The sequence below is a fragment of the Nelumbo lutea genome, chromosome 1, assembly GCF_056320005.1.
Source record: "Nelumbo lutea isolate HS-2025 chromosome 1, American lotus-T2T, whole genome shotgun sequence".
Classification (NCBI taxonomy): Eukaryota; Viridiplantae; Streptophyta; class Magnoliopsida; order Proteales; family Nelumbonaceae; genus Nelumbo; species Nelumbo lutea.
This window is the reverse complement of record NC_142684.1, coordinates 60,403,371-60,547,549: the sequence shown is the minus strand read 5'-3', so window position 1 is coordinate 60,547,549 and position 144,179 is coordinate 60,403,371. Positions and strand designations below refer to the sequence as shown.

At 37.9% G+C, this 144,179-nt stretch overlaps 5 protein-coding genes across 10 annotated transcripts; 3 read left to right on the top strand and 2 right to left on the bottom strand.

Moving 5' to 3' along the window:
• The first annotated feature begins 17,979 nt into the window (after positions 1–17,979).
• LOC148874795 (phosphoglycolate phosphatase) lies at positions 17,980–39,693 on the top strand. The gene is made up of 10 exons (XM_088965076.1): positions 17,980–18,574; positions 18,687–18,744; positions 19,472–19,663; positions 19,893–20,219; positions 20,383–20,605; positions 21,706–21,852; positions 21,933–22,054; positions 38,274–38,478; positions 38,749–39,002; positions 39,328–39,693. The coding sequence occupies exons 3-10, from the start codon at positions 19,560–19,562 to the stop codon at positions 39,494–39,496; spliced, it is 1,551 nt and encodes a 516-aa protein (XP_088821202.1). The 5' UTR covers positions 17,980–18,574; positions 18,687–18,744; positions 19,472–19,559; the 3' UTR covers positions 39,497–39,693.
• An 8,320-nt stretch (positions 39,694–48,013) lies between these two features.
• Positions 48,014–48,328, top strand: CLE44 (CLAVATA3/ESR-RELATED 44). The gene has a single exon (XM_088962788.1). The coding sequence runs from the start codon at positions 48,014–48,016 to the stop codon at positions 48,326–48,328; it is 315 nt and encodes a 104-aa protein (XP_088818914.1).
• Positions 48,329–72,990: 24,662 nt separating this feature from the next.
• Positions 72,991–75,954, bottom strand: LOC148874793 (formiminotransferase cyclodeaminase-like protein). Its single transcript, XM_088966352.1, has 3 exons — positions 75,481–75,954; positions 74,416–74,831; positions 72,991–73,755 (listed from the first exon to the last, which is right to left on the bottom strand). Exons 2-3 carry the CDS (start codon positions 74,804–74,806, stop codon positions 73,241–73,243), a joined length of 906 nt encoding a protein of 301 aa, XP_088822478.1. The 5' UTR covers positions 74,807–74,831; positions 75,481–75,954; the 3' UTR covers positions 72,991–73,240.
• An 8,602-nt stretch (positions 75,955–84,556) lies between these two features.
• Positions 84,557–90,633, top strand: LOC148874792 (uncharacterized). Its single transcript, XM_088946296.1, has 4 exons — positions 84,557–84,704; positions 84,843–85,028; positions 90,196–90,263; positions 90,369–90,633. The coding sequence occupies exons 1-4, from the start codon at positions 84,665–84,667 to the stop codon at positions 90,390–90,392; spliced, it is 318 nt and encodes a 105-aa protein (XP_088802422.1). The 5' UTR covers positions 84,557–84,664; the 3' UTR covers positions 90,393–90,633.
• A 14,469-nt stretch (positions 90,634–105,102) lies between these two features.
• LOC148874791 (uncharacterized) lies at positions 105,103–143,966 on the bottom strand. 6 transcript variants are annotated; one of them, XM_088964932.1, is made up of 4 exons: positions 143,513–143,896; positions 142,372–142,759; positions 105,667–106,161; positions 105,103–105,501 (listed from the first exon to the last, which is right to left on the bottom strand). In XM_088964932.1, the coding sequence occupies exons 3-4, from the start codon at positions 105,959–105,961 to the stop codon at positions 105,317–105,319; spliced, it is 480 nt and encodes a 159-aa protein (XP_088821058.1). In that variant the 5' UTR covers positions 105,962–106,161; positions 142,372–142,759; positions 143,513–143,896; the 3' UTR covers positions 105,103–105,316. The 6 variants fall into 6 exon arrangements, with proteins under 6 accessions (XP_088821058.1, XP_088821060.1, XP_088821057.1 ...); XM_088964934.1 differs by having other exon boundaries at positions 105,667–106,079; positions 142,372–142,516; positions 143,513–143,854; XM_088964931.1 differs by lacking the exon at positions 142,372–142,759 and having other exon boundaries at positions 105,667–106,079; positions 143,513–143,966.
• Positions 143,967–144,179: the final 213 nt, after the last annotated feature.

Below are 144,179 nucleotides of genomic sequence, written 5' to 3'. Positions count from 1 at the left end.
TCAACAAGGCTACAAGAAGACTACTTCTGACCATTGTGTATTTGTTCCGAAATTCTCTGATAATGATTTCATTATTTTATTGTTGTATGTTGATGATATGCTCATTGTTGGTCATAATGCTTCTAGAATTGACAAGTTAAAGAATTAATTGAGCAAGTATTTTGCAATGAAAGACTTAGGGCCTACGAATCAGATTCTTGGCATGAGATATTCACGTGACAGGAAAGCTAAAAAGTTGTGGTTGTTTTCAGGAAAAGTACATTGAAAAAGTACTTCAACGTTTTCACATGGAAAATGCTAATGCAGTAAGTACGCCTCTTTCTGCACACTTTAAGCTATGTAATGGACAGTCTCCATCTAGTGATGAAGAAAAGAGAGCCATGCAAAGTGTTCCTTATGTATTTGCAGTTGGAAGCTTAATGTATGCTATGGTTTGCATGATGCTAGATTTGGCTCATACAGTTGGTGTGGTTAGTAGATTTCTGGCTAATCCAGGTAGAGAGCATTGGAATGCTGTGAAATGGATTATGAGATATCTCCGTGGTACTAGTGGTTTGAAGCTTTGTTTTGGATCTGAAAAACCTGTGCTTGTTGGTTATATAGATTCAAACATGGCCGGAGATTTGGACTCAAGGAAATCTATATCAAGCTATTTGATTACTTTTGCAGGGGAAGCTATGGCATGGCAATCTAGATTGCAAAAGTGTGTTGCATTATCCACCACCGAGGCAGAGTTTATTGCTATTACCGAAACTTGTAAAGAGCTTCTTTGGATGAAGAAATTCATGCAAAAACTTGGCTTCACTCAAAAAAGGTACATACTATATTGTGACAATCAGAGTGTCATTCATCTTGGCAAGAATCCAGCATTTCATAATAGACCGGAGCATATTGATGTAAAATATCATTAGATTTGAGATGTTTTGAACTCCAAGTTGATTGAACTTGAAAAGATACACACTTACAAAAACGCTGCTGACATGATGACAAAAGTAGTGCCTCGAGAGAAGCTTGAACTGTGTGCCGGAGCAACTGGCCTTAAATTTGGATAGTTGTTTTTGAAGTGTCTCCCTTCTCTCATGGGCTGGAGGGGGTGATTTGTTGGGCCCAACCCATTATGGGACATTGACCCATGTTACAGCCCATATTCCTTTGGCCCATTGTTTTTTGTCTTCAAAACTAGGGTTATATTTGATCTATGTAGTGTGTTGAAAACAAAGAGCAAAAAAAAGAGAAATCAGAAAAATTGTGTTGCAGTTTGTTTTCAGTGCGCAACGTTCATCAAACGGCCAGAACTTTCCGATCCACCGTTCGGTCGAGCTTGAAACTTGGACAGCATGTGGAGGACTCATTGTTCCTCATTATGAACAGTTGGATCTTTGATCGGAGTTCTGAATCGTTGGTTATTTGAGGTCGAACAAAGGCAACTCGCAACTGGACATGGATCTCACAAATCTCATGGACCTCACGGACCTACGATTTGAACGGTGGGCTTGTTCGGATCTCACGGACCTACAATCTGAATGGTGGAGATCTGATTTGGAGCACTGGAGGTCTCCATTTTGTGGCCTGAACAATAGCCACGTTTGTGAGATTTTCTGACTGTTCTTTTCACAGATTTTGGTATTTTTGTGTATATGTTTGAGAATCTATATTTGCTCTAAGTTTGTGAGCATATTGTGGTGTTTGAGTTGCTGTAATTGTTACCTCAAGTTATTACTAGAGATTTTGGTTGGGTCTCCTTGGCCCCGTGGTTTTTACCCTTCATATTGGAGGTGTTTTCCACGTTAAATATCGTGCGTCTCTCTTTGCTTGGCTTATGATTGTTTTTTGTTGATATCTTGCTTGGGATTGTGCTAGCTAAATATTTACAAGTTTGGTTATTTGGGAGAGAAATAGTTTGTGGATAAACTTGGTTTCTACCTAACAGGTTGTACCATGAGGAGAATATCTTCTCATGAGAGCCAATCCCCTTCTTTTCTTATTTTCGAGCATGGGAGACTCTTAGAGGAGCAAAGGGGCATTTTTACACGACCACCTCTTCTTTATCCAAAGTCTTCCATGTTCTTATTCATGGAGAGGATGAAGATTGACTTCTCATGAAATCTATCCCATGGTCATCTCTTTAACATGGATTGAAGTGGGTTAAGCATTACAAAGGCTAAATAATAAGTAAATAAACGAGGACTAGCAATTCCAATAAATAAATACACTTAGCTCTATGACCAAAAACTAGAGAAGAACTTAGAGTTTAGCACACACGGATTCAATAGTAAGCTTCCTAAACAACAACCTAACCGGCTTTCCCCAACATTACATAAAGGAGAAAAAAATTCTATACCTACGTCCAATTAAGTGCCATTGTTAATTGCTAAAGCCGAACCAAAGGAAGACAGAACACACAATAAGAAAAAAAAAAGATTTAAAACTATTTGTTTTAAATGATCTTTCTTACAAAATAAACATGAAGAAAAAAGAAAACACAAAAAAAATGCCTAAAAGGGAATTAGATGATTGTGGCTAATCTTAAACCAGTAAGGGGAGATCACCTTTGTATGGATTTTTCTTACGGTTAAGAATGAAGATGTTAGGAGTTCTGATGGACAATGTGATTAGAAAAACTCTTTGTTTCTTGCGTCACACAGCCTTCCATTCCTTGTGCTTGCATTTGTCATGGATCGTCATGGTGAAGCGTTGTCTCCACACTTTTGGGCCTGACTTTGGATGAAGAAGGTGAAGGGGAAGGAGTGTAGAGTGATGGCAGGTTTCAATGGGTATGGAACAACATTAAAGTTGTTTTTTGTGTTTTCTTTGTTTTCACTAAAAAAGACTAGGGAAAAAGAAAAAGTTAGAATGGAGATTAGGGAGAGTGGTGTATTTTCGATTGAAAAAGGAGGGGAGAGTGAATGAAATGAAGAGCATTTGGTTGAAGATGAGTGAGTGTCAAATCTTGGAGAGAGAGAGAGAGAGAGAGAGAGAGAGAGCTTTATAGAGCGACAATAGTTCTTTTTAAGTGAAGTGGACTTCTAATTTTGGTCAAGAAAAAGCAATTCAGTTGGAAGCTAGCTACAATGGATTCAAAGGAGGAGGGGGAACATCTAGAGACCCTTTGGGTTATTAGGAGCCTCCTATATTGGTCTCATACGAATAGAGTATTCTTTCTTTTCTTTTTCCAAAAAATCTCTTTATTTCTTAAAGAACAAGAAAAATGCCTTTCTTGTACATGACTTTTCTTTGAAGGAAAAGCTGCATGGTTTTTTTAGGAAGCAAAAGGGGATCTTCCAAAAATGGTAAGGGTGCCTAGATGTTGCTAAAAAAAAGAAAGCAATCTATGATTAGGATTAAACGAGGCTGGAGACAAGGAGATCCAATGGTTGGGGTTTTGACACATTGCGAGGACCTCCTTGCAAATGTTTTAAACAAGGTTATGAGTAGGAACCAGCTTTAATTTTCAAAATCAAAGAAAGGACATGGACGCCCTTGATTGAATTTGGGAGGTTTTAAGTAGATCTAATGGCTAGGTGGGTGACATGTGTCAAGAGAGCTCTTGCAAAAAGAAAAACAAAAGGGATTTAGTGGGGAGGGACTAGAAAAGTAATTTTGGGAACTTAAGAGAGGTGGAAACAAATGGACGTTTCAGGTTTAACCCGATAAATGAGATTATAGAAACATCCATAATGGAAGGGTGAAACGGGCATTTTATGGCCTGCATTTTCTAGATCATCGATTAAAAGGATGGCACTGGGTTCAACGGTGATGGTCGGTGGTGCTTTCTTAGATGGAGGGAAAAATGGTTATTTCAAGGTTCAAAGTCGGACCGATCGTCGATCAGGAGGCTGATAAAGGTTGGGATGAGGTTTAATGGTGTTTTGTAGTGCTGATCTTAAATTCGGAGAGTATCGGGTGATAGGAGTGGTTAATTCAGAATCTTTCTAGATGAAGGATAAAATTGTCATTTCAAGGTCCAAAATTGGACGGATCATCGACTGGGAGGTTGATAAAGGTTTAGATGAGGTTTGATGGTGGGGATTATTGTTTCATAGTGCAAATCTTGAGTTCGGAGGATATCGTGTTGTCGATTCAGAGTCTTTCTAGATGAAGGGTAAAATCATTATTTCAAGGTTCAAAATTGGACGTATCATCAATCAGGGACAAAGGTTTGGATGAGGTTTGATGGTGTTTTGCAATGTCAATCTTGAATTCGGAGAGTATTGGGTGTTAGGGGTGGTTAGTTTAGAGTCTTTCTAGATGAAGGGTAAAATTGTCATTTCAATGTCCAAAATTGGATGGATCGTCGATTAGGGGTTGACAAAGGTTTAGATGAGGTTTGATGGTGGGGAATGGTGTTTCATAGTGTAGATCTTGAGTTCAACGGGTATCGGGCGATATGAGTGATTCATTCGAAATCTTTTTGGATGAAGGGTAAAATCATCATTTTGAGGTTCAAACTTGGATGGGTCGTTGATCGGGGGGTTAATAAGGGTTTGGATAAGGTTTGGTGGTGTTTCATAGTGCAAATCTTGAGTTCAAAGGATATCGTGTAGTTAATTTGGAGTCTTTCAAGATGAAGGGTAAAATCATCATTTCAAGGTTCAAAATTGGATGTATTGTCAATCAAGGGGTTGACAAAGGTTTAGAAGAGGTTTGATGGTGGGGAATGATGTTTCATAGTGTAGATCTTGAGTTCGGTGAGTATTGGGCGATGTGAGTGGTTCATTCAAAATCTTTTAATGAAGGGTAAAATCATCATTTTGAGTTTCAAAATTGGATGGATCGTCGACCGTGGGGTTAATAAGGGTTTGGATTAGGTTCGATCTTGAATTCAGAGAGTATCAGGTTATAGGGGTGGTTGATTTAGAATCTTTCCAGATGAATGGTAAAACTATCATTTCAAGGTCCAAAATTAGATGGATCGTCGATCAGGGGTTGACAAAGGTTTAGGTGAGATTTGATGGTGGGGAATGGTGTTTCATAGTGTAGATCTTGAGTTCGGCGGGTATCAAGCGATGTGAGTGGTTTATTTGGAATCTTTTTGGATGAAAGGTAAAATCGTCATTTTGAGGTTCAAAATTGGATGAATCATCGATCGGGGGGTTAATAAGGGTTTGGATGAGGTTTGGTGGAATTTCATAGTGCAAATCTTGAGTTTAGAGGATATCATGTGGTTGATTCGGAGTCTTTCTAGATAAATGGTAAAATCATCATTTCAATGTTCAAAATTAGATATATCATCGATCAGGGGGTTGATAAAGATTTAGAAGAGGTTTGATAGTTGGGAATGGTGTTTCATAGTGCGAATCTTGAGTTCGGTGGGTATAGGGTGATGTAAGTGGTTCATTCAAAATTTTTTTGGATGGAGGGTAAGATCATCATTTTGAAGTTCAAAATTAGATGGATCATTGATCAAGGAATTAATAAAGGTTTGGATGAGGTTTAGTGGTGTTTCATAGTGCAAATCTTGAGTTCAGAGGATACTGAGTGATGTAAATGGTTCATTTAGAATCTTTTTAGATGAAGGACAATATGGGCTTTTTGGATCTAAAATTCGATGGGTGGTTGATTAGGGTATTTGGAGTTTAATTGGTATGTTTCTTGTCTTTGGAGGCATTGGAATCGTAGGAATTTGGATAGTGGATATCTCGACCAATTAGGTAGCTTAAAATTGAATCTTATCTTGATGAATGGTTAAAGGAGAGGATGTCGTGTTGAATTTTAGTGGAACGATATTTCTTCGAAGTACAATGCTATTGGGAGGATTTGATTCCATCCAGGACACGTGGATCGTAGGTTTTTTTTTGTTCGGGAAGCATCATGGAACAGAAGTGGTGATGTGCCATGACCATAGTCGTCGAAAGGAATAGTATAGGTTAAGGGTGGATTTGAGGGTATTCGAGTTAAAATTTGATGTCATCGTATTTTAGCATGTTCCAAAGTTATTAAAGAGGTCCGATTAGGCTCTTGGGGTATGAGAGGTGGGATTAAGCAAAAATCGTGTGTTGACAGTCGATTTGTGTCATTTTCTTCAACCGACTTGACCTAGTCGATTTATTAATTGACTAAACTAAAACCGATCAACCGTGAAGCAAAACCGACCCAAACATGAAGGGTTGATTTATCAGTTTATTAAACCTTTCTTTTTTTCTTTTTCCAAAATTGAAGAGTGAAGACTCCAACAATACAACATGTATGTCCATTCCAATTTCCAAGACTCTTTCACATAAATGCTTGCTAAACCCAAAAATGTAATAAATAACTTAACTTAAATTTAAAGTTAACTATTATAGGGAGTAGGGCTGAGTAGGGACTACTTAGTAATTACTTAAAACATATAGGACCGGTTAGGTTTTGGTTTTCATATATGAAAGCCAAAACCGAACTAAGTTGTCGGTTTATTTTCTCACATAAATCGGAATCAACCGATAGCTTTGAAAAAATCGATTAACTCGGGTTGGGTCGAACCAGTTTGGTCAGTTTGACATTGAATGTGAACACCCCTATCATTAATATAGGGATATGCCCAAATGTTTTCTACATAACTTATATATTTTTTGTATATTTGTGTATATTTATATTTTTAAATTCTATTATTTAATTATAATTTCACAAGTTGACACATTTGACATGAAATGTTGAATAGATCCACCACCAAACAAGAAAATAATTTCACATTTGGGCTAGTTTTGAATTTTGTATCTTATTTATATCATTAATAAAAAAGTTAAAAGCAATTCTTGTTTATCGTGTCTAATTTCTAATATGTTTAATAAAAACTATTGGAGATGTGTTCAAATGCTTTATATAGAGTCTCTACCTTTTTCATATTTTTAATTTTTTTTAATTTTTATTATTTAATTGTGAAATTAATGGTTCACACATGTGACACAAAAGGTTGAACTGTGATTCACCACTAGGAAAACAATTTCATTTTTGGGTTGGTTCTAAATTTTATATTTTATTTCCAATATCAACAAATCTATTATTATTTATCACACTTATATTTTATTTTACAACCTCAACAAAGCAATTTTATATATTATTACATAATATCCTTTGTGTTTTTATATTTTTCCATTTTTATTAATTATGATATCAATGGTTGACACATTTAACTTAAAAGGTTGAATTGTTGACCCACCACCACAAAAATAATTTTTATTTAGGCTTGGATTGATTTTAAATTTATATTTCATTCCAACATTAATAAAACAATTATTATTTATCACACTTATTTTTCATTACTATGATTAATATAAAATATTAGATAGATGCCTAAATGTTTTTTTACAAAATCTAGTATTATTACATAATATTTTTGTGTCTTTATATTTTGGCTCTTTTTTATTTAATTATGATATCAAGGTTTGACACATTTAACTCAAAAGTTTGAATTGCTGACCTATGCCACCACAAAAAAATAAATTTTATTTTTGGATTATCTTTATTTTTATATTTCATTCCAACATTAATAAGAATTATTTATCGCACTTAATTTTATTTAATATTATTAATATATATATATATATATATATATATATATATATATATATATATAACATTAGAGATGTAACCATTTTTTCTATATTTGTTATTTATTTATATTCTAAAAGTTTAATTTTCATTTATTTATGGCATCATGGATTAACTCACTTGACCTAAATGGTTGAATTGCTTACTTGCCACCATGGTTGAAAAACAGTTCCATTTTTTGATAAATTTTAAAAAATATGTATTTTATAACATTAAAAGTATTGGATGTAGATCTAATTTATAGAAATAATTTGTTTTTATTTTGTGAAAATAATGTCTTAAATATAGGATTCAATAAAAGAATTGAAATTAATACCCTAAGATAAGACTTAATGAGAGGGAATTGAAGGAGGAAAAATGTAGTAGTTCAAATTACATGTTGTGCCCTCACAATTAAAGAGGGGCTAAATTTAAAAATAGGGGTATTCTAGTCAAGAAAAGGATTCAATGTTTGTTAATGGAAAATAATAATTTAAAAATGAAGAGAAAAGTGGTTTTTCAAATTGTATTTCCCATCCTTAAAATTAGACAATGACCAAATTAAAAAATTGGGGTAATTTAGTCAAACAAAAGATCCATACCATTATCCACACTTTTAAAAATAGTATAAATAAGCATTAAATGAAAAATGAAAATAACAATTTTGTCATAGCTTATTTTCCGATTATTGAATAAAATAAGTAACGTTGTGTCTTTTTTTTTATCAAATAAGCAATACTAAATGAAGATGTAAAATAATAATTCTATCTTTGCTTGTTTTCCAATTCAAACTTTAGAGAGGAGCATTTGTTGTCAAATGAAAAATCTAGAAGACAATGACACCCATTCTCACTTTTATAGATAATATAGATAGATATGTTAAGGAGGATGAAGAGAACCCGCTCTACGAATGTATAAAATATCCCGATGCTTTGTTAGATGAACTAAGGGAAAGGCCAAATTCTGGATCGTCAATGAAATGGACATTAATGTTAATGATTTTATGGCTTCTCAAAATCAAAGGCAACAACAAATTAAGGAAAATGAAGATAAAGATTGGTTTGATTAATTTATAACTCCAAGAAACACAAGAAGTAAAGTGTTGGGGATATTGATAATGATGATGATAGTGATAATATCCAATAACAAAATATGAGTCAAAGACATTTGTGCCCAAATATTGGAGGATCAAGGTTAGATCATGGTCAGGCTTCTTATGTTACAACTTCTACAAATGAACCAAGAAAGCAATATCAATGACAAAGGAAGAGAACATAAACTGATTATGAGCAACTAGTATTAGAAAACCCAAGTTCAATGTGAATAGGCATTTAGATCTTATAAGTGGGGCATTATTGGTTCTACATCATTATATATCAATGAGCATGTCACTTCAAGCCAAGATAGTCAAAGTCAACCACATGCATCTGGGAGTTGAACCCAAAATTATGATTCTAGGCTCTTTGGACAAACTATTATCATGATCTCTTATGGTTATGAATATGAATAATACCCTCATATAGGAGGCTCCCAAATAATTAACCAAGAAACAATGAACGCTTTGTAGAGGAGTACAGGAGGTGGTATTATCAGAATATAATGAGTTAGAAACAACATTTCAAACAACTACAACAACAATATTATCGACCATTTAATGGAGATGAAGACCACCTTAGCCACTTGGAAGTTCTTTTTAGATGTGATTTTAATTTGAATTTTTGTTTATGTAATAAATCATACAGTTTAACTATTAACGTTAACTCTTGAAACTTGTAGGATTATTTCACTTAGTTTTTTGGATTTGTATGATGGTTTGAATTTGATGCTAAATCTTATTTTTATTTATATAATAAATTATGCAATTTAAGTGTTAATTATTTACTTTTGAAATATGAAGGACAACTTTGTCATTACTAATTTGTTATTGATTTTAATTTCTTTGCTTTATGTAATGATTGGGAATGAGATAATAGTCTAAAAATATATATCAATGCTTCTTTTACCATTTTATAAAATATCATTACATATTTCCACATATTTCATAATATTTCTACAATGTCTCTAATTTTTACAATATTTTCCTTCAACATTTCTAACATTTCCGATATATGTCCTATATTTTGGTAAGCAACAATTCCATTGACATTGGCATTTTAAACCTTGATGCTAACCATTAGATTTTTGCCAACTTCTTGCCAAGGCTGCCCCGATAGCTATTCTAAAGACAATTGGGGAGAGTTACCCTAGGGTAATCATATAATGTTTTAAAATATCAATTATAAGGGTTGAAAAGGGAAACCTTAAATTAGCCTTGAAATATTGCTCATAAACGTAAACATCATCTATGCCATGATTCCAATGAGCTACAAATGGAGATGGGAGCCTAAATCTCTACCAATCAGGGACACAGTACTTAGCCCTAATGCATTGCAGATCAATCATTAATAGTTGCATGGGGACAAACAACTATTTGGGTACCAAGGTCTAGCAACCAAACTTCCTATGCTTGAAAGAGGTTGAGTCAGGGAGCTCCTCCTCTTCTATGCATACCACTCTATGCTTTTCCTGTAGCTTATTAGACTAAAAAAAAACCAACATAATTGAAAATAACAAGGAAAGAAAAAAGGGCTAAATAAAGGAACACTCGAAAAGAAGAAAGAAAAACCACCTGACGAAGCATTGAGTGTCAAGATCTCCAACCTCAACACAAGACTAAACTAAAAAGGATAAATGGTAAATGGATCCCTCCACCCTTGATATTTAGAAACAACTCCAACAACCAAGATTAATCCTAGATCAACGGTGGAGATTGACAATGATTGGTTTTCTCAAGAAATGAAATCACTTAAGTGCATTTTTTATGTCCACCTATGAATTAATGAAGTATGTGGAGTTCGCACATAAGGGAAACGTGACAAGTCAAAATGGTTTTAAATTGATATTCCAATGGGTGTATGAATTTGAAAACTTGGAGAAACCTTGCATTGGAGAATTTGATAAGAACCATTCAAGGCCGATCTACTTCCTTCACCTGAGCTAACATTGACACACCTTGGCTTTGGAAGTGGGGGAAGTGATGTGGGTCAAACTAACCACCAACGAAATCCTAACATGTGGCAATACTAAAAGCCAATATAACACCTTGGATACTGCCAACTAAGTCAACTTTGAGTTTAATGTTTATTGAAGTCCAACTAGGTAAAAACACATCTTGTTGAGTTGAACCATGTAGAGCACTGACATCAACAACTTGGTGATATGATCATCCACCTCCCCAACCCTGGTAAGAAGTGGGACCTAGGTTCTTCCTATATGTATTGAGATGTGTCACTCTTCTCGAACATGTGTCTCATAGAATTCTACCACATGTCAACCAATCAAGAAAAACATTTTCACCTATATAAAGGTAATTTCCAAAACTTAAAAGGAAATTAAGACGCATTTACTACCTTCAAGTCACCTTGAATAGCTTGTACCCTCATTTTTGTTACTAACTTAAACTCCATTTTCTTTTGTTTCTACCCACAAGAAGCTTACCCACACAACCCATACAATTGCACATTGGGAACATATCCCATACTTGTGTGTTATCATTTATAAGGATGGCAATGGAACAACTTTGTTAACCCTCCCAACCTGTAGTGGATTGGATTTTCAAATACCAAACCCTCTCCACACATGAAAATTCAAAACCCTCCCTAACCTTACCATCCCTACACATGAAAATGCAAAACCCTCTCCAACCCTGCCCTCTTCGCATTTGAGGGTGGGATGAGTCAAGTCTAGGACCTATATATCTAATTTTAAGTAATATTGAACAAACAAAATAACATGGACAAACATCAAAATTTCCAATTATTTGACCAAAATGTGTACAAAAAGCAATCTATCAATTATCCTTCACATAATGTTCAAAACAATATTAAATTCAACACATAATAGAAAAGTTGTCATGTTAGGGAAGATGGGGGTAGATGCCTACTAGATAAGGTGGAAATTTTGATCCCTAGTCATTCAGGAAGAGATATTCCTAATGTATGGTTATAGTGTCTTGTAGGTAGTAAGGGTAGCATTACAATTGTCATTCATAGAGACTTATAGAGATCTTCCCACTATGTTGTTGTAGTGTCTTGTATGAGTTGTTTAACCCACCAATATTAGTGTCATATCCATAACAAAAATCATTCTAAAAAGGATACAAAAAATACGTCAAGTTGAATGAAACTTTCAATACGCAAATTTTACACAGAAAATGGGATTTAATACCTTAAGTACAAGACTTAGTGAGAGGGGGTGGGATTAAATGAGGTAGAAAGTAATAATTGAAATTAGATTTTCAATCCTTACAATTAGAGATGAATTAAATACACAAATATGGCTATTTTAATAGCTATTAAAGCTGGTATTAAAGTTATAATAAAATGATGTTTATACCCTTTCTCAAACAAAGAAATAGTGGGTAATTTTAGTCCAGAGAAAGTTTCACACTATATCCACACTTTTATATATAGTACTAATAAGTGTACACGTGCCTTGCACGTGGCAATTCTAGATGATGACAATTATATAGTAATAATATATCCAAAAATTTCTATAAATTTTATGTATTTTTTATTTTTTTGTTTTTTTATTATTAATCATATGTAGATTACAAAAATCCAAATCTAATTACATAAACACTTCATCCAAATATGTGATAATCAGATCAAACTATGAAGTTTCAAGTATCATTGATAGGCCATTTGCTTGGCTAGACTCTCCTTTTTATAGTGTTTTATCTTTTTGGTGCATCTTTTTTCTTTTGTTCTTTTATCAAAAAAATGTAAGATTTAAATAGAGGAAATTGAATGAGGTGAAAAGTAGTAGTTTAATTTACGATTTAAAACTTACAATTAAATAGGGACTAAATTCAAAAATGAGTATTTTAGTCATTGTTTTAAAAACCAGACTAAGACCATATGGTTAAATCGTTTGGCTTGGAAATTGGTACGGTCACCAATTTCGTTTAGGCCTTGAACCATTATTTTACAGAAAAGCCATTGAAATGGTCAAAGAACCACTGACATGGGTGATTTAATTGTTAAAATGTTTGACCCAATTAATGGTCTTCAGGTTGCTTTTAAACTAATTCTAAATTTTTTATTTATTTTTAAAATATAAATTAAAAAATAAAAAATTGAAAAAAGAAACTTTCATATCTCATAATCTTGTTCGATTATTCCTAGTGGCCAAAATTAGTTAGGGTTTTTAGTTTTTCCATTTTAATTTTGAAATTTTTTTCATTTATGTGATTCTTTTTAAGTTGTAATAACAAACAAAATGTAGCTCCAATGAAGAAATAAAAAAAAAAAAAAGATGCAAGAGATGACAAATTAAACAAGGGTCTTATTTTAAAATCTGAGATACACCAATGAAGCAAACGATCTAGAATTTGGGAGAGATTTAGAGAGATGTAAGAAGATGTCAGACGGTGTTGTAGTGGTGATGATGATGAACATGGAAATAGCCACTGGTAGCAGTTCCTTCTTATTCTCAAGACAAAACAGTTCTGCAACTACACTGATGAACAAGGTGACAACCACATCCGACGACACTTCCTTCTCTTCTTCTTCTTCTTCTTCTTCTTCTTCTTCTTCTTCTATTTTTTTCTTACACTCCCCTCTCATAATTATGTATATAAATGGTGGACTTTAACCTAACCATAATCTAATGGTAAAAAAAAAAGCTACATTATATTTTACATCTTACTGGTTTGACCCGCTCAAATTAGACGATTGAACTATTGACCCATAAAGCATATGACAAAGCCGTTATGTTTCTAGACCGGGTTTTAAAACCTTGATTTTAGTTGAAAGAAAGTTTCACAATCTTATTCATATTTTTAATAATAGTGTGAATATAGAATTATAAATGTGTTCAATTTTCTCTATAACTTTTTTGGTATTTTTTTGTGTAAAAATAATTTTGATATATCACACTTACTTTTTGTTTAATGTGATAAATACATGATATTACACATGTGCCTAAATTATTATTTTTTTTTGCAAAGTTTATGTATTTTTTCATTTTTGTTTTTTTTTTATGTTTTATTAATTTTTATTATTTATTTATGACATTAAAGGTTAACACATTTAATCAAAAAAGTTGAACTATTTATTATCAATTTTTATATTTCATTTTTTGTTAGTTCTAAATTATGTATTTCATTTTCATTATCAATAAAAATAATTATTGTTTATTACACTTATTTTTTAATTTTATTTATAAAGATATCATAAATGTGTCTAATTTTTTTTACATTTTTTGAAAATTTCTATATTTATTTTTATTTTAAAAATTTTATTACCTAACCATGTCTTCCTAGGTTAATCAATTTGATTCAAATGCTTGAATTGCTTAGCCACCACTTGGAATAAGAATGTATTTCTTTTTTAGTCATTTTTAAAATACGTGGGTTTATATTGTTAAAAATATTGACATTGATCTAATCAGTGGCATTTATTAGTGAAAAATAACTTACTAGTATAGGATTTAATAAGAGAAAATGGGATTTAATACCTTAAGTATAATAATGAGAGGGGATTAAATTAAGTGGAGAGTAATAATTGAAGTTACATTTTCAACCCTTATAATTAAAGATAGATTAAATACACAAATATGACCATTATAGTGGCCATTAAAGCTAGCATTAAAACTATAATAAAATGACTTTTATACCCTTTATCAAACAAAGAAATAGATGGTAATTTTAGTAAAAAAAAATTTACATTGCATCCACACTTTTATACATATTATATATAAATAGATATGAAATAAAATAATATATCTATGTGTATGTGTAATATATAAATATATTGTAGGACAAACCATTTCTAGAATTGGGCTTAGACAAGGCTTGAATACAAAGCCTATGTGTAGGAGTTTGTAGGCTAGTTGGCTAGGTTAGGCCCAACACGAATTTATCAAGTCCAGATCTACTCACAACAAAAATAGGTTCCAATGTGTTTGAACACGATTTATGTTTGCACATTGGACTGCCAGTGGGTTGTGTCTAGGTAGAGCCAATCCCAAACCAATTATTAATTGAGATCAAATCACAAACCCATAATTGTCTCGGTTAATAATTAGGTCTATTGGATCCAAATTTGATAGACCCGATTGTACTTAAAACTATGTTTGCATATTTAAATAATAACTTAAAAATTAAGCTTAAATACTAAATTATTTATATGTTAATAAATTAAACATTTTTAAATTGCTTATCTGGGCTAGGACCACATCATTAAACACTTATTGGTGTTTGGAAAATAAGCCCAAAATAAGTGTTTATACAATAATCACTTGTTCAATATTTTTTTCTTCCAAAATTATCACTAGTTGAGTTTTAAAATATCACTTATAAAACTATCCCTAGTTGTTTATAAGAGAATTTCTTAAAATACCCCAATGGTTTAGGAAATTGACTAACTTTATCCTTACTGTTTACATATTTTCTTAAAGTACCCTAAGTTTTCTAACAATTAACATAGTTGTTAAGTACTAACAAAGAAAAATAAAGTGTCAAATTTACCCTTCACTATTCTTAATTTTTCAAAATAAAACCCAACTAATGAAAATTTTCAAGAAGATGAAGTGGAACGTGGAAATTAACTAGTGTAGCAAAACTAGGGTTTTATTTTCAATCTATCTGTGATTGTATACTTTTCGGATAAATGTCATGATTCTGTTTGGTGATTGACAAGATCACCATTGTGCCTTGGTGGAACTCTCTGTTAGTCCTAGTTTCACCTTGAACATTGCAGGGTTAAAGCATTCGTTTTCCAATTTGATCTTCCTGGAAAATAATTAATGAAGATGAATGTAGTTTCTTTTTGAGTTATTTTTTTTAGATCAAATGATCAATTAAATGGTGTAGATTATGGGTTTATGGCTAAAAGCCAATTGATATGGCCTGTGAGTAAAGTAGTCAGAAAAAGCAAAGATTCGGATTCTCTAGTAGGGGTGGCCACGAGCCAAGCTTCTTGCAATCTATTCGAGCTCGATTCATGAAAAGCTCGGCTCGACTCGATTTAAACCAAGCTTTGAGCCAAGCTCAAGCCTAATATGTAGGTTTGTTTGCTAATCGAATCGAGCTCAAGCTTAGAGAAGCTCAGCTTGTGAGGCTTGCGAGCCTAGTATAATAAATAAATAACTTTTTATTTATTTATACATATACATATATATATATATATATATATATATATATATATATATGTATATACATATACATATACATATACATATACATATACATATACATATACATATACATAAGCATATACATATACATATACATATGCATATACATATATAATAAATAATTTTTATTTTATATATAATATTTTTATTTTTTATGTATAATAGTAAATAATTTTTATAATTCTTAATTTTTTGTATGTAAAATAAAAAAATAATTTTATATGTATATTTTTTATTTTTTAGAAAAAAACTTAACTTGCAGTCGAGCTCAAGCCGAGCTAAGCTCAAACTTGCAAGCTTTGAACCGAGCCAAGCTCGAGCTCAAGCTCGAGCCTAACACAATTTCAATGAGCCGAGCTCAAATAGCTAAGTATTTAGCTTGGCTCGGCTCGAATCCACCCCTATTCTCTAGGCATAATATGCGAAGTATTATGATTGAGTTTGAATTTGTACGGTTCTATTCTTAAATCATGACTCATAATATCAACTTTATAGTTAATTTCTACCTCCCTTAGGGTATGCTCATTTGCTTTGAAGTCTGATATCTGAAAGTACAAAATTTACATTAAGAGGTATATTGGTATTGGTGAACTTTTCTTTTCTCTGAACTTTGAATGTAGAGAATGTTGTTATGAATTCTGAAAATTATCAAATATCCATTTTGATCCCATATATGAGAGTTTTTGTTTGTCTTTTTGAGGGTATCATTGAAAAAAAAAACTGTATGATTGCACTTTAAGAGATAAGAGATAAGATAAAATGAATAACAATTTTTCTCTTAAAATTAAAAGATTCCTCTTAAGAGATAAGAGTTAAGAGGAAACGAACATGCCCTTTGTCCTGAATTTAGGCAGTTTTGAGTGAGGTAATGATTTAAGGACCTCAAGGGTTCGTTACTAAGAAGAAATGTGAAATATAACCAGAAGATGAAGAAAAAAAAGATAAAGAGTATTTTGATCTTTATACAGTTGGCTACATTGTTTTGGCTTCTTGGTTTGCAGTAGCTCATCAATGATCTATGAGCATGCGTTCTCACCAAATAAGTCACGAGAACCTTATTGTTTTCATCTTTTTTTGGCTAGGAAATTGAGGCAATAAAAATTTCGTAAGGAAAAATGGAACAGAGGGCCTGCATGGAACAAAGAGCTTTGTTTTCGGGCTTCGACAAAGAAAGGTAAAAAGGGTTTGTCGGGGGATAGCTCTTCTAGGGCATAAAGCCCTTGGATTGTAGGCCCATTCTAGTAGATAAATCATTTGAACTTTAAATTAACATTGAAAAATCAAGAGGAACAGTTTGACACTAATACCATACAAGGGTATTTTAGGAGTTCTTAAAAAATATATCAATCACATGATGTCACATATGAACGGAGTGTGACAGAAAATTAAAGGCAAGGAAGGTTTTAGACAATTGTCAGAAAACTTAAAGGTACTTTAAGACAACATGTAAACAGTAACGGTAGAGTTAGTCAATTTCTTAAATCATAGGGGTACTTTAAAAAATTTGCCCATTTTATAAAAGTACTTCCGCCAAAGTGCTTTTATAAAAGTATATTTGTAAAAGTGCTTTCAAAAAAGTGTTTTTATAAAAGTACTTTCGTAAAAGTATTTTTATAAAAATACATTCTTTCATAAAAACTTTCGTAAAAGTATTTTATAAAAGTGCTACTAATTTATATAAGTGCTTTTATAAAAGTGAGTACTTTCAAAAAAGTGCTTTTTATAAAAATGTTTTCATAAAATTTAAAAGAAAATAAAGGACAAAATAGTCACAAGTGATTATTTAAGTGCTTGTTGGAGAAAAAGACTACCAAACACTCAATATGAAATAAATGCTTATTTTAAAAAAATAAACACCTGAAAAAGTTGGATGCCAAGTGTTTTAACACAAGCACTCCCAAGCATGGCCTTAATTAATATTGCCTTATTTATTATCTATCAAATTTAATATTCAAACATAAATATAATAAAAATCACAAAAGAATTAAGAAAATATTATATATATAATAAAATAATAGATTCTCGGTCTGAATCGATCCATCACAGGCAAGAACCCGAGTCGACCTAATTATTAATCGGGACAAAAAATCATGGAACCATAACCCTAATAATCGGTTTGGCCGCTACGATTCCATTGGATAGATCCGACTCATTAACAGCACTATCCGCACATTGCAGGACTCCAGATCTCCTGACTCCTGCCCATAAAAATTCTACCCACATAACACTTTTCCCGTGTATTGGGAATATCTCCTGTTATATGGGAGGAGGATGAGATGTCCATATGTATCTGCGATGTTATGTCGGTAGACGTGGGCAGAAGGTCCGGACTCCATTGCGCGGTCTCATGCTCCTGTTGTGAGCAGATCCCATCCCGAATTCCCTCCCTAGTCCCTACGCATTGTCTTGCCTGTTGCCGTACAAGTTGGGAGTTCGTTAGGGAGTTGGGACGAAGGCAAAGCCGAAGAAGGCTCCCTTAACTTCAAGTCTTTAATCCGGATTTGAAGCCTGTGGCGACAAAGAAAATCTAGCCGTCCATCACTAGTGTTCTTCCAAGTCGCTCTTGCCATGTTGGACGTCGAGCCACCAGAGGCGGGCTGACTGCTGAGGGCTGGGAGCCATCTCGGCTGCAATATCTTCTCTCAGTTCCCAGTTCCACACTGTGTCCCTATTCGCCGTGTGTGTGTGTGAAAGAGAGAGAGAGAGAGAGAGAGAGAGAGAGAGAGAGAGGTTAAAAAAGGAATAAAACCAGGGACGCACAAATCCAATCCTCATCTTCATCAGTTTGGAATCATATGCTCCTTTGCCAAAGCTCAAGCTTAACCCTAGAGTAAGCTTGCATTTTCATTTTCATTGTATCTCCTGATCTAGGGTTTCACTACTCTTCTTCATTTCTTGTTTTCTTCACATGCATTCCTGTATCTTCTTAATGGATTGAGTAGCCATTCTCGTCCCTCGGATTGGGTTGTCTGGAAAGAAGCATGGTCGTCCTGTTATCAGGTTAGTCATAGTCTCTTATTGCTATATTAGATCATTTAATTCTCATTGATGTTTCTCTGACAGTTTTTTGTTGATTACTTTGGTAGTGGTAATGGCAGAGTCGAAAAAGACAAGATATTACATTTACTCATCCCACCCATTTTTCCTTTTTTTTTGGAGGAGGTTGAATTTTATGTTCCCATTTTTTATACGTAGATGTGGTTAGCTTTATTAGGGATCATTCATTCTTTATTGGATCACTGGAGAAGCCATCTTTTTGGTGAAATGTGGATGGCAATTGTGTCCCGAGCACTTAGTTGCTTTCCGTTGAATACTTATTCAGTTGGAATCTTGAGTTCTGAAACTGTTATTCCACTGTTTCATTAATAATGCGACTGGAGTAGTGGTGGACACGTAAATGTGTGTTATGCAGCTTCACTGCCTCCTTTTAGTTGTCAGTTACAAATGTAGTTTACTGCTTAGTTTTAATGGAGTCAAGTGCTGATCAGGGTATCCTATACCAATCGCCGTGCCTTACATATGTTACATTAGTGCAAAAACACCAGATGGGTTATCTTATTTTGTTATCCAAAGATGGGAATGGGATTTTCCGTTTATTTATTTATTGCTGTTCACCTTGTTCGTTAAACTTGTATAGTCTTAGCAAATGGGCTGGTCTTCTAATTCTTAGTCTCAAAAAGAAAAAAAAGGCGAAAGAAAATTACTAACAAGCTTGTGTTTGTTGCAGAACCTATTTGGCATCTTCTTAATATTCTTGCAAGTTTCCACATTGGCAAGAGAATGCATTGATCAAGGGAAACCATACACTTTATTGAATGGCGGAATGTGCAACAGTACCATCATATGCCAAGTTACGACTGCAAAGAAGGGGCTTTGCAGCAAGCAACTTTACACCTGGGAATGCGTTTCCTAGAATAAGGTAGAGGTCCCTCTCTCTCTCTCTCTCAGTTAGATGATAAAAGGAAATCTTGATTTCTATATCCATTCAACGTACAAGTTTCTGGAATGAAAATGATGCCAATTTTCAAGGCCTATATAACACACACATAGGTTCTAGGGGCATCTTTTATTTTTGGTAAACAGGTTATTGTGGAATCTAAACTAATAAAATACATTTCTTTGACCCTTTTTTGTTGATGTTGTTCTAGAAAGAATTGCTATCGGAACTGGAAAATTGTTGTTTGGTTTACATCAAAGGAAATCTGTGAAGTTAGTGCTCCCATTGCAACAATTTCAAAAGGAAGTTTCCATCTCCGGAGGAGCTCATCCAGGTTTTGTTGCTTGGGAACTTTAATAAGTGATGAGAATCTATCACCTTCAAATTTGGTGTCTGTAGTGGATCAGATGCTTTTAATGGCCAGCATAGTCTTAACATATATGGCTGGAGCGTTGCCCTCTGGGAGGGCTTGTTTTGGTTCTAGAAAAAACATCTTGGACCACAATGCAGTCCCTGCAGATACAACCTCTTCTGGTAGGTAAGGGTAAGGGTATTAATCTTTTATAAGGTAAAAGTGTCTTCTATGTTCAGATTTGGAATTTCTTAACTCTAATAAGATACCGTTACAATTTGTTATTTTGAACTTCACTTTGATGCTTAATTAATTTAGGCATATCTTTTTCTTCTGTTGTCATTTTCAGTGCCACTAATAATGGTCAACAGGTCAACTCTGAGTATGCTTGGGATGCAGTGGAAAGGAAACTTATGGGTGCCCTGAATTCTATTGGAAATGCTAATAATTTGGATAACACAGCTATTGTATGTGAAAATTACAGCACAAAGCGTCCTTTAAGTTTGCATGGCATCTCTGAGGGTCCCAGGTTACGGTTGCTTTGGGCTACTTTGAAGCAACTCAAGAAAGAGGCAGGCACTGTATTCATCATCTATTTATCTAATTGACTATATTGCATATCCTTTGGTTATTTCTCCTGAATGAAGTAGTGGCTATGCTGGATTGTAAAATTCAACAATTTCAAAGAATAACAAAAGGAATGCTGAATAAGCATTGGGATGTACTGGTAGATATCATATCTTCAATGGAAATACATGATTATGCGATTAAGTTCAGAATAGACAGATTGTTGCAATTTAACTTCTGTGGTTATCTAAATCCTAATAATTGAATTCCTATGATGACCAAAGTAGTGCTGAATGGAAATTGAAAAGGTTCTAGAACTTGAAGATACAACTTAGTCCATTTATCAAAAAAAAAAAAAAGAGACAACTTTGTCATCCTGATTAAATGCTAGTGATTTTTCAGATCATCTGTATATTAATTATACCACAAGACACATAAATTAACTGATTTGGATTTTGGAATCCTTCACAATATGGGGAAATTAGTGTAAAGAGGAGCAAGGTTGCTTATGTGCTTATGTATGGAAACAGTTGATTTTTCTCCATTTTCAACTGTCGTTGCATTTTTTGTAAAACAAAACACAGAGTAAACCACAAAACAGGCGAATACACACAGACAGAAGACAAAATTCGATGTGGGTCAGCAATAGTTCCCTGCATCCATGGATTGTGAAATTCACCATAATCGCACTGGTATTACAAAATGTTACAATCCAAACTCCTCCTGCTAGTTTGCCAAGAATAATGCTTCTCTCATAAGATTTTATAAGAGTCCATGTTACAATTCAAACCCTTGAATACCAGGCATCTATACAACAATATCTTCTCAATTCTTAAGATTTTATAAGAGTCCATGTATTGCAAATTGTTGTTTGCTTTCAATTAAGTGCACTAAAAAGAAAAGGTCAAATGATTTGTTGGTTCTTGCTGATTCTTATGATTATTTGACAGTGTTCATGTAGAGTATTGGAATGAAACATCTAACATGCTAATAAGTCCAATCAGTGTATAACACAACATGCTATATAATTTCATCAATGTATCAAAACAAAGGCAATTCAGAAGCATGTATTTCTGGCTAAAGATTGCATAAATTGGTTCTACAGGTTAGTTATATATCAGGAAATTATGATGTCTCCAGAAGGGAGAATTGGTTGGAAGTTTCATCCAAAATTATTCAGACGTCCTGTCTGCCAGTATGTCTGGCATGGCTAGAAGAGGAGCTCCAGCTAGAAAACAAGAGAGCAGAGAAGGTATCTTGCATAATTTGGTTCATTATCTTTACACTTTTGCTGCGACTAATGTGTTAAATTGGTACTTGTTTTCTTTGCAGGCGATTATTTCTCTTTTGTCTGAGAGGTTGAAAGGTGATACAATTCCGCAGAACATCAAAAAGTCAGGCAAGGAGGATCTCTATGCAGATTTACTGTTCTTTCTTCGATTTGGTTTCCTTGGGTAATCAATTATGACTTTCACTTCTTTTAGTTGTGCTGCTACTTGATCTTTTCTGAGCTAGTCAATCATCATTCTTGTTCTAGTTGTTTACTGCCTAAACCCTGGTTAAATTCTAATCATGGTTTTATGTGTCACTAGAAGCAATCTTCAATTTCTGTGGTCAATCGTCATTCTTGTTCTAGTTGGGAACTGTATTGATTGCATTGTTGACTAGTTGGTTGGTATCCATGATGGGATCCTCTAGGATTCCTAAGCATTGACTAGGTTAACTAGATTGACTGCCTTCATTGTAAATGTTGTGTAATATATTAAATATATTCATATAATATATTTAACAATGGATATGGCATTAAAAAGAGTGGAAAGGAAAAATAAGATTCATGTAGCTGATCCCATACAGTTAGGATAAGGCTTGGATGATGATGAGACCTTTAGATGCCAAAATAAAATTCCTATGTTTGGTACCCCAAATTTATTTATTTATTTTTATCATTAGCAATTACTTTATCAATATCTCTTTTTGATAAGCAACAAAAAATGTAATTCATTAATAGAAGAAAAGCCTGTTTGCTTCCAAACAGCAGCAGTACAATAGCTAACTCCAAACTTGGAGCATAATTCAAAGCAAACAGAAAATTAATAAGTGAAATTCCAACTATTAGCTTTTTACAAATTCTCCCTGGCCCAGGACATCCCCATTATAATTAATTTTTTGCCACCCCAGCCCTTGCTAAAGTATCTGCTACACCATTGGCACTCATCAACACCAGTTGGACAAACTATTCAAAGTGGCAGCCATAGCTTGTGTTTGTCTTACCATTGGTCTGAACTCCCAAGGGAATATGTCCTGTGATCTCATCCAATATGTTGAGAGATATATTGTATTTGGTTGTATTTGTAATATTGAGAAGTTATGGGGACCTATATGTATTTATGTTAGAAAAGGGATTTATGTGTAATTCTGTTGTATTTCATTTTTTTGCTTATTTATGCAAGTGGTTGTGTGAGAATAGGGAGTGAGGAAGAGTGAGTGAGGAAGAGAGTAAGAGTGTGTGTGTGAGAGAGAGAGTTGTATCTCTTGTTATCATTAGTGGCTCCCATGGATGTAGGCTATCAAGCCGAACCTTGTTAAACCTTGGCATTATTCTATTTCTTCTTGTTTCCTCATTGAGTTGTTATTCTATTTTATGTTGGTTGACATGGTATCAGAGCTATTTTGTGTTGTTTAACACGGTGATTTAAAAGGCGTGCCTAGGCACACAGGTGAGGCGCATTATAGGGTTGGCACCTTCCACCTCTATATGTTAAACCCACGTATTATAGTTTGGCAGTCTGTTTCCACCTCTACTTCCCTCATGCCCTATGCAACAATCAGTTTTAAACCTAGTTTCCAGGGTTCCAAAGGCTGCAACCATCAAAATTGAACTTGCTCTTGCCCTTCATTGGAGCCGAGGAAGCCACCACCCACTTGTTCTTTTTATTTTTTAAAGCTTGTGATCCCTTTAGTTACAACCGCCCTATTAAGGGCTGTATGGTCTTTGTACCTTTCAGTTGAGTATAAACAATAAGAGAGGAGGCGTCTAGAGAAAATTTTTGCTCTCTTCTCATTAGTTTTTGATTAGCAACACAGAAATTCATTCATTCATTAATAAAAAAGAAAGAGTACAACCAGAAGTTGCAAAAACATTGTCCAACCCAAAACAAGATAGACCCACCCGGCTGAATTACAGAATACAGCCTATACTACAATTGAGCCCAATACATATGCTGTCTTTGAACTGCTAGGCCATCTGCTAAACTATTGACAGATCTCCTAACCTACTTGATTTGAATTGTAATTTCTCTTGAAAGGCATTTGAAATGCCTGAATTCATTCCTATGCTTCCAGATCACCCCTTCACCTTTCTTTAGCCATCCCACTATCAGCTTCAAATCACCTTCAAGAATCAGTCTTGCAACTCCCATATCTCTAGCCATCTTAACCCTAAACACTGCAGCAAAGAATTCTGCACTTACTGAATCACCTTTCTCAATTGGTCCTGAAAACAAAGCACGTATAATGCCACCCTCTCTTCTCATTATTTTCTCATTCTCTCTCATTCTTTCGCTTCTTCTTCTTCACAAGAACACTTGCTCTCTTAATTTTTTAGCCATTTTTCATTGATTCTTCAGTTTCTACTTTGTTAACGGGATGGAGAAACTAGAAAGGTGTTTCTAGGAAAAATATAAAATTATTTTCTCACAAAAAATGTATTAATTTTAAAAATAAGTCGGTAATTCCTTGTTAACAGTAATTTCTGTTGAAGGAAGGAACTATAGAAAGTAAAAGTTCAGGTGTTAATTGATATCTTTTATCCCGTGTGACTAATATAACGTAGAACTCCAGCATTTTTCCCTTTCTTTTGTCAGTAATGGAACTCTTTTTGCTTGTAATATGTCATGATTGCCTTCAACTTTCCCTATATTTCATGATCTATTTGAGGCTTTAGTGGACATGTTAGTCCACTAATCTTCTGATTTCACATGCATAGTTCAATTTGATGATTAGTGAAATGATTTTGCTTGGTTGTTCTATATTTTGGTGGGTTAAGAGAATGCTTGTAGTACCTATGCATTTACATTTACTAGATTTTCTTTGACAACTAAGGATTTCATGATTTCAAAGTTATTAATAAAAAAAACTAAGGATTTCATGATCCCCTTTTCAACTCCAGAAATTCATTTCCCTGTTACAGTAATGAGCAAAAGTCCCGGTTTTCAACTGAACTTTACCAAACTGCATATATAAACTCAGTATCTCATTGTTTTTGTTTGGCAGCAATACTGTTGCCAGCAAACTAGTGAGATACAACATAAAGGACTGACTTGTGAGTTTGGAAGATGGACTTGTAAAAGGATTATCGTCTCTTCCTACTTCCTCAAACTTGTTCATCTAGGATGATATGGGAATGATCTTAGGTTGGGAGCTTCTGTCTCTTAACTCCCCCCAAAAGCTAAAAAAATACATATAAGCCCAGAATGAATGATTTCTTCCCACCCCTTGTTTAGCCAATGCATCTGCAAAGGAATTAACACACCTCTTGATCCATTGTAACCTCACTATCATATCCTGAGTGAAGCATTTAAAGATTCTTTTTTTTTTTTCATTTAAGTAACTCCACATGCTGCTGTCCTTTTTCAGCCACTCTATTACCAATTTAGTCTCCCTCAATAATCAAACTTCTTATGGTGAGCTATGTAGCCTTTTTGACTCCTTACAAGGCAGCCATAATTTCATCTTGGAGAGAATCTCCTTCCCCAATTGGGCCTGAAAACTTAGCAATAATCTCATCCTCCTTATTCCTAAAGACTCCTCCAATGCCTAAAGGGCCGGGGTTTCCTTCATTGCTATCATCAAAATTCAGCTTTATGAATCCAGGATCTGGAATAGTCCACAATGGATGAGGAGCATTCTTGTTAGGAGCTGAAGCTGCTGAACAAATCACTTCCTTCCAATTGTTTAGTAGAGATGATGTAGAAATGACTAAAAATAACTTCAAAGATTTCACTTATTGTATTACCCTTGTAGTGATTACTTTGATTATTGTCCCTCTATTCCTTTCCTTGTCAGCAAATGTCTTCCGATTATTTTCCTCCCATATTGGTTTCCTTCATTGCTATCATCAAAATTCAGCTTTATGAATCCAGGATCTGGAATAGTTCACAATGGATGAGGAGCATTCTTGTTAGGAGCTGAAGCTGCTGAACAAACCACTTCCTTCCAATTGTTTAGTAGAGATGATGCAGAAATGACTTCAAATAACTTCAAAGGTTTCACTTATTGTATTACCCTTGTAGTGATTACTTCGATTATTGTCCCTCTACTCCTTGTCAGCAGATGTCTTCCGATTGTTTTCCTCCCATATTGTCCAACAAACTGCATCCCTTGTGCATCTCCACAAAACCTTCCCCCTCTTCTTTGTCCAGCTACCAACAAAGAATCAAAGAGACTTCGTACATTTGGTGGAGTCCATCTGCAACTAAACAAAGAAAGAAACCATTCCCAAATAGAAGAAACAAATGGACAAGAAATTAATAAGTGAAAGCAAGACTTACCATCAACTTTACAAAGAACACACCAGTTAGGAGATAAGCACCAAGGAGGCTTCTTTCTTTGAAGGAGATCATCAATGTTAATCCTTACCAAGATAGCTTCCCGACAGATAGTCCCAATCCTAGGTGGAATCGATTTGCCCCAAACTACCTTAACTGGAAAGGTTTGCTCAACACTATCAGAAGGCAATGTTAAAGCTTTGAAGAAGGAAGCACAGGTAAAAGTACCAGTTGGAGACGGGATCCACATACATGAGTCCAACTTTTAAGGGTCCAAGAAAATTCCTTGTAAAATTTGAAGTAGAGACAAAAGACTGTTTAGATTCAAATCCCTGGCTCCCCTTCTGAAATCCAAATCCCAAGCAACCTCAAGACCCTCAAACAGGAGAAGAGAGGAAAGTGGAAATTGGCTCATTTTTGAAGTCAGACAAAGCAAAGAGAGGGAAATCAATCTTTCAAGGGCAAGTCTCCCATCCACAGAGGTTATTCATAATAAAAGGAAGGTAGGATGGCATGTATAGACTTCCAAGAAGAAGCAGTAGTAGCTCGAACCAATGCTCCCAAATCCTAGTCCTCAGCTGTCAACCTATGAACATTCAAGATCACCTTAGCCTATAACCTGTTGATGCAGCAAAATATAAAAACCAGTAGAAAACCTCATTACTGCAACAAGAAGTGTTAAAATCTTGAGGTGAAACTGTATAGTTGAAGCTGGAACGAAGAACACCCCACTTTTAGGTGAATCACCTGTCCTTTATCAATAGCCTCCACAACCACTTTCCTAATAAAGCCATATTTCTTTTTTGAAGATTTCCAATTCCTAAGCCTCCAAAATTCATGCTTTTAATTACAATTTCCCAACTGACCCTGTGATCCTTTCTTTCCTCCCCTAGTTCTCACAAAAAATTCCTAATTATTTTCTCTAGGCTTTTGGAAACCCTAACTAGAATTTCTCTAGCCAAGGTCGACTTGATTAAGGTTATCCTCCCTCCCAAAGATAGGTAGTTTCTCTTTTGGGAAGCTAGTCTCTTTGTAACTCTGTCCACCACCGGGTTCCAAAAATTACCATTTTCCGGATTGTCTCCCAAGGGAAGGCCCAAGTAATTCATAGGCCAACGTGATGCTTCACAACCCAAGATAGCTGCAATTCTGACATCTCTCTTTCATCCATGCTCACTCCAATTACTCAACTCTTGTTAAAATTGATTTTCGAATTTGACGTTTGCTTAAAGAGTTGAACCACTAACTTCAGATTTCTCACCCATCTAAGATCATCATCTATCAACAAATTGCAAATGGGTGATAGTCACCCTATCCCTTCCCTCTCTCCACCCTCTTACAACTCTCTTGAATCTGCCTTTTGGATTAATCTCCCCATGACATCAGCTACCAAGGTAAAAGGAAAGGGGGAGAGAGGGCCACCCTATCTAATCCATCTAATAACTGGAAAGTGATATGCTACAGTTCCATTCACCAAAATTGAATAGTGGCAAGTTTTCATACATCCTTGAATCCATTTGCACCATTTCTCCCCAAATCCAAAATTTTCCATTACTTCCAATCAAATAGACCAGTCCTCCAAATCATAAGCCTTCTCCAGATCAAGTTTACAAACTAGTACCCTTTTTTCTATTCCTTTTGAAATCTTCAACATTCTCACTAGCAATTAAGATCTGATCAATAATCTGTCTCTCCTTTACTAAAGCTCCCTCATTTGGGGAGATGATAAAAGGAAGCACAAATCTAATTTTCCGAGACAACACCTTTGCAATGATTTTATCAAAACTATTAACCAGGCTGATGGGTCTAAACTCTAAACTCTCTTGGGTGGTTTGCCTCCATCTTTTTTGGGACCAAATCAATTAAAGTGGAATCCCAGGATTAATTATATATCTTCTAAAAAATTTATTGAAGACCCTCAATAAATCTTCTTTTAAGAAGTCCCAACAGTCTTGATAGAAAGCCATTGTAAATCCATCCGACTTTGATGCTTTAGCTCTATCCATCGAGAAAACCACCTTTATTTCTTCCAAGTCAAATCTCCTTTCCTGCCAATCCTTGTGATCTTCGGACAACCTTGGCCTCTCTAACAATTACACTCTCAATCTCCCCATTAGTGGTCTTCTAAAGATAGATTTGAAGTGATACACAAAAGCTCCAACAATTTCACTTTGTTGGGTGAATGTTACTCCATCCAGCTCTAGCTTTGATATGAAAAATTTCCTTTTACCACTTGCTAGAGCATGGGCGAATTTTGTGTTTCTATCCTTTCCATGTCTAGATTTTTGTCTCCATCTTCTCTCTTCTTTAAGCAAGATATCCTCCAATTGTTTCCTTAGAGACCATCTTTGCTCCTTGTCACCTTCCCCAAAAGTGCCCTCAACTTCTTTAGCATCCAAGGCTTCAATCTGATTGATCACCTCTTGTTTTATCTCCTCGAATCTCCCAAACTATAGAAGATTCCACTCTTTTATTTTAACTTTCAATTCCTTTAACTTTTGATGGAAGTTCATTCCCTCCCAATTAACCCTTGGATTGCTTTCTTCCCACCATTCCTTAATTTTCTCCTTAAAACTAGGGTGACAAATCCACATATTCTCAAATCAAAATGGAGTTGGACCCACCTTTATTTTGGTATCTGGTAAAAGTAAAACATTAGAGATTCCAAATAAGATTTCCATTATTTGCCAAAAGTGCAACTGCTTTTATATGAACATCTTTTAATACAGTTGCAAATTTAGCCATGTTTAGTTGGTAATATAAGGAATGTGTTGGTCAAAGGAAATTGTGATTGAAGCAAAGAAATTCAGTTTGGCAGAGTTGAGATGCGATGGGTTGGATTATCTAGAGCTCAAGGAGGAAATCTGGCCCTCAATTATCTTGTCGGAGATGCAGTAACTTGGTTCAAAGAATTCCTGGACGTGGCTGTTAATGCTATTAGGATTCCAGAATGGAGAAACAGTTTCAGTAAGGAGGGAAGAGTTTATGATGCAGTGATGAAGAGAAATGAGAAAGGCTGATTTATTGCTTTCACAGAATAAGGCAAATCTGTGTTCCAATGGGATACCAGGGAAGGGGCTGGGCCATGATTGCAGAGGCGCTTCAGGAGTATCTTTTGAGGAAGGAAAAGTTGAAGCTCGAAGGGGAAGATTTGAATAAAATGGTTTCGAAAGGGTATGAAGTTGAAGAAGAAAATGGCAAGATCTCGATGGTGGCGAGACTGACAGGGGCTCTGAGGATGGTTGTAAATGATGAAAAAGAAAGCTGGAATAAAAAAGTGGTATTAACAGCCGCAGAGGAAGTTGGTGACGGGAAGCCGGTTCTGGTGATTCTTAAGACCAAATTAAATATTCATGCCTCTCTTTATCAATCAAGCCTTTTGATAGCAGAAAGGCAATTGTTGAAGTCAAAAGAAGATATAGTTGATTTGCAGACCTTAGAAACTAGTGTTGATGCAGTTACAGTGGAGTATTGGTTCCCAAATTGTAACAGTAAGCTTATTTCAATCAATACATTTTCGCTCAAGCTGTTGGGCCTTCCTTTTAACCAATGGGTGGAGAGAGTGTTTGAAAACATCATGAAGGCCATTGGAGGAACGCTGGTCAATCTGGATTTACAGGATCTTCATGCTGTAATAATAAGAATATCGGGGGTGCGTCCTGAAGCTATCCCTAGATCAGTGGAGTTGCAGGCTGATGGCCACTAGCAGAGAGTCTGGATTGCGTCAGAAGCTGAAGTGACACTATGGAGAAATTTTGATGTGTCTGAGGAAGATGATGGCATGTCTAAAGTCTAATTGGTTCCCAGGTGGAAGAAGAGGAGAGGGAGGAGGAGCTTGAGAACAGGGAAGTGGAACCAACTCTGAGTGCTGGAAACCATTGAACAGGGACTCTTTATTTCAAAACAAATTTAAGGAAGATGAAAGGGCGGTGATGCCAATAAATGGGTGGGGCGGCTCTGGACACTCGGGTTGTTAGTTTGGGCCGAATGGGTCAGGTGACCCAAAAGAAATGACCTTTGTAAACATCCATACTTCTGCCCACATGATATCTAAAGCCTCGAGTTTTAGGGACGCTAATTCTGGTCTATCTTCTTCGTCTTTGAATCCTGCTTGCATTTCGTGTATGAATGATGCGAGACCATAAAGGAAATCTGTTTGGGGGTGGTTGTTCAAGGGAGAAAGAATGGTGAGGAATGATACATATTTGCGGCTGAGGGCAAAGAAGGTAACAGGTTTTAAAAAAATTGCTTTGAGATCTGTTGACGTCCAAGGCAAGAGGAAGAAGGAGCTTTCGGAGTGGTGATTATGAAGTACGTGAGACCGGAAGAATCAAACATTTCTGAGCATTCGGAGGGTGAAACAACTTTAGAGAAGATAGTTTCCAAAGCACTTCCATGGGTTTTTAAAGAAGGTGATGCACAAGAAAGAGTTTTCGCCAAGGACTCAGCCATTCATACAGTGAAAGAAATGACCAAAGTTCCAGATGGGGCAAAGGGTGGCGTTGGAGTGGCAGAAAGAGTTGGAATGAGTGGAGTTGAAAGTGCAATAAATCTGATCTGATTTGAAACTTGTGATAAAAAGAAGAAATGGAAAAGTTTGTGCAGAGAAGAGAAGAAGAGAAAGGTTGAAGAGAATGGGGAGAAGCCAAAAGAACTGATCTGGCCGCCCCTTTCATTATCTTATATACTCAATTAAAAATGGATACAATGACAAGTATACCCTTAGTAAGTCGACTATTACTAAAAATACAAGTAAACACTCTTAACTAAACATAAACTAATGGGCCTTGGGCCCAATAGCTCTCTAGCTAAACTTTAAAAATAAAAACAAATGTTATTAGCCCAATCTCAACACTCCCCCTCAAGTTGGGAATAGATGTCACACATTCCCAACTTGCATAGATCATGCCCAAGCTTGTTTCTTGCAACACAATTTGTAAGAACATTAGCTAGTTGTAAGTCAGATGCAACATTTGGTAAGCACACTTCTCCGGATGTCACCCTCTCCCTTATAAAGTGTCTATCCACTTTTATATGCTTCATCCTATCATGCTAAACTGGGTTGTGGGCAATGTTAATTGCTATTTGATATAACATCATAGGTTCTTTTGCCTCAATTCCAATCTATCCTAACATGGACCTGACCTAGAGGAGCTCTGAGGCACCATGTGTCATGGTTTTGTATTCAACTTCTACACTTGATCTTGCTACAACAGATTGTTTTTTACTCTAAGGGGGCATTCATTTTTTTGGATTTCGAGAGGGGGGAAAGTTGGTCAATGGGATTTTGGTTCCCATTGACCAAAAATACCATGTTCTTTTTTCAGATTTATGTGGGGAACAACGGAAGTTTATTTTTCCTGGGTATCACTTACCCGAGAAAGGGATACCCATCTCCTAGGTGGGTAAATAACTTTAGGGGGAAGGTTGCCAACACTTGAATGAGACAAAAATGCCCCTTTTATTAATGGATTTTTATGGCTAAAATGGTCATTGCTTTATTTACATGAGAAATAAAAGAACATGGGTAAATGCACTTACCCAGATAAGTGTTTCCTAGGAAAAACTTGCCCAGATAGCATTTACACTGGTGCGAAGGTCTCCAAGTAATCTATCCCATAAGTCTGAGTGTACCCTTTTGCAACCAGCCTTGCCTTGTACCTTTCTATGCTTCCATCAGCCTTGCACTGTATAATCCTATCTACATCCAACTATTTCCTTGCCATTAGGTAAATCCACAATCTCCCATGTTTGATTTTTCATCAATGCTTACATTTCCTCCTGCATAGCTATCTTTCGTTCAGGTTTGGAGTGAGCCTCACTAACACTACTGGGTATAGACATATAATCAAGGGAGGAAAGGAAGGCCCGATAAGATGGAGATAGCACACTATAAGAAAGATAGTTTGAGATGTAATGAGTAGTACACTTCTTCTTCCCTTTTTGGAGTGCAATAGGAAGATTTAAGTCATTTGCAACAATGTTAGAAACGGGGGTGGTAGTATCAACAAGAACTAAACCATCAAAGGAAACAAGAGGCATATCTGGGTCTGTGTCAGTCGAACTTGGAATCTTCGATGAGCCGATAGGGAGTGACGTGGGTTCCTTTGCTGTAGAATCAACCTCCCTATGTTGTCGTAGGCGCTGTCGTGTAAAACACTGAGAGGTAGGACGCAATGGACGTGGCAAAGTGGGTGGAGTAGGTGGGTCAGACACAGGAGTGGACAAAGGAGTTGGAATAGGAAGTGGTATAGATTGCTCACTTCCTTCCCCAAAAACACTCCCCCTGAGAGGAACTCCCAAGAAAAAAGGTGTGGACTCAAAAAAGGTGATATCCATAGTAGCATACCGACTCCTTGAGACTGACTGAATCATAACAACAATACCCCTTCTGATTTTCTGCATACCAAAGGAAGACAAACTTCTTTGCCTTAGGGTCTAGATTTGAGTGGCGAGGGCCAAGAATATGGACAAAGCATACACATCCAAACACTCTTAAAGAACATGGGACATCTCATCCTTAGGAAAAAGAAGGCTAAACGGAGTGTTGTATCCAAGAACACAAGAGGGTACCCAATTAATCAAGAAAATTGCTATAAGGGCTGCATCACCCCAAAAATGAATTGGAATTGCAGATCTCGCCATCGTACTTCGTGCTACTTCCACAATATGTCTGCTCTCTTTTTTGCTACACCATTCTGTTGTAGAGTGTACGTACAACTATTTTGGTGGACTACTCCATGCTCCAACAAGTATGATGTCAGGTTTTTCTCAAAGTATTCTCTGGCATTATCTGATCTAACCACTTTCACTCGCACCCGAAATTGCGTCAACACCATCTAATGGAATTGTTGTACCAAAGGAGGTATCTCGTCATGGGATCTCATCAAATATATCCAAGAGTATTGAGAATAGTCATTCACAAACAAAAGAATACCGGTAGCCACCCATAGAAGAGATATGATATGGTCCCCATACATCAGTATGAATAGTATCAAAAATGGAAGAACATCTTTTATTACATGCTTTAAATGAATGCCTACAATGCTTTCCAAGTCGACAACCCTCACATTCTAAGTTGGACAATCTGATAGACTCAAACAACTTTGGAAACAAAAAACGCAAAGAAACAAAAGATAAATGCTCTAACCGATTATGCCAAAGCATAATCTGACCCATTGACTCTGACTCATTATCCCTACTAACATGATGACTTTGATGATTGGGAAGCACATCAAGAAGATAGATTTCATTCACCTGACGACCACTCCCAATCGTTCTCATTGATTCTAGATCATGCAAAACGCAATGACTAGGACAACAAATCACTAAACAATTCAAATTCTTTATCAAACTACTAATAAATAAAAGATCAGTGCTCAGTCTATGGACATGAAGTATAGAAGGCAGGGTAATGGTATCGGTTATCTTGATAGACCCTTTCCCAACAATGGGAACATGTGATCCATTAATTGTTGAAACTCTATTTTTACTAGAGCATAGGTGGTATGAGGAGGATATAGTGGAAACATTGGCCATATGTTTTGAGGCTCCTGAGTCTATAATCCAGGGAGGTCCCCCCTTATCTGTAGTGGATGCATAATTTGTAGTGGCATGTGAACTACCTCCTGATCCACCTGTACCTTGTTGTCCACCTAATGATGAGCTGGAACTGGTTGTATCCCTCAAACTCAGAAACTACCCATATCTCTTCAACTCGACCTTAACTACAACTGTTGCAATATACTCTAGAGAAGCTGTAGTAGGTGGTCTCGATAAATCATCAGTCACTGCCATATTAAAATTTCCTTTGTTTCTGAGTCAACTCAATATAAGGTGTGGGGAAAGCTTCTAGCAGGTATCTCTAGTATGTTTGGGTTTTTTTATAGTAGTCATAAATCAAGTCCTTGTTCTCCTTCCTAGATTCATTGCCAACCTTATCCCCGCTTTACTATGCTAACCATAGCCAATTGCTCAAGGCTTGTGTTTCTCATCATCACATTCCTCCTACTCTCCTCTCCAGACACAAAAGCATATGCCCAAGAGAGAGTTACACTATCTCGGGAAAGAATATGTTGTCATGCAATGTCATATTCAGGGTTGAGTCCTGCTAGAAACTCGAATACCCTTTCTTCTCTACTAGCTTCTGATAAGTTGTTGCATCCTTACTACTCTCCCAAACTGTAGTCTCCAAATGATCTATCTCCTGCCATAAGGTTTTGAGGGCTGAAAAATAAATTGCAACAAACTTATTTCCCTGCCTAATAGCAATCACTTGATTTCTCAAATGGTAGGCTCTAGCAACATTCTAACTTTGTGAATAAGTTTTTGCTACTCCATCCCAAATCTGCTTAGCTGCGTTGGCCCATAGAAAGTTTTAACTTATATGGGGTAACATGGAAGTGCATAGACAGGTCATCACCATTGTAGTTCTCCTATACCCACTGGGAGTAGTTAGTCTTAGGTTTCTTCTTTTCACCAATGACATACCCCAATTTTCCACGAGCTCCAATGGCCATCTTTGAAAATTGTGACCATTGTAAATAGTTTGTACGTCCAACTTGACTGTAGTGATGGTCCTTGCCCCGAAGGGGTCATTAGCACCTCCTCCACCTGGTCCCATTTTACCTGTAGATTTGTATTCAACTCCACAACCCTCCATAACTCGCAAAACATATTAAGAAATCAATTGGAGATGAAAAGAAAAAAAATTATCCCCTTTAGAAACCTTAAACACCTTCCTAGTACCCAGAAGCCCCTCCTACCAAGATTCCCTTCTCCGTGGGAGCAGGTAGAAGGAAGAGAAGAGGCTGCTGCTCCCTCTAGAGACTTCCAAAAAACCTGGGACTTGAACCGTCCTCTTCAGAAAACACCTAGAAACCTAAAAAAATTGGTGTGCCACTTCCTAGGTCAAAATTGAAGAGTCTTACTGCAATTAGGATTCTTCCCCTTTCTCCGGTTATTCCTGATTTTGGTGACAAACCCTAGACCTGCTACAGGGGATTGTAGATCCACAAAAAAAAAAAAAAAATCCAAAAACTGGGCACTCTTGACGTCCTCGATCAGCTCTTTAACTCATCATGCAGTCAGCTGATCTAGGGCTGCATGATGGAACAACTTAATAAATCCCTAAAGTTTCTCTGATACCAAGTTGAAAGTGCAATGGATCTGATCCGATTTGAAATCTGTGAAAAAAACAAGAAAAGAAAAAAGTTTCTGCGAGAAGAGAAGAAGAGAAAGGTTGAAGATAATGGGGAGGAGACAAAAGAACTGATCTGGCTGCCCCTTTCACCATCTTATATACTCATAATTAAAAATGGATACAATGACAAGTATACCCTTAGTAAGTTGGCCATTACTAAAAACACAAGTAAGCACTCTTAACTAAACATAAACAAATGGGCCTTGGGCCCAATAACTCTCTATCTAAACTTTAAAAATAAAACAAATGTTATCAGCCCAATCTCAACAAGTGGAAATCAGGATTAGGAAGGATTTCCAAGAAAGAATGTGAGTCTCACCTCATCAAACAGTAAGGTTCCCTCTTATGATTTCAGTAGCAAAGATTTGGAAACTTGGGGAGGGATCTAGGGAGGAGAGTTGAAGCTGTGTTGAAAGTTGACTAATTATGAGAACCCCAAGGCAGGGAAGTTGAGAAAAAAGAAAGGGTCTAGCAATGGGCAGCTCGTTCATGTCACCAAGGTTTTTCATCATCTCAAGGAAAATACAGGAAGAAGGTGAGGAGAAAAATAGTGAAAAAGGGGGGAGTAGTGAAGGGGAGAAGGAAATAGGAGGGAATAAAGCTGAAGAAATTCCCAAGGCAAATATAATGGAGAGAGGGAAAGTCGGCATTGATCAACTTGTAGATAGACAGTTGGCAGTTGGGAAATCTCTTGGTCTTCTCTTTTTTGGGGGAGAAGTGGTGAGGAAGGCAATCGAACAATTTGAACAGAATAGAAGGCAGGAAAGCAATAAGAAGATTGCAGTTGAGGGGGTGGGAAATGGGAGGGTGAAGGAGAGAAGTTTGACCTCGTTGATGAAGAGTGAAGTGTACTGTTGGTAATGATGCAGTTGAAAGGGTGAGGCTTGGTTATCTGTGGTTGTTCTGCAGTGGTTCCCAGGCTTAGTTTGTGTGCTGATGGGGATGTTTCAAATTCTGGGTTTCAGTTTTTCTGTTTTCTATTGGGGTGGTTGGTTTTGTAAGAAGTTTAAGGGGCTGATGTGCTGGAATATGGGTGAAAAAGTTTTCGTTTGGGAGAATGTTGTTCCTTAGCTTTGTTTGGAGGTGTTTCCTCAACATCTCTCTAGGTTGTATTTGCTTTTTCTTTTTGCTTATCAAAAAAAAGCAATGCCACACATTACCAGTTAAAGGGTAGTACATGAGCTCCATAGAGGTTCTCTAGGCTTTACTTGGGTATGGTAGGGAGGAATGATTCAATTCGGGCTGGTCTGCTTTTGCTCGAGGGGTTTACAATTTATTTATGCTCTAGGTTATTCCAGAGCAGATGTTTTGGGGGACTCTAAGGTCATGATGGACTAGTTGAGAGGTGGAGGAAATGGTCTCTGGTCCATGGGTTTGTCATCGATGTATCAAAGAGGCTATATCACTGGCTGGAAGATCTCATACTGGGGCTGACCCTTTTGCTAGATGGGCAGGGAAAAAGTGAGTTGTGTTGAGGCTTAGCTCTTCCTTACCAGTGGTTCTTGATTTCATGGGGTGTATCATGTGTGGGGAGGGTGTAATAAGTCAGCTTGGGGTTCTTGTGGTTTTCTGCCTTCTTTCTCTGTACTGGTTTTCTGCTAATTTTTTAATAAATTCACTTTTATCATGTTACCAATAGAAAAAGTTGTATCACTATTAGTCCGGGCACATTTAAAGGGATGATAAAGGTATGGCATTCACTTTTATCATGTTACCAATAGAAAAAGTTGTATCACTATTAGTCCGGGCACATTTAAAGGGATGATAAAGGTATGGCAGATGTTCAGTTAATTGTATTCATTATCAACTGGTTTTTCACCATACTGAGGATCTAGAGTGTATGTAAATTACAATTATTATTATTATTTTTTCTGATGAATGCTTTTCCTTTGTCTGTTTAAAAAAAAAAAGTTAACTTAAGCTGGAAGTTTGAGTCTGTAGCCACTCCATCCCACCTTCCAAGGCCCCTGATAGCCAGAACCAGCATTGGGTAATGACCTTTTTAGTTGATTTAAGCCATCATCATTTTTTTATCCAACCTAAGTGGGGTTGGCTGTAAATTCATATTTCATCCATTTGACTTTTATCTTATCCCTTTAGAAAAGATTGATTTTTATCTAGATATGCTTAAAGAATTTTAGGGTTTGGTGTAATAGTAAAATCTTGGACCAACCAGTGAGAATGTGGGTTCAAGTCTGAGAGTGGCCACTTCATGGAAAAAAAAGGATAGGTCCATGTCCAGTCTACCCCTCTGAAGAGTGCAGATTGTTGGGGCTGAAATTGGATAATGGCCTTTTTATATGCTTAAAGGTTTTTGCATGTCTTCTACTATTTTTTTTGAGGAAAGTTCTAAGTGTAGCATTTTTTCATTAAACAAAAAGCCTAGTACAACTATGAGCTATACACGGGGAATATACAAAAACTGCTACACAAGACTAAAGCACTATACTTGGCTGTTTCTAAAAGGATTTTTTTTGCATGTCTTCTACCAATTTAGGTAGGGTATAGATAGCTTTATTTTCTAAGGAGCAAAGGTTTATATGCTGATAAAAAAAAGGGAAAACAAGGAGTAAAGGTTTGTATGTAATAAAAAAGTATGGGAGTATAGAATATTAACTGTCTCAGCTTGTTGTGAATAAAAAGTAAAAAGAAAAAGAACAAGGAGAAAATGTCTGACATGTAGAATTTTGGCTAGAAACTATTATGTACATTAAGTGCATTTTTTTTAGTTTTTGTAATTAGAAATTTCTGTAGATTGTCCTCTTCTTCGCTTGGGGTTTTGAATTGTATATCACTTAAACCTTACATAAGCATATCATGCATGTCTCATACTCATAGACTCAGACATCAATCATGGTCTTTATTTTGGCATTCTAAAATCAGTCATGTTCAACATGACATGACTACGCCATTTTTGCTTGACAGGGAGGGTTTCTGTTACGAAAATAAATTGCTTACTGGACATGGAGTTGACATATTGGAAGATTTGATGATTACTTTAGCAGATGGAATCATAGGCATGTATTTAGAGCTTATTTCCGTTGACAGTAACATGTCTAGTGAAATTAATAGCTTGGATTTGATTTTATGTCGTTTGTCAACCCGAGCACTTCAACGATTACGTAATGAGGTTAGGTTCTTCCTTTGTCCTGCTTCTTAAGCCAGTATAAACTATTCACTTCTCTGTTCCTGTCTATTATTTACATTTTTTTTTACAAGTAACAATGACCAAAGGGATTTTTATTAAGAGTAAGGGAGATAAACCCCTGTTGTTACTAAGTCTAACAGCAGGGAAGGAGTAAAATCATTGTCAAAATATAAAAGAGAATAATCAGAAGCTTGTTCTGAAGCAGAGCCTTTGGCATTGCATTATTGCTTACCTTGAATTTGTTGGCAACAGGTGGCACTGAACCAGTGGCTGCATCAAAACATGGAGTCAGTTGTTTCAATGTATGAAGATCGCTTTGACTTGTATATACTTTGTGTCCAACCAACGGAGGAACCAAAGAAGAGCGAGACAAATAAATTTTATTGGTGGAGGAAGCTTATGCTTTGGAAGTCTGAACCAACATTATCGCCATTTTGTTATGTTGTGATTGGCCAGTTATCCATGCCTGTGAAAAGGACCAAGGAACTAAGGGCTTTGACTGGGTGGTACACAATTCTTCTCTGTCCAATGCATACATTCCCCCCCCCGCCCCCCCCCCCCCCCCTCTTATTGCATCCATTATTTTCTTGGTCATCTAGATCCAAAATGTTTGGGAACTAGGGGCCCGAATTTCAGTTCTCAGCTTCTCTAGATCAAATGATTAATTCTTCTATATATCTTGGTAGTGTTTACATGCACAAATACATGCTTCCTTTTTTGTTTTATGTTTTTTTAGGGTGGGGGGGTGGAAGGGGACCTGAATGCTGGTTTATTGTTTTATTCCAACTGTTGGAAACTTGACTTAGTGAGGCTGGCTATTTTTACTTGCAGGAGGTACTATTTCAGCCTATTTCTTGAGTTCTCTGATGTTGCGATGCCCTTGGTTAGAGCCGTTATTGCGAAGATTAGCAATGCAATCTCCTTCTTTCTCGTATGCTTGATTGGAAGGTCCTTAGGACTCATTTACACTGGAATAAGACAATCTCTTGGGTGGAGATGAGATATAATGTCCTGGTTCATTGGATTTTCTTATATATTTTCATTCATTCTTTTTTTTTTGGGTACTTCCTTTTTTGCATTGATCAATTTAAAGAACATGGCATGTAATGTTGTCATGACAAGTTTTCATCTAAAATTTGATTTTTCATTGTATTTTCTGAGTCGTATTATTTATTTATTTTGCATTGCTATTGCATATTTGCCTTGCTTTTGCTACTTTCTTCCTGGGTCAAGTTTATGGTAGTCATTCTGTTTAGTCATATACGTGGTGTTGTATCTAGTTTAGCCATGTTGGGCAACAGAGCTATACATACTTATATATGTTCATTGCGACTAAATGGACAATGTTGATTTAAACTGCCACTTGGGCACATCAGCACCCGGAAGATTCGCATGTAGAACCTGAAAGTTATGGGTTCGAATATGATGTCAGAATGATATGATATTGGAAAAGCTTACAGCCAATCAACTGGTATCATAATAGAGGTGACCAATCAGGTGGTATTAATCAAAATTCATGGGGGGTGCTTTGATTGGTCAAAGCTTTTCTGGTACCGTGTCTTTCCGGTATTATAGATTTTCCCAAAATTAAAAGTGCACAAATCTATTTTCTCTTCATCCTTGGGTCATGTTGTTTGACATACCTGGTGATGTTGCACTTCATCATAAATAGCTTCCAATATATTTTCAGCATTCAAGAAGCCTAGTACTTTCCGTACTTTTAGAATGGAGATCTACGTTGGAAGACTATGAATTCGTGGATCCATTGGCAGCATAACTAGAAAAAAAGAGAAGAGCTTGGTGGTTGTCAGTTTAAATCCTCATCTTGGCCTCCTGTCTTACGCAGAGGTAATGGGCTCTTCTATTTGAAAATGTTTGTAATATCACCTTTTTTAGTAGTTAGTAGTGGAACTGTGAAGATTAATTAAAAAGTTAGACAAAGTTTCACTTGATAATAAAACAAGTTTACATACGGATCAGTTAACAAAGTCATGTCGCATGTGGCCTTCGGTGGACATTATAATAGGCTTATTAATATAATCTTTTTTCAATCGAGATCTTGTCCTCTGATTACTAAAACAACCGAACTCTTTATGTTATTTAATTTGATTTGTCCTCTGTTGTTTTATCTAATTAATTAATAATTTACTGCTAATTATTTGGTGCATGATGATTTTTCTCCTGCAAGCTTCAAATGCCACAAAATATTACAGCTTGAAAATTTTCGAGGGAATGGTTGACATTGTTGAGTTTATTGTAACATGGGTTCAGTTTGGAAGCAGTACAAATACAAATATGTACAGTACAAATCCATGCAAAATATAAGGTTTTGCACTCTACAATTTACATACATATTTGCAGTCTTTCCAAACTGAGCCATAGAACAGCCATATATGGATTTTGTTAACCTTATAGTGAGAATTCTAGAAGAATTATTATAATTTTCTTTTAGCTGTCTATGTAATCACATCCTTGATCTTGTATTGATCAATGATGACCCAGACACCAGTATTTGATATGGTTACTCGGCATCCCTCCAAATACGAGGCACGGGGTCAAATTCATGTAACTACAGGCTCTCCATGGTAAGGTCAGTGAATATCACTTGCAACCTGTTGCTCTGACTTCACCCCTTAATCTCCTGTAATGTGTAATATATAATACCAAAAAAATTTGTATTAGTCCAATTTTTTAATTTTTATATTTTGCATCCCTATCTTTCTGGTACAATGTGAATTTGATAAGACTAAAGTCATGCCCACTTGAGAAAAAAAGGCAGATGCTTTTGTATGGTGCAGGATGTCCATGTCCGAAACTTTCAATGTATCCATACTATGCCCTTCTTCAAAGAGTGCTACTTTATTTCGGGGCATTATTCTATCTATTAGAGCTAGAATATACTCACAATAGAGTAGATTTTCTTTTATTTATCTCCACCCCTCCCCCTTATGGTACATGTTATTTGTTTGAGAGGCACATCAGTGAGACCAGAAATGATTCAACTACACCTTTATTTATTAAATTGCCTCGTAGTTACACGTGAGATCAATATATTTCTCAAGGAAATGGGAACACAAGCATTAGAAAACAATAGGCAAAGAGCTGATAATACTTTTCAAAAGATCAGAAAAGGCAAAAAGTACATCTTTTAAGATCCCCCTGATGTGTCCTTGTGCCCTACCATCTTTTGCAATGCAAATTTCCTTTGCTAAGAAAGAAACTTCTTATTATACACTAACCATTTCATGGTTGTCCACACCTTTCTATAAAGCTTAGACTCCACTTAGAACCGTATACCCTTTTATTTTTGTACCTTGGAAGCATTAATTAAGCTAAGCAAGAGCCCCAAGATGACAAGATGGGGAAGTCAGACAACATAATGAGAGTAGAAGTAGGCCCCATAAATTAGAAGTTGATGTAGATCTATCATTCATGAAAATACCTGAAACCCATGTCAGGGCTGCATTGGTCTTTCCATGTCTGATGATCATTGCCCTTATTATACTGTATGAGAAAAGCAAGGGATGAGGAAATGACTGATCTGGTTGCATGAATGAGGACCACTACCCAGAACCAGTCAGGGTGATGGTGCAGCACAGATATGTGAGTCTGATATTGAAATTTGGTTGTTTGTGCAATCAGAGAAAAAGCAGGTAGAAAGGTTAAGTCGCTCTTTCTTTTTCTTTCTTGTGTTCATTTGTAGTTTTTACTTTTGAAGTCGGGTCGGGGATTGAATACCTATGTTGTGAGTCTCATGGAACATGTTACTTTTGGTGATCTGGATGTTCCAAATCAAGGTCTATAAGGATTGGATGGTAAATTGGTAATAAACATTCCAATAAGTGAATACTAGGCCGGATGGTCTGACCATCAGAATAGAGACCTGGCAGCCAAAACGATTCTTCTTGGAAATGTTGACTTGATCAAACCTACCTTAAATTGACTTATAGTATTTATTTGTTTTCACTTGTTTTGATATCAAATAATTTTAATATAACTATTTGTTATTTGTTTTTTATTTCTATTTGGGTGAATCAAACGGTTGACCCAGAACCCAGTGATCAGAACAGCTGTGTCCTGGTCCGAGCAGAGCAATATTGCTATGAACATTGGAGGTTTGTATGTAATGTGGTCCTCTCTGTGCATGTGCCATTTTTCCTATGTAGGCCTGTTGCCACAGAGCATGGTACGATAAAAACCATCTTTCACATATCTTTCTCTTTTGCTTTCTTCTTTGAAATTCAAACAGACCAAGCGGCAAGTAGAAAATGGTTTCCGACAAGTATTATATTTATATATTTTAATCAAGCTTCCATAGGGTTAGCTTAGGGTGCCTACAACTAGAAGTAGAAAGGAAACTAGGTATGAAGAAGGCATAAATTTATACTATTCGTTTTTATGTCATGTGTATATGTTGCCAATGAGAGGAAACATCTGGGTTATCCACTGCCAACCAACTTTTGGCTTATTTTAGGGCTTCAAGTTCAAAGGGTTCTGTAGCTTTTATATATTTGATTAACCATACCTCGTAAGTTTCTGTTTCTGCTTTATATATTTGATTATAATTGTTTGACTGTTTCCTAAGGTTGGAAGACTTTATTAAAAGGCAAATCACTGAAAAAGGTGGGATAATTGCTTAAAAATGACCCTAATTACAATGACCAAATATTCCTCTCTTTCCTGATCCCCTTGAGCATTTATTTTAGAACCCACCCAATTACAGTTTACACAAAGAATGGTACTGATCAGAACGGAGGGCTTTGGGATTCAGCAGTATTGAGCTGATTAACTGAACTAGATTTAATCAACCAAAAATGATCAGACATGGGTTTGATTTGTACCTTATAACATGTTCGTATCTGAACCAACTGGAGTTCAGTAACATGTTTTTAAAACCGATTGAGAGACCGAACCAGTCAGGGGTCTGGTTATCGGGTCAAACGGTTGGCCCGTTCTAACAAAAATTAAAAAAAAAAAAAAAGAAAAAAGATCAAAACCATTCGAATGGTTAATTGCCCGGATCAGCAGTTTGTTGACCAAAATCAATAATTTTTGGAAAAAATCCAGTTTTGGGGAAAATCAAAACCGATCACCTGACCAGTTTCCGGTTTTTCCGGTCCATCCGTCCAATCCGATCCAGTTTTGAAAACCATATAAGAAAGAACCTAGTAAAAATCAGTTGGTTCATTCATTCATGAATCAAAATCAATTACAAACAGATTCTACTGAGTAAATCAGAAAGAAATATCACTTGTGCAAGGGGAGAGCCCCATCAGCCTGTTGTTCCAACCCGACAATCAATCCATTCCTAGTGAAGTAAGAGATCTAAGTCCAACAGTTTCTGTAGTTCTAAACCCACGGTTTCAGTACCATAAGCTGTGTTAATTTACAGCATCCGTAGGCATGCATCAGATCCTGTCCGAGACTGTAATAGGGATAGTGAGTGGGCGGGGTTGGGAAAAGAGAAAAAAAGCTGATGGGTAGGTGATATTATATGTTTTCCGAAGCGATTCGTTAGACCAAAACACCGTTCCTTTAGACCTTTACAGTTCTTGGGCTGCCTGAAAATGGGAAATCGATCTTGTTGCACCAAGAAAAAAAGGCAAAAGATGCATTGAATAGCTACATCACAGAATTGGAAAGTTTACGTGGACTTGCCATGAACAATTTTATCTTTCCTCAGAAAAAAAAAGGATTCCTTCATCCATACCCCACAGGCAAAGATGCGCAATGCGCACCATGAGATTTTCTTTGGGTCATCATCCACATCTTTGTACGACCTAAAGCGTTGCACTTAAACATAACAGACCCTAACATGTCTCCCGGCTTTCCCCCAATCTCTTTCTTTTATTTCACAAGCCACAAACAGTATTCCAGTGACTGGGATAGCATCATGTAAAAGGACTAAAATATCCTTTTTGACATGGATAATGCCCTGTTCTCCATGAGGATGAGTCCCTCCTTGGGTCCTTGAAGTTGGGTCTTATTTGGAATTGGCAAGGTGTGAACTTTGAGAAGCATCTTTTGCTGTAAACCTAAAGAGAACACCATTATAACTTCTTCCAAGAATCAGGTTTGAATGCTTAGTTCAATTGTTGACATTTTGCATCCCAACAAGTATGAATTTGTTGTTGGGTAGCCTTTCATAAGACAAAAGGAAAACAACAATATACTAGCTGGTATCCTAGTTAGGGTTCTTTTAGAATATAGATGTAGAATGTCATTTAACCTTTTAATATATAGCATGTCTTAAGGAACAATTTGTGGTTTGCTTATTTAAGGCTAATGGGCTGTTTGATAACAGCTAAAAGTTTCTGAGCTGAAAAACTTGTTGCTTTGTCCTTTGATGGATACAATGATTAAATAATAAAATATTCTAAGAGTATAGTAGTCTACCCAACTTCAGCTTCGGCCACTAGGGGCCCACAAAGCTTCTTTAAAAACTAATTCACTAAAAGACAAAGCAATAAACTTTCACTTCAGCTGTTATCAAATGTTCCTTACTTATAGCTCCAAAGCCCAACTTCAGGGTAGACATTTAGGACACCTTGAAGGTAGGCCGATTTATTATTTCCATTTCTATTTTATTTTCTTGGTAAGTTAAACCACATTTGAGGGGGTAGTTCAGCATTTCTACTTGTTTCTGAAAAGCACTTCATGATACAATTATTATGAATTCCTTCTGTTTTTTGAGCCAGTGAGTGAAGATCATACTCATCTGCTCATCCATATATCTTTTTAATTCATGTTGTCATTTGAAAGGCAACAGTTCAAAATTTCTGATTGATCTTGCATTGTGTACTTGAGACAAAGCTAAAGGGTATAGATGACAATCTTTCTTTTTTCCCCCATAATAATGTATTGAATGTATTATTGCCTTTTGGAGGCTTAATAGGACACCTGAACATGCAACAGTAGTGTAGCACAATTCACACAAGTATAATCCAGATTCTATAAATTCTCAAAGGGAAAGGGTATAGATGACAATCTTTGTATTGAATGTATTATTGCATGCCTTTTGGAGGCTTAATAGGACCCTTAGACATGCAACAGTAGTGTAGCACAATTTACACAAGTATAATCAAGATTCAATAAAACAAGAAGTAAAGAAAAGAAACCTGGTGTAAGCATTCACCAGTGTGCAGGTTAAAGCAGATAAAGCAAAAATCTGCCACTAAAAGATAAAGGACCCAATAGCGTGAAATGACTGGAGGACCCTTAACGTACAATCTCTGTCTTGACCAATTCACAATAAGCTCGGTGGGGACCCATGCAACCCATCATGGAGACATGTCCATGGCCTTTCACAAGGAGAGGAGCAGTGATAGAGAATAGGATGCCTTGCTTTACGTGTATTACATTTATTTATCTATTTTCAAGCTGAGCTAGAAAACAACGAGTCCATTAATTTTTAGTTTATTCATACTTAGGGTTCTTTAAGTCAAAGAAGAGAAGAGAGATTTCTTGGGGAACCGGCCAAGCAAGAAAAAGCCACCACCCCTCCCTAGCTAGCCCCTTCTTTCTATCTCTTTCTTACTTTCTCTCTTCCTATATATAATACATTGGCTTTACCGTTGAAGATTCTTTATTGCCTAAATTACGGGACTACCCGACTCCCATATGGCCATATGGGTGCTTTTGAGTTTGGGGTATTACTTAAAGGGCCCTGTGAAAATTACCAATTTACCCCTAAACTTTTTTTATGCCTCATCATCCCAATTGAACTTTGTTCTGTTACCTAGTTAATAGTAATTATACCTATAGCTTTAACAAGAAAATGCAGTTCAACTCCATTATTAAACCATCTACTAACTCACTAAAGTCAAAATTTTTAAAAATCTGAAAGCACCAATTTTAGAGGGTGTTCCCCATTGTGATTTCAAGAAAATTGGGCAACCACAAATGGTTCTTTTATGTTTTACTTTTTCTTCGAAAGTTAAAATCAGAAATATGCATATTTCTTTATAGGAATTCTGACCAAATGGATATATATATATATATATATATATATATCTATATCAATTCGCCTTTATTATTTATGTTTCATGTATATATATTATTTTATTTATACTTCAAACCCAAGTTCAATGTGGGTTGGTATGATCAATAGGAGCTTTAAATAACAGTGTTTGTGTGTGTCTCACCAAATGGTAAGTAATCTCTTCAGTCTTCTTAAAATGAAAACATGTTTCTTTTTGGAAGTATCCTTTTGTTGGTTATGGAAAAAAAAGGCTGTTTTCTGAATTATACTGAAAATATTTCTGCTTGTTTTAGGTATGAGAGTACTGTTTTCTTTTCTTTTTCTTTTCTTAACTAAAAGGTGACATATACATGCATACATACAAGCAATCATCTTAACGAAGACCCCAAAAATCCTGAACAATTTCTCCTCAACTATCGGTTTCTCTTTATTTTTTATCAAACCCAACACGACATTAAATCCTAACAAAGGAAAATATACTGTTGTTATGCATATGATCATCATCATCATCATCATCATCAAAGACTTGTTCATGGGCTGAGCTTTACCAGAAAATGTCTAGGTCCTAGCCCAAAGCCAGCCCTAATATAAAGCTCGAAGCCTGGTGTATATTATGCAATATCTTAGTTTTATTTTCTAACGTTGTATTTTTTAACTTGTTCTTCTTTTGAAGCCAATTTATTCCTATCCAATCATGCATTTTGCACATCTAAAATATTGCTGCTCAAGATACAATTATACACCTAAGTTCAAACAAAATAAAAATCACATTATTTAAGATTAATTTGGAACTAGGTTTAAAATATCAATGTGTGAGATATGCAAAAATTGCATAGCATGCAACTCAAAGGGATATAAATAATTGTTCGATTTAGTATTAGGCTTCAAGATTTGGACTAGAGAATGCTCATAGAAAAATTATCAATGACAGGAAATGGGTTTTTTTTTCATTCTTAATATTTGATATTTTGAACTTTTATTTGGAATATAAATTCTTCATTGAAATAAAGGTAGTCATCGTTATTAATCCTATGAAATAATAGAAAACCATATCATCATAATTTGTTCAGTACACAAATATGCTTGATAACTATTTGGTATCTGATTTTCTCCACATATAGGACAACATATTATCAAAGTACTTGATAATAGGACAGCATATTTGTCCGAGAATCCACCCTAAATAAGCATAAGTTGTTGGGGGGAGGAACCTATCTGGTCACCAGGTTCAAAATTTTCCGAACCCTCTCCTTGATTTTTTCCAAAGTAGGGATAGCAGTCTTTCTTGAAAAAAGGGTAATTTAGTAACTTAACATTAGGGTTCCAAGACTTTCCTTATATACATCCATGTGGTTCACTTGGTGTGCTGGTTCCAATCATCAACATATGCGGTTCGAATTTCAAGACTTCCTTTCCACACGCTTTTGTTGAAGCTTCTTCTTCTCCTTCCTTCCTTCTTAGCTTTGGTGGTCCAATTGGTTCATGGATTTTGACCTCTTGTGGGATCTCGGGGGGTGGTTTCTTGGTCTCGATTGCATGGCAGCTTCAACAGCAATTGATGGAAGCTCTTCGAAATCACAAGCTTTTCTGCTCTTTGTCAGCCTCCTCTTCATGCTTCTTCTGTTAGCTCGCCCTGCAGAGCAGCTGAGAATGTCCATGGCCTCATCATTTCCATCCAAGAAGCTTCTTTCCGAATCATCCAGCACCACTCAATCCACCATGAAGTTGCATCCTCAACAGACTAAAACTCCTCATCTCACTTCATCATCCTCCACTTCTACCAGTACCAGACAGTTTGAAGCAAGCGCCCATGAGGTCCCCAGTGGTCCAAATCCAATCTCCAACAGGTAGGAAGGAACCCCCCCCCGTCAGTGGTCTTTTCTGTGATTTATGGAGAATCGTGAGATTAATTACCACCATTAATACTAGTTTTCAAGGAGAGGTTTGTTCTCGCCATGAATATCAGCTTTAGCATCATTTGTCACCATTTTCTGTTTTCTGTTTCTTCTTCTAGAAATGTATATCAATGTTAAGTAATTATACTTAATTTTTATCTTGATGCATGAGTGGTAGTACCCGCCTATATGTATAGATGATGATGATATGATGGTTTTGTCATTTAAGAGAGGAAAAAGAATTGAAGTGATGTAGAAGAACAAAGTTTAGTTATGTGATTGTCTGATTGATGGGAGTGTTGCTCATGTGGGTTAATTATATCTCTTAAGGTGGATTAATTGCCTTTTTTCAGTTTGTTTTAATGTATTTTTTTCCATGTATGATTGGATATTGTTATTTAAGGGAAGGCTTGAAAGTAGTCAACAAGAACAAATAAATAATTGAGGTTTGTAAAGGGGAAAGAAGCACCATGAATGATATAGCTGGGAGCTTCTTTTCTTATACAATTAGCTTGAAAACTCAGGAGAGAAAGGGAGGAAGAGAAATGGGTAAGATTGTGATCTGACCCACACCGGCAGTGGTGTCAGATCTTTGCAGAATGGCGCCGATTATCAATTGAACACTTTTGTTCTGATTGAGAAATAATTTGGGAAGTAGATGGATCATGCTCTTGTCTTCTTGGACACGTCATCCGAGAGCAAAAGTAGTCATGAACCATGATTTAGTAATAATAGTATCACTCCCTCTATTATTCAATTAAATGCACCTACTGAAAGCTATATATATATATAATTTTGTCATCATTCTTGATGGTATTATTCATTCTAATTTATATTTTCTTAATTTTTTCTGCTTTTGTTTAGGCATAATTTTTTTTTGGGGGGGGGGGGGGGAGATTAAATTAGCGTTGATATGAAATATTTCAATTTTCAGCCATGTTTTCCCTGCTTCTCAAGCAAATTAAAGCTTTGCTTTCTGACCCTTTACATAGAAACAATTGCAGCCCAAAAACAAACTAGAGAGGTCTATATAATCATTCACAGGGAAAGAATTAATCAATTTAGCTTTATATATATATATATATATATATATATATCCAGTTCCAGACCAAGAAGGGACGGTGATGGAAGTCTTGCATGGTTCAGTGAGGGCACCTCATGTGAAACTCTTGATTGAAATCATGCTCTTTTGTTCTTTTCCGTTAGGCTCCATCTGAATATTTTCAACATACGGGTGGAAAACTTTTCAGGCTGAAAACGTATAAGCTTTCCTTGCCATTTATGTTGAAACAATTTAGTGATTAAATTGGGTGGGAAATAATGTTTTCTTTGCTCAAAAAGGGACAAAAGTAATAGCTAAAATATTTCAACCGGAGAATCTTGCTTAAAATGGTTGAATTAGTTTGCAGAAGAGGGTGTGAAGTTTCTTCAAATAGGACAGTGAATTCCAATGGTTTTCATTAAGTATGTTTGCAAAACAAAAATATCAGAATCTGTTGAGGGAAATTGCATATTCATACAGGTGTAATATATGGGTACTTCATAATTTGGATAGCTAATGATCATGAGTCTGAAAGTGTGAGTTTACTAGCTAGGGGAGAGTAGGGGTGTCAATTGGACTGGATTTGGTCTAATCCGATTCAGATGGACCAGGTCCAATCCAATCCAATGAATATTTTGGATTAATTTGAATCGGTTTAATTTAATATTTGGATCGTCCAATCTGTTTAAATTCATTTTGATTTAGATTGGTTTCAACCTATATCTGATCACATATTCTTATGGACTATCCAACCCAATCCAATATAAATTTATTACAGATGGACCAGGTCCAATCCAATCTAATAAACATTTTGGACCGGATTGATACAATTCAATATATCTTGTTGGTCCATCTTATCCATCCAAATTGATTTTGGGCTGGACGGAGTCCAATCCAGAACCGACCATTTGACACCCTTAGGGGGGAGAGAGATGACTAGTGTAGTAATTGGTTTTCAGAACTATGAGAGAAATTAAACCAGGTGGTTTACGGTTAATATTCATAGCTGGGGCTCTTGCTTTCCAGTTTGGCAGTTGAGAGATAAGAGTCGTCCAGCTAGTGCAGTAATGCATATGCCACCCATATGCAAGGAAGGAAGGTACTCGATCCCAACAATTATGGAGGCAGCTCATCACTAGTAGTTCACTCGGTTTACAAAGTTTCTACTTTTTTTTTTCTCTCTTTCTTAGGTATAATGGCAACGTATTGAATCTGATTCCCAGACGATAAAAAGCTAATTTGATGGTGTTAAGAAACGTAGCTGTGATATTATTTTAGGGATCAATTGGAATATATATTAGTCTATGCATCTTTGGTTTGAGTTGTGATGGTCTGTTGACTTAATCAAAAAGCACAAAAATGATATATAGTACGCTAGTCATCGTTCATATTAGCTTAAGTCTGAGGCAAGCTAATGAAAGTAAAATATTGGTTATGGACTGTTTGAGGGAAGAGGAAGGAAGATGCTTGCTTAATGAGACCAATAATTATCCACGTGTCACAAAGCCCCTTTTTACTGGACAAAGGGCTAGAGCCACAAGGGATGGAAAGACAAATTATTTGAGGTTTGTATCTTCTATCCTCTCAAATCTATCCGATTCAACTCATTGATATCTCTTAAACTTAACAAGAAACGAATATTTATTTCATAACCCCAAGTAATGTTAGGCCACGTGTATTGGTTCTCAAGGAGAGAGAGATGTTATCAACATCGAAGCACATACAAACTATAGCACAACATCACTGGTAGTCATGAACAGGTTGGTTCTGGGTTAATCAATTCGAATTAAGGTACAGAAAAAATTTTGGTGGGCAACTAATGGTGCTGATGCTATCCGATCCGATGTATATCAAGTCGAATACATAGTATGTAAGATCCTACCTATTGGATGAGGCCGAGGTGGAAGGATGAAAATGTGTATGGATGTAAGCGTGCATCGAGGTCTGCAAATACAGTAAGATATCAGAGGCCCAAAGAGACTTTTTCTGAGAATAGTTGTTTAAGACGACCACAAAATAATAGATTGGTCTGAACCATAATAGATGCTATGGATGCAATAATGAGTTGAGAACCATAAGTCTTTTACCTTGAGGAGGAGATGTTTTTAAATAGACGAGTGTCTGTGTTGTAGTCAGACAAGGATTTCGTGGGGTAATTGTGATGGGGTCATCTGCTGAGGTTTTCGAGAGGCTACGCCCTTTTCAGCTAAATTGGATCAGATAGGCACAACATTGTAAGGACGTTAAATGAGCACTTAGAAATTATTTTGACACTTGTTCCTTAAAATATTCCTAGCCTACCCTTGAAAAAGATTAACACCCACTTTTGACATTTGTCAAACAATTTATCAAATGTTGATTTAACATGCTTACTAGAAAACAGGGTCCAAACCATAATGGATGCTATGGATGTAATAATGAGTTGAGAACCAAAAGTCTTTTACTTCAAGGAGGAGATGTTTTTAAATAGATGAGTGTTTATGTTGTAGTCGGACAAGGACTTCGCGGGGTAAACATGGTGGAGTCATCTGCTGAGGTTTTTGGGAGGCTACACCCTCTTTAGTCAATTTGGATCAGGTAAACATGATATTGTAAGCACGTTAAATGAGTACTTAGAAATTTTTTTGACACTTGTTACTTAAAATACGCTCAACTTACCCTTGAAAAAAAATTTACACTCACTTTTAACATTTATCAAAAAATTTATCAAATGTTGATTTAACGTGTTTATTAGATCCGGTCCCCTCTTCCGCGGAGATAAGTCTCTTTCTCTCCATGGGACTTCGGCTTCTTCATTAAGTCTTCGGTGGGGCGGCTAAGCATCAACGTCGGCTGCGGACACCGACCGATCAGTTCGGTTGGTAATTTCTCTAGTGGAGACATGGTGCCACCAGTTTGATTTTGCTTTGGGGGGTGGGGAGTGGGGAGCGGGGAGGCCTAGTCCAGATCACTTACGGACACAAAAACCGTACTTAGGGATGGTGAATTCGCATATGCACCCCACAAAGCACGCCTGACAGCCTATGGGGTTGTGGCCTGTGGGTAAGAGACCGTGAGTGATGGGTTCCCCCAACCCTCTTCCCTGTGTATTCTGGGTAGGTGTGGGTAGGATTCTTGTGTGGGGATGGGATATCCCTGGTTGTTATAGCTTTATAGGTCAACCCTTCCTCCCCCCCCTAAAAAAGAAAAGGAAAATATCTATTTTTAGGTCGAATGTTAATTTAGTATTCTAACTTTAAAATGCAATAATCTAGTACCCGAACTTTCATTTTGCGACAATTTAGTATCTGACGTTAATTCACCGTTAAGTGTCATGGGAAAAGAGACAAATACCCCTTAAATTTTACCTAAATTTTCATCGTTCATCGTTTCCTTTGTTGAACAGCGGCGGCATTCCTTCTCTTCTCCCAGCAATACTCCTCTGATCCCTTCACCCCTCATCGTTTTCCTGCTTTCTTCCATCGAGCAAGAATCAGAAACTCCATTTTAATTTACTAATTCGAACTCGAATTCACTAATCACCTTCTTCGATTCGACACAGCGGCGACGACTAACACTCAATCATCTCACAACGGTGAAATCCAACTACTTTTTTTAGCCACCTTCTAGTGGCTCCTGACCTTGGGGGTAAATCTTCATACAAAATGCTTCATCGGTCTCCCCCATCATCGTTGACTCCTCAAACACATCGAAGAGCCATTATCTAAGTTCAGGTTATGACATAACCCAGATGCATTTTAATTCAACCTAAAATGAAAGTTCGGGTACTATTGTTGCATTTTAAAGTTCGGGTACTAAATTGGCACTCAGCCTAAAATTCAAGGTACCGATTGGGAATTTTCCCAAAAAAAAAAAACAAAAGAAAAATGGAGAAGTACAGACAGGCCCCCAATGCAGATTTCTGAATTCCACTGCAGAACTAGCTATACTTTGGTCAAATTTTAAGCACAAAATGTCAAAAACTCCCACTCTATACACCAATGCCTGCCTGTACTTTGAGTCTAAAAATTCTGACCCTAGACTGAACCGTCATTCTCCCATAATTGGATTAGGCTTGCATAAGCACAAAATGTCAAAAACTCCCACTCTATACACCTACGTTTGAAAAGTTAGTGTGTTGTGTTAAATACTAAAAAAGCTAATTTAACAATTCATTAAAATAATTGGATAAAATATAAAAGGCTCTCCTAGGTTTTTTGATAATCATAAAAACTTTCCCTGTATTTTTGAATAAGTGAACAGTTACCTCCCTTCCTTTACCTAGAGAAAAAGAAAAAGCTAAAGTTTCACATTTGTTTTTAAATAATTGGTGAAAATGTGAAAACCTCTCCTAGGTTTTCTGACAATCATAAAAACTTTCCCTGTATTTTTGAATAACTTAACAACTGAAAATTTAGATTTGTTTTTAAATAATTGGATAAAATATAAAAACATCCCCTAGATATTCTGACAATCATAAAAACTTTGCCTGTATTTTTGAATAAGTTAACCGTTACGTCCCTTTACCTACGGAAAAAGCTGACGTTTCGCATTTGTTTTTCAAATACCAATTTTACCCCTTAAAACTATCCGTTAAGTTGTTGATTTACTAAAATCCCTTGAAATAATTTTAACCTTGCTCCACTTCCCACTCTTGAAACTTCATCAACTCTAGAAACCAAACAATATTCGTCCATAGTAGATAACATCAAGAGCTTGGCCATCGAAAAGTTAAAAAAGCACACAGTTGACTGAAAACATGAACACATTCAACAGTTGTTTTGATTGGATGCAAGTAAGGGTGAGTGTATACAAAAAGAATTTAAATTGGGTAATAGGGGCAACTTTGTAATTTTCTTGTCTCCATTATTGGCTACATGACGGAAGGGAGGAAATTAACAATTTATTTTTAAATCTACAGGGGAGGTTTTTGTTGTAATCAAAATATAAGAGAGGTTTTATGATTGTCAGAAAACTCAAGGGAGGTTTTTATATTTTACCCAAAATAATTAATAAAAGTTCTAAAGTTAAAAAAAAAAAAAGTTAGTCTTAAATGTAACTGTTATAACAAAAGTGGCATCAATAGAACTATGGAAACTCATAGAAGCATTGCAAAACTATGGAAACCCTTGAAAAAGAACAAACTATTTAACATATAGAAGCATTTGATTTCAGCTTTCAAATAGAAAGAATTGATTAAAAATATAGGAATTACTAACACCCAGAATTCAGATGCAATCAAGAAATTGATTAAAAAAACTACTACATTAAGTATTCCTTTTTTTTTTTCTTTTTTTCTTTCAATTGTAAATGAAAAACCTTAACAAACCCTGACATGGAGAAAATCCTAACACAACAAACCAAGAGAATAACCCGAGATCAAAAGAAACCAAAACCACCGGGAAACACCAGAGACGTAACAACGAAACGTTACGAGGAGGAGCACCGCTACTTCTTGGTTCAAGACGTTGTTGATTTGAGATGGTTGACTACTTCTTTCCTGGTTTGAAGGGGAAGGAGGGGAATAAGGAAGTGGCTTTTCTTTGGTGTGTGTGTGTGGAGAGAGAGAGAGAGAGAGGCATATTTTAAACGCAATTACAAGGGTATGCATGAAGACAAGAGACATACAAATTAAGGTGCAGTTTGGCAATTTTATATAAAGATTTTTCAGTAGTTTGGATGGTCAAAAGATATATTGAGCTTTTGGGGTCTTGTCTTTAAAAACAAAGACCATTTGGTAAGCAACTCGATCTGTCGGGATTTTAAAAATGCGTTTAGAGGTTATGTATAATGTAGAAAGACCCGAAATCTTCACTTGAAGTTTCCCGAAATTTAGTGTTTTCAATATTTTTCAGGTCTTTCTGTGCACACGTCTTCTCATCTTTCCAGTTTTTGTTTACCAAACCGAAAAGACTGAATTTTGGTCTTTCAAGTTTGTTGAAGCCCAAAAGACCATGTAGAAAGATTTGCAAAACGCCGCCTAAGATTCCAATTTCCAAATATTCCATTCCCAGCTTTCGAACTCCATTCCCAACTTCCATATAGATAGCATCTTTATATTCACATTTTGTATTTATATATTTATCTATATACACTATTATGCACATTTAAAACTATATTTATAATGAGTTAGACTATCATAAAAGTGGTAACCAATCAATTAGTATTCATCCAAATTCAATGGGGGTTATCATATATAGCTTTTTATTTATTTTTTATAGATTGAAACAAAAAGGTTATTATATATATAGACACTGGCATCACTTGTATGTATTAAGCATAGAAAGGGCCATTACTTGGTATAGTGTTGAAATCTTGGGGTGCTAAGCATGACAATGCAGATTTCAATATGATAGCAACCATTTTGTGCAAAAAATGTCAAAGGTTAGGAAATCTAATCTATCCTTTCAAAGAAATTCGGGTTTTTGACCTCAAGTCAGGCCATGTTTAAGGCCGACCAGGCTCAATTAAGGCTGTCAATTGGATGGTTTTGAGTTGGATCCAAACCGATCCAAATCTTATCAAATTGATTTTGGACAATCCATTATAATTATTGGGTTGGACCAACTCAAAATAAAATCGCCCCTATTATTATTGGTTTGAATCGGCCCAAAACCACAACCCAATAGTTCAATCGCCATTTCGCCAAACCTACTGATTTGAATCAAAACCAAATGGTCTGTTAAATTGTTCACTCCCTCTATTTCTATCGAAGCATGTGAGAGAGGGTTATCTCTACCAATGACTCCTTTCGAGGTGTCTTCTCTCTCTCCGGCATTATATCAGAGAGCGTTCTAAGACTTTTTTAACCGGTGGCATATTACAAACTTTCTCTCTCTCTCTCCGACAGTATTTCAGAGAGCGTTCTAAGACTTTTTTAACCGGTGGCATATTACAAACTTTCTCTCTCTCTCTCTCCGACAGTATTTCAGAGAGCGTTTTCGAAAGCAACGATCTCTCTTTCAATGTTACATAGCATTTATCTCCGGCAATGATTCCAGTCCGAGGTGCTCTCTCTCCCTCCGGCAATATATGGGAGAGTGTTTTTAGACGATCTTGTCTTTAACCACGAACGATATATTACAGAGCAATCCAACAAGTTGGTAAAACTAATTGATTATTCCCTTTTTTCTCTTTTTTTTTTTTAATTTTTTATTTTTGCAACTGAAACAATCATTGAATCCCACCTTAATTCGTCTTTCTTAATGTTTTAAGATTCAATGCATCTGGTTTTATGAGGAGGAATTTATTGCAGAAGTTTCGGATTTGATTGAAAAGTATGGTTTATTGTGATTTGCGAAAATTTATTTTCTTTTAATCATTTTATTTTCTATTTTGGTAATTTTTTATATTTTGTGAAAATTTTAATCAATGTTTTAAAAACCCAGTCAGAACCGGAATTGCTTTGGCCACCGATTTTTGGGTCAGCGGTTCGATCATTTGGTTTGATTGGATGATTCGTTCCAATGTAAAAAAATAAAAATAAAAATGACCAAAAACCATTGTTCGGATTAAATGGGTTGACGGTTCAACCACCTTGGTCAATGGGTTGTTGACCAAATCAACGATTTTATGGCCAAGATACAACGAATTAAGGGTGAAATAGTATCGGTCATGGTTTAAAAAAAAACAACTTGAAAATAGAACCGTTCTGGCCACCGATTTCCAAGTTGACGGTTTGACTGCCTTGTTCGAACGGATGACCCATTCTGATAATAAAAATAAAAAAATAAAAAATAATTAAAAATAAAATAGCCAAAAAATGTTGAATGGGGTTGAACGGTCCAACTGTTTGGGTCAACGGCGGCTCGAAAAACATGTACCAGTTGCCTTGTCCAACCATCTGGGTCAGTGACAGTTAAAAAACTATGGTTTTAATATATTTCTATAATTTTTTATATATTTTAAAATTTTATATAATTTTGTTTATGTTTCATTCAATTTGGATTGAATTGGACCCAATCCGATCCATTTGCATTTAATTGGATTGTATTGGATTGCAACAGGTGTTGTAGTTGTTAGGGATGTTCACGGGTCGAGTTGGATCGGGTTGGGTCGGTTTATTGAAGTTTTTCCAATTGACTCGACCTAGTTGGGTTACCTGAAATTGAAACCAAAATTGACCCTATGTTAAGAAAAACCAACCTGATCGGTTTGAGTCGGTTTGGGTCGGTTTCGGCTCTACTTAGTGGTGACTTAGTTGCTGTACAACCTAACTTAAACCGATCAGGATAGAGACAACATAGTTAAGTAGGAACTAAGTAGGTTGTAACTACTAACTAGGAACTAACTACTAAGTCGGTTCGGTTTGGGTCGGTTTTGATTTTCACACATGAAAACCAAAACCGAACCGAATAATCGGTTTATGATTTTTATAACCCGAAACCGACTAGTGTTGAAGAAAACCCGACTGACTCAGGTTGGGTCGGTCCGGGTTGGTCGGTTTGGGTCTTCTTATGAACAACCCTAGTAGCTTTTTATATATTTTCTGGATTTCTCATGTTATTTTGGTGTTCAATTCAATTTGGGTTGGATTGGACCCAATCTGGTCCATTTGCGTTTAATTGGATTGGATTGGTTTGCAACGGGTGTTGTAGTTTTTTATAAATTTTCTGGATTTCTCATGTTATTTTGGTGTTTGATTCAATTTGGATTGGATTGGACCCAATCTAGTCCAGTTGCATTTTAATTGGACTGGATAGAATTGCAACAGGTGTGGTAGTTTTATATATATATATATATATATATATATATATATATATATATATATATATATATATATATATATATATTTTGGATTTTCCATGTTATTTTGGTGTTTTATTCAATTTGGATGAATTGGACCCAATCCGATCCATTTGCATTTTAATTGGGCCCGATTAGATTGCAGTAGTTGTAATTTTTTAATGTTTTTTTTTGGATTTCTCATATTACTTTAGTGTTTGTTTCAATTTGGATTGGATTGAATCCAATCTGGTCCATTTGCATTTTAATTGGATTGGGTTGAATTGCAATAGGTGTTGTAATATATATATATATATATTTGGATTGGATTTCTCATGTTATTTTGGTGTTTGATTCAATTTGGATTGGATTAGATCCAATCCGATCCATTTGCTTTTTAATTGGACTGGATTATATTATAATAGGTGTTGTAGTTTATATATATATATATTATATATTTCCTGGATTTCTCATGTTATTTTGGAGTTTGATTCAATTTGGATTGGATTGGACCTGATCTGGTCCATTTGCATTTTAATTGGATTGGATTGGATTGCAGCAGATGTTGTAGTCTTTATATATATATTTCTGGATTTTCATGTTATTTTGGCGTTTGATTCAATTTGGATTGGACTGGACTCAATCTGGTCCATTTGCATTTTCTTTGGACCGGATTAGATTGCAGCAAGTGTTAATAGTTTTTTTTTTTTTATATATTTTTCTAGATTTTTGATATTATTTTGGTATTTGATTCAATTTGGATTGGATTGGACCCAATCTGTTCCATTTGCATTTAATTTGGACCGGATTGAACTTGGTTTGTATGGATTTGGACTGAATTTGGTCCAATCCATTTATAAATGGACCAATATTAAATTGGACCAGATTAGACCAAATCCAGTCCAATTGACAGCCCTAAGCTCAACCATTGAAGTTGTACCCCTTCTCGTATTAGATTAGGGATTAGATCTCAAGTCAAATTTGATAGTATGTTGGACCTTTTTAATGGATACTATGGGATTGTTAAGACTTTTTTAAAAGCAAAATATATAATGACATCTTTAACATGATTAATTGAAATTTTTACATAAAATGCCATAAAAATTTCAAAATGCATTACAATTGAACTCTTATTTAAAAGTTAAAACATGAATTGTTTCCAAACCTCCTAAATACATATCATAAATGTGGGATCGGATGAATTTTAGGTTAGAGCTACTCCAAGTCTCCAATTCATGTTCTACCCAGAAGCCCAAGCATGGTTGGAGAGAGGGAGGAGGGTTGTGTGGTTTATTTAAGCTCTTTTTGTTCTATTTATAATTGTTGGGGAGAAAATTGGCAAATGACATTTTATTCCTAGATGGGAATTATATCCGGTTTCATTTCCATTTTTTATTAAACATACGAACAGCAGAAAATGAATTAATATATGCTAACACATTTTCATCACTTTCGATTTCGATTCCATTGCTATCCAAAATGGCTTAATTCTAAGGCCCTGTTCATTTGGGGGTAAGTTCGGGAGGGGGGAATTGGTTAATGGGAAAGTTGATCAATTTTCCTAAGGGAAAGTTCTACCCATGAAAACAAAACTTTTCCCTAGGTAAATTTTTGACAATTTATTTGGGGAAAGTTTTACCCACCTAGGAGGTGAGTAAATTACTTACCCATGGAGGAGAAAATTGACCAAACTTTGTAGAACTAAAATGTCCTTACTAGAATAAAAGTAATAATGGATCTTTTAAGAACTTTTCTCACATGGATAAATGCACCTACCTAGGTAACACTTCTTCATGTAAATGCATTTATCCAGATAAATAACTTATTGCCAAATGGATGGGGCCTAAATGTAAGATTAATGAAAAAGATATTACACCAAAACTGTATTATGAATGAAAAATATTATATTATACAAATCAAAATTAGGAGATGTAGAGGTATGTACCATAACACATCAGTAATGACTAAGATCTAGTGCATTGTATGGGGTCCAGGGAATTTTCTACTTTGGTTTTAATCATTACTAGTTAGTACATAGGCTTTGTCATCAAGGGAAATAGAAGCAAAAGGAGCTCAGTGATGATCTTTATTTTGCTCCTTCTATGGTTGAACAAATGCATCCAACCACCTCATGATTTACAAAAAAAAAAAAAAAAAAAAAAAAAATATTTTTGCAAACCTAAACCTTGAATCTGAAACCTTAAATCTCTAAACCCCAAGTCTTATACACTAAATTCTAAACCCTAAACCCTAAAATTAATGTGTATAAGTGTTCAATGGAACACATTCTATTGACCAAGTTAGACCTATTGTTTTGAGTCCTGTGACATTCCCAATTAGGTTGAGTTGATCCCATTCCAACCCAAGCATTATTTTTAGGTGACTTACCGGTTTATGGTGCTATTTAACTTTTAAATTTTTATTAATTGATTTTAAAATTTAAAATTAATGCAATCGTTTAATTAAATTCCATTTAATTAATTATACTTTCACTTATATTAAAGATTTTAGAAGTATTGTTTTTATAATTTAAAGTTTGAAAATTATTAATTTGTATTAATTAATTTTAAAATTTAATTATTTCCAAAAATAATTATGCTTAAAATTAATTTATTAGTTATTTTAAAATTGAATTTAAAATTTTATAATTTCATTATTTAAATGTATATAAATGGATTCTAAATCAATAATAATGAAATTTAAATTAATTAACTTTTATTTTAAATGAAAATTTTATGAATAGTTATAGGGATTTTTAATTTACCCAAGTTATAATAGATTATAACTATTATAATACATTTAATCGAATCTTACCATTATTTATGATACATCTAATAAAAAATTACTATTTTATATATTAATCAGTAAGTAATGTCACAACTCTTATTGTTTTCATGTTAATTTCCATGTAAAACAGTCAAAATTAAGCTGCAACATTTGGTAAACCACATGAAGAGATCTAAATCGATTAGTCCTAATTGCAACATCTGGTAACGTTTTTTGGAATATTTCTGATATTCCAAAGACCAAAAAATTGTTGTTTTATGCTCTAGGATTTAAGGAAAAAAAGGAAAAAAAAATACAAACAATGCAATAAAATTCCACATACACGCTGATGACGTAGTAGCCGAGTTGGTCACTTGGTGTTCCTCTGAAAATGGATGGCACGGGATCAAACCCGCATACATGCACTTATAGGTTCTCCAATCTCCATAATTGGTTAGGGGACCTTACCTACATGTTGTTCTGTTCTAATCCCTTAGTGAAAGTTAAACAATAAAAATACATAAGAGTATGCAATTGTTTTATATTTTTAAATAATTAATAATTATTTATATTTTAGGTTCAACTATGATATGGGAAAGATATGAAATTTGAAACATTTTTTACCAATCAATTGGTATCATAAACATGGTAGCCAATCAGGTGTTATTTATCAAAATTCATGGGTGTATTTTGATTGGTCAAAACTCTTCCAATACCATATCTTTCCCGCATCATAGATTTTCCATTATATTTCATATACTTTTAATATTTTTTTACAATACAAGAATAACAATAATTAAAATAAGCTAGGGTTGTTTATCAAACTGATGCTCAACCTGATTAGGTTGGATCGATATATGTATATATATATATATATATATATATATATATATATATATATATTTAATAATGCCACTGTAATTTATAAATTTAAATTTAAATTTTCAAGTTTAAATCTTTTGAACCGACCGATTAAATCGAAAATCAGTTGGTTTCGGGTGACCAACTCCCTAAGCTAAGCAGGTTGATTTGTTTGGCCAAACAGCCTACATCCAAAACGAGCCAACCCGTGGACAATCCTAATTTCTTCTAAATTAATAGTCTAATCTTTAATAAATAACAATAGTTTAATCTCCAATAATTATTAAAAATTTATAGAGAAAATACACAATTATTGAAAATATATTGATAATGAAAATAGAATAAATACAATAATTAAAAAACACAATAAATACTAAAAATATATTAAATTAGTCAATAAATTGTGTAATCTCAAATAATATGTGCGTGAAACAGTTGGCTTCACGCACCCCATGTGATTTCCCACATTTCCAGAGACATTTCGTCGTCTCCGTCACTGAGAAAGGAGGGAAATCTCAGAGATGAACAAATGGGAATGGAACATAGATTAAAAGCCATATCTATGTAGGTAACATGAATCAAACTAAGGTTGTGGACTAATAATTTTGCTATTTTATCAGAAAATGGCAAACGGTCAATTTGCAAAGCTTGTAGACGATAACAAGCTTAAGGGCCCAAACTATGCCGACTGGTACAGAAATCTTATGCTGGTCCTAACTTCCGAAAAGTTAGACAAGGTGGTGAAAAATCCTGCCCCGGAACGTTCGGGTGATAGGGCTTCTGAGGCCCGTAGGAGGGACTACCAAGAGTGGGAGGATAAGAACTCCCTAGCCCGCTGCTTTGTCGTTGCCTCATTAGACAACTCAATACAGAGGCAGTTCGATCAGATCGAACTAGCCAAGGACATATTGGACAGTCTAAGAACAATGTATGAAGAGCAGAACCATTCTACTCGACAGAAGGTCCTGAAATTATTCATGACCGCGCAGATGACCAAAGGGCAGAAAGTTCATGACCATTGTCTTCGGATGATGGGATACATCGGTCTATGACGCCCCTATCATCTTATGAAACACTCTAATAGATCCAGCAGCAAATGGATAGCCCAATTTTATGGTGCGTTTCTTCATTACTGAAGGACCCATCATTGTGCTAATGACGGAAGGCCTTTAGAGAGTCCATCATATGGGTCTCCCTATCACATGCATTCATATTTGCTGGAGGGAACAAAAATACGCCCTAGTTTTAATTTAGGTCAAACCAGAGTGGCTCCCACTGACTTTCATAAAGTCAGATTTCTGGTGGGCCTTAATCGGCTAGGGGTTCCGTACGCATCCCTTTTCAGGGTTGTGGGGCCCACCAAGCAAAGAGGGGTCATCCAATGACCTTGAAGGACACCATGGCAATGATGTGCATTCAGCCATGGTGTGCGCAAGAGCCACTAACGAGTCTTCATGGGCCAAGTACTTATGGCCCATGGTCGCAGCACATCAAACATCCAAACATCACATGTAAAGGAGGAATTGATCCAATCAATTAACTGCTGTAAAGCCCATTGAATAGCCCATACAGCTTATCTTACAGTAATGGGCCTTTTGCAGTTTTAACCCTTTAAAACTGGGCTTTACAGGTGGGCCGAATTAATCCCTGTAATTGAACATCAGATTTGGAACAGCAAGTGTGAGAAATACAGACTGAAAAACAGTCCCTATCGAACCCCAGATTCGGTCCAAACAGTTTTGGTCCAATCTAGTCCGAGAGGATCCAAAACTGATTTTCAATTCAAGAATTAATTCATGAAAGATCTGAAATTAATAATTTTGATTTCAAACAATCACAAATCAAACTATGGACTGTTCACACCACCTGCAAAACAGAGGTTAATCACAAGGGTTGCAGTTTCACAAACTGCAAATCGCAGAAAGCGATTTCTCCAACTGCAAATCTCCAGCGCCGCCTTCTTCTTCCTTCTTCTTTAATCAAGAGAAATAACAGAAATCCTATTTCTATTAATTACATTCTTGATCAAATCCTATACATTCAGTCTAAAAATAAAAAAATATTTACAAACCGAATTAAATGAAATAAATAAAAAGAAAGAAAAAGGGTGCGCAGACTATCTGCGCCAAATCTGCACTGCGATCTCCAGGTTCGAACAATCCATTAAATCAAAATAAATAAAGAACAATTCTAAATAAATTTTGGATTTAATAAAAATTAATTTCAGATCAATCGCCCTTAACAAGAAACAGTTTCTTGAAATAAAGAAAACAATCTGCGCAAATCTTGAAAGAACACCTTCTATCCATCTGCGCAGGGTCAGATCTGATTTTCTTTTGGTTCTAGATTCGAACCTGTGGCTCTGATACCACTGAAAGAATGGTAGGATCCATCTAATGGACGCCATAAAGGTTGCGGAATGGGTGGGCGAATTTCAAAAATTTTCCTACCTTCTCCCAACTGGGAATCATATTCCCTAAATTTAGAATACAATATTCAAGGATCCTACTTGAACCATAATCAAACCAGATCTGTACCAAAAGACAAATGGGAGGAATATACCTGATCCGGAGAAGCATTATCTCCCAAAGTTGGTGTTCACGCCCAAAGAATGCTCCAAGATCCGTTCCTGCTGAAGATGACACAGCTGTGGATGGAACAGAACCAGCAGGGTGCGTCCTACACACTGGATCCTTCGCAAGTATCCTCTGGAAGCACTAAACACTGAATCTATTTTAGTCTTTCTTGCAAGACTGATGTCAAGAACAGATTTCTTGACTTTCTTTTCTGCAAAGATCTAATCTTGCAAAAGAGATGGCGGCGGCAGGAGGAGAACTCTAAAGGCGAAAAGGCTGAACTGCCTTTTTTTCTTTTTCTGGAGTATGAGATCTGATCTCAATTCGCAAGAACCTTTCTTGCGATTTTTCTTGATTCGAAATCTGTTGTATTTCTCTCCTTTTTGGTTAGGGTTTCTCCTCCTTTCTTCTTGATTAAGAAACCTCCTAATTAGGAGTTATCCCAATCCAAATCAGTATTTGGATAGGGGATAATCTTAATCCTATCTGCAGATAAAGTTAGCTTACTCCTGATCTTATTAGGAGGTTACCAGATTCAAATCTAATTTGAATTTGGTCTCCAAGAGTGGATAAGGCTAAATGCCCAATCCTTTTACTAACATTAATCTCAGATTCACCCCAAGGATGGGTGATCATATCAGCCCACCTCGAAATGGGCTTCTGGCCCATTAAGTGTTCAGTGTCTAATTACTTTCCAATCTGCTGCCCAGTTGGGCTTCTTTGTATGGCGTGGGACCCAAGCATTGATCTACACACCAGCCACATGGGTTCAGCCCAGCCTTTAATACAAGGCCCAGCCGAATTCACTGAAAAACTCAATGAACCCCTTGAGTCCATCATATGGACCCTATGGGCCCAACACTTACATTAAGTGGTCCCTGGGCCAAGCCATCTTATAAAAACTTAGGGACTGTGGGCAGGTGCAAGATTAGCCCATCAGGTATTATCCTCAATGGTCTTACACTTAACCTCTCGGCCCTTAATGATCAAGCACTGCCCGACAAGAGAGGACCTCTCCCTCGGTTGCAAGGAACAGTGTCGCACTCTCCTCTCACATGGATCCCGGGAATTAAAACCATTTGCAAACAATTTGAAACCGTACATATATATATATAAATATATTAATTTTGCAAAACAAAATTCCAACGATTGAAATCAACTGCCGGCAGTTTGGTTTCAATCAGAGAGAGTGCATTCCCGATCATTACCCTTTGTCCGACAAAGTGGATGATTCTGTCACTATGATCACCCACTCAGATGAATTCTCAAACTGCCCCAACATACCCAGGTTTTGATCCCTACTAAGGATCTCACTGATTGGCATATCAAAGGCAGCTTGATCCAACACCTAGTGAAGTGTCATAATCGAGTTTAGGGGTCAGGTGTAACTTTCCAGTTTTGCCCATCTATCTCCAAGGTCCAGGGCAATACTGGAAATCTGGTCCGGTTCAAGGATTCAAGTAATCCCATACTGCATGTGCCTCGGGTCTTACCCTGGTGGCTGAGACAGGCCACCCCAACACTTGGTGGCACACCAGTATCAGCCTTGGCAGGATAAATCTCCCCAGACTTATCCAACGGCTGTGAACATTTAAAACTAACACGAGTCTCTATAAATGTCCAGTTTTAGGGTTTTACACAGAATTAAACCAAACAACATGAATCAAACATGCACTTTAATTATATCCACTAAATAACAAAAGTACATCAAATCAGATTGAAGCTAAGGGCAAAGAAAAATTGTCTAACACCTGCGACCCTCTGAAGCTGAGCTCGTCCTCCGTGATACTCATGAGGGCCTTTGCGGTGGATGCCTGGGGGGTAGAGCCCCGTTCAGAAAGCACTACGACAGGGGTATTACTGGCCAACGATGAAAGTGATGCGATCGAGCTCGTCAAAAAATGCGACAAGTGTTAGAAGCACACCAACATCCACCATTGGCCTGCTGCCGACCTAAAATACCTCACTAGCCCATGGCCATTTGCACAATGGGGGATTGACCTACTCGGTCCATTCACACTAGTAGCAGGACAATGGCGGTTCGTAGTGGTGGCAGTTGACTATTTCACAAAGTGGGTTGAAGCTGAACCTCTCGCAACAATCACGGCCTGGAACGTGCAGAACATCTTTTGGAAGAACATGGTGTGTCATTTCGGATTACCTCGGGTACTGATCTCCGACAATGGAAAACAATTCGAAGACATCAAATTCCAAAATTGGTGCCAAGACATGAGAATCCAGTAGAACTTCACCTCAGTGGCGCACCCTCAAGCAAACGGTCAGACGGAGGTCACGAATAGAGCTATTCTCTGCGGGTTAAAGGCACGCCTAGACCGAGCTAAAGGACTATGGGCGGATGAGCTGCCCAATGTTCTATGGGCTTACCGAACCACAGAGAAGACCGCCACAGGTGAAACCCTCTTCAACCTTACATATGGCACTGAAGTAGTTATCCCAGCCGAGATGAAAGTCCCTTAACTGCGGCTGGAAGCGTATGATGACAAGGGACCCCGCATACCTCAGGACCGCGGCCTACCAACAGAAGGTAGCTCGGTACTATAATGCCAAGGTCAAGAAGCGGAACCTCCGCGTCTGTGACCTGGTACTCTGTAAAGTTATGGTACCTGAGCCCGGCGTTGGCAAGCTCGGGCCAAACTGGAAAGGACCCTATCGAGTCAAGCGAGTGCTTGGGGGAGGAACGTACAAGCTCGAGACCCTAGAAGGGAGACAAGTACCTCGGGCGTGGAATATTGTCAACCTATGACAATATTACCCATAAATCACCGAATTGAGCAGACCACGAGTCGCTCCTAGAGCCTAAGGGCCAATTCGCCGAGCTAGCGAAGACCTCGGCAACACGAGACCCAGTCACCCCCTCGGCAAGGGTAGACTTTAGGAGAATGGACCACGAGTCGCTCCCTCTAACCAAAGGGCCAACGCGCCGAGCTAACTGAAGACCTCGGCGCTATGCATGACTTAACCGTCTCATCAGCATAGGCTTAGTATGCCAAGGACAAATGGCATCTCGAGTACGAACTCTCTGATGCTTAGCCTACCTAAACACCAACCTAAGTAGCCAAGTAGACAGGTCGGGCATGCACCTTACTATGTCCACCTCAGCGTACATTGTAAAATCTTATGGTCACCCCTACTAAGTACAGGGAAACAGTTTGAGGTGACAACAGTAAAGGGACGCCCACCTCAAGAACTAAACTCGCTAGCTCGATAGCTCGGGATAAGACAAACACTTCGACAGAAGAGAATTACACAAACACTTAGCAAAATATGTACTCTCATTAATAATATGTGCTTTCATTACAAAAACCTCAGTACATAGGATCAAGAAAAAGAGAAAGTAAAACTGAGCTCGCAGGCCCATAGTACAAGGAGCACACAATTACTTTGAAAGCTTGTCGACTTCAATCGAAGCCTCTTTGGGGGTATTAGCCAGGTCGATAGCACCAGCCTCCTCATCGTCGTCCTCCTCTTCAGAGTTTGGGTCATCCATGGCCTGGCAGGCAATGTCGCCTGTGATCCTCCAGGTGGTATTGGCACTTGTGTCGATGTCGGGGTATGCATGCTTTATCAACCACCTGTTGAGCTTAAACCCCCTACGGTAGACCTGTGACATCACATCATCAAACTTAGATGATTTGACATAGTAGATGACGACCTGGGCCTTCGTCTCCCCGAGAGCTTGTTCGAAGATCTCAATCTTCTCCTTAATATCAGCTTTGAGGTACTCCACCTCGTGCTCTAGGGCCCCGTTGGTTTCTTTAAGTTTTTGCACCTCGAGCTGTGAAGCCTCCTGACCCGCCATGAGGCTCTCCACCTCGAGCTTTAAGGCCTCCTGGTCTTCTCTGAGCCCGTCCACCTCGGCCTTCAGCCTGTCCCTCTCACGGGCTAGCTCCTACTTCTCTAACAACAAAACTTCAATGAAGCTCTTCTGAGCTGCAACATCACCTTCCAATTGATGGATCTTACATCGAGCTACCCTCAAATCAGTATGAGCTGTGCGAGATGACTCCTTAGCAGCCAAAGCCCGCCTCAGATATCGATCAGACTGAAGGGTCAACAAATGCACGGCAATGTTCACCTAGCAAAAGGAGGTCGGTCAGTACCAAAGAGAAAAGAACGAAAGAATGGGAAAATGATGATTCTTAGAGTGTGAACTCACCACCATAGCATGGGTTGCAGCGCAGGCCCCAAGTTGACCAGGGGTGAGATCGGCCCAGTCTGTAACCTCTGCAGGGTAGACAGCCTCTTTACTTTTTTGGAGGTTACACTAGGGGATCAGGATGCTCTCCTCCTCCTCCTGGCTCCCCGAGCTGGACACCGCCGTCTCAGCAGCATGATCAGCCGATTCTTCGGAAGCCTCAGCAACAGATTTGACAGGATTAGGAACTTTGGCAGCAGCCCCAGCTGGCTCAGCGACAGGCTTTGTCGCCACCTCAAGCTCCTGAGATGGTAAGTCCCCCTCCAAATCTATCATTGGAGGGGCATTAGGGAGCTTGGGCTCCGAAATGGGAACCTGTGGGAGCCCGGGCCCCGAAGAAGGAACCTGTGGGAGGTCAGGCTCAGGGGTGGGGGTACTTGGGGGCTCTATGCGCGCCTTCTTGGTGGTTCGCTTCTTCCTCTTCTTCATTTGGCGAAGGAGCCTCTGACCGGTAATCCTCTCTTCCTCCATGGGACCTGCAATAGAGCTCGGTGTTAGTAAGCTCAAAAACACTTAGCTGAGACGCTAAGGTAAAAATAGACCTACCCGGGCTCAAACCGGCCTGAATGAGCTTCTCTTCGGCAATATAATCTTTGTGATCGAACCCGACCTGAGCCCATAAGAGGAGTGTTTCCCTCGTCTTCCTGTCGAGAGTAATGTCAGGGTCTTGAGTAGCCACCCTCCAACTAGTAAGGAAGGGCCACCCCGTGCTGCTCCGAACTACAAAGTAGTCCCACTTCCAGGCCGGGACCTTGCTTGGGAATTTATGTAACAATTTGAAGGTCAGGCGGGGGGACAAATAGTAGGTCCGCCTGTGCTCGAGGAGAACACCCGAGGCGCTCTTATTTATTGACAAAATAGAACAAAGGATATCTCTATCTAAGGGAAGGTTGTATTTGAAACAAAGGGAGATAGTCCCGACCACGTTTCGAATAGAGTTTGGGTGGAGCTGGTCCAACGTGGCGTTAAAGCATCGCAACACCTCGGGGATAAGGGGATGAAGAGGGAGACGAAGCCCACCAATGAGTTGCTCCCTAAAGATCACGATCTCATCCAGATCGTGCTCCCAAGGGAAGTTGCCGGTAGGAAGACTATATGAGTATTCCTGAGGTAGGTTAAAGTGTTGGATGAGGTGCTGAAGTCTCTCCAACGTCATAGTGGACGGTCCGAACTGATCTGGCACCCGACCTCGGTGGGAGGTGGACGCCAACCTACCAGAGGTCACCCGTGCCTCGTGGGAAGGCTGGGCAACAGCGGGGTCACCCTGACTCGAGGTACCCACCTCGGGCTCGTCTAAGAGACTATCCTCGCTAGACATTGAATGAAATGAGCTAAAAAAGGAGAAAGGGAGGCTCGGGGACTCACTGAGGAAAAACGCAACCGAATTGGAACTAGACGAGTTAGAAGACCCGAGCTGAAGACTCCAGACGCGAGCTCAAGCTAGACAAAGGATACTTTGTGGTGGAAGAAAATGACCAGGGTCCCCCACTATTTATAGCCGCTAGGCCCGGGCACCAACGGTCAAGATCGAAGCAATCTGACGGTTCACAAGAAAACCGACTGTGAGGCTCTCGAGGTGAAATCAGTTTAATGCATTTTTTGGCATCCGCAAAGTCCAGATCGCGTGACATCCGCGCGTGAGTTGTACGCAGCCCGGGTTTTTCTTTTTGAGTGAACCGAGCGCCATACCGGTTTGGCCAATGGGTTGCCCAAAAGGGTAGCATAAGTGTCGAGCCAAATCCACCCGGCGCACCGTGAACTCCCCGTGATGGGTCAACACCCCCAGCACGAGGAGTGGGGGGCAATTGATGGAGGGTGATTTGGCCCGACCTCGTAGCATAGGGACACGTGTGTATGACCTGGCTCAATGAACAACTCAGCCTAATAGCACGACCGTGACTCGACGGGAGGGACCCGCCGAGTCCAACATTGGCCGCTCGGCGGGTTAAGCGACTCGCCGGGGACTAGCGCCCGGCCAACCTTGACTCCCACCAAGTGTAGGAGATCCTGAACCCCTCTTAGGGCCCAAACTCCTCTCAGGACTCGAGCTCCCCTTGAGACCTGAGCTCCCTCCTAAGGGGCCCTGAGCTCTCCCTTCCTAAGAAGGGAGCACCCCGACTTTTGGCTGTGTCCCGAGGGAGAAACACCTCGGGGCAGCACCGTCGAGATTCCTGTTCGAACTTGCTTAAGGCTTGCCTCCAATACGGGCACCTTGGCACCTCGGTGCAAGACAAATCTGCCCTAGGAAGTTCAGTGTACGATAGTTCGGTAGACTGCAGGGAGATCTTCCTGACATCCATACCTACCGGATCCGATGGCAGTGCTCGGATCCCTTGCCAGATGGCGTTCTGCCTGCCGTCTCTCAAAAGCATGGCATGCCTGTTGGAGTCTGTACCTTGCAGTAGCAGCCTATAGCAGCAGCCTGCACCTGCCACCTCTGCCTTGGCGGTAACGGCTAGGGCAGTGGCGATTACACCTGATGTGACCGAGCTCCGGTATAAAAGGACCCCAACCCTCATGAAGCAAAGGTATTGAAGCTATCTCTTTTAGCACTCCTAACTCTCTGTGTCTTCTTTGAGTTTTCCCCAAAGATCTAACTTGGCCATCGGAGTGTTCCTTCTGGGAGAACTCCTAGGGAACCCTTCACCTTCTTCTTCCTCTCAGGTGTCGTCCATCACTGATAGGAGCCAACTTTCATACAGGTAGGAATGCTCAGATTGTGCTGCATCAAGACCCAAATAAAATACAGGTCCATAGTTTACCTGTAACTCTGTAACTAAGATAATTTCGTATTAGATATTCAGAATTGACATTCTTGAGATTTAGCAAGTTTATTGTCAAATTACCAGAATAAAGGCTTGTCAATATATGGTAATAGGGTTTTATTGAATCACACCATATAAGTGCCATGAATAAATTATAGTGGAGCTGGGTTATCTTTCACGTGGTTTCTTAATTCTTATCAGTTGACATCTGTGTCTACTTCAAACCAAGATGAAAGGTAGGGAAGAAATGGATGGTTGGACTTAGGACCACAATGGAAAATGAAAGGCACTTTTTTTTTAAAAAAACCCTTGAATTTATTTGGGGACACTACCTGAATGATCTTTGGATTCAGTATAATATTACCAAGGTATGCGTAGACTTCACTGGTTAGGATAAGATTTTTTTTAAAGAAATGAAAATGTTCAAGGAGAGAATGTGACAAAGAAGATGAAGAGTACTTGTATGGATTTTGAGACAGCTCCAGTCCCTTCGTTTCTTTCTGTGCGATTCTCCATTATCTCTTTGTTCTTTGTTAACATTCATAAAAGAATCAAAAATAAAATTGGCTAATGTGCAGGATTGGAGGAAAAGATTAAGAGCCCAATCCACTCTTGAAGAATGTCAATTTTATTAATTTAAAGAAAATTAATTTTGACCTCTTCTTGGCTTGGGTCAAGGGATCACATTTCATGCCATGGACAAAATCTAAACCATCAAGCCTTCTTGGATCTCGATAATGGTAATTGAGATAATTTGACTTGGCTGATTGAGTTACAACTTGCAACCAAATCAAAATGATGCAAAGTCTTATGTTCATATGTTCCTGAATAAGTTATTTTTAAAAGGGTTTCTAGCGATAAAGGCAACTTTTTGTCCTGAGTATCAATAAAAAGTAATATTTTTATAAAATAATTAAAATAAGATAACTATTTTAGAAAAATATCAGAAAAGGGCAGTGGCACTGTTCATCGTCTTCCTCTGCCTTCCTTTGTATTCATGCCAGCCATTTCAACGGGTCAATGGATCCCACAGTCCATCCCACGTGCCGGAGGCTCCAGAAGTTATCTCTCTGGGTTTGCAAACCCAGCACCTAGGCATTCCCTGCAACCCTCCAGAAGTTATCTCTCTGCATTTGCAGATAGAGATGATTTCAGATACCCAAATAAAACACTCTCCGTAGCCGTAAGAAAACAATGGGAGAGAGAGGCAGAGAAATGATTTCAGATACCCAAATAAAACACTCTGTAGCCGTAAGAAAACAGTGGGAGAGAGAGATGATTTCGGATCCGTAGAACTATAAAAACACCACTAAATAAAAATAAATTAATACTAAATAGTAAAAAATGGGTCTGCAGCTGACCTATAACACTGTGCAGAAACGATCATTACGTTAGTCAATGGCCGTTTTCTTCTTCAAACTTCAAAGTTCAAATACCTTTTATTATTTTAAGCGACCTTGCAAACCTAGAGAGAACTTCTGGACCCTCCTGCACGTGGGATGGACTGTCGGGGCCCGTTGACCCGTTGAAATGGCTGGCATGAATAAAAAGGCAGAGGAAGACGATGAACAGTTCCGCAGCCTTTTTCGATATTTTTTCAAAAAAGTTATCTTATTTTAACTATTTTATAAAAATATTACTTTTTAATGATATTCGGGGCAAAAAGTTGCCCTTATCTGCTAGAAATCCTTTTTAAAATAGCATTGTAGCACTAATGAAACATCAACAAAATCCGAGGCCAATAACATGAACTCTAATAATCCCAAAACAAAGATAATATTAGCCCCCCAAATTTTCATGAAAAATCTACATTGAAATCGTCCCTGTATCAGGACGAAAGCCCATCATCAGATTCCTTTATTGCCTCCTAAACCACTGAAGATTTTCTTCTAATAACAAGGTGGTTCCAAATAACTATGGGTTCCTAGTTCTGATCTACTTAAACAAGAGAACCCAATTTCAAATAAAAGTTTCCAATCGTCTTTTCCCGTGAAAAATCAGTGTAGTAACCCTTCCCTACAGCCATCCCCTCTTTAGCTGCAAGTCGTTCAACTTCTGCCTGAACTTGATCAGCTCCAACCTTATCTGGTTCCAACAAATTACAAGCAACCTCAATCAAGTCATCGCCATGTGTAAGCGCCATGGCTTGCACTGATGCAAGCCCGCCTCCTCTTGCACTAACCTGCCTGGCAATTCTACGAACAGCATTGATATCAGAAGAAAAGACAGGGACGTTGTAATTATCAACCCATTGGGTCGCTCCAATCACCATAACACCTTTGGCTCGAGTTACTCTTGCTGGACCCTCATCTGGCTGTAATGTCAGAGATTCAGATACAGGTCCTCCTGACCATTGGTTTCCTTCAGTGTTGGGCTTGAAGTAGCCCAACTGTCTTCTAATTGAATCAAGTGTTCTCCCCTTTTCATTAGCTGCTCCATATAGAAATGTCGGCACTGCAAGATTTTATTATCAGTAAACCAAGGATAAACAAATAAAATTTTTGAGTATTATAAGCATGGTGGAACATATAACAAAGCTCTCAACATTAAGAAGTCTTTCTTAACAATGAGCATTGCTTCCAAGTATTGTATTCAATATTTTTTTTTGTTAAGTAGTATTGTTAGAGCTTCCAATATTTGTCTTTAATTATTGCAATCTTGAACATATAATAAAAAGGGAAAAGGAATGCAAGAGTGCACACTGAAAAATAAAGGCCTTTTGCTTCTCTAGTGCTCTGGCTGCACTCCTGCCAATCAGTTTCCAGTTGTTCAACTATCCACTTGGTCATGCCACATATTAAACTCAAACCCAGGGGACTCCTAGTCCTAATTGTTCATTTGGTTGCTCTATCAAAGATAAAAACTCGCTAAGGTCATCCATCCTGGATGGCAAACACCGTGGGACGCTTGGAAAGGTTCCCAAGTAACAAGGGAAAGCGGTAATGCAACTAAAATCACATGTAATTGACCCTTTAAGGGGTATTAACAACATATGTTAATCAATTATCAACATTTAGTATATTTGTAGCATTGCAGCTGTTTTCAGTTTTGTTGAATTGAGCTGAAATTCTTCCAGTTTTATCTAGAATTGCTACCAAGGCAGATAACAAAAACCTTGAAGTTTGGAGCCAATATCAGCTGCAACGGTCTTTGCAAGCAGAGCAACTTGTTCCAGAGATGTTTGTGCCAGAGGATGGAAGCAGATGTGATCAACAACTCCAAGCCGAGGATGACTTCCACTGTGTGATTCCAGGTTGATGGCTTCGAAAGCTGCATTAACCATGGAAAGCACAGCTCCTCTCAAAGAAACAGAATCCATTGAGGGGTTTGGGGCCAACTTAGAGACCAGGGTGTAACCGACTCGGTTGTATGCTTCATCTTGGAACTTGTTGACGATGGAAGCTTCCCGGTAAAGCAAGGCAGTCTGTTCAATCGACTCCAGTGCTGCTCTATTTCGACTTTCAGATATGTAGACTTTGCAACAAGAAAGCATTGACTTCAGCATTTTCCTTGCTTCTCACCCCTCAAAACTGCACAATGAGATGAATAGTAGATAATAACAATGATACGAAAAGAAATCTTGTGGCTTCTAAATTTTCTTGGACCACAAACCTATCCACTCAATTGTATTGATGGTACAACTAGGGAGAAACATCCAAACACCCCAGCAGCAAAAACGAAAATTGGGGGGACGAGATATTTTCAAGAAGAATATCTCAAGCACATCCATTTGACATCCTTTATCTGAAGCACATCGTAATAATGCTTTTGGCCTCTAAAATTCTTTACAAGAAATCCATTGTCTAGGTAAAGCAACCATTCATTGAGGCAAGTCTGTAAATAGGTCAATGTGGGTATTCTGATATTCTCTGTCTGTGTGCGTATGTGTTCTTTTCTGATTTTCACTTAATGGCTTAATTGCAAAAAAAAGTCAAGTTTCTTAATTTCCAGTCAAGCGACAAACACCTAGTAGTAGAAGAGACGCCCACCTATTTGCAGGAAGCCTAAAAAATCTCTTCCAGAATATGGTTTTCATAAGCAAACATTGAGTTTCACTACGTACATTTAAATAGTTTTGCAGTTATTTCGAAAGACGAATAATTCTGATCAATATACAATGGAACTCAATAAACAAATTTTACTGCAGCTCTTCACAAAGAGAGAAAAAAATAGTAATACCATCAAAATTCAAAGTCCCTGATGTCAGAGGACCCGGGAAACCCTTCGTACTCCAATTTCATGGACAATGTAGCGGAAATAGCCTTAAATTTCGACCTCAGCGCATCCATAATTTCCTGAACACTCTCGTTTTCTGGATCCTGAATTGGGTATTTTTCAATCAGTTCTTCCATCTGTTTGATGCTTTTCTGAATCCTAGACGAAAAGCAAGTGGGATCAACTCGAATAGCAGAATTCCAGACATCAACGCACCCTCGATAGAACCCTACTTCCTCCCCAACTTGAAACCCTATTTTAAGACCCACTTCTCTCCCTTCCTAACTCCCTAAGGCCAGTGTGTAGTTAAATCCGTCTCTGTAACCCTCCTGAAAATGGGTTTCCTCTAAGTTAACACAAGCATCGAAAATGTCATCCGAGAATTTGGCGATTGAGATTTGACGACACAAAACTCACAAATGGCGTGGATTGGTCCCCACAACGAACGGTACTGTACATGGTAAGATATGATGGACGAACGGTACTGTACACGGTAAGATATGGTCCCCGTCTATAAAAGGGACGGTCCACATTTCAATTTATCGTCTATTTTGTGGATGGTTCACACTTGGTGAAGACAGTTTGTGGGAGTAATGCATCTGTATTATATTGGTCCAATATTCTTATTTTATTTAAATTTTTAATAATTTTTAATATTTTATGAATAAAATAATAATTTTTAATGCTAATTCTAACACAAGTCCGATGGTTCTCCTTCTCCACTCTTTTTTCATTATTTAAATATTATTTTTTAATATTTTATCAATAAAATAATATTTAAAATATTTTTTAAAATTTTTAATATTTAAAATGATATTTTTTAATTATTTAAAAAATACAATTATTGCCTATATATTAATTTATTGATGCATTTTTTCAATTTATTCACCATATAAAATGCAAAAATTAGACATTTATGATCGACTGTATAGATCTCCCATAAAATGTATATGAGATACATGGAATCAAAAAGTGTGGTGTGGAGTCCACACCACACCTATAGAACACTACCGTGAGTGTGGACTGGTTTGGTCCGCACAATCTATCCACAGGTGTGGTGTGGACCACACCCACCAATTTCTCATCTACACTATAGAACACCCTCTAAATTGACTATTTGACAAAATGCTTTTCAAAATTGTGTGTGGGGTATGATATCCAACCAAATCTGCTCCCAACAAATATATGTTCCAACATAAACATAATCTAACACTGCACATTCCACACATGAGAGTTCGAGATCTCCTACCAACAGAATATGCTTCAACCATACATCTCACCATGAGACTGGGACTCATGGGAACCCTTATATGAGATGTGTGGTGTCAGATTGTATTGATAGGGTGTTGGAAAGTATTTTCTTGCTAGGTTATTCAAACTCCATGCATAATGTTGTCTCTCGGTCTTATCTCATGGTGAAACCTTGAGGAGGCGTTCTTCTTCTAGATTTTAAGAGGGGGAAAGTTGGTCAATGGGATTTTGATTCCCATTAACAAAGAATCCCATGTTCTTTTTTCAGATTTATGCGGGAACTAGGGAAAGTTTGTGTTCCTGAGTAAATGATACCCATAGGTCTTGTTAGTTTGTAACACTGCAACTAACCTAGGTAAGTACACTTACCTAAGTAAATGTCACCCAAAAAACATTTACCTGGGTAAGTGAACTTACCCATGTTCTTTTGATTTTTAGGATTCCTAGGTAAATAATAAATGGCAGTTCTACCCACAAAAAGTAACTATTAAAATGGGTAAAATGGTCCCATCATGTTTTTGTAAAATTTTCTCGAGCTGGAAAAGTTACTTACCCACCTGGGAGATAGGTAAGTTTTACCCAAGAAAGTAAGCGCAACTTTATTGTGAGGCTCATTGCTTAATGCAAAAAGAGCATAGGAAAGTTGGTCAATGGGAAAAAAGTTACCCAACTTTCCTATGCATATTTACCTGCAAATGAACAAGACCAAAGTGATACCCATCCCCTAGGTGGGTAAATAACTTTTCCACCTGGTGGGAAAGTTTCTAACACTTGAATGGGACAAAAGATCCCCTTTTAATAATAAATTTTTATGGCTAAAATGGTCATTGTGTTATTCACATGGGAAATAAAAGAACATGGGTAAATGCACTTACCTGAGTAAGTCTTTCCTATGAAGCACTTACTTGGGTAAGTGCATTTAAGTAACTTATTGAAAAGCAAACAAGGCTTGAAATGTATGGTGTTGGGGAGTTCACCTTTGCCCCCACAGAATGTGCCCCAAAAACACCCCATATGTACATCTCAACGTGCATTGAGAACATCTTCCATGCTAGTCATTGGGAGATATTCCTAATACATGATTGGAATATGCTATGGGACATTTTTGGGGTGCATTCTGTGGGGGGCAGATTTGACTTAGTTGGATCTATTGAAAGCATGTTTGGAATATGTTTTGTTAGGAGCATATTCCAATCCATCAATTACTACAATCCATCCACCCTTTAATTTTTTGTTTCATAACTTTTTAATAATCTAGATCCAATGCAAACATGAAATGCCCTCATTTGATATAGGAGCATGAGAATGGATGGGGAGAGAAAAAATTTTAGTCTGATTAGAGCAACCATACTCTCCCCATTCAAACCATGAAAACAAAGGTTTGGAGGAGGAGGAGGTTCCAAAGAGGGGTTGGGATCTTCTATCAACAAAACGCTCTCAATACTGTTGTAACCAGCCACTGCAACCACATTATTGGGAACATCTCTCCCATGAATGATAAGAAAGATGTTCCCAAAGTACGATTGCAATGACTGGTTGGGACGTTGGCACTTTGTGGTAGCTGATCCGAAACTCTCCAAAGAGTATATGCCATTTTCTTCCCCTTTTCTTTTCACTTCTTTCCTTTTCCTTTCTCTTTCTTTGTTTCTTCTTCTTACCAACCCCATTCAAATTTTCATAGATGATTCTCATCTCAAGTACTAGCCAATGTATCATTTTAGAAATTGGCAAACAATTCCATTGACGCTATGTTATAGAGGCTTATCATATCATTCTCAACCATGACCGTTTGTGATTGCTCTTGGAGTGTGAACTTAGCTAGAGAGTGATATGAATCCCATAAAATAGGATGAAATGGTTTAGGGAGTGCAAGGGAAAGATAATGCCCAATTGCCATATATATTCATCAGTGGAGCGTTCAATCAAAGAAAGGGCCTGCATACTCATTGGTGCTCAGGTTCTAAAGTTGAATTGGTTGAAGTTCTTACTTGTTCTTGTTTCTTGTATATGGTTCTTTTTGTATCAAGGGGGCACTCGTTTTTTGGATTTTGAGAGGGGGGAAGTTGGTGTTGGTCGATGGGATTTCGGTTCCTATTGATCAAGATACCCATATTCCTTTTTTAGATTTATGTGGGGTCCATGAAAAATTTATTTTCCGTAGGTATCTCTAGGTGGGTAAGTAACTTCCTCATCTGGGGGAAAGTTGTCAGCACTTAGATGGGTCAAAATTGCCCCTTTTAATAATAGATTTTTATGGCTAAAACAATCATTATCTTATTTACCTCGAAAATAAAAGACCATGGCCTAGGTAAGTGCATTTACTTGGGTAAATAACTTCCCAAAAAGCGAATGGGCCCAAAGGTTTTGTTAATTTGTTTGGTTCAAAGATTTGGTAAAGTGTGTTTCAAGCCATTTTTAGGTCTGTGAAGGGAGGTACTTAATCCATTCTCCTATTCTAGGCCCAAACATGAATAAGTAGTTATTTTTCACTTATTGTGTGATTCCACCACACTTATTTGAATAAGTGCTTAAAATAAGTACTACCAAACAGGGCAAAGAGAAAGAATCCTCTTCTCTCCTCACTTTCTTTTTCTCCTCTAATCACTCAATTATCAATACACAAATAATGGTAATTGCAACTAGACCTATTCACGGGCCAGGTCAGGCTTTTCCTTTATATTAATAGAATATGCTCAGGCTCGAGGCCGAGCCTGGCCCGACCATCGAGCCTAGGTCTTGAGCTCGAGCCTAGCCAAAAATTTGGAAAAATATTTTTTTCTTTTTTTATTCAATTAAAAACTATTGTATTTATATTAAGAGACCTCAAAACCTAAAAAAAATGAAAAATCTCACTATTACTTGAAAAAAGAGAAAAATATTATATATATATTACACTTTAGTACCTTGAACTTTGGGGGTAGTGTACCCAAAGTTTCAAACGTGTCATTATAGTACCTAAACTTTCAAAAAGTGTCAAGTTGGTCCTTACTGTTAACCGACCGTCAGTTATCTGTTGAAAATTAGGAATGGCAATAGGGTGGGGCGGGGGTCTCCCCATCCCCGTCCTCATGGGGATCCCTATTCCCCAATATTTTTTATAATGTTAACCATTTTGTTTTTATTTTTTATTTTATTAAAAAAGTAAAAATAATATAATTAAAATTTACAATTCTATTAGAAAAGATTCAAACTTATTCAACCATATATCTAAAAATATTAATATATAGATGTATGTGTACATATATGCATATATAACGTATGCATACATACATACATATACATATATATATATATATATTAGTGGGGATCCCACGGGGCGGGGATCGGGGTCCCCATGGGTGGGGAGTGCTCTCCCTATCCCCGCCTCGTCCTCGCTAACAGGGATGAAAATTGCCCCATCCCCATCCCCGCCCCAAATGGGGCAGATCCCCACGAGGATTGGGGAGATGGGGAAATTTGCCATCCCTATTGAAAATGTCAAAACTACCATTCAAAAGAAGACATTGTTCATTGTCTTCTACCTTGAGATTGAACCAGATGAGGTGTTTGAGATTCTAGACTAATGAAGTCATTGTCTTCTACCTTTAGATTTGAAACGCATTCTTATCTAGTTATTTCTTTGCTTTTAATTATTATTTCCCACAATCATATTTCATGTTTTTTCTCTCTGTTTCTTTGAAGATAACCGATTCAGTCTCAAGTTAGAAAGCAATGGACAATGTCTTCTTTTGAAGGGTAGTTTTGACATTTTGAACAGATAATTGATGATCAGCTAACAGTAGGGACCAACTTGACACTTTTTGAAAGTTTAGGTATTATAGTGACACGTTTGGAAGTTCAGGTCGTAACTTGACACTACCCCCAAAGTTCAGGTTACTAAAATGGAATTTTTCCTATAAAATATATCTTTATTATATAATGCATCGTCAAGTTGGGCTTGGGCTCGGGTTGGGCTTTTTGGAGAAAGCCCAAGCTTGGACTAGAAAAAGGTTGGGCCCAATGTTTTAGGCCTGAGCCCAATCCTGTGGGCTTGAAATCTTGTCCAAGCCCGACTTAGATTGAGTCGGGTCGGCCCGGGCCATCAGGCTACCCAGCCCCTGAACCTATTTGCAACACTTTACCCACTCCCCCCTAATTAAATATGAACATACCAACAATGAAAATTAAAGTACAAATTTTGTGATGTTTTGAATTTTAACAAAGGGTGCAAAGGATGGAAGTGTCCATGCTTAATGGGGTTGCAATGGAGTGTTGTGATTGTGGTTCTAGCATATGTAGTGGGCAAAGATCAAACTTATATCAGGTCTCTAAAACCGCAAATAAAGGTTGTTTTAGGTTTTGACTAGTTTGAGGGAGTAAGCAAGCTTAAAATCGACCCACTGAAGCAATTTTGAAAAAAAAAATATGTTGTGTTTGTTTGAGGTGTAAATTCAAATTTTATGCCCATGGAAAATGTGAACTGGTTCAGTGGTTGATGGAAATTGGGACCGCTTGTTTTTGAAAATTTACACCGACCATGTTTGGTTGTCAAGATGTAAAATTCAATGAAAATATTTTGAATTCCTGTTACCCTTGTAGTGGTGAAGACAATAAGCTTGAAAGTTGTCATTCCTCAGATCCGCTCCTCAGATCAGAGAAAATGGTGGAAACACCCTAATCGACTGTTGTAGTGGCTGAGAGGAGGTGCGAGCAGTGAGTTGTCATTCCTCAAATCCGCTCCTCAGATTGGAAAAAATGGTGGAAATGCCCTAATCGATCGTTGCAATGGCTGAGAGGAGGTGCGAGCAGTGAGTTGTCATTCTTTAGATCTGTTCCTCAGATCGGAAAAAATGGTGGAAACGCCTTAATCGACCATTGTAGTGGCTGAGAGGAGGTGCAAGCTGTGAGTTATCATTCCTCAGATCCGCTCCTCAGATTGAAAAAAATGGTGGAAACTCCCTAATCAACCATTGTAGTGGCTGAGAGGAGGTGTGAGCACTGCCTTTTACACTGACAGAGAAGACGATGGAGTTTTACATCGACTTTATCAGTGGGAATTTTCCACCGATTCTCAACGTAAAACTCACCCTAAGTGGAGTTTTACACTTATTTAAGGTGTAAAAGAACACCTAAAACAAACATGCACAAATTCGAGCTGGGGTATAAAATTTGCCCCGGTTCTCATTTCCATCGACAACAAACACAGCCTTAAGAAAAAGTTAGTAGGTATAAAAATACATGATGCACATATTAAGCGATATCTGCACATATGGAACTGTGGCATGTTATAGAATAGGCTATGATTAGTTATGAAATGCAAAATCTAATCTAAGTTATTATACTAAAGGAAAATTCCAAATCTAATATATATCTATTAATGGAATTGGTCGATTCATGGCACCTTGTCGTTTGAGAAAACAAAATCTAATATCGCACGTATGCTGCACACCCCTCTTTCTCTTTCTCCCCTTTCCTCTCTCTTTCTCTCCCTCTCTCCCTCCCTACCTTTCTCTTTGTGTCCCCCTCTTTCTCTTTCTCCTCTTTCCTCTCTCCCTCTCTCGCTCTCTCTTCATTTTTTATTTTTCCCTCTCTCCCTCTCTCTATGTTTTTTCTTAGTTTATGTTTTTTCTCTCCCTTCGTTTTTCATTTCATTATCTTCTTGATTTTATTGCAGAGATGATCAAGGCTAAAAAGACGTGCTGGAAAGAGGGGAAACTTCGACCAAGGGTCTTATTACAACATTCCGTTATCTTCTCTCCCTTCGTTTTTCATATCATTTTTCATGAAGTTGGTGTTCTAGATGAAGTTGGGTGATTGGAGGTTCTTTGCATTTACACAAAGAACATGGAGCTCTCTGAAGATGTAAACTCGGGATCTACTCTTGTTTAGCATATACCTTTTCTTTTTTTGTATCTGTCAAACTGTTTTATTTAATTATTGTCCTGGCTCCTTTGTGCAGGTTGATTTGGAAAGGATTGCAAAGGACACTCATGGGTATGTTGGTGCTAATCTTGGAGCTGTCGTCTTCAACCTTCAACCCTTATGTTCAGATCTGGATCAACAGTTGGCTTAGTTCTAGATCAACAGGGTAGGGCATTATGAGCATCCCTTGACGTTGAACGCTGTTGTCTTCAACCTTCATCGTTGAACAACGATGCCATCAAAATCTTAAGTCGAGATTAGGTTGATAGTAATTTTGTTCAATTTTTAATTTATTTACAATTATATGTTTAACTTGATTTGATTTAATATGCATGTATTATGGCAACATGTTGGGTGGAAGGCCATGCGTTGGCTAATATGGACACATTATCGATTTTTTTCTCCACGACCTCACTGTTGCGCCAACCGTCAATTGTGATTATTTTCCCATTGGATTAATAATAATTAATTTAATTTAATTTTTCTTTTGTTATTTTTGTAGATTTTTGTTCTCTTTCTTTCATTTATTATTTGTCAATATTTTATATTTTCGTTTATTTTTTATTTTTCTAATAGTCGGCAACTGAAATATAGACTCGACAGTTGACTGGTTGCAGTGATAGTTGGTGGAAGCGATTCCCTGATAATTTGTCAGTAGCGAATATATGAATACTCTATTTTACAAGCCCCTAGAAATTATTGACTAGAGTTTCCAACTTCTTTGGATCTTCACATCAAAGTAAGTGTCATGGAGATTAATTAGCAAGTCTATGTTCCTTGTTGGTTCATTCAGATTTCAGCATGATGCCAATGAGATACTAATCTTTTGTTATTGATGTTTGATTCTAAGCCTAGTGGTCCTCTCTCCTTGATAGGTTCTCTTCTATAGATGAACCCGTGTGACCATGAATGTTGTCATTTTCGGATGGTGAAACAAACTGTGTTCTCTTCAATAGATGAACCAATGAGATATTAACTATGTTCTTTTCAGTAGTCAATTTGGAATAGGTTGATAATTTGTCGGCATGATACCAATGAGATACTAACCTTTTGTTATTAAAGTTTGATTTTGAACTTATTGGTCCTCTCTCCTTAACAGGTTCTCTTTAGTAGATGAACCTGTGTGACCATGGATGTTGCCATTTTCGGATGGTAAAACTAACTGTGTTCCACTGGTTATGCCATTTTCATCATTTGAAGCCAATAAAGAAGATACTTGTAGCTTTAACTTCAGTTTTCTTTTGTTTTAAATTAACAGAAATCTAAATTTAGATTGGATATAGATAAATAGATAAATAATTTACAATATGCGAAGTATTTATGGAAATGCAGTCCTATAATCCATTAAATTGCATAGATGAAAAAATCCAATTGATATAAAGCTGATGCTGGAAATCCTAATAGAAGTTACAAACCTTTTCCACCAGATGTTTTCTTCTCTTCTTGTGGATCACTTATTCCTGATGGATTCTCAGAAGGTAAGCTAAGCCTGCATGTAACAGAGGCCACTGATGCTTCTAAAGGTTTGTTGGAAGCATCAAAATCAGCGTTTTCTTTCCCTGTATTAATCCAACTACCAGTTAGAAAAGATGAGTGCTCTTATTTTTTCATGGAAGTAGATCATTGGAGATGTCTAATAATGTACCTTCTAAAGGAAAATGCGTACAGCAAGAATGTCCTTTGTGTTCGACACGTGTCCCTGGTTGCAGCACGTTCCCTTTGTATCGGACGTTTCCTTTGTTTCAGATTTCATTTTCTTTCATTTTCCTTTAGTCTCTGGTTGCAACACGTGTCTTTCGTTTCAGACTTCACTTTATTTTCGACACGTGTCCCTAGTTGCAACACATGTTTTCAGATTTCATCGAGACCATCACTCTTTCTCTCTCTAGGTGAGTTCCGCTTCTGGTATTGCCGCGACCATCACTCTATCCCTTCTTTTCCCCCTCTCCTCTCTCCTTCTCTTTCTCGAAACATTCCATCACTCACTCTCGTATGCATGGCAGCTGATCAAAAGCGTTTTTATTTTTTGTCACACAGTTTGTATTTGAGTGTTATTGGGTTTTGTTTTTGTTAATTTAGGGGTTTTGTATTTCGATTTTTTTTTTTCTAATATGTTTAGTGGGAATAGCTTGATTGACTGGTTTTTCTTTGTTTTTTCTTGTTTTGTTTTTAAGATTGGACCCTGATGGTAGTGGGAATAGCTTCGATGGAAGCCATTGGAAGGACGCCAGTGGTAGTGAGAACAGCTTCGATGGAAGCCTGTGGAAGGACGCCAATGGTCGCCTTTCATGTGCTTGCATTTATTGTTGACAAAGAGCCATATCTTTTTATGCCAGGATTCAAAGGATCTCTTGTTGGAGGTTTAATGCTTTGCTAATTTCACCTATTGCAATTTACAAAACATTTTGAAACCACTTTTCTTTTCCTTTGATTTCTTAGAATTCTTTGTTTTTTTGTTTTTTTGTTTTTTTTTTGAATAGACCGACCCTCTCTAAATCATCAACAAAATTAGAAAGTCTGGAAAAAAAAAAATCTTCAGCAATTTCAGTTTGCTTTTGTTTCAGACAATTCCTCCTGCTACCTAAGGTAGCCAATTCAGTACATTAATAATTATTAGTAATATTACTAATTAGTGTTTTTTAGAAATAATTATCAAAACCTTTATTATATTACTCTAAAAAAGTTGCAGTAAATTATTCATAGTAGTCGTTTAATTAACAAAACCATTTTTATATTACTACAAATTATGATAGACTACCCATAGTAATATTTAACTCATTAATAAATATAAAAAAAAATTATCAAAACAGTTGATAACATTAAATATTTCTGATATTTAATATTATTCAAAAAAAAAACTAGCAGTCAAATTAGTCTAGTGAATAATTATTGATAGTTTGCTATTTCAAAAATTATCAAAACAGTCAATAACATAAAATATTTCTGGTAATTAATATTATTTTAACAGTTGTATTAGTCTAGTGAATAATTATTGATTATTTGCTATTTCTTGACATTTTAGTAAAAATGTTTTACAATTGCTGAAAATATTACAGTAACTACTAATTAACAATTACTTCTGAAATAATTAACAGTAGTTAAGAATAATTATTAATTACCAAAAAATATCAAATAATATAACTAAAATACATCACCACTATTTAATAGAAGGTTTCCTTTCTAGGGTAAGTATGTTAACCTCTCTTCTTTAATTTCAAGCACTTCGGTTTGTTTATCTATCTTTGCCTTTTCCAAATAATTCTATTTCGTAGACCCATTAGGTCTGCTGTTTCTCACTTTTTTTTGCGTGTCATGCCTTCTAACCTTTTCGTCGATCATAACAAGTGGTTTTCATGTGGCTGCATTTATTGTTCATAATTTAACATTTCTTTCTCCTGTTTACTTCCTTAGATATTTCACTTCTTCTTGCATTTGCTTTGCCTAAATTTCTTCTTCTCTTCTTTCTGTGCTCTCTTCACCTCCTTATCTTTCGAATCTCCTTGTGTTTATTTGTCTCTGCTTCATTTAACAGTAGAGGTAATATTGAATGCTTTATGTCTCTTAATTGCATTAGTTAGTGTTGTGCACATAGAAAGTTTTCTGATGGGTGCACTTGTCTTTCTATGCTAGATTTCTCTCTGCTTCAGTTTATTGGTGGAGGTATTATTGAATGCTTCATGTTTCTTAATGGTGTTTCTTTCTACATTTGTTTTTGTTTTTTTTTTTTTGATGCTTTTCTTATTTTATATATTCAGTGTTTTAAATATCATCCTTATTATTCTTTAGTTTCTTTATTATATTTTTAATATACTTATGCCCCATATTTTTATGTTCAATGTATTAAATATTCAATGTTTTAACTTTCTCTCTTTTTTAATGTATTTTGCTATCTTAAATATTCTGCTTGCATTGTTGTTTTTTTATCCAAAAAACAAAAACGCCTTAAATTAGATTTTTAAAAGATGATGCATTAAGCTGTTGAGGGGTAATTAATGTAGTAAATTTGTTCCCCTCTTACATGCTTGCACTGTTGTTTTGAGTGTGCCTGAAATGGACCCTCTGTGTAAATATATATAATAGATAGATAGATAGATATATAACAGGCTTGTAGCCTAATTTTAAATACACAACCAGCATCAGCTATAATTTTTCCTAATTTAAAATTAATCTAGTTATTTTCTTATCTAGATGTAGGTCAATGATCTAACATTTCAAAAAAATTCATGATGTCATAATTGAATAATAAATATTTAAGTTTATTTTTAATCGTATTGTTACTTTTGTTAATTTTCAATTTTTATCTTAATTATAATATATCTAAAATATGAAAAAAAAATTCTCATATACAACACATGTGATTAATTACTAGTATATATATAGGGTAGGCCCCATAGTAAACGTTTTTCTTTCATGGAATAAGCCTTCTCAACTCCTCTCCCCAACATTAACACAAGACGCATAATGCACAAACATGACACATTTGGTTATAATTGTATGGATACATATATAGATCACGTGTACTAATATTTGTAAAGAGACAAAATGGGTTTGGGTGAAGGTGGGCTACACTGTACCGTTTGCTGCATTCTTGTCTGGGAGTAGCTTCAAAACAAACTGTTGAAATACGGGACAATAGTTATTTATTTTATGGGCAGGTTATGTAATTGGCCCTTTGAGCCACACATGATTAGTTTTCTGTCTTTCTATCGTTGATGCCTACTAGGAGCAGCAATCTTGTTCTCATTACAAAGTAAAAAATATAAAATAGGTAAGGGGGGAAGTTAAGCCCAACGGTTAACAAGGTTATTTGGCACCCTAACCTCATTATATCGTGGAGTTGAAGAAGAGTCGTTTGTTAAAAATGTAGGAAAAAATTTAGTTATTGTAACAAGGGTGGTATGGGTTATTTGAGTAGACATCTGTTTACACATGAGCAAGAGGAAGATGAAAGAGAGAAATAATCCAAACACAAATTGGGAGGGAGAGTAGTTTTGATATATTTATATATTTACAAGGAAAAATGAGACGAGTTTGCTAAGTATATTGTACTTGTAGAACAACCATTTATATTAACTGAAGATCCAAAGCTAAAAAAATGGTTGCGTAGTTCTATAAACCCACAATATAAAAAAGTTTTTAGGAATATTATAAGAACTGATGTTTTAAAATTTTTTTATTCATATAAACAACATTTAATTTCTTTATTAGCAAATCTTAATTCTAAAATTGCAATTACTTCGGATGTTTAGACATCCAAATTTAATATTAGTTATATTTTTGTTATTGGCCATTTCATTGATGAAAAGTGGCTTTTGAATAAAAGAATTTTAAGTTTTACTAGGCTTGAATGGCCACATAGTGGCCCAGTTATTGTTGCAAGTATTTTAATTACTTTGCATGCTTATGGAATAGAATCTATTAGTTTTGATACTGCCAGCAATAATGATTCTGCAATACATATTTTAAAATCTCAATTAAGACCATGCTTAAATGGTGAATTATTTCATATTAGATGTGCATGTCACATCTTAAATTTATGTATTCAAGATGCCTTGAATATTATTTCTACTCATATTTTAAAAATTAGAAATTGAATTATATATATATATATATATAAAAAGTTCAGGGGCAAGAAAATAAGAATTTAAATATTTATGTCAAAATTATGGTTTAAAATATAAATATTTTATATTAATGTAAAGCATAGGTGGAATTCTACCTATGCTATGTTAGAAAGTTGTATATCTCATAAACAAATTCTTTTTTATTTTTATAATTTAAAAATGCCTAATGATATGATATTAAGGAAGATTGGGAAATGACAATCTGTATAAGAGATTTTTTAAAACATTTTTATGATGCAACTAATGAATTATCCGAAATTTATTATTCCATTGTTCTTATTTCAATTTGGTTAAGTATTTTTTTATTTCATTTATGTGTTAGAAGTGCAGCCCGATTTGGCCCAAGCCCAAGGCCCGCCATATGGCCTAGCCTGGCATGGCCTAAGCCTATGGCACAGCCTACAGTCAGGCCCAGCCTAGGCCCACAGCATGGCACGACCTGACATGGGCCCACCTGGGCCTGGGCCGTGGGTCGTGTTGGTCCGACCCCCAAAATTTCCACTAGGGAGGGCGGCCATGCCATGCTAGCCTGGCAAGACAAGAGTCCAATTTATGGCTTATATTATTGTATGGCTTATAAATCCTTTCTTTGGACAAACCCAACTACCAAGTGCTAATAAATCCTTTATTTGGACAAGACAAGAGTCCAATTTATGGCTTATATTATTGTATTTTGTTGGAGGGAGATTCAAAATTTCAAGAATCTCTCTCCTTCCTCTGGTTTTTGTCTTTTCCTCTTCCCACCCTTGAGTGCATGGGAAAACTCCTTGTTCCACATTGCTTGAGAAACGAATGGAAGTAAAGTATTTTGTAGTTTTGCTCTCTTTGTGGGTAGGATAGGAGGAGAGCATTATAGATATTTCATGCATGTGGGGGGGTGGGGGTGGGGGTGCTTTTCACATGCGCGCACCAATCCGAGCTAGGGCGGGGTGCGTGCGCATGCATCAAATCACTTTTACTTTTTACCGGATTTTGAATTAAATGTTTTGTGTTTACTCGAACAGGTGTCTGTTCGAATTTCAAATTTTTTGTGTCTCTTCTTCCTCCTTGTGCCTCTTCGAACAGGTGCACTGTTCTGAAGAGGCTCATGTCTGGAATGACACCTCTGTGTCAATTCGGGTTTGAGACCAGTCTATAAGAGGGGTGTTGGTTGACCCAGTTTCACACAGATCAATTCTCAACAAGTCTTCTTCTTTGTCTTCTTTGTAATCTGAACATCATCTTTTCTGTGGTTCACGGAAGTTTGGGTAGCGAGTGCACGCCTACCAGTGGCCTGTGGGCTGTTTTATCTTGGTGACCGATTTGCGATCACCCGGTTTCACCGTAGGGGATAAATGCGGTTTTAAAGAGAGTGACCAAGTGGCACAACTCAGCCCTCCTCCCTACAATTCTCAGTTCTGAGTTGCTGCAACAACATCATAGCACTGCAAGTTCAGTTTGTAAATCAATTACGATAAATTCCATTTTGCCTTCTTTATTATTTATACAATATATTCCCACAACATGTAATTCCTAATATCTAGATGGTAAAGATTAACAACAAGCTCCATGCTTAAGACTGTTGTCCAGCCACATACTTCAAGCTTCGAGAGTATCTTTCAGGTACTCCTTTATTTAAAAATAGAATTAGGTCAATGACCTTGTTTCTTGCTGAAATGCTTTCTACCTGAGACAACTTCTTCTGCAACTTTGGGATGCTGCTTTACCAATTACCAAGTCCTCTTTTGCACTAATATTTGAAAGAGCACATGCTAGACCCACATCATCTTTCTATAGCAAATGCCAAATTGTTGTGATCTGGTAATGGTTAAATATTGCTCATGAAGCTTCCTTCTTAAGCTATTGTACAAATCGAATTTGCTCCTTACAAAATTGAACCTCACACCTATGACTCACCTCACAGGTCATAGCCCTTGCAACCATGGATTGGTAACATCTTCCTTGAATAAAGCATATAAGTACAGTTGTGGGGTGGGTGTGAAGACAAATTTTTTGACGAGCAAATCTGAACTCATGTTTGGACCTCATGGTAATTAAATAAGTAACACCTTTATTATCCATTTTTCATATTTGCAGCTTGGAAGAGAAAGATCCTCATAGGAGAAAGCAGCCAACCTTGAAATCTGAGTTCATGAGATATTTTGTTCCAAAGTGTTTCCCCATTTATGCAAGAATGTAGAACTGTTTGTTAATTACTCTTATAACAAATTTTCTTAGAAATTAGCAATTTTCCAACAAATTATTCTTATTAAATTCAACTTTATCTCAATATGTAATTCACTATAAACTTTCTTCTTCAGATTGACATGTTTTTCTCAATGAATATTATTACATTTAGTTAGCATTTATAAGGTTTAATTGGCCCATGCTTAAAACGGCCCCCCTCCGCTAGTATCATATATTTTGAAAAACACTAAAATCTCTGTGTTCTTAAAATCACTACACCTTGTGACACTCAATAAACATTGAATAAATATATTCTTTACATAAATATTTAAATTTCAAATCCCAATGCTTTTGGACACATCATACTATCATAGTACAAAATATATGGTGAATTCAAAGAATTCTAAAACCTATCATTTCAAACAAACTACAATAAAGCCTTGGGAGCCTAGAATTAATGCCCCAAACAGTTCTGGTGTAAGAGACCTGCACCACCATCACCATCTATGATATTAAAAGTGTGAACGAGGTCTAGATTCTACAATTCTTTTGACTAAAATATCTTTACTCTTTGAACTTGGTCTCTTTATATTTATGAAGACAAAAAACATAATTTGAATTATTACTTTTATTAAATTTATTAATCCTCTCCATGGAGATCCACCGGTGACAAGAAGGGAGATCTTATCATATTTCACACCATTTGAGAAAGGAGAACTCTGCCACATAAAATAAATGAGCTTTGTGGACTTTTCTTGATTAAAACACCTCTATTTATGAATTTAATCCCTCTTTAACCATGTAAGCAAAACATATAATTTAAAGTACTATTAATTTTCACTTCAACAAATTTTTTCTCATTAAAGTATTAACTCTCATTCTCTCTCCTTAGATATTTTATTTGAAGTATTTTTATTTCTTATCAATAAATTCTATAATGTAAATATATATCATATTTTTAATAATGTAAAACCTATGTTCAAAACCAACCTGAAAAATAATTAAATAAACCACTCTTTTGTTTGAGTGGCAAGTAAATAATTCAACCATTGTCGTCAAATAGGTCAACCAATGTTCTCATAGTTAAATAATAAAAATAAATATAAATTTTACAAAAATTATAAAAATTTAGTCACGTCCTAATATTATCAATTTATCATATCAAACAACATTAAGCATGCTAAATGAAAGTATTTTTATTCGATGAAAATGAAATACAAGATTTAAAACTACCCAAAAAATGAAACCATTTTCCTATTCAAGTGGTGGGTCAATGATTCAACATTTTAGGTCAAATGGATCAATCATGATATCATAAATAAATAATAAAAATTTTAAAGGATAGGGGACAAAAAAATTATTAAAGACAGAAGTTTTGTAAAAAACATTTGAGTGCATATTTAATACTATTTATTCATCATAATAAGCAAAAATAAGTGTGACATATAAGAGTTATTTTTATTAATGATAGAAATAGAATTAAAATCTAAACTAGCTTAAAAAGAAATTTTTTTTTGCATCTAATTAATTGTCAATGGTCCATAAGGAGGCAAATTATAAGGTGGGCTTAACTCAAGCTCGAAACGACCTAATTCATAATTTTAGACAAGCTAGCTTCGATTTTTGGTCATTGACTTATGCTTAGGCCTAGGTTCAAAAGTTTGAGCTTTTTTATTTTTCGGTTTGGGCCCAATCTCCCTTAGGTAACTAAAGTCTAGCGACTTTAGCCTGATTATATACATACAATCATAAATATATATAGCATATATTTGCATACATGCATGTATATACAATTATACACATACATTTTATGTTAAATTTTGTTATGGGGCTAATTGACAGACCCAAATCTAAGACTAACCCAAGTGCATCAAATTTCAATATAGTTTGGAGGTTGAGCCCAAGTTAAACAAATTAGGCTCGACTTTGGTTTGAAGCCTTAGGTCCAATGCATAGAGTTGGGCTTAGGTGAAGCTTAAATTCAGTCAAATCTACTTGACTTGCACCATAGAGGTCCAATTGTTTGGATAAATGAATTAGCCAATGATATCATAATTAAATAATAAAAATTTAAAAAATAGATAAAAATACAAAAAAAAAACATAAAATTTATAGAAAGTTTTGAGGTATCTAAGATATTATAAGCTTATCATATAAAAAAAATAAGTGTGATAAATAAGAATTATTTTTAGAATTAATTATATAAATGGAATAAAAATTTTAAAGTTGTCCAAAAATGAGATTGCTTGCTTTCAAATCAAGTAGGTTAGCACATGGTATCATAATTATATAATAAAAACTCAAAAAATAGATAGAAATAAAAAAATATAGAAAACACAAAAAATTGTCTATAAAATTTGTGACGGGATCTGCTCCTCACAAATGGGCACCTTACATGCACATCCACCGTGCATTGGGAACATCTCCCATGAATAATAACAAATAAGTATGGGAGATGTTCCCAATGTATGATAGGATGTGTGTGAGGCGCTTGTGAGGCGCCAGGTGTGAAGAGCAGATCCGGTCTCATAAAATTTGTGCACATATCTAATATCATATATTTATCATATTAGATAAAAATAAATATGATAAATAAGAAGTACTTTTATTAACAATGAAAATGAAATATAAAATCTAAATACACCAGCATACCATTCTTTTATTATTTATCATTTTTCAATGATTCTAATAAAGATATTGAAATTATTAATGTTATCTAAAATTACCACGTGCAATGCACATGCATATTTACTAGTAGTAAAAAACGTGTGGTGAATTCCAAGGCTTCAAAAATCTCCTTGAACATCATCGTAATCTCCTTCACTAATTACAGCCCTAAGATCCCAACCTCCCTCTCTACAGGAAGCTATGGTCAGTGACAAACCGTATAACACTACAACATCTAGATGCTTGGCCTACTTTCTTTTGTTTTGATGTTTCTGCAGCATGCAAATGCTAAAGGACACTTCCTTCTTATGTTGTTTTGAAGCTTTGGTTGTGCTATTTTGAACAACCAAGCTAATGGATGTAATCCACAATGAATATAAACAATTTAGCTTTGATCCAATGTGGAAGCAATGGAAACCGGAGTTGGCTATGCAAGCACCGGGCGTTCGCTAGCACCTACTGAATAACACCGATTTCTCTAGGAGAGAGAAAATGTGGCGCAAACTAAAAGAAGAAAACTCAAGAAAATATGGAAAATAGGAAGTATGAATTGATTCATAACTCTGGGAACTAGCAGTATTTATAATAAATTGAGAAATTGTAAAATAATTAGGAAAGAAAAATTGTAGTTGATCTAAACATCTCAAACACATAGCTGGATTGAACTCTTCTTGATCTTGGTCTTGATAGGATCGAACTCTCTTGGAATTCTTGGGCTTGATCTTCCACTGTTGGATCTTCTTGGATCTAATCCATGAATCTTGGAAGTCTTGGATTATCTTGATCTCTAGGATTCTTGATTATCTTGAATTCTTGATAATTCTTCAATTATCTTGAATTATCTTGACTTCTTGCCTTATCCTTATCCTAGAGCTGCCGCCCCTAGGGGTGAGATGGGCTTTCTTGCGATGGGCCTCCATCATTCTCCCCCACTTGGAGAGAACTCGACCTCGAGTCGTGATTAGGATAGGCAAGTGTGATCTCTGGCAAGTACGTACCCATCTGATCTGGTAGGTCCACTACATAGGCATTATCATTGATCTTCTTCACGATCTTGTATGGGCCATACTTTTGGGGCTTCAACTTGTTGTAAGTACCTGCGGGAATTCTTTCCTTCCTTAAGAAGACCATAACCTCGTCACCTACATCTTTCACTTGAGACCGGCGGTTCTTGTCTGCGGCCATCTTGTATTTGGCGTTGGTTTGCTCTAGCTTCTGCTTCACGGCCTCTTGGACGGACTGGATCTGTTCTGCCATCTGCTCTGCTGAGATATTGGCGTTGGGTACTTTGGGTAGCTTCACTAAATCCAGTGCATGGTTAGGGACCTTCATGTATGCGATGGAGAATGGGGATATGCCTGTAGAACTGTGCACTGCATTGTTATAGGCGAACTCAGCCTAGGCAATGGCGAAGTCCCACTGTTTTGGTCTCTCCCGACATATGCTGTGAATTAAGTTCCCTAAGGTCCGGTTTACCACTTTTGTCTGTCCATCTGTCTGCAGATGGGCTGTACTGCTGAAATTAAGTGATGAATCAAACAGACTCCACAAGGTCATCTAAAAGTGACTGAGGAACCGTGTGTCACGATCTAAAGTGATGGTCTTGGGTACCCCGTGCAAGCAGACAATCTCCCTGAAAAATAGTTTGGTTGTAGCGGATGCATCTATTGTTTTCTTGCATGGGAGGAAGTGAGCCATTTTTGAGAATCTATCAACCACCATGAATACGGAATCCATGTTCCTCTGGGTCTTTGGCAAGCCTAGCACAAAGTCCATGGACAGGTCTTCCCATATAGCAGTAGGAATGGGTAGGGGCATGTAGAGACCTATGTTCTAGGTTTGTCCCTTAGCTATCTGACAAACATAGCACCTGCTTACAATGGTACACACGTCCCTTCGTAATTTCAACCAGTAATATTGCCCTTTAACTGCTTCTACTATTTTTTCCCTTCCCAATTGTCCTGCTAATCCACCCCCATGCAAATCCCTGATGATCTTTTCGCGGAGGGAAGTGCAAGGGATACACATATGTTCTCCTTTCATAAGGAACCCATCATAAATAAAGAAGTCTTCTACTGGCTGCTTATTCATACATTTCTCCCATACCTGTTGGAAGTCTTCATCTTGGGCATATAAGTCTTTTAGGCACTCAAAATCCATAATCTCCACACTGAGGGTCTTGATGAGAGCTACACGCTTACTAAGTGCATCAGCCACTTTATTTTTTTGTCCTATCTTATACACAATTTTATATGGGAATTTGTCTAGGAAAGCAGACCATCTGGCATGTAAATCACTTCTTAATTGTTTTTGCCCACTAAGATATTTTAGGGCCTAGTGGTCAGTATAGAGAACAAATTCTTTTGCAATTAAATAGTGTTCCCATGTCTTTAGGGCTCTAATCACAGCATAGAACTCCTTGTCATAAGTAGACCACTTTCTCCTAGCTTCACATAGTTTTTCATTGAAGAAAGCGATGAGTCTTTTCTCTTGGGACAATACAGCCCTTATGCCAACTCCACTAGCATCACATTCAACTTCAAATAATTTATTAAATTCTGGAAAGGCAAGAATAGGAGCATAACACAAATTTTCTTTTATGAGAGCAAAACTTTGTTCTTGTTCTTCTCCCCATTGAAATCTACCATTTTTCAGGCATTCAGTAATGGGAGTCATGATACTACTAAAATTCTTAATAAAGCGCCAATAAAAGGTTGCCAACCCATGAAATCGCCCGACATCTATGACAGTGGATGGGGTCGACCACTCCCTAATGGCTTTCACTTTTTCCTCATCTACTTTCACTCTATCATTGCTTATAATAAATCCTAAGAATAATAAATTATCATTCATAAAGATGCATTTCTTCAAATTAGCATATAATTTATTTTTCCTCAATGTTTGTAGGATCTCCCTAATATGTCCCACATGCTCAGTGATAGATTTGTTATATATCAAAATAGACTACCACAAATTTACCAATGAAAGGGCATACCTGGTTCATCAGCCTCATGAAAGTGCTGGGTGCGTTGGTTAGTCCAAAGGGCATGACTAACCACTCGAACAAGCCATCTCTAATCTTGAAGGTTGTCTTCCATTCATCTCCGGGACGGATCCTGATTTGATGATATCCACTCCTGAGATCTATTTTTGAGAAAACTACAGCTCCGCTTAGTTGGTCCAGCATGTCGTCCAGCATAGGAATGGAAAATTTGTACCCAATAGTAATCTTGTTAATGACCCTGCTGTCAACACACATTCTCCAACTGCCATCCTTCTTAGGTGTAAGTAAGGCAGGAACTGCACAAGGACTCATGCTGATTTGAATGTGTCCCTTTTTCAATATATCTTTTACATTTTCCTGTAAGATTCCATTCTCCTTGGGACTCATCCTGTAATGTGGGAGGTTAAGTAGACTAGCACCTGGAACAAAATCAATACGGTGTTGTATATCTCTCATGGGAGGGAGTTCATTTGGTAACTCCTCTGGAACTACATCATTAAATTCATCCAGTAGTCTCTGTATTTCAGCTGGAATTGTATTTTCATCATTAACATCTTCTCATTTTACTACTAACAAATGTATTTCATGAGTATCCTTACATTCTTTAATAAATTCAGCATGATGATGGGTGATGGTAAGGAAATTCTTCTCATGTGTCTTTAGAGCATTTGTAATATTTTTTTCAGCTATGAGTAACAAAGTATAATGTGTACCCTCTTTTTCCAGTTGGTAGGTATTCTTCCTACCCATGTGCCTTGCATATGTATCAAATTTCCAAGGCCTTCCTGAAAAAATATGGCAAGCATCTATATCAACAATATCACAATAAACTTCATCATGGTACTTACCAATAGAGAATGGTACCTTGCAGCGCTCCTCTACCCGTACGTCGCCTCCTTCCTTGATCCATCCAATTGTGTGTGGGTTTGGATGTCTTTCAAGAGGTAGTTGTAACTTTTGTACCATATCCCTGCAAATAATATTTTCTTGACTGCCACTATCAATGATTAAATTAAATAATTTTCCTTTGGCAGTACACCTGGTATGAAACAACCTGTGCCTCTGAGAAGCATCTGTATTTTTTTGGGACAACATTAATTTTCTGACAACACAGGTATATTCCTCATGTTCATATGGACCCTCTTCATCCTCCCCATCAGGTCCACAATATAATTCCTCCTCAATATCTTCTTCCTCCTCCCTTTCTACCATATTACTGCCTTCCTCCTGGGACAGTCACTGGATCTATGTCCCACCTCATTACATTTAAAACATTTAATAGGAGTAGGTCTTGCATAAGGGTTACTAGGTTTATGAGGGTTGGAAGGATTACCTTGCGTATGTCCTCCTGTAGTAGCCTTACCGACATTACTTGTACTTGCCGGGTGAGAAGGTTGTATTGCCGGGACTGATTTGTTCTCATCGACAGTTGCCGGTCTGTTGTCGCTTCCGTTGTACCGGCGGTAATTATCACCACGTGCCTTGTCTTGGAACATTAATTCTGCTTTCAAGGCTAGGTTCCTTGCTTCCTGCACACTGAGAACCATTTGTACACCAATTTTATCTCGGATGGACGGTCTCAAACCGCTTAGATAACGGGCTGCCTGCTGGTTACCACTTTTAGATAGTTGATTTCTCTCAGCTAATCTCAAAAATTCGGATGTATATTCATTAACATTGTGAGAACCCTGCGCACACCGTTGGTAAGATTCAAACATGTATTGTTCATAATCCGGGAGTAAAAATCTACATCTTATAAGTTGTTTCATGTGCCTCCAGGTTCGAATAGGACCCCTTCCTTCTCTGATTCGGGTCTCTCTTAGGCGTTCCCACCAAACAGATGCACCTCCCTTTAACCGGAAAGCTACCAGTTTTACCCTTCGTTCCTCTGGTATCTCCATGTACTCAAACAATCTATCGACTTCTGTGATCCAATCTAGAAGTCCCTTTATGCCAAGATCTCCACTAAAAGTAGGAATATCTACCTTGAGTTTAAATTCATCATTATTCCTACAAGGAATGAAATTACCTTGATTGTGCCAATTTCTGTCATTTCTGTCATTGCTGGGAAGAACTGGAGCACCACAAAATTCTAAATCATCATCACTATCGTCGTCCAGGACTGGTCGTCGGAATGCAAGATGGACGGGTGGTCTGTCGTGGTCGTCTCCCTCGATTTGTTGTGGAGGTTCCCGGTTACGTGGAGCAACCTCCCGTAACAAGGTTCGCAGTTGTTCAGCCATCTTTGCCAACTGCTGCTCGATGTTACGTGTTGTCGTACGCTGTTCTTCGATTGCTCTCCAAACAGGTGGAAACCCCTGATCTCCGTCACGGGGTGAGTTGCGACTGCTACCGTCTGGGTTGGCCATGACTATGCGAACTCCCTGCTCTGATACCACCTGACGCAGCGTGGAAGCAATGGAAACCGGAGCTGGCTATGCAAGCACCGGGCGTTCGCTAGCACCTAGCGAATAACACCGATTTCTCTAGGAGAGAGAAAAGGTGGCGAAAACTAAAAGAAGAGAACTCAAGAAAATATGGAAAATAGGAAATATGAATTGATTCATAACTCTGGGAAATAGCAGTATTTATAATACATTAAGAAATTGTAAAATAATTAGGAAAGAAAAACTGTAGTTGATCTAAACATCTCAAACACATAGCTGGATCGAACTCTCTTGGAATTATTGGGCTTGATCTTCTACTGTTGGATCTTCTTAGATCTAATCCATGAATCTTGGAAGTCTTGGATTATCTTGATCTCTATGATTCTTGATTATCTTGAATTCTTGATAATCCTTGAATTATCTTAACTTCTTGAATTATCCTTATCCTAGAGCTGCCGCCCCTAGGGGTGAGATGGGCTTTCTTGTGATGGGCCTCCATCAGGATTTTATATAGAAAATATGTGTAACATAATTAACTGCTTACTTTTCTTTTTTTGTTGGTTTAGTGGTGACTGGTGAGATGATGTTTAGGTCTCCGTTCAAAGCTAACTTTAGAAGTTATTACTTCATTATTTGCAAAGTTTTTTCAGCAGTAGGGCATCAAATATAATCATGATGATCAGCCATATGAATGCATGTGCACAATAGTGAGAGGTAGAAAGGATTGGGCCCAGGGAGGAGGATGAAGTGAAAGGAGACGAAGAAGAAAAAAAGAAAGGTGGAGGAGCATCTGTATCTGGTAGAAGTAGAACCGAATTTAACGGTTGTTTATAATCAATAATGTATAGGTGTTTTTATAGATTCTTCACCTCGTAAATTTTTATAGATTTGTATATATACGAAAAATAACAAGTGTAGGCGAGTCATGCACGCAAAGAGAGAGATTTGAGTGACTGGGGGGCATGTACACTTAATTAAAGTTGTCAATGGGTCGGATCTGGTTTGAGACACGATGCTATTACCGGTCCCAATTATTTAACTGGGACAATTGGGTCTGACCCGATTAACCCCGACTATACTTGGCCTCTATCATTACTAACGATAATAACAATTTAGGACTTAACCTTAGTGAAACTAGAGATTTTTATATATTATTAACATAATTGGTTTGGCAGTCCTGGGGTGTTATTATTGGTCCCCTAACACAATTACACAAACCCCCGTCACTTGTTCTGAAATAAAGATTTCTTACAAAGTTTTATACTTAGCTCATAGTAATCTTATTAGAGTTGAAGTCATGGCTTAGGAATTAATTAAGTTCGCTGCGATCTGAGAATCCAAAGGTTACATCTAGAAAGAGGCTCAATTCATTCCCGTACGTTGAACCCTATTTCTGTAAATTTTCCATGTAAATAGCAGGAGTATTTTATGAACTTGTTCCCTATTTTTTTCATTAAGGGTTTGAGATTTTATTCAGGGGTACAATTTGGGCAGGTCCAATCCGATTCGAACCCGACTGGCTCAAATCAATCTGTCGCACAATTTTACATTGGCTGGGTTTAGATTTTCGGTCTTTGAGTTGGGGGTTTCGACCTCATCCCAACTTGAATATACGTGTATATATAGATAAATATTTGCATACATATGTGCATATAAACATACATACTCGTTCATGTATATCAATTTTTAATATGAATTGATTAATCAATTTGAGTCTAGCATGGACTCGAATCATACTTGAATGCATCAAATTTTAGTATGAATTGAACTCGGATTGAATAGTTTGGGTTTAACCTTAGACTCAGCTTGGGTCAGACTTCAAATCCAATTCTTAGGGTTGGGCTTGGATTAATCTAAAACCTGGCCCAGTCCGCCCGACTCGCACCTAATTCTAGACTTTCTAGTTCTACAAAAGTAGAAGTGTAAATCGGGTTGTGCTGCCCATGGACTATATTAGGCCTGGGGTTTTAGGTCCATGCATCGGCATGGCACAGCAAGACTGAGCACAACCCATAATATATATATATATATATATATAATTATGTTATATTATTTCGTTTTGTTATTGCATATATAAACAATTGTATACATCAAAATTTATATAAAATAAAATTTTAAGATCTTTTTCAAAATTTTGTTTATTTTTTTCAATTTTTGTTAAATTTTCATTATCTTTTTTTTAATTTTTAAAAAATATGACTTGGCCCAAGGCTCACCTCACATATCAAATCAACTTGCAATACAACATGATGCGTGTAAGCTCGGGCCATAGGCCATATCAGGCCAACCCCATAGTATCCCAAAGGAAAGAAGTACAGCGGCACGCGGGCCGTACCCATGGTGGACCAGGACAGCCAGGGGGTGGTAGAGGGGGCCATGGCCCCCCTATGCCGTGAAAATCCCTACAATACCCATTTTAATATGCTTTGATCGAAAAAGAAGAATTGGATTTGCTATAAATGTTGTCGCAAAGTAAGGTAGGAGGAGGTGATGCAAGGGGAAAGCCAATCTCATGGAGTAAAGATTGAATCCAAAGTGTCTCAATTGTGTGGATGTAAGATTGTGGTATTCTCTCTCAGTGCTAGACCTAGAGATGGTCTTTTTCTTGTTGTCGGAAGACCAAGAGACCAGGTTGCTGCCAAGGAAAATGTAGAATCCACTCTAAGGCTTGTAGATTTTAGGTGTTTTCGTAAAAATCTTAAAAACCTGCTCATTTAGGTGTTGTTAGGAATCATTATCATTTTTACCTACAAGGCTACAACATTTGGTGTTAGTTAATGCAAATTTTGAGAAATGTGTCTTGTCATATCATATAAGATAGACACTTCAACTAGGAAAATGCATGCATGCTATTGATCATTGGTGTTTATAGATGAAACATCCATTGTAAGTAGAAATGACAATTTGTATTGATGAACACAAAAATGGCAATCATACCAAACAAGTGAATGACGCCTTAATGGCCCTGTTTATGAAAACTTCTAATGACTAGAAGGTATGGTTTGATCAACCTTCAAAGTCCGGAGTGGATGGGGATACAGGAGGTAAGGATGGCAATTTTCCTTATTCCCATCGAGTACTCGATCTTGGGTCGGGGTTGGGGATTCATATGGCAGGGCAGGGATGGAGATGGGGAATGAAGTCTCCAATTATATAAATATATTTAAAGTATTATTTATATTTTAAAATTTTCTTTTATTTTAAGTAAAATTATTTTTAAAAAATATTGTTAGTTAACAAATTTTGGGGATTTGGGTCCCTATAGGAGCCCATCTTCATCGGGGTTCAAGGATGGAAGATAACTTTTATCCTTAATGGGGATCAAGGTCGGGGACATGGATTAATTTCAAAATCAGGGTTGGGACGAGGAATATAATCCCCGCCTCGAACCTACCCCATTGCCATCCTTAGATACAAGTGCAACTTGAGCAGGTTGGGTCGGGTTGAATGTCAACATAGGCCCAACCTATAAAGCTCAAGCTTGGGCTTGGCCCAACCTAAGGTTATGCCCAAATTAATCAACCTAAGCCTAACCTGAACTTAAAAAAAAAACTTAGGTTGTGCTTAGGATGAGTTTAAAAAATTTTATGTATACATATTTACATAACCATCTACTAGTAATTAAACACGTGTTGCACGTGAAAAGTTTTTCATATTAATTATTTGAATTTTAGATACGTCATAGTTGACTCCGGAACCTTACCCACATCCACCCACAACACACTAACATTGTGCATTAGGAACATTTACTCGTGCATAATACTATGTAGGAGTATGAGGTGTTCTCCATGTGTGGCTGCAATGTTATTTGTGAGAAGTGGGTAGAGTTCTTGTGGATATGAGATCCAGAGTCATCATAGTTAATATAGAAAATGAAAATTAACAAAAATAACAATATGATTAAAAATAAACTTAAATGCTTGTAATAAATGTACATGTGCATTGCATGTGGAAATTTTAAATTATGATAACAATTATTTAAATATTTATTATTCAGCACAACTCTCTACTTTATCATTTTGTGTTCAAATTTTTAAATATTTATTATTCAATTATGACATCATGAGTTTCTTTGAAAAGTTGGATCATTTACCCACCATCTAGATAAGAAAAAGATTTGCTTTCGGATCAGTTATTGTTTTATTACATTTTAAAGATTTACTATTTAACTATTATATCATTGATTATTCCATTTGACCTAAACCAATAACCCACCACCCAAAAAGAAAAATAGTTTGAATTGTAGGGTGATGTTAAATTTTGTATTACATTTTCATCAATGATAAAATTATTTCTTATGTATAATACTTATTTTTATTTAATAAAATGAATGAATAATATTAGAGATGTATTTATTTTTTATAAATATATAATAGTAAATATATGTGCCGAAAAATTTCTCTATTTTTTACTTTTTGTGGTTCTTTGTATTTTCTATTTTTACAAATTTTGTTATTTGACAATGACATCATTTCATTTCTAGGTTGATTTTAAATTTAGCATTCCATTTTCATCATTAATAAAAATACTTCTTACATTATATATTTAATTTTGCTTTATATAAAGAATATACAGTATTAGAGATATGCCCAATTCTTTTTTTTTGTATTATTTATTTTATTTATTTTAATTTTTATTATTTAATTATGACATTATTCATTAACCCATTTGAACCTAAATGGTTGAACTGCTTACCCATCACTAGAAGGGAATAAAATGGTTTTGTTTTCAAATTACTTTTCAAAATGTTTATTTTTATACTATTAAAATTAATGTTGTGGATTTAATTAATAGAATTTAATGATGAGATAAATATATCTTAAAAATAGTATTTAATGAGAGAATATACCTTAGATATGAGACTCAATGATTGAGAATAGGAAAATAATTTTATTTCCAATTGGTTTTAAATTTTACATTCCATTTCCATTATTAATAAAAAATATTTCTTATTTATCATACTTATTATTGTTTAATATGTTGAATATATGATGTTAAAAATGCTCCATTTTTTAATTTCTACCATTTGACCAAAAATGGTTTAATTTCTTACCTCAATTATCTATTTTTAAATTTTATTATTTAATTATGGCAACATGGATTGGCTCATTTGACCCAAAATGGTTTAATTTCTTACCTCCATCTAGATGAAAATACTATTTTTAGGTAGATTTTAAAAGTATAATCTTTTTATGTTATTAGAATTGTTAATTTATAATGTATGGATTTAATTAATAGAATTTAATAATGAGAAAAAATGACTTATATATATGATTGAATGAAGGTGAATGCAAATTAGTATCTTAAATATTGGATTTAATGAGAGGTAATTGAATGTATTGAATATCTTAAAATGACATTTTTTTCAATTCATTTAGTATCAATAACCAATTACCCTATTTGCCCTCACTTTTATCAATAAATTTAAATATATAGGGGCAAATTTTGTCCTCAAAAAATTACAAAAATATTTTTGAGGTTATTCGTGCTTTTTAAAATAGTATAGATATAGATATTACTTTATGACCTATAAAAAAGTAGAATATATGAAATATATATGAATTGTGTGTGCATGTGTGTGTATGTATTAGATTGGGCAAACTTAGATTACCCAACGCATAAGCCCGAAAACAAGCTTGACCCGTATTTAGGTTAGCCTCAATTTTTATAGATTAGTCCTAGCCTGCAACCCGAAAATTCTGGCCCAACCTGTGCCAAAACTAGCATCGGATTGGATGCCAAGTTGTACCCTTGGATGGAAAATACCTTTATACTTTTTTTTTAATTCCAAAAAGCAATTCAAGTTTATGAAACAGGAAAAGAAATACTAACTAGTCTCAAAGAAAAAATATAAAAACCTAAATAAATGAAAAAAAAAAGTAAAAAAAGGAAGAGTGACAATTAAAAATAAAAAACAGGATCAGTTTCTTTCTTCACTTTTGATAAAAAAATGTTCTTACCTAAAAAATATCTCTGGTAACTACTCTAACCAAAACCTTAACTATTACGTTAGTTTGAGTGGGGTTGGAGGTGGGTTTTTCTTTTTCTTTATATTTCTCCTTCTGAGAGGCGCCACACCAAACAAGTCGGCGTACGGTGTTGTTGCTCAATCCCCACTACCGCTGGATGGTGCCTTCCTCCAAATAACTGGATTAAGAGTTAAGGCTATGTTTGGTTTGACAGAAAATGAAAATAAGAGAGAAACAAAAGATTTGACGGGAAAGTTCTTTGACAAATTTTGTGAGTTTTCCTCGAGTTTCTGTTTTTTCCATATTTTCTATCAGACCAAACACAGCTTAAGAATTTTTTTCTTCTTAGGTCTTAAATCATCTTTGTAATGCCACTTTCCTCTTTCATAGTTCAAATCCAAAACCAACCTTAAAGCATGAAGCAGTATGAGCAGTGAGCAGTCAGTCGGCTATTGGAACAATCCGGGAAACATCTTAAAGTTTCCGAGTTATTCAGTTGAGCTCTTAACGAGTTAGAAGACCGACTCGTGCTAATGAACCCTACAAATGGTGTTGCAGAGATTGCTCGAAGCCAAGCTAACTGAAACCTGTGGCAAAAATTGGGGTCTGATTCACAATTCACAGGAATTTTGAAGCTTAAATATAACACCCACGAACACTAAACAATGACGAAGAATTTGTCCATATCTCCAGTCTCCGTACAATTTATCATGATTCTAGATTTCTAATAAATTTAAACTTTAAAAGATCCTAGTTTCATGATTCATGAACATACTCAGGAGTCAGGGCACTCAAGTCAAATAGGAAGTAGTCATTTACAAGAACCCGCTTCTAACAGAACTGATCACCAAAGAAATCTGTGATCTTGAATCCTTCTTCCGCGTCCAAACGAGGTGCCCGATCTTTCTTCAGTTTCTCAATTTCTGCTCTCATAGCCTTTACTTCTTGCTTAAGATCCTTCACTTCATCCCGCTTTGGATTCAACCCTTTATAAATCCTATAAGCTGAACCTCCTCCTACCAAAAACAGGACTAATCAATTTCATCCGATTCCATAATCAGAACAGAGAAGGCACGGGGTGCCCAAAAGATCAAACACACTACCTGGAAATGATTAATCCAACTGCAAGCAATGAAAATAAGAGACCGATGGAAAAAAACAGAACGGAAAAGCTAGCGGACCTGGAAAGAGTTTGGACACCTCTTCGCCGGCAGGTCCATCAACCACGTCTTTCACAGAACGGCCGATCTCCTTCCAGTTTTCTGAGTCGGGAAGGTTTTCTTTCAGCTGTTGAACTCCTTTGACTCTTACTGTGTCATCGATCTTGTTCACGGCGTTCGCAACGGGAGTCATATCGGGGATGTTTTGCTTGATAGTATCCGCCACTGAACTAACGGAGTTTGTGACGGAAATGGTGTTGGGGACATTTCTTTTGATTTTATCAGTCGTTGAGTTCACTGCATCCCAAAACCCCATCTCTCTCCCTCTTCTTCTCCCTCCTTCGACCTTAAATTTCTCTTGGTAGACGATATCACTGTTTCGAAACCGGATTCAGTCGGTGCAATACCCGTTCAATCTATTTCAACTTTTTTTGCTTCAAAAGCAAGCATTGACCAGATTAAAGACTTAAGCGGTTCCAAATGGCATCAATATATACGGAGTCAGTATTGTGAGGACTGCAAATGTCCAGAATTCATACAAAACACATTACGAAATCGTAGTCTCATTACTATTGAATACACAGCCAAATCAAATCTAAAAATAAATAATTATTTTAGATAAATATATCATTAATTTCATATAATAATAAATTAATATTTATTATGACAGTGAAATAGGAGGATGGGTGATATGGACAGACGCTAAGAGCTCAATGATGTGGCAAAATGAGTGGCTTGGGTAAGGTGAAGGCAAATCCGTACTCAACATGTCCGGTTGTGTTTATTTTTTATTATTTTAAAATAGAATGTAAATTGGGTTAAATTAATAATTTTTGCTTTTATTAATAAATTGTTATTGATGCATAATTTAAGTTATGATATGATGCTAGGTTTATCACTCCTTAAAATTTTTAATAATTTTTGAATTTGTTATTATACATTAAGTATAATAATATAATATTAATTTTAACAATTATTATTGTTTTATCAAAAGCAGTAATTTATTTTGAATTTTCTATTATGTTAATCATTTTAAAATTGAAATTAAATATTATTACTTTATGATTCATAAAATTAATATAATTAATTAGTAAACCTTATAATGACCATATGAAAGTATTATTTATGATTATAATAATATTTTTAATTAGTTCTTAAATTTTATTACTTTGTATTATTTGTTTTATTGTATTATTAGTATTTTAGATATGTTTTACTGATTTTATTTGAAAGTTTAAGTTTTAGTTTAAACATTGTCAAGTTAAAAAATAAAAACAAAAAGATTAAGGCTAGATGTAAATTTTATCAATGATTCATTCAACCTACTTCCCTTGTTACTCTTGTTATCAAAAATTAATTAATAAGAAACTGATTTCAGGAGTCCGGATTTATTGCACAGGGTTGGGTTTGGTGTGTGCCAAGGTGCACTTGTAATTAATTTGCATGAGTCCCGATTTCCTGCACATATTGGGTTTGGTGTGTGCCTGGGCCCAGGATGCACTTCTAATCAGATTTGAACACATTTTAATTCGCATACCCCGTTACACGTGCAATAAAATTAAATGGGAAGTTACATATTTGCCCCACTATGTATTTACAAAACATATTTTAAACTTACAAGAAGGATAAAAAAAGAGAAGAGCTGTTCATCTTCTTGGGGTTCCACAACCAAAGAGCGGCAACAACTCAGAAGATCACCTTCTTTGTTCTTTACACGATCACCTCTGTTGGGTGTTGGGTTACTGCTATTGTAAACAGTATCAGCTTCGGGTATGGCACTATGCCTTCCAATTACTTCTCATGGGTGATGCAATCTAAAATCCTCTGTTGGGTTTTAGAGGATATTTCACTGGAATGGTCAAACCTGTTCAACCAAACCTAAATGCAAAAGTGGGCCAGTCTCTAGGTTGGTTTTTAAACAACTCGAGTTTGTTGGTTAGTTTTGAGTGGTCAACTCCCCAATTCGATCAGATCAGAGATCAGTTTTGCTGACCAAACAATCTGCAATCGAACTGAACTGCCTAATGAACACTATTTCAATTATTTTTAAAGTCATTGCATAATTTTATTATTTAATTTATTCTTTTTTTTATTAAATAATGTTGGAAATATGATTTAGTATTAATTTTTTTATATTTAAAACATTTCAAAATTAGTAATTTATAATATTATTTAGTTATTCTTTAAATTATTTATATGTTATATTCTTATTATCAAATATATTATAACTATTTTTGTATTTTTTATTTAGTATTATAATTATTTATATATTATTATTATTATCACTCTCCAAACCATTGCAGCAGCACTGGCAGTGGTGGGAAGATGGGAGAGAGAGAGAGAGAGAGAGAGAGAACTGTCACCGCCGCAAGTTGCAGTGGTGAGATTGACGACAGTGGAATTTCGTTGAGGTCACAGTGAGGGTTCAAATGATCTAATTTTTGAGCTAATATGAAGGACAAAACATGTCATATTTAAATTTCTTTAAGGACATTTTTGTCTTTCACACACCTCTGAAATACATCTGACTGCATTAAGGACCCCGTCCACCTCTTATTAATTAAGATCTGAATTTGGATTTCAGATCTATAATAAGAGGGCATTACCAAACGAAGGTGGCCTAAAAAGCAACCTTTTCAGAGGTTTGAAAAGTGTTATCAAATGCTACCTTAGTTGAAAAAAATCTCACCAAATCCCATCACCTCTCCTAAACCTTCTCCACTATTCAGTTAATTTTGAAATTAAAATTCAAATTTAAACACACCCCTACAATTATGGGGTGATTGTGGGAGGTGTCCAACTCATTCCCAACAAGCTAACGTTGGGATCCTTAAAATAATAATGACCTGGATTATGGCCACAATCTGAGTCATTCTTACATTATTTTCATATTCTCAATATCTTCCTTTATCTTTGAATATCACCCTTAATGTTCACAACTTTTTGTTTTCTAATGATACCCACAAAAAAGACAAACGGACACCTCAGCTACCCCCTCTTATCTCTTATCTCTTACATTAGCTACCCCCTCTGTCTGCCTCTCGACGGACGCCTCGGCTGGCCCCTCGGTGGCAACACCGCGATGGCCCCTCAGTGACCATGCCTCGGCTGCCCCCTCTGTCGGCCTCTCGACGGACGTGTGCCCCTCCTTGCCTGAGACCTCACCTCCTGGTCTCAAGGCATCGTCACCTCGGCGGCCATGCCTCAGTCGGCCCCTCAGTAACCACACCTTAGCAGCCCCTCGGTAGCCACACCTCGGCTGTCCCCTCTTCCCCCCTCTCAATGACACCTGGTCTACGCATGGACTCATCAGCTAATCTGGAGAATGACTGGGAGGCACGTGCACCTCGTACCCGTGCAAAATACGGTCCTTGGCCTCAACAGCCCTCAGGCTCCATAGGTCCTTAGGCTCAGCAGGTCCTCGGCCTCAACAGTCCTCAGGCTCCATAGGTCCTTAGGCTCAACAGGTCCTCGGCCTCAACAGTCCTCGGACTCCACAGGTCTCTGGCCTCAACAGTCCTCGAACTTCACAAGTCCTTAGCCTTAACAACCCTTGGACTCCACAGGTCCTTGACCTCAATAGCCCTCGGGCTTCACAGGTCCTCGGCCTCAACAGCCTTCATAGGTCCTCAACCTCAACAATCCTTAGGCTTCACAAGTCCTTGGCCTCAACAACCCGCTCAGGCTTCACATGTCATCGGCCTCAACAATCCTCTAAACAGACGATACGATCAAGAACAATTCCTTCTTGTCTAGCTTTCTGAGGATCATCAACCGGAGATCCTCGGTCAACTTCTCCCATGAATTCATGGTTCATCTCCTCGCTGCGAGATTATCCTTCTTCGAGTTATTCTCCGTCCTGTTGATTGGATATATCTACTCCTAACTCGGTCCATCAAACTGTCTGATTCCTCTAAATGATCAGAGTCATTTTGATTGTGAACCTCTTTTCACATCAAATCAGAAATCTAGAATCATAGGTATGTACACCCTGAAAATCCATTTCTGACAACATCAATATCACCAAAATCTGACACCATTTTCCCCTTCTTCTCAAGACTCGAAACCGATTCTGATCATCCTATCGAGATCAGCGTTGATCTTGAACACTTTGCCTCATGAAATCTGAAATCCAACCTTTAGATGGATGGAACTCAAAATTATGAGTCCAAAGGTCCCAAGATCGACTAATTCCGACACCGTTAACCCCTCAATCTTGAGACCCGATGTTAAACTCAATTCAAGCATTCCATTTGGAATCCCCTTCAATACAACTACAAGCCTAGGGCAACCCATGACCAAACCTTTCTCCTAGCCTCTAGAACAATCTTAAAATCCAAGATTTGACCAGCTAGGAGCCTTTAATCAATCAAGCCAATCACCTAGACTTGGAATGTCCAATTTAGGTAAATTGGTAGAATCTTCCACCCATTGTCTTGATTGATTGAAATGATCTCTCCCAAAGCTGTTTTTACAGCCCATTCTCTCAATTAATCTCCCTTCAAAAATCCAACTAAACATCAACCTTTCATGTCCCTTGTCTCACAATCTCAGCCCTTCATACCCTTTTAGAATCCTGCCCAAAAATCTATAAATACCCCCTCCTTTCTCACATTCTAGACATACAATCTCGCTTAGGGAGAGAACTCTACCCCCATTATCCTAGAGAATACCCCTTTCACATCCCAAGCAGCCCCAAGCTTCCCTAACCAACGTCCAAACTATGAGAGCACCTCCATCACATCCAAAAAACACCCTAGGTCAAGCCTACAAACATCCTAACCTAGACACACACAATCTAGCTTAGAGAGAGAAATCTACCCCCATTAGCCAAGAGAATACCCCTTCATGTCTCAGGACCTTACCCATTTAATCTCCAGCATTCCTAGAATCCCCCATTTTGAAGTCCAAGAACTCCCCAAGTTTAACTACCTTGAAGAAGAAAGCTAAAATATTCTTAAAGTCTAAAGTTATTGCAAGCACACTCTTTTCGTGCATCATTCGACACAAGAATAAAACATGAAAGACGCGAAAAACTTCATTTAGAGCTTCTCAAAATCATCCCAAAATGGGCTTCTCGCGTCTTTTCGGACCTCCGACTTTTGGTAGCTAGATCTATTGCAAACCAAACAAGAATGAATCAAACATTAGCTTGCCTGGCTAGTAAACCGCCGAAAGACTGCGCAGAATTAATGACGCACCAAATGGGCCCATTATCTATGTTGATCTTCGGGCAGCAGATGACACACTATACTAGATCACTTATAAAAAAAATGAAATTGCTTGAATGAGAATGAAATTACCTAAATGATGAGAATGGAGTGAAAGAATTTGAAAGCAGAAAGCTCAAAAGATATCATATCTCTTTGAATACATAAATACACAAAGGTGACTTGGCATGATGTGCTTTGCCGCTTTTTAAGTTTCGACCAGCTCTCATTGCAACTCTCATGCACCCTTTTACCAACTGGAAATCCTTTATAAGGATTCCTTTGCACCCATATGTTTTGAACCTTGCAAGTTCTGGTTATGTAGCCCAGTAAATGAAAAGAAAGTGCTACTAAAGATTATGGTGAAGGGAAGGGAGATCCATCGTATGGATGACCGAACCAGGCAGGGTGGTTGGGCAAAATTTCAAAAATTGTTCTCCCTTCCGGGAATCGTATTCATAGTTTTAGAAAAATTGCATTTTTCAAGAATCGTTCTTGCACTAAATTGAACTAGATTCGAAACCAAAAGAAAGAGGAATACTTGATACGAAATCCACACGTGTAACTCCCAACATAGGTGTTCACGCCCAAAGAGGGTACTAAAACCCGCCTCCACTGAATATGGCACAGCTTGAGATGAATCAGGTTGAGCAATGCACCCATTCAGTAAGAACTGCAATCCAACAACTTGGATCGAACAAGGGAGGTGAGCACGAAATTCAGATATGATTTTCTTGCAAAATCAGAGGTAGGAACTGATCTCTATCAGTCCAAAAAGTGGAGATCAAACAGGGTGCTTAGGGTGGCAAGACTAGAGAGAGAGAGAGAGAGCTGAGGTAGTTTTCCCTCCCCTTTTTATAGCCCTTAAAGAGTTGGTCTCCTAATCCAATTAGGAGCTTCCTAATCCAAATCTTTATTTGGATTTGGACTCTTTAAGTGGATAAGGCTTATCCTCTTATACTTATCTGCTGATCCAATCCCAGATCCATACCCATATTCGCCCCATGTCACATGACTGCTTAAGCTATCATGTGACACCTTAATTAATTATATTAATCTTGGGCCTTAGGCCCATTATGTAAGTGACTCATGACCCTTATTGATTGTTGGCTAGCTTTTGTAATAAAGCCTGGCCAAATTCACTGTTGACATAGTGAAACTCTAAGTCCATCAGCATGGGCTCTTAATAGGCCCAACACTTACATTAAACGGTCCTTGGGTCCAGCCATCCTATGAAGGCCCAAAGATAATGGACTTAAGTGAGATATAGGCCATTAGGTATAAAAGCCCTAAATGGTCTTACACTCAACCTCTCAGCCCTTAATGATCAAACACTGCCCAGAAAGAGAGAACCTCTCCCTTGGCTTCATGGTGCAGTGTTGCACTCTCAAACAAGTTTGAAATCAACTACCGACAGTTTAATTTTCCATCAGATAGAGTGCAGTCCCTGATTATTCACTTTGTCCGACAAAGGGATTGAGTCTATTACTATGATCACCCACTCAAGTGAATTCTCAAACTACCCCAAAATACCCAGGTTTTGACCCCTGAAGGATCTCACTAATTGGTATATCAAAAACAGCCTAATCCGACACCTAGTGCATTATCATAATCGAGTCTAAGGGTTATGTGTAACTTTCCAGTTTTGCCCAACTGTCTCCAAGGTCCAAGGCAGCTGAGACAAGCCACCCCAATAGACTTGGTAGCACATTAGTGTTAGCCTTGGTAGGATAAACTTCACCAAGTCTATAACATGAATCAATTATGTACTTTTATTCATTTACAATAAATGTCTAATGTACATCAATCTGATTGGAACTAATGGCATACACTATCTAACATGTGGTGCTTTCAACTGCATCTTTTCAACTTCAAGCATGCTTCATTTTTTTTTTATGTATGCACGACCCTATAGTATTATGGACATCAAAATGACATACGAGGGAGCCTAATGGGGGTAAAGTTCTCTTCCTAAGTTAGATTGTGTCCAGAATGTGAGCAAGGGGGGCTATTTATAGATTTTTGAGAAAGGTTTTAGAGGGGAATGAATGATTGAAATTGGAAGACAAGGAAGATCAAAGGCTAAGGTATAAAAGGGTTTTTAGAGGGAGATTGATTGGGAGAATGGGTTGTCAAGATATCTTTGGGAGAGATCTTCAAAATCAATCAAGGCAATGAGTGGAATATTTTACTAATTTATCTAAATTGGACATTCCAAGTTTATGTGATTGGCTTGATTGATTAGAGTCTCCTACCTGGTCAAATCTTGTATTTTAAGATGATTCTAGAGGCTGAGAGAAAGGTTTGGTCGTGGGATGCCCTATACTCAAAGTTGTAGTGAAGGGGATTCCAAGATGGAGGAGTTAACGGTGTTGGAATTGGACGATCTTGGTATCGTTTAACACAATTTCGAGATCTATCCATCTATAAGGTTGGATTTCAAATTTCATGAGCTATAGGGTTTAGGGTCAAAGATGATCCCAATCAGACGGTTGGAATCAGTTCCAGCTTCAGGTCTTGAAATGAAGGGGTAAACGATGTCGAATTTGGGTGATCTTGGTGTTGTTAGATTTGGATTTTTGGGCTCTACGTACCTTTGGTTTTGGATTTCTGATTTGCGGTGAAATAAGGTTCAAGATCAAAGATGAACTTGATCAAACAATCGAAATCGGTTCCGGCTGCGGGTCTTAAGATAATGCGGTAAACGGTGTCGAGCTCCGGTGATTTTGGTGTCGTTGGATTTGGATTTTTTGGCTCTATGGACCTATGATCTCGGATTTGGAATCTTATGTGAAGTGAGGTTCATTGGATTTGGATTTTTGATTTAATCTGAAATGAGGTTTAAGATCAAGATCCCGATCGGACGATTGGAATCGGTTATGGCTTCAGGTGTTAAGATGAAGGGGTAAACAGTGTTGGATTGGGTGATCTTGGTATTGGATTTAGATTTTAGGGCTCTACATACTTTTGGTTTTTGATTTCTGATTTTATGTGGAATGAGGTTTAGGATCAAAATGATCCCCGATAGGACGATTGAAACTGTTTCTGACTTTGGGGGTTAAGATAAAGTGGTAAACCACATTGGATTTGGGTGATCTTGGTGTAATTGGGTTTGGTTTTCTACGCTCTACATACCTATAGTCTTGGATCCTTGAGGCCTTGACTTTTGTAAAATTCCAAAAATACCCTCAAATTGGCTAAAAGTTTAGCTGAAGTATAATTGAAACTGAAAGTGGTGCATAAAGACTAAGGGGCGCAAAAATGGGATGTATACAATCGTCACTTGATGGGTTGCTAATTTTTAGGCCAGCTCGTCAATGGATTTCTTTACCGACATCAATCGAGCATTTTTCTCCATATGTCGCAATATCCCGCACCAGTAGCAAATCATCAGAAGCTTTTCATGTTGGTAGGCATACCGCATGGTCCTCCCGGAGGGGTAGTTTCCAAGATACTTGTGGTTAGGGTCTTCGAAACATCTATTCTAACCATTACCCTTAGGAAATGGTTAAAACAATGGTTGTTCCAAACTTCATATCTTCCTAAAAACGCTTCCTAAAAACACTTTCCAAGATACATGCCCAATTGTTTGATTGCATCTCAATAGAGACATTATATATTCTAATTATTGTTATTTCCAGCTCATTGAAGCTCAGCTCTCTGAGGATCAAACTAGGTTCCCATCTCCTAAACAAGATCTGGAACTCTTTTACCAGGCACGACCCTCATTCCAGAACCCATTCAAGTGTTGAACATCCTCAAAATTTTGGAAAGAAATCCAAAGGACGTCTCCCATCTGCCACTCTACATCATTCCTTAACGTCCTACTCCACATACAACACACTACATCCAAGATCGTTTGTGCATTAAGTTGCTTGTCTGCTAATACTTTCCACAAAGTCCATTCATACAAAGGGTTTCCAAGGTGTTCTTATGTTCATCATCCATTCCGGTTGGGTTATCATCACAGCCTTCCATCCAACTCTACTTCTTTCTAGAAACAAAGTTAACTTACAGATCGAGATCTCCACCAAAGGAAGATTGAGAGCTCCACCTAAGGAAGAGAAAGCTCTACCGGAGGAGAGCCTAGAGAAACTCTACCTACCTGCCAGAGGAGAGTACCGAGTCTTCAATATCACACAAGACAAGATACTTTGCATACAAAACTTCATATGTTTATTAGATAATACGAGACAAACTCAATGATGAAATTCAAGGAGAAAATGAAAATTTTACTCTTTCAACGACTCATCAATTATTTGTGCTTTACAAAGGGACAACAGTGGTGGAGACACCTCATTTTGGCGTTCTTCAGTATTTCTGTAGCACTTCAAGCAAGCTTCAACAAATCTCTTAGTTGACCTAGGGTACTTTTACAATTTTAAAAAAGTTGGGGCCTTAAGGATCCAAGACCATAGGTATGAGCCCAAAAATCTGAATCTGATGACATACACCAAGATCACCAAAATGTAACGCCATTTACCCCTTCTTTAGACCCAAAGCCAGAATCGATACCGATCGTTCGATCAGAGTCATTTTGACCCTGCACCTCATTTCACACCAAATCAGAAATCCAAAACCACAGGTACGTAGAGCCCGAAAATCCAAATCCAAGATCGCACAAATCCAATACCGTTTACTCCTTTATTTTGACACCCGAAGTTGGAATCGATTTCGATTGTCCGATCGGGATCATTTTGATCCTTAACCTCATTTTACATCAAATCAAATCCAAAACTATAGGTATGTAGAGCCCAAAAGTCGAAATCCAACGACATCAAGATCACCCAAATCCGACATTGTTTACCCCTTCATCCTAAGATCCGAAGTCGAAACCAAGTCCGATTGTTTAATCAGAGAAATTTTGATCCTAAACCTCATTTCACATCACATCCAAAATCCGAGACTATAGATACGTAGAGACCAAAAATCCAAATTCAACGACACCAAGACCAATGAGTAAGACACTGTTTATCCCTTCATCTCAGGACCCAAACCTAAAACTAATTTCGATTGTTCGATCGGAGTCATTTTGATCATGAACCTCATTTCACATCAAATCAGAAATTTATAATCAGAGGTAAATAAACCCCAAAAATCAACTTTTGACAACACCAATATCACCAAAATCCGACACTGTTTACCCCTTCATCTCAAGACCTGAAACTAAAACCGATTCCGATCATCCGATCGATATCATCTTTGATCCTAAACGCTTTGGCTCATGAAATCTGAAATCCAACCTTTTGGATGGATGGAACTCAAAATTTCGAGTCCAAAGGTACCAAGATCGACTAATTCCAACACTGTTAACCCCTCCATCTTGAGACCTGATGTTAAACTCAATTCGGACATTCCGTTTGGAATCCCCTTCACTACAACTTCAAGCCTAGGGAATCCCACAACCAAACATTTCTCCCAGTCTCTAGAACAATCTTAAAATCCAAGATTTGACCAGTTAGGAATCGCTAATCAATCAAGCCAATCACCTAGACTTGGAATGTCCAATTTAGGTAAATTGGTAAAATCTTCATCTCATTGTCTTAATTGATTGAGAGGATCTCTCCCAAAGCTATCTTGGCAGCCAGTTCTCTCAATTAATCTCCCTCTTAAAAACCTTCCAAACCTCAACCTTTGATCTCCCATGTCTTACAATCTTAGCCCTTCATTCCCTTCAAAATCTTCCCTAAAAATCAATAAATACCCCCCTCCTTTCTCACATTCTAGACACACAATCTAACTTAGGGAGAGAAGTCTACACCCATTACCCTAGATAATACCCCTTTCACGGTCCAAGCAGTCCTAAGCTGCCCTAACCAACGTCCAAACTATGACAACACCTCCATCACATCCAAAGAACCCCCTAGGTCAAGCCTACAAACATCCTAACCTAGACACACAATCTAGCTTAGGGAGAGAAATCTACCCACATTAGCCAAGACAATACCCCCTTCACGTCCCAAGAACTTACCCACTCACTCTCCAACGTTCCTAAAATCCCCCATACATGTTTGAAGTCCAAGATCCCCTAGGTCAAGCAAACTTGAAGAAGAAAGCCAAAGTATTCTTAAAATCAAAAGTTATTGCAGACACGTCTTTCTGTGTCTTTTAGTGAAAGAATGGTATGATCCATTTAATGGACGTCAAAAAGATTGTAGAATGGGTGGGCAAATTTCAAAAATTTTCCTACCTTCTCCCAACTGGGAATCGTATTCCCTAAATTTAGAATACAATATTTAAGGATCCTACTTGAACCATAATCGAACCAGATCTGAACCAAAAGGAAAAATGAGGATTATACCTGATCCGGAGAAGCAGTATCTCCCAAAGTTGGTGTTCACGCCAAAAGAGGACACAAGATCCGCTCCTGCTAAAGACGACACAGCTGTAGGTGGAACGGAACCAGCAGAGTGCATCCTACACACTGGATCCTTCTCAAGAACCTTTTGGAAACTCTAAGCACTAAATCTTTTACAGTCTTTTCTGCAAGACTGATGTCAAGAATTGATTTCTTGATCTCTTTCTTCTGCAAAGATCAAATCTTGCAAGAAGGAATGGCGGCGGCTAGAGGAGAACTCCTGGGATGAAGATGGCTGAACTGCTTCTCTTCTCTCTAGAGTGTGTATGAGATCTAATCTCAGTTCGCAGGATGCTTTCTTGCTTGCACACAACCATTGGTTCAAAATCTAATATTTCTCTTTTAGGGTTTCTCCTCTTTTCTTCTTGATTAAGAAACCTCTTAATTAGGAGTTATCCCAATCCAAATCAGTATTTTGATAAGGGATTATCTTAGTCCTATCTCTAGATTAAGTTAGCTTACTCCTGATCTTATTAGGAGGTTAACAGATTCAAATCTGATTTGAATTTGGTTGCCCAAAGTGGATAAGGTTAAAAGCCCAATCCTTTTGCTAACATTAATCTCAGATCCGCCCCATAAATGGGTGATCATGCCAGCCCAACTCGAAATGGGCTTTTGGCCCATTAAGTGTTCAATGCTTAACTAGTTTCAAACTGCTGCCCAGTTGGGCTTCTTTGTATGGCGTGAGACCCAAGCATTGATCTACGCACCAGCCACATGGGTTTAGCCCAGCCTTTATTATAAGGCCCAGCCGAATTCACTGAAAAACTTAGTAAACCCCTGAGCCCATCACATGGACCCTATGGGCCCAACACATACATTAAGTGGTCCCTGGGCCAAGCCATCTTATAAAAACCCAAGGACTGTGGGCAGGTGCAAGATTAACCCATCAGGTATTATCCTAAACAGTCTTACACTTAACCTCTCAGCCCTTAATGATCAAGCACTGCCCGACAAGAGAGGACATCTCCCTCGGCTGCAAGGAACAGTGCTGCACTCTCCACTCACATGGATCCCAGGAATTTAAACCATTTGCAAATATTTTGAAACCGTACAAATATATATATATATATATATGTGTGTGTGTGTGTGTGTGTGTGTGTGTGTGTGTGTGTGTTAATTTTGCAAAACAAAATTCCAACGTTTGAAATCAACTACCGGCAGTTTGGTTTCCATCAGAGAGAGTGCATTCCCGATCATTACCTTTCTCCGATGAATTCTCAGACTGTCCCAACATACCCATGTTTTGATTCCCGCTAAGGATCTCACTGATTGGCATATCAAAGACAGCTCAATCCGATACCTAGTGAAGTGTCATAATTGAGTCTAGGGGTCAGATGTAACTTCCCTGTTTTGCCCATCTATCTTCAACGTCTAGGGCAATACTAAAAATCTGGTCTGGTTCAAGGATTCGATTAATCCCATACTGCATGTGCCTTGGGTCTTACCCCGGTGGCCGAGACAGGCCATACCAACACTTGGTGGCACACCAGTATCAGCCTTGGCAGGATAAATCTCCCCAGACTTATCCAACGGCTGTGAACATTTAAAACTAACACGAGTTTCTATAAGTGTCCAATTTTAAGGTCTTACACAGAATTATACCAAACAACATGAATCAAACATACACTTTATTTATTTACACTAAATGTCAAAAGTACATCAAATCAGATTGAAGTTAAGGGCATACAAAACTGTCTAACATTTTGTACGAGAATAAAACATGAAAGATGTAAAAAACTTCATTCAAAGCTTCTCTAAATCAGATCAAAATGGGCTTCCCGCGTATTTTCGATGCTTTGGCTTTTGATGGCTAGATCTTCCATGAACCAAACGAGAATAAACCAAAAATTGGTTTTTCTGGCTTGTAAACAGCCGAAAGATTGCGTGGAATTAAAGATGCGCTAAACGGGCCCATTATCTATGTTGATCTTCAAGCAATAGATGACACATTATACTAGATCACTTATAAAAAAAATGAAATTGCTTGAATTAGAATGAAATTACCTAGATGATTAGAATGGAGTGAAAGAATTTGAAAGCAGAAAGCTCAAAAGACATCATACCCCCTTGAATGTATAAATACGCAGAGGTGACATGGCATGGATGTGCTTTGCCACTTTAAATTTTGACCAGCCCTCATTACAACTTTCATGCACCCTTTTACCAATTGAAAATCCTTTATAAGACTTCCTTTCCTCCCAGACGTTTTGAAGCTCGCAAGTTCTGATTATGTAGCCCAGTAAATGAAAAGAAAGCGCTGCTGAAGATTATGTTGCTTTCAATTGCATCTTTTCGGCTTCAAGAATGCTTCAAATTTTTCTTGATGTATGCACGACCTTATAGGACTATAGACTTCAAAATGACATTAGAGGGAGCCTAAGGATGTGAGAGATGATGGAGAGGGGTTATTCAATGTGAAAGGAGGAGTGTTCTGTAGGCTAGTGGGGGTAGAGTTGTCTTCCTAAGTTAGATTGTGTCTAGAATATGAGATAGGGGGGCTATTTATACATTTTTGAGAAGGGTTTTAAGGGGAACGAAGGGTTGAGATTGGGAGACAAAGGATATCAAAGGCTGAGGTTTAAAAGGGTTTTTGGAGGGAGATTGATTGAGAGAATGGGCTATGAAGTCAACTTTGGGAGAGATCCTCTCAATCAATCAAGACAATGAGTGGAACATTTTACCAATTTACCTAAATTGGACATTCCAAGTTTAGGTGATTAGCTTGACTGATTGGAGGCTCCTAACTGGTCAAATCTTGGATTTTAAGAAAGTCTAGAGGTTGGAAAAAAGGTTTGGTCGCGGGATGCCCTATACTCGAAATTGGAGTGGTGGGGATTCCAAACGGGAGGCCCAAATTGAGTCTAGCATCGGGTCTCAAGATGGAGTGTTAATGGTGTTGGAATTGGACGATTTTTGTATTGTTTGACATAGAATTTTGAGATCTATCCATCTATAAGGTTGGATTTTAAATTTTCTGAAGTCTTGGGTTCAGGATCAAAGATGAGATGGAGTAAACGGTGTCGAATTTGGATGATCTTGGTGTTGTCATATTTAGATTTTCTGGCTCTACATATCTATGGTTTTGGATTTCTTATTTGATGTGAAATAATGTTCAGGATCAAAGATGATCCTGATCAAACGATCGGAATCGGTTCCGGCTTCAAGTCTAATGATAACAGGGTAAATGGTGTCAAACTCAAGTGATCTTGGTGTCATTGGATTTGGATTTTTGGGCTCCATGTACCTATGGTCTCGAATTTTGAATCTGATATGAAATGAGGTTCATGATCAAAATGACTCTGATGGAATGATCGGAATTGGTTTCAGCTTTAGGTCTTAGGATGAAGGGGTAAACGGTGTTGGATTTGGGTGATCTTGATGTCATTATATTTGGATTTTTTGCCCTATGTACCTATAGTTTTGGATTTCTTATTTGATGTGAAATGAAGTTTAGGATAAAAATGATCCCGATCGGACGATAGGAATCAGTTCCAGTTTCGGGTGTTAAGATGAACGGTTAAACAGTGTTGGATTTGGGTGATCATTGTGTCGTTGGATTTAGATTTTCGGGCTCTACTTACTTTTGGTTTTGGATTTTTTATTTTATGTGAAATGAGGTTTGTGATCAAAATGATTCCTATTAGACGATTGGAATCGGTGTCAGCCTTGGCCGGATAAATCTCCCTAGATCTATGCAATGATTGTGAAGATTCTAAACTAGCACGAGTCTCATAATTATCCAGTTTAAGGATGCTTATGGCAACATGAATCAATTATGCACTTTATTCATTTACAATAAATGACAATATGTACATCAATCTACTTGGAGCTAAGGGCATACACTGTCTAATAGCTCCTACTTGCACTTAGGTCCAATCGGGTACAAATCAGTGTCCCATTTGTTGAGTGGGCCAACTTGTGTTTAGTTTATTTTCTTTTAAATTAAGATGTTGTTGGGCCTTGGGCCCATTAGTTTTTATTTTTTAAAGAGATGTAATTATTTAGTTTGGGTTGCCGCCCTACTAAGGGCATCTTTGTAATATCTCATACTTAAGTTAATTATAAATAGAATGAGGGGTTGGCGGCTAGGGTTATGATACACAATCCTAGTTGACCGTCTTCTTCTTTTCTTCCTCTCCTCTGTCTATTGCTGAAATCTACAACTTTCTCCTCTTTCTTTCACAAGAAGCTTGGCTGAATCAGCACATAAGGCTTTCTACTTGGTATTAGAGCAGGTTGAAGGTTCTTGAAGTGATTCTCTCATGCAGCCCTAGATCGGTCGATTACATGGAGATTTAAGAGGCTGATCAAAGCTCTAAGGTAAGCCCAGTTTTTGGATTTTCTTGATGGATCTATATGCCCTATACCTGGTCTAGGGTTTCTCATCAAAATCATGAAAAACTGGAGAAAGGGGAAGAGTCTTATTTTTGTTGGACTCTTCAATTTTGACCTAGGTAGTGGTACCCTATTTTTTTAGGGTTATTTGGAGTTTTTTATAAGGGGCGATTCAAGTCCCACATGGTTTGGAGGTTTCTAGAGAGGGTGGTTGCTTTTTCTCTCTCTTCTCACATCCCACAGAAAAGGAATCTTTCGTGGGGAGAATGTTCAAGACACCAAAGAAGTGTTGTTGGTTCCAGAAGGTGTTTTTTTTTGTTTTTGCTGCATTTTTTATTTCTTTTTTATATCCTTTTGAGAAGCATGGAGAGACACTGAGTTGAATATAAGCTCGAGAATGAAATGGGACCTGTGGGAGGAGGTGCTGGAGACCCCTTCGGAGTTGGAACCATTACTACAGTTAGGTTGGATGGTACAAACTACTTGGAATGGTCCCAATCTACAAAGATGGCCATTAGGGCTCGTGGAAAATTGGGGTATATTACTCGTGAAGAGGTGAAACCCGAAACTGGCAACTTCCGGTGGGTGCAAGAATAATATATGGTGATGACATGGTTGTGTAATTCCATGTTGCCACATATAAGTAAATTTTTTTTATGGACAAATACTGCTAAGGAGATATGGGATGGGGTTGCAGAAACTTATTCAAAGAAGGAGAATGTTGCTAGGGCTTATCAACTGAGAAATCAGATTATTGCTACTAGGTAGGGAGATAGATCTGTTGCGGCCTATTTTTTAGTCCTTAAGACCCTGTGGCAGGAGATTGACCATCTAGAGACCTTTGCTTGGGAAACCACCAAGGAAGCAGCTACCTATCAAAGACACTTAGAAAAGTATAGGGTGTTCGAATTCCTTGCTGGCCTTAACCCTGAGTATGACATTGCATGGTAGCATCTTCTTTCCAGGGACAGTGTCACTCTCTACCAAGCATATGCATTTGTGTCAGGAGATGAGTGCAGGAGGGATGTAATGATGAAGAATCTCATGTTTGATCAGTCTGTTATGGTAAGTGCTGTGAAATCTAAACAAAATGACAATAAGAACAAGAAGGAAGACAAAAGGGACTTAGTCTGTAACTACTGTAAGAAATCGAAGCATACAAGAGATACTTGTTGGAAGCTTCACACACATATGGTAAGTGCTGTGAAATCTAAACAGAATGCACATATGGTAGTTACTGGTGACACTCCGACCCCCTACTACAGCTGCCTTGGAGTCCGTTGCAGCTGCTATAGTAAGGGCCGAGTTTGAGAGGTTTGGGTTATTTCTGAATTAGAGGGATACAACTAGTTCCAATTCAGCTACAACCTAACAACAAGGTACAAGTAGCACAGGTGGAGCTCACTCTACCACCCTTGCCCACACAGGTAGTCCACATGTCACTGCAAACTATGTTTCTGCTTCAGGTATGGATAGATCTCCTTGGATTATTGACTCTAGAGCCTTAGAGCACATGACCCATTGCTCCACCATTTTCTCCTCTTACCAGCTCATTTATGGCAGAGATAGGGTCTCCAAAGCTGATGGATCCCATGTTCCTATTGCTGGGAAGAGATCTGTCAAGATTAATGATTCCATTTGTTTATCCTCTGTCCTCCATGTTCCTAGATTGAGCACCAACTTGTTATCTGTTAGTAGTTTGACTAAGAATCTGAACTGCTCAGCAATTTTTTCTCCTGAACGTTGTATTTTGCAGGATCTGGATTTAAAGAGGATGATTGGGAGTGATCGTGAAGTGAATGGAATCTACCTCCTGAATACTCTTCTAATTCACCAAAGTCATCATGTTTGCAAGGACGGTGAGTCAAAACCTGTGGATCAGATTATACTTTGGCATAATCGTCTGGGTCATTTGTCTTTTTCTTCTTTAAGTTCTTTGTTTCCAAAACTGTTTGAGTCTGTGAGTCTGTCAAGGTTGAAGTGTGAATGTTGTGAACTTGGAAAGCATTGCAGACACTCTTTTAAACCGAGTAATAAAAGATGTTCTTCTCCTTTTGATGTTATTCATTCGGATGTGTAGGGCCCTTATCATGTTCCCTCTATGGGCGACTATCACTATTTTCTCCTGTTTGTGGATGATTTCTCTCGATATTCCTGGATTTACTTGATGAAATCACGCGATGAGGTACCATCCTTGGTGAGGCAATTCCACCAAATGGTATTAACACAGTTTGGAACTAGAATCAAGATGTTCAGATCTGACAATGCTAGGGAATATTTTGAGAGACATCTTGCCTCATATCTGTTGGAGTATGGTGTTGTCCATCAAAGTAGCTACTCCTACAGTCCACATCAGAATGGTGTTGCAGAGAGAAAGAACAGATACATTGTTGAGACGACAAGAAGCAAGATGACCACAACTACAGTTCCGGTTCATTTTTGGGGTGATGCTATTCTCACGGCAGTATATCTGATTAACAGGGTGCCTTCTCGTATACTTGGATTCAACACTCCATTTAGCATTCTTTTTCCTTAGGGGGAGATGTTTCACATTACTCTAAGGGTGTTTGGGTGTGTCTGCTTTGCGCATATTCTTGGTCCTTACCGTTCAAAACTTGATCTCAAGGCAAAGAAATGTGTCTTCCTTGGATATGCAGAGAATCAGAAAGGGTACCTCTATTCGGATACTCCTTTTTCTTGCTGCCTCATACTCTTGGCCCTTGTTTCAACTGGATGTGAAGAATACTTTCCTAAATGGAGACCTGCAAGAAAAGGTGTATATGGATCTTCCAGGTGGTTTTTATGATAATGCTGAAAAGGGAAAGGTATGCAAGCTGAATAAGTCACTATATGGCTTGAAACAATCTCCTAGAGCATGGTTCGACAGATTCAGAAAAGCCCTGATTGTTTTTGGCCACACTCAAACTCAATCTGATCACACCTTGTTTGTGAAGCGCAGGGGATCCTTGGTGTCAATCCTAATTATTTATGTGGATGATATTGTTGTCACTGGGAATGATCTGAGTGAGATTGATAGTCTGAAGAGGAACCTGCATAAGGAATTTGAGATTAAGGACCTTGGAGAACTGAGATACTTCTTAGGCATTGAAGTTGCAAGATTGAAATATGAAATTTTTATCTCTCAAAGGAAGTATGTCTCGGACCTTCTCCAAGAAACAGGGAAACTTGGAACAAAAGCAACTAACACCCCCATTGATCAGAACCATAAAATCAGTGCACCAGAAGGTGAACCAGTAAAGGACCTTGGGAGGTACAGAAGACTTGTGGGTCGGCTACTATACTTGTGTATGACAAGACCGAACATCTCCTATTCAGTAAGTGTAGTGAGCCAATACATGCATGCTCCATGAGACCAGCACTGGAAGGCAGTTGATAGGATCCTTGCTTATTTGAAGGGACATCCAGGCAGTGGCATATTGTTTATTGATCATGGACAGCTGAAGCTAGAGACCTATACAGATGCGGACTGGGTAGGATGCCTTGATGACAGAAGATCAACTTCAGGACTGTGCACCCTAGTTGGGAGTGATCATGAACAACTGAAGCTAGAGACCTATACAGATGCGGACTGGGCAGGATGCCTCAATGATAGAAGATCAACTTCAGCAGTGTGCACCCTAGTTGGGGGTAACCTAGTCTCATTGAAGAGTAAAAAACAAACAGTTGTGGCAAGATCAAGTGCAGAAGCTGAATATAGGGCCATGACACATGGAGTTTCAGAACTTCTATGGATTCGCTCTCTGTTAGAAGAAATTGGTGTTCTGACAGAAGAACTTATGATGCTATACTGCGATAATCAGGCAACAATTAATATTGCCCATAATCTAGTCCAACATGACCGAACTGAGCACATTGAAGTAGATAGACATTTTATCAGAGAAAGGGTAATTTCTGGAGAAGTTTGTCTTCCATACATTTCTTTTGATCTGCAGCTTGCTCATGTCCTCACAAAAAGCATTGCAAAGAATAAGCTGGAGCATAATCTATGCAAGTTGGGGATGTATGACATCTACTCCCAACTTGAGGGGGAGTGTTGAGTGGGCCGACTTGTGTTTAGTTTATTTTCTATTAAATTAAGATGTTGTTGGGCTTTGGGTCCATTAGTTTTTAATTTTTAAAGAGTTGTAATTATTTAGTTTGAGTTACGGCCCTACTAAGGGCATCTTTGTAATATCTCATACTTAAGTTAATTATAAATAGAATGAGGGGTTGGCGGCTAGGGTTATGATACACAACCCTAGTTGACCTTCTTCTTTTCTTCCTCTCCTCTGTCTATTGCTGAAATCTACAACTTTCTCCTCTTTCTTTTACAAGAAGCTTGGCCGAATCAGAATCAAGACGTCACTTCTACCAACTATCACCCGTGGTACATGGTACATCATCTCGATGTGCTTTGACTTCAAGTCTGCTATATTTTTCGCTGATGCTTCCTTTTGAATCAAGACGTCACTTCTACCAACTATCTCCCGTAGTACATGGTACATCCTCCCGATGTGCTTTGACTTCAAATGGGCTCGTGGCTCCTTAGCCTGAGCAATGGTTTCAGTGTTGTCGCATAATAGTGGAATGAGTGATATGCTGGATGGAACTATCCTAATTCCTAAATGAACTTCTTCATCCATACGGTTTCCTTGGTAGCCTCACTTACGACAATGTATTCGACCTCGATTGTGGAATCTGCAGTGGACCCCTATTTGTTGCTTTTCCATCTAACAGCATACGATCCTATCGTGAAGATATTTCTAAATGTAGACTTTCTTTCATCTGGGTCTGACTGGAAAATCGGCATCAGTATACCCCTGGGTCTGTAGTGAAATTCCATCGAATACTAGACAAAAACTATTTTGTCCTTCAAAGGTATTTTAATATGTTTTTCACAGCGGTCCAAAGCACCTGCCCTGGGTTAGATTGGTACCTGCTTACCGAACTCACTGCCTGAGCAATGTCAGGATGAGTGCACGGCATCATGACATACATGATGCTCCCTACGACTGAGACATAAAGAATCTATTTCATACCCTCAATCTCTTCGGGAGTCTTGGGAGACATACCCTTGGAGAGAGTGACTCTATGTCTGAAAGAAACATTTCTTTTTTCTTGGAGTTATCCATGTTGTATCTTTTGACAATCCTATTATCCTCTTCGATCTATCTCTATAGAGTCGAAGACTCAATATGTAAGAGGCTTCTCTAAGATCTTTCATGGAGAATTGCTATGAAAGCCATATTTTCGCTATAATTAACATTTCTACATCATTCCCAAAGAGTAGAATGTCATTTACATACAAAACCAAGAACATAACCTTATCTCCCACTGTCTTCCTCTAAACACAAGGCACATTCGGATTTTGCTCAAAGTCAAACTGTTTGACGATAGAGTCAAACCAGATGTTCCAACTCCTAGAAGTTTGTTTAAGTTCATATATGGATCGATTGATTTTACATACCATGTGTTCCTGACGTACAGCTATGAAACCTTGCGGTTGCTGCATATAGATATCTTCAATATAATCTCCATTCAGGAATGCGATTTTGACATTCATTTAACAAATCTCGTAGTCATGGTATGCTAGCATAGCTAGTAGGATCCTAGTGGATTTAAGCGTGGCCAAGGCGAAAAGGTTTCCTGATAACCGATTCCCTCTTTCTGAGTGTACCCTTTCGCCGCAAGACGAACCTTGTATGTCTCAACCTTACCATCGGGGCCCTTTTTCCTCTTATAGATCCATTTGCAACCAATTGCTTTTACCCCAGGGGACGGATTTATTAGAATCCAGACTCCATTTGTCTCTATTGAGTCCATCTCAACTCTCATGGCATCTACTCACTTCAAAGAATCTATGTCCAACATAATTTCCGAATAAGTCACGGATCCTCCTCACTGGTCGTGGCTTCCACCAAGTAACTTTCTTGGTCATAGTCATAAAGAACTAGAGGCCTGAAAACCCGGGTAGATCTTCTAGGTTTGTTATTTTCTATAGCTGGTGGAACATCTCTCACTACCCTTGGGCTCTCCTCATCAAGAACAACTTCTTGATAAAGATTATCCAGGATGTAATCTTCCTCCAGGATGTGGGCATTTCAACTACAAAACACCTTTCGCTCTTTTAAATCATAGAATAAGTAACCTACAGAGTCTTTGGGGTAACATACAAATAGGCAACAACTGGTATTGGACTCCAATTTGTCTACACTATTTCTTTTAACATGTGCTAGACTACCCCAAATCTTCAATTGTCTTTGTCTTACACTTGGTTTCTTACCGGTCTATAGCTCATATGGACTCTTAGGATTTGGTTGGAACCCGATTCCGCATGTAAATCACAGTTTCTAATGCAAAACCCCAAAAGGATGTGGGTAACTCTGAGTGGACGATAAGTGAATGAACCATATCTAACAGAGTTTGATTTTTCCTCTCTAACACACCACTTAATTTTCGTGTAGTAGGAGGAGACGGTTGTGATATAATCCCATTTTCCTTAAAATAGTCCATGAATTCGTTAGAGAGATACTTGTCTGAACTTGTTAACATTTCAAAGGATTCAGACTTATGTCTCATTAGGTACACGTAACCATGCCAAGAATAGTCATCAGTAGAGGTTATGAAATAAGCGTGTTGATTAAGTACATGTATCAAGTCAAATGTGCCTGTAGATCTTTCAGGCTTTCCCGTAAATGGCCGCTTCATCATCTTACCCTGAAAGCAAAGTTCACAGGAAAATCTTCTATAGTTAAAAAATCTAAAGGACCATCATTTACCAACATTGTGATACGATTTATATTAATGTGGCCAAGTCGGTAATGCCACAAGCACGTGGGATTAACTATATCACGAATTCTCTTCTTAAAGATTATTTTCGGCGTAGTTTCGATAATGTTTGTTTCAAGAGAATGATAGAGAACATAGAGACCATTCTCAAGCTCTTCGTATGTAAGGAATTTGTTATTCCATTTAATAATAATCACATTACTAAAAAAGATAGAATAACCATCCAAACACAATTTTGAGACAGAAATTAAATTTCTTCTTAAATTATGTACGAAAAGACAATCTTTAAGTATAATTGTTCATTCTCTAAAAACTACTTCTACAATTCCTATGGTTATAGTTGCAACTAGACTTGTTCATGGGTCGGGTGGCCCGACGGGCCAGCCTGGCCCCCGAACGGGCTTGAACAGGTATATGGGCCCGCGGGCTTAACCTCGGGCAAAAAAGCCCGACCTATAATAAATTTGAGTCGAGCTCGGGATTTGCCAAAATATCCAGCCCGGCCTATAATTAAACCTAAAAGACCTAGTCAAATACCCCTCTTTTTTTCATCTCTTTGCCTCATCACACAATCGGCGAGGGGAAAAAAACCATCTTGTAGGCCCATTATTCATATAAATAGGGAAAAAACTATCTAAATTAAAATAGATAATGTCCATTTGAATATGGAAAATTTCTAATTTTTTTTATTAGGTCAGGCTTCGAGCTCGAGCTCGAGCTCGGGCTTCAATCTTTTTATCAAGGACGGGCTCGAGCCCAAGTTGTAGGCCCGTTGGTCGGGCCGGGTTTGGGCTCGGGCCTAACATATTTCCATTAATGAAGAGTAAAAGCCCAGCTCGAGCTCAGCCCGATCCAGCCCATGAACAGGTCTAGCTGCAACTATTGCAGAAGTTCCCAAGTTGAGTGTTACTTATTCGTCACTCAGTCTTCTGCTTATCTTGAACATCTATTGTGAGTTACACACATGAGTCGATACACCAGGAAGTAGAAGTGACCAACAAATTGGTCTCTATGATAAAAGATTCAAAATTACCTTGCTTCATAGTCTCTATATATTGAGGATAGTTCATCTGACATGCATTTGATGCTGTCATTCTGCCTTTTCGATTTGCTAGTCTTCTTCTTAGGCTTTTTCTTTGCCATCTTCTTCTTCTTACCCGAATTGCCACCTTCAACAAGCATGGTTATCGGTTTATCCTTCTTAATCAGTTCTTCAGCCCTCTGTAACATATTATTGAGTTCCTGAAAGCTAACATTTAGTTTATTCATATTATAATTCATGATAAATTGATTGAATGAAGGAGACAAGGAATTTAACATGGCATCAACCTTGGTGACATGATCTAATCTTGACCAAGTGCCTCTAGTTCATTGATATAACCCATTGTCTTAAGACGATGGTCATGAACCATATGGCTCTTGGTCATTTTAACGGTCATGAACAACTTTAAGGCCTTCTGACGAGTAGAACGATTCTACTCTTCATACATGATTCTCAGACTATTAAGGATATCCTTAGACACTTCGATCTGATCGAATTGTCGAGAGAGACTATGATGTAGCACCAGACAAGAGAATTCTTATCTTCCCATTCTTGATATTCTTTCCTACGTGCCTCAGAAGCCCTACCACGCAGACGATCCGAAGTAGGGTTCTTAGCAACATTGTCTAATTTCTCGGACGTTAACACCAACATAAGGTTACGGTACCAGTCAGCATAATTTGGGCCCTTAAGTTTGTTATCGTCCAACAACTTGGCAAATTGTCCGTTTGCCATTTCTGATAAAAGGCAAGGCAAATTATTAGTCCACAACCTAAATTGATTCATGTTTACTACATAGATTTGGCTTTTAATCAATAGTCCATTTCCATTTATTCATCTCTGAGATTTCCTTCCTATCTCAGTAATGGAGATTGTCAAATGTCTCTAGAAATATGGGAAGCCACATACAGTGCATGGAATCAACTGTTTTAGCTGTATAACCCCACCACCTTCTATGAATGATCATATACACTCATCTTATGAGTTTTTCCTTTGGCTTTCGTCAAACAAGGTTCATTATCATTTTAAGTTAAACATTTCTGTCTAACAAGTGCTTACCCATCATATTCGTGAACGCCAAGGTACTGTGAGAGAATCTTTCATTTTAATATATGCCCCTCCCACATCGGTCTATGACGCCCCTATCATCTTATGAAACAATTCAATAGATTCGACAACAAATTGATAGCCCAATTTTATGATCCATCTCGTCATTAATAAATGACCCATCTTCATGCTAATGATGGAAGGCATTCACAGAGTTCATCATATAAATCTCTTTATCACATGCACTTATATTTTCAGGAAGAAACGAATTGCACCTTGCAATTAGCCATCAAACCCTCGGCCCATATATGGAATTTCAGGACTGTTGACAGCCCCAGTTTGGTCTAATCTGTATCGAATAGGTTTAAGTTTTGATGTTTAATTCAAGATCCAATACTTATAACATGATCTAAAATTAAAAACTAATACATGACAATCAAGAACCAGTAAACAATAGCAAGAGGGCTATTCATAAGGCTGCAACCCAACAAAACAAAAGTTAGTTTGCAGTTTGTAGTTTCCAAAACAGCAAATCACAAATTGCAGAACCCAAATTTGCAAAATTTCTCCTTCACAATTCTAGCAATTTCTTCCAATGAAAACTAAAAGAAAAAACCTAACTTCTCTATTAATAACATCAGAATCAAATTCCTATGCATTCCATCTAGAAAATAAAAAAAAAAATTATTTACAGGCCTAGAATGAATAAAATAAAGTGGCAGATGCACAAATTCACAACACCTAAAGAAATTCGATCTCCACTGTACGAACAGCCCAGATTTCAAGAAATATAAATAGAATAGTTCAAAATATATTACAAAAAATAAAGAATTTAATTTCAGATCAATCATCCATAGTTGAGAATCGAATTCTCAAGAAAAAAAACTTAATCTGCAGAAATCAGGTAGAACCGATTCTGCCTATTTGCATAGGTTCAAATCAGACCTGATTTTGGTTCAAGAAAGTGAACCTAACTTTGATACCACTGAAGGAATAAGAGATCCATCATATGGATGGCCGAACCCTATAAGAAGGTTGGGCAAAATTTCAAAAATTTCTCTCTCCCATCTAGGAACCGAATTCCCTATTTTAGAAAACTACATTTTCAAAGATCATTCTTGAAACAAAACCGAGCCATATCTGAAACCAATAGGAAGATAGGGATATACCTGATACGAAGTAGCAGTAACTCCCAATGAAGGTGTTCACGCCCAAGGAGAAGACTAAAACTCGTTTCCACCGAAGATGACACAATGTGTGGTGAAGCACAACCAGCAGGATGGCTATTTAGATTGTTTCTTCAACCAAGAAACAATACCAAGAACTTTTCTTAATCAATTCCACAAGTGGAGATCAAACTAGGTAGGGATGGCAAGAACAGGAGAGAACTCTGCAGATTGTTGTGTATAAAACTGAGGAATTTGCCCCCTATTTATAATCTTTTTTGGATCAGCCTACTAATCTAATTAGGAGAGAGTTTCTCGATCCAAATTTGATATTTGAATTTGGACTCTTAAATGGATAAGACTTATTCTTCAACTAATCCTAAGCAGATTATAAATCAGATTTTGCCCCTTTTAATTAACTTAAGCCCAGTTCGAATTGAATTTTAGGCCCATTAAGCTTATGTGTTCACTTACTCCTTAACTTGCGGCCCAATTGACTATCTTTTATGGCATGGGACCCTTACATCGATCTACACATCAACTACATGGGTTCAGCCTAACCTTTGTTACAAGGCCTGGCCGAATTCACTATAAGCGACAGTGAACCCCTGAATCCATCACCATGGACTCTTCATAGGCCCAACATTTAAACTAAATGGTTCTTGAATCCAGTCACCATATGAAAACCCAAGAACTGTGGGCATATGCAAGATTAGCCTATGAGATATTACCCTCAATGGTCTTACAGTTAACCTCTCAGTCCTTAATGATCAAACACTACCCGACAAAAGAGGACCTCTCCATTAGCTACAATGATACAGTGTTGCACTTTCTACTTAGATGGATCCCGAGAATTAAAACATTTTTACAAACATTTTCAAATATATATATATATATATTGCAAAAACAAATCTCAACGTTTGAAATCAACTGACGGCAATTTAGGTTTTCATCAGAAAGAGTGCATTCCTCGATTATTCACTTTGTCCGACAAAGGGTTGATCATGTCACTATGATCACCCGCTCAAATGAATTTTCGGACTATCCCAACATATCCAAGTTTTGACCCCCTCTAAAGATCTCACTGGTTGACATATCAAAGACAACCCAATTTAATATTTAGTGCAGTACCATAATCGAGTGTAGTACCATAATCTCACATTGGCAGCTAAGACAAGCTACTCCAACTAACTTGGTGGCACATTAGTGTCAGCCGTTGTAGGATAAATCTCCACATATCTATCCAACGGCTGTGAAAATTCTAAATTAGCATGAGTATGATAAGTGTCCAATTTAAGGGTATTACACAGAAACATACCATAACAACATGAATCAAATATGCATTTTATTCATTTACAATAAATGACAATAAGTACATCAATCTGATTGGAGCTAAGGGCATACACTATCTAACACTTCAGTTATTCTCTTAGTCGATACAGGGGTATTTTTAAAATTTTACAAAAGTTGGGGACTCAAGGATCCAAGACCATAGGTATGAGCCCAAAAATCTAAATTTGATGACGTACACCAAGATCACCCAAATCCAACACCATTTACCCCTTCTTCTTTACACCCAAAGCCAAAACCGATTCCGATTGTTCAATTGGAGTCATTTTGACCCTGAACCTCATTTCACACAAAATCAGAAATCCAAAACCACATGTACGCATAGCCCAAAATTCCAAATCTAAGACCACCCAAATCCAACACCATTTATCCCTTTATCTTAACACCCATAGTCAGAACCAATTCCAATCGATCGGGATCATTTTGATCATGAACCTCATTTCACATCAAATCAGAAATCCAAAACCATAGGTACGTAGAATCCAAAAATCCAAATCAAATGACATCAAGATCACCCAAATCCAACACTGTTTACCCCTTCATCCTAAGACCCTAAATCGAATCCAATTCCGATCATTCAATCGAAGTCATTTTGATCATAAACTTCATTTTACATCAAGTCCAAAATCCGATACCATAGATACGTAGAGCCCAAAAATCCAAATCCAATGACACTAAGATCACTGGAGTCTGATAATGTTTATCCCATTATCTTAAGACCCAAAGCCGATTCCAATCATCCAATCGAAGTCATTTTGATCCTGAACCTCTTTTCACATCAAATCAAAAATCCAAAATCATAGGTAAGTAAACCCCGAAAACCCATTTTTAACAACACCAATATCACCAAAATCCGACACCGTTTACCCCTTTATCTCAATACCCAAAACCAAAACTGATTTCGATTGTCCAATCATGATCATCTTTGATCCTGAATGCTTTAACTCATGAAATCTGAAATCCAACATTTTAGATGGATAGAACTCAAAATTTTGAATCCAAAGGTACCAAGATCGACTAATTCCGACACCATTAACCCCTCCATCTTTAGACCCAACGTTAAACTCAATTTGGGCATTCTGTTTAAAATCCCCTTCATTACAACTTCAAGCCTAGGGCGGCCCATGACCAAACCTTTCTCCTAGCCTTTAGAACAATCTTAAAATCCAAGATTTGACCAGCTAAGAACCTTTAACGAATTAAACTAATCACCTAAACTTGGAATGTCCAATTTAAGTAAATTGGTAAAATCTTCCACTCATTGTCTTGATTGATTGAGATGCTTTCTCCCAAAGCTGTCTTGACAGCCCATTCTCTCAATTAATCTTCGTCAAAAAACCCTTCTAAACCTCAGCATTTGATCTGCCTTGTCTCACAATGTCAGCCCTTCATTCCCTTCTAGAATCCTCCCAAAAAATCTATAAATACCCCCTCCTTTCTCACATTCTAGACACACAATCTATCTTAGGGAGAAAACTCTATCCCCCTTAGCCTAGAGAATACCCCTTTCACATCCCAAACAGCCCCAAGCTTCCCTAACCCACGTCCATACTATGAAAACACCTCCATCCCATCCAAAAAAACCCCCTAGGTCAAGCCTACAAACATCCTAACCTAGACAAACACAATCTAGCTTAGGGAGAGAAATCTACCCCAATTAACCAAGAGAATACCCCATTCACGTCCCAAGACCTTACCCACTCACCCTTCAACTTTCCTAGAATCCCCTATACATGTTTGAAGTCCATGAACCCCCTAGGTCTAGCTACCTTCAAGAAGTAAACCAAAGAATTCTTAAAGTCTAAAGTTATTGCAGAAATGTCAAAGACGTCCAGCAACGTTTATTCATCTTTGAGTCACATGAACACTTTCACATTCCATGGGCCAAACATACATGCTATTGCTGAATGCATTTTTCTTGCTTCTGGGTCGTATTCAAGGTGAATTCACGATCTTGGATTCATTTTAGTTATTAGTTTTTTTAACGCATGTACTATGAGTAGTGCTATTTAAATTTCATTAATAGAATTTACTTGGTGCCAATTGCATTTCATTCATTTTGTTTAATTAGTGCTACTTAGATTTAATCAGTAGATTATTAGCCTACCCTGATTTTCATGGCATTTAATCTTGTTGTTAGATCCAACATAAATTTATTTCAGTAGGCTAGCAAGTAATTTTTAGATTTGGCATGATCATGTTTACGTTCGTTTAGATGTTTAACGTTGTCATCATGAGTTTAACCAGCAATATCTTTTTCTTCCACCTAGCTATGTTTTAATATCGTTTCACATCATATGCATCTAATTAGGCTTAGCTTCATTTAACATTGACTCCATTTTTTTTCTCTTTGTGTGATTAGATATCATAAGCAAATCCATTCCCGTTAGCACTTTTAGTTTAATACACTCGTTGGTTTCTAGGTTAGATCATTTGCTTACGTGCCCTAGGTAATTAATTCATCCGTCTTCTCCTATTTTATTTTTCAGAATACAAGGTAGGAAATATCTTTAGGAAATTCCATTAAGATTTGACAAATCATATTTTTAAAGTTGCATTCAAAAAATTTGCACAATTATTTTATTACAAGTAGGATATTTTTTTTATGAGTTTTATTACAAGGCCGAGGTAAGTCCTTTATGTACACAGTTCTCATATTGTTGTGACTTGTACTGGCTAACCGGGACAGGGTGTCGGCCTCAGTGTTTTCTGACCTCGGGATTTGCTTGATGATGTGTGACTGAAAGTTGAGCAGGGCTTCTTTTACTTTGGCGAAATATGCGATCATGGAGAGATCGCGTGCTTCGTACTCGCCGGTAACTTGGTTCACCACGAGCTGAGAATCGCTGCAGATGACCAAGTGTTTTAACTTTACCTTTCGCGCTAGGTCCAGCCCGGTGATCAGTGCTTCGTACTCTGCCTCGTTGTTGGATGCCGCGAACTCAAAGCGTAGTACGTATTCTAATTTTGTGCCGCCCGGGCCGCACAAGACTATTCCAGCTTCGCTAACTTGCCGGTTTGAGGAACCATCCACGTGAAGGATCCAGGGCTCCTCATCCCAGTTCGCGCTTCGCTTGACCAGGAGAGATGCCACACTGGCTGCTACTTCACAGGGTTCGGACTCTATGGGCTCGGGATCTCCGGGTCCGCCCGAATTGGGGGCCTCGGGCTCGACCTGTGGGGCTTCGTGGCTGAAAGTCCACTCGGCGATAAAATCTGCCAAAGCTTGGGCCTTGATAGCGGTTCTCGGTTTGTACTGGAGGTCGTACTCGCTGAGTTCGATGGCCCATTTCGTTAGTCGACCGGAAACCTCGGGTTTGAGTAAAACTTGTCTAAGAGTTTTGTCAGTCAGGACAATGACGGTGTGAGCCTGGAAGTATGGGCGGAGTTTCCGAGCTGCTATTACTAGGGCGTATGCTAATTTTTCTATCTTCGGGTACCTTGCCTCTGCTCCCTGCAAAATTTTACTAACATAATAGATGGGTCGCTGGACCCGGTTTGTTTCTTTTATTAGTACCGAACTGACCACCTCGTCGCTTGCCAAGAGGTACAGTTCTAAGACCTCGCCCACCTCGGGCCGGGCTAAGGTTGGCACACTAGCGAGGTAACCTTTTAGTTCATCGAACGCGAGCTGGCAGTCCTGGGTCCACTCGAACCCTTTGCCTTTGATTGCCTTGAAGAAGGGTAGGCAGTGGTCTGCTGATTTGGACAAGAAGCGGCTTAGAGCGGCTATGCGGCCGTTTAGCCTCTGAACCTCTTTTACTTTCCGAGGTGGTATCATATCTAGAATGGCTTTTATTTTGTCCGGGTTGGCCTCAATACCGTGCTGATTGACAATGTACACTAGGAACTTACCCGAGGTGACGCCGAAGACACATTTGTTGGGGTTCAACTTCATGCTAAACTGACGCAGGATTTGGAAAACAGAATCTAAGTCTTGTATTAATTCTTGTGAAAACTGAGTCTTGACGACCATGTCGTCTACATAGCACTCTATCTTCGTACCAATCAGGGGCCGAAATAGCCTATTTACAAGTCTTTGGAAAGTCGCCCCGGGATTTTTTAGTCCGAAGGGCATGACCTTGTAGCAATACAGGCCGAACTCAGTTATGAAGCTGGTTTTTTCCTCATCGGATGGGTCCATCCTAACTTGGTTGTAGCCCGAGTAGGCATCCAGGAAGCTTAGCAACTCGTTTCCCGAGGTCGCGTCCACTAGGCGGTCAATTTTGGGGAGGGGGAAGCAATCTTTCGGGCAAGCTCGGTTCAGGTCGGTATAGTCGATGCACATGCGCCACTTGCCGCTTGCCTTTTTTTCCAACACCGGGTTGGCCACCCAGCTCGAGTAATGGACTTCCCTTATGAAGTTTGTTGCGAGGAGCTTCTCGACCTCCTCGTCGACCGCTCTCCAGCGTTCTGGGGCTAAGTTGCGTTTCTTCTGTCTAACGGGTCTGACTATAGGGTCAGTATTAAGTTTGTGAGTAATCAGTCCGGGGCTAATGCTGGGCATGTCAGTCGCGGACCAGGCAAAAATATCTAAATTTTGAAGTAAAAAACTCACCAGTTCGGTTCGTAGGGGATCCTTGATGGAAGCTCCGATCTGAAGTGTGCGAGCTGGGTCCGTAGCTGAAGTCGGGATTGCGACAGTTTCCTCCGTGGGCGAAGCCCGTTCCTCACCTTGCTCCGCAGGCCGCTCCAGTTCGAGGTCGTCGGCCGCCTTGGTTTTTCCCTTCAGGGCGGCAACATAACACTTGCGGGACTCGAGCTGGTCGCCCCGCACTACCCCTACACCAAAGTCCGTAGGGAACTTCATGGCCAAATAGTAGGTGGAGACCGCCGCCCGTAGGATATGCGTGATCGGCCGCCCTATTATGGCATTGTATGGGGAGGGGGTCGCGACTACCAGGAAATCATGGTTGAGTCTGACTGCACAAGGCCATGTGCCGACTTCCACAGGGACGGTTACTTTTCCGAGGGGCCTGACTTCCTCTCCGCTGAAACCCACCAGGGGAGTGTTCGCGGGCTTCAGCTCGCTCCTCTGTAACTGCAGCTGGTCAAATGTTGATTTGAAGAGGATGTCCGCTGACCTGCCCGAATCTACGAGTACGCGGCTGACCTCGAAGTCGCTCATCCTTAGTTTAATGACAAGCGCGTCATCATGGGGTAGTGGACCCCTCGCGCGTCGTCCTCCGTGAAGAAGATTGGTTCTTCGGTCTTTGGTCTCTTTGGGGGGTTCCGTTCTTCGAGGGCCGCTTCGTGAACTGAAGTCCGGGCTGCTGCCGAGGTACACCCTGCTATCACCGAACCTCCCACTATTACATGGATGGTTCCCCGAACTGGCCTCTCTTCCAGAGGCTGCTTCTGCAACAGTTCGGCAGGTCTGTTGCTAGACTCAGGGGCATCCTTTTCGTGCTCCCCTTTCCGACCTGCCTTATTGTTATTATTGTTGTGTTGTACAAAGTTTCTCAAGTATCCGAGACGGATGAGCCCCTCTATCTCGTCCCAGAGGTTATTACACTGTTCGGTGCTATGACCATGGTCTCTATGGAAACTACAACACAAATTCTTATTTCTCTCGTTCGGATTTCCCTTTAGGCGAGGTGGCCACTTAACGTACGGGGTGTCTTTGATCGTCATAAAGATCTCCGTCCGCCTCATATTTAACGGCGTGTAGTCCGTCCGAACTGCTAGGGGGGCCCGGAACGATTGGTTCGGCTTTGGCTCCCAGGTCAGGTTTTTTCTATTCACCGGGTTAGAGAGCTAGCTTGCCTTCTCTCTTTCTTTTCTCGTTCCCGCCTTCAGTTCGTTGGTTGATTTCTTCCTCTGTCCTCATGAACTTATCCATGAGTTTGAGGAATTCGGCCACGGTTGCGGGCTGGTTGGCCACCATGTGCCATTTGAATTCTTTGTGCGTCACCCCTCTTTTGGCCGCCGCAAGCTACACTGCGGGGTCCAACCTCGGTATCTGCAAGCATGCTTCGTTGAATCGCTTGATGTAGCCCCGGATGGATTCTCCTTCTCTTTGGACTACTTCGAAGATGCTTTCCTCTATTCTGGGGCACCGTTGGCTGGTGACGAAGTGTGTGGTGAAGACTTGCACGAACTGGGCCCAGCACTTTATCGACCCGGGGGCCAGGTTCCTGTACCAAGTGTGGGCTACCCCCCTGAGGGTGGTGGTAAAGGCCACGCACATGCACGATTCGCTGGCCCTGGCGAGGTGCATTTGGGACTGAAAGGCGTCAACGTGGTCGTTGGGGTCGAAGGACCCATCGTACTTGTCCAGAGGTGGGAGCTTGAAGTCTCTGGGTAAGGGGACCACCAGGAGTTCCGATGCGAGGGGGGAAGGAACCGAGAGAACCGGGGCAGCCCCTACCTCGTCCGAGCTCGTGTCTTTGCCTCTGAATTCTGACAAGGTATGGGTGGCGGTTCGGTGACTTCGCTGGTGCCTTCGCCGTTGAGCGGGCCTTGTACTGGCGCTGCTGACCTCCGTGTTACCGAGCTCGATGGGCCCGGAATGCTGGTAGTCTGCCGCTAGGGCGCTGAATCGGTTTTCGGTGAGCGGGAGCTTGGGCTTGGAGCGCCGGGGTGCTGACCTCGCGGGCGAGGTTCCCGACCCGCCTGCGGGTTGCGAGGCAGGGATGACACTTTTCTCTCTTCGGCCTGGGGACGAGGCCTGGCTATTAGGGTGGTTCTGGGGCCGGGAGGCCTTCGCCTGGTGGGGGCGTCCATCCTACGGGGAGGCCTTGACCGGCCTCGGAGCGGGGTGGCGAGGTGGAAGTAGTGGTTGGTTCAGTGGCAGTTGGGGGAACTGCTGTTGATAGTGATACTGGGAGATGTTGTGCAGTACTTGGTGCTGGTGAAGCTGCTGCTGTTGGAACTGTTGCATTTGGGCTTGCATTGCCCGCATGCACTGCATCAGGTCCTCCAACCGGTTTTGGTTGGCTGCCAGGGGGACGGCAGTCGGTTCAGTGAAGGTTGTCTCAATGGGGAGAGGAAAGGGGATGCTTGTGGTAGGAGGGTTTACGGGTGCCATTGCTTGTGGCGTGTTCAAGCTGGGGATCCCATCCGCCGAAAGGGGGATGGTGAACTGTCCAACGCACACCACGGGGACTTGAAGTTGTTCCCCGGTGGCGTTTGTCTCCGTGCCACGTCCGGTGTTGCTGGAGGAGGCCATGAGTGTTGGATTTTTTTTGAAGAAAAGGGGTTATCGAAGTTTGGAGGGAGGCTTTTTGAAGCATTATCCCACAGACGGCGCCAATTGATGGAGCGCGATCCGGCCGGTCTTAGCTGTCCGCGGCCTTGCTTCCGAACGGGGTAGCAGGGAACCTGAAATGGAGGAGATGGGGAAGCTCCGGGGGGAACCCGGTGTAGAGGCTCCGAAGCTCAAGTTAGAATCCTTCAAAAGCAAGGTAATACCAGATAGCGCAAAGTTTGCATACCTCCGTTGTCGAGGGGCAGGGGGCTCTTATAATCACTTTGTGGACTCGTCCCGGGGCCCTTGTCAGGTCAGGTATGATTACCCTTGTGCTTGTCAATTCGGCCGTCGTCCTTTCTGCTGAGACAGAACCATCACTGCCTAACCGTCTATCTAATTGGAGATGGCGGTGTCAGTGGCGGTGGCAGGTGGTCGTTTAGGGTGCTGCCGCCAAATGTCAGATCCTAAGTCAGTCAGGCGCGGCGCCCTCGGGCACGAACTTCCTTAGTGTCAGGCGTGGTACGACTTGTTTGGTTTTGGTGCCAGGTGATGCGAAGTGCTGAGCGAGGCGGTCTTGAGCTCAGAGGTATCTATAGGGCAGGTCAGTTCGGCAAAGTGTATCCCGAGCTGTTACAAGGTGGGTTAGTTCGGCGAAGTGTATCCCGAGCTGTTACAAGGTGGGTCAGTTCGGCGAAGTGTATCCCGAGCTGTTACAAGGGTCAGTTCGGCAAGGTGTAACCCGAGCTGTTACAATGTCAGTTCGGCGAAGTGTATCCCGAGCTGTTACAAGGTGGGTCAGTTCGGCGAAGTGTATCCCGAGCTGTTACAAAGGTTAAGTTCGGGCCCCCGGTAAGGAGTTCAGTCCGCTCGTGTCCCCTTGTTTCCGCCTAGGCTTGGCACCTTTTGCCGAGCTGTTGTTTCTGCCACGTGTCACGTAATAGAGAGATCGGGCCAAATCTTCCTTCATCACTTTTGTTTGAGAAGGTGAACCCATATTGTATTCTTTTTACGCAATATTCGCCATCCAACCTTGCATAACAACATATCGTTCATGTATTTAGTCTTCAAATCCCTAACCCACCAGCATGCTTGGGTGTACACGCTTTCTTCCACACCAAATCTCTGCCATAACCTTTCTTTTTATTTGTAAAGAACTCCTTCATTAACTTTTCAACATCATCACAAACATCAACTAGTAGGGAATGGACCGACATTATGTAGGACAACAAAGAGGAAACAACCCTGTTAAGCAACACAGTTTGACCCATTTGAGACAAGGAACTTGATTCCCATCTACACAATGATCAAACTCTATCAACCAAATTCATGTATACAATTGTTTTGTTTTCTTTTTTTTTTTTTTTTTGTGAGAAAGTACCAATCATCGTCAATTAACCCACTCTTAGACTATGACTCACAAATCTACTATGTTGCTGGAGCATGAAATAAATTCTGGATTTTGATAATTTAACTTCTTGTTTCGAACATTTCCCAAATTCCTTCAAAATACCTTTTTACTTCCCCTACCTTCGTCAGAGAAGCCTTCTCAAATAACATGTCATCTGCGAAATGCAGATGTGAAACCACTACCTCTCCCAACCCACACCCCTCTCCACTCCCCGTTGAATTATCAATGATAAAACATTCATACCCATTACAAATAAGGATGGTGACAAAGGGTTACCCTGCTACAACCCTCGGATAGGAGAGAATCTAGCAGATTTCTCTCCATTAATGAGCACAACTAATTGGATAGTACACATGCACATCCACACCAATCTTCTCTATTCCTCAAAGAATCCCAATAAGTCCATCAAGAAGATGCCCCACTCCATGCAATCATATGCTTTAGCCATATCTACCTTCAAAGCAAAGACCCTGGGTCTCCTTTTTTTCCTCTTCATGTAGTGTGGATGACCTTTTGCCTAATGATGACATTATACATGATTTGATGATTAGGAACAAATGCAGCTTACCAAGGTGAAATGATTTTATCAATCACCATTCAAAGCCTATTAACCAAAAGTTTAGAAAATGTTTATAAAGAGCATTGCATAGCCAAGTAAGCCTAAAATGAGTAACCACTTCCATGTTCTTAACTTTAGGAATTAGAAAAATATTAGTGAAATTAATTTCATGTCCTGGCTCATTTCCTAAAAACAAATATTGTATAAAATGAACCACATCAAAGACCAATAACATTCCAAGTTTTTGGAAAATTATAGAAGACATACCATCAGTTCTTGGTGCTTTGAGTGAACCCAGTTGAAAGGCTATTGCACGTATCTTCTCCAATGTGGGAAGCTTAGTGAGTGTCTCATTATCAATTGCAGTAATATATCAACGGTTGGATCAACTCTCGAACAATGGCAGACATAACTGGATTGGAAGAAGAGAATAATTCCACAATATTGTAGCAACTACTATTTTATCTCTTCTAAATCACTTGTCCACCTCCTTCCACCTTCTTAAGTCGTTTAATAGCTAGTGAAAAAAAATTGTATTCCAACCCCCTTCCCACAACAATAATTTTTTAGACAACTGCTTTCAAAATAGCTCCTCCCTCAATAGCATTAACACCCCATCAATCTGCCTAGCCAACTCTTTTTCCTTTTGTAAATTCTACTCGAAAGGATAAAGTGTTATAGGTCAGGCACTTCTTTTCGCAACACATTCAACTACTGAAAAGCAATACCAAATGTGCTCTTATTCCATTTGCTTGGTGCTGGTTGTGGATACCCTAGTGAATTTGGGATTCCACCTCCATGTCATTGTGAGAAGATATAGGAGCTGCCACCCATCACTTGCTAACACAAGGGAGTGAGAGGGAAGGTGTTAGGCACCCCTCTCCCTTTCTTGCGTTGTGAATACCAATTTTAAGGAAAATTAAAGACAGGTAAATGTTTCTTCGGATCCAGTGAAGATCCTACCATGAGAGGGACATTCTTCTCACGAAACTCGATCTCATCCTCTTCCTCTTCCCAGGCATGAGAGGCTCTTAGAGGAGCAAAAGGGTGGCTGACTACACAACCACCCTTCTTTATTCAAAGTCTCCCATGTTCCTACTTAAGGAGAGAATGGGATTGAGTATCAAGGAGCTTGTCTCCAATGTACAGCCCTTCACAATAAGCCAAACAACAGTCCAAAGAGAGTAAGAGGATAAAGATGTCTACACTACTAATATTCGGCCTAACATTCTTCAATCATTATCTAATAAAAATAAAGCAACAAATCCTTCGAATGATGGAAACATAAGCTAGGGAATCCAACCTAAGCATTTTCTCTGAGACACACATGTAGAAGAAAGCAAACGAACATGTAGGAGTTAGGGAACACTACTGTTGTAAATTGTTTAGAGGGGTTGGACCCGAGTACCTCTAGGTTGTGGCTTTTCTTTCAAATTGTTAAGACTGCTCTGCAAAGGATTTTGATGACTGAATCGGTGGAGAGTGCCTTAAGCTCAACTGACAGAGAAGTTATGTTGAACTCGTGGTGGTGAGGAGGGGCTGCAAACCATAACCGAACCAAACTTTGCTTCTTGACTTTGATAATCTTCTTCCTTCAAACCTGAACCTGGTATGGTTCTCTTGCTATTCGGTGCTGCTTCTTTTGTTTTTACAACAGAGTATGGAGGAAAGAAGGAGAAGGGGAGGAAGGATGGAGAGAAATTTCGGTTGGAGTGAACGAAAGCTTAGAAGACTTGAAAGAAATGGGAAAAATCATGAGAGAAAAAGTTATTCGTGAGGGAGACCTTATGATATGGAAAGGAGTAGGCGGAGGACTTTCTATTTTAGGTAGACAAGGTTTCCTTTCTTATGTCTTGCTCGTCTCCGAAGGTAAGAGTACTGCATGGCTTTTATAGGAAAGGAGTGGGGCTGGGTTACAATTTTCTAAAAATGTACGGGGGTGCTGGGTGAGAGGCTACATCATGCAACTGGGGTTCCAAGGTGGTTTAAACGAAGGGATCCAACGATTGAGGCTTTGACACATGTTGGGGGCTCCTTTGCAAAAGCCTTGAAGTTAAGGATTCAAGAGTAGGGTC

What these genes read in the sequence shown, in the direction of transcription:
- LOC148874795 (XM_088965076.1), top strand. Translation starts at nt 19,560, where the DNA reads ATGGCGGAATGTGCAACAGTACCATCATATGCCAAGTTACGACTGCAA. An exon ending in AAAACAAGAGAGCAGAGAAG is followed by an intron (nt 21,853 to 21,932) that starts GTATCTTGCATA and finishes TTTTCTTTGCAG; the next exon opens with GCGATTATTTCTCTTTTGTC. An exon ending in CTAAGGGCTTTGACTGGGTG is followed by an intron (nt 39,003 to 39,327) that starts GTACACAATTCT and finishes TTTTACTTGCAG; the next exon opens with GAGGTACTATTTCAGCCTAT.
- CLE44 (XM_088962788.1), top strand. Translation starts at nt 48,014, where the DNA reads ATGGCAGCTTCAACAGCAATTGATGGAAGCTCTTCGAAATCACAAGCT.
- LOC148874793 (XM_088966352.1), bottom strand. Translation starts at nt 74,806, where the DNA reads ATGCTGAAGTCAATGCTTTCTTGTTGCAAAGTCTACATATCTGAAAGT. An exon ending in TATTGGCTCCAAACTTCAAG is followed by an intron (nt 73,756 to 74,415) that starts GTTTTTGTTATC and finishes AAAATCTTGCAG; the next exon opens with TGCCGACATTTCTATATGGA.
- LOC148874792 (XM_088946296.1), top strand. Translation starts at nt 84,665, where the DNA reads ATGGCAGCTGATCAAAAGCGTTTTTATTTTTTGTCACACA. An exon ending in TTTTTATTTTTTGTCACACA is followed by an intron (nt 84,705 to 84,842) that starts GTTTGTATTTGA and finishes TTTGTTTTTAAG; the next exon opens with ATTGGACCCTGATGGTAGTG. An exon ending in CATATAAGTACAGTTGTGGG is followed by an intron (nt 90,264 to 90,368) that starts GTGGGTGTGAAG and finishes TCATATTTGCAG; the next exon opens with CTTGGAAGAGAAAGATCCTC.
- LOC148874791 (XM_088964931.1), bottom strand. Translation starts at nt 105,961, where the DNA reads ATGGGGTTTTGGGATGCAGTGAACTCAACGACTGATAAAATCAAAAGA. An exon ending in GGTGTCCAAACTCTTTCCAG is followed by an intron (nt 105,502 to 105,666) that starts GTCCGCTAGCTT and finishes TGTTTTTGGTAG; the next exon opens with GAGGAGGTTCAGCTTATAGG.